This window comes from Lipophrys pholis (genome assembly GCF_963383615.2).
Source record: "Lipophrys pholis genome assembly, chromosome: 10".
Taxonomy (NCBI): Eukaryota; Metazoa; Chordata; class Actinopteri; order Blenniiformes; family Blenniidae; genus Lipophrys; species Lipophrys pholis.
Window position 1 is genome coordinate 21,349,352 of NC_137640.1, and position 123,826 is coordinate 21,473,177.

At 40.1% G+C, this 123,826-nt stretch overlaps 6 protein-coding genes across 17 annotated transcripts; 2 read left to right on the forward strand and 4 right to left on the reverse strand.

Annotated features, from left to right (window-relative positions):
• The first annotated feature begins 2,600 nt into the window (after nt 1-2,600).
• Nucleotides 2,601-11,318, forward strand: srsf11 (serine and arginine rich splicing factor 11). Of its 8 annotated transcripts, none has more exons than XM_080473646.1 (12): nt 2,601-2,962; nt 4,575-4,708; nt 8,186-8,295; nt 8,972-9,061; nt 9,149-9,195; nt 9,289-9,422; nt 9,544-9,625; nt 9,726-9,839; nt 9,969-10,058; nt 10,168-10,239; nt 10,323-10,500; nt 10,589-11,318. In XM_080473646.1, exons 1-12 carry the CDS (start codon nt 2,841-2,843, stop codon nt 10,805-10,807), a joined length of 1,392 nt encoding a protein of 463 aa, XP_080329772.1. In that variant the 5' UTR covers nt 2,601-2,840; the 3' UTR covers nt 10,808-11,318. The 8 variants fall into 8 exon arrangements, with proteins under 8 accessions (XP_080329772.1, XP_080329773.1, XP_080329774.1 ...); XM_080473647.1 differs by having other exon boundaries at nt 2,607-2,962; nt 10,601-11,318; XM_080473648.1 differs by having other exon boundaries at nt 2,613-2,962; nt 9,765-9,839; nt 10,589-11,308.
• An 860-nt stretch (nt 11,319-12,178) lies between these two features.
• Nucleotides 12,179-34,033, reverse strand: dazap1 (DAZ associated protein 1). Of its 4 annotated transcripts, none has more exons than XM_080474009.1 (12): nt 33,895-34,033; nt 32,793-32,833; nt 30,884-31,050; nt 30,336-30,401; nt 29,109-29,213; nt 28,853-28,901; nt 24,503-24,585; nt 20,944-21,091; nt 20,719-20,751; nt 19,806-19,955; nt 17,698-17,862; nt 12,179-12,559 (listed from the first exon to the last, which is right to left on the reverse strand). In XM_080474009.1, the coding sequence occupies exons 1-12, from the start codon at nt 33,924-33,926 to the stop codon at nt 12,390-12,392; spliced, it is 1,209 nt and encodes a 402-aa protein (XP_080330135.1). In that variant the 5' UTR covers nt 33,927-34,033; the 3' UTR covers nt 12,179-12,389. The 4 variants fall into 4 exon arrangements, with proteins under 4 accessions (XP_080330135.1, XP_080330134.1, XP_080330136.1 ...); XM_080474008.1 differs by having other exon boundaries at nt 29,109-29,216; XM_080474010.1 differs by lacking the exon at nt 12,179-12,559 and adding an exon at nt 12,995-13,169 and having other exon boundaries at nt 29,109-29,216.
• Nucleotides 34,034-46,060: 12,027 nt separating this feature from the next.
• On the forward strand, nt 46,061-49,962 carry gamt (guanidinoacetate N-methyltransferase). Its single transcript, XM_080472615.1, has 6 exons — nt 46,061-46,439; nt 47,788-47,933; nt 48,041-48,104; nt 48,247-48,314; nt 48,495-48,605; nt 49,297-49,962. Exons 1-6 carry the CDS (start codon nt 46,265-46,267, stop codon nt 49,435-49,437), a joined length of 705 nt encoding a protein of 234 aa, XP_080328741.1. The 5' UTR covers nt 46,061-46,264; the 3' UTR covers nt 49,438-49,962.
• Nucleotides 49,963-51,367: 1,405 nt separating this feature from the next.
• Nucleotides 51,368-57,782, reverse strand: ndufs7 (NADH:ubiquinone oxidoreductase core subunit S7). The gene is made up of 8 exons (XM_080474199.1): nt 57,731-57,782; nt 56,589-56,625; nt 55,897-55,968; nt 55,689-55,809; nt 54,893-55,072; nt 54,507-54,553; nt 53,647-53,735; nt 51,368-51,838 (listed from the first exon to the last, which is right to left on the reverse strand). The coding sequence occupies exons 1-8, from the start codon at nt 57,744-57,746 to the stop codon at nt 51,741-51,743; spliced, it is 660 nt and encodes a 219-aa protein (XP_080330325.1). The 5' UTR covers nt 57,747-57,782; the 3' UTR covers nt 51,368-51,740.
• A 2,039-nt stretch (nt 57,783-59,821) lies between these two features.
• Nucleotides 59,822-70,765, reverse strand: LOC308116167 (uncharacterized protein). The gene is made up of 5 exons (XM_080474189.1): nt 70,508-70,765; nt 66,551-66,835; nt 63,454-64,020; nt 62,652-62,865; nt 59,822-60,525 (listed from the first exon to the last, which is right to left on the reverse strand). Exons 2-5 carry the CDS (start codon nt 66,822-66,824, stop codon nt 60,267-60,269), a joined length of 1,314 nt encoding a protein of 437 aa, XP_080330315.1. The 5' UTR covers nt 66,825-66,835; nt 70,508-70,765; the 3' UTR covers nt 59,822-60,266.
• Nucleotides 70,766-82,095: 11,330 nt separating this feature from the next.
• arid3a (AT-rich interactive domain 3A) lies at nt 82,096-120,285 on the reverse strand. Of its 2 annotated transcripts, none has more exons than XM_080473861.1 (9): nt 119,866-120,285; nt 105,604-106,352; nt 105,234-105,516; nt 88,627-88,699; nt 86,716-86,899; nt 86,249-86,496; nt 84,509-84,793; nt 83,313-83,402; nt 82,096-82,820 (listed from the first exon to the last, which is right to left on the reverse strand). In XM_080473861.1, exons 2-9 carry the CDS (start codon nt 105,942-105,944, stop codon nt 82,660-82,662), a joined length of 1,665 nt encoding a protein of 554 aa, XP_080329987.1. In that variant the 5' UTR covers nt 105,945-106,352; nt 119,866-120,285; the 3' UTR covers nt 82,096-82,659. The 2 variants fall into 2 exon arrangements, with proteins under 2 accessions (XP_080329987.1, XP_080329988.1); XM_080473862.1 differs by lacking the exon at nt 119,866-120,285 and adding an exon at nt 115,228-115,372.
• Nucleotides 120,286-123,826: the final 3,541 nt, after the last annotated feature.

The window sequence follows — 123,826 nt, forward strand, 5'->3', positions numbered from 1 at the left end:
GTTTACATCATACTGATACTGTTTCGGGTCAGTTTGACCCGGCAGTCAAACTTGAGGTGATATGGTGTCATCACACACACACACACACACACACACACACACACACACACACACACACCTTTTGGCAGTAACCTTTTAGGTTCTTGTGGGAAAACTCCACGCATCCCCAAAACAAATGATTCTCGTTATAGAAGTCCCAATATTAAACAGTCAGAGCTTTAAATGAGTAGCAGAAGCAAAAATCTCACATAGGCGGAGGCTCTGGAAGTCATCTTAGATCATGACAGTGAAATACAGGAGGGTGTGCCTGAAGATGGAGACTATCTTGAGCCGAATTCTGATTCTAATGATTCTGATTATGAACTGGAAATTGCTAGTCCTTTTCCTCCAAGCAAGATATTCATGTTATAAAATTGGGAAACACAGTGGCCTTCATCCACAAATATGCATCAGGGAAAACAGAAAACTATAAAGACAGAGTCAGGAGCTGAACAAAACACATTGAGAAGTGAGATTCCTGTTGGTGTGGACGAAGGTTGTTAAAACTTAGCTGGCTCTGGTACGCTCCATTGAGAATGGCTACAGCAAATAGGATGGCATAGAATCCCCAGTCACAGTTTGGCTGGCATTGCACGTTCATGGCATCCATCTTGAATGAGTCTTGAATGTGGATGTGTCCTGCAATGAGACGGATGGTGCTGCTGCTGCTGGGGTCATGGTGTTGTGAATCGTAAATTCTGACTGTTTCTCGATGGCCGAGGTTGGATATGACCAAGCATACTTCAGGGCATGGATGTTGTGGACTATGTTGACAGCGCTGCCAGAGTGAAGGACATGCAGATACTGGGAGTCATTGTCGTCTTATTGAAACAAAAAGAATACAATATATTATGATTATGTAAATATATCATTTCTAACACAACATAATAAAGTTCTGATATAATAATTTATGGTCAATAATAAATATTATTTATAAAACACAATAATGTAATATATATAATTAATATTTGTAAAATTATATAATGAAACAAAAAAATGTTCATAATAAATGATACTATATAATATACATATTCAATGTGATATAATATAATTTACAATATAACATGTAATTTGTAAGAAAAATCATTAAGATTCTTTGTAATATTCCCAGTTATGGTGCAATATTTACCTCATTCTTGTCTCTCATGCTGCAGATTTTGGATGGTGGAGTTGTACTTGTCTTATGAGTTCTTTGGGGTTACTCCAAGTTCTTCAGAAAGGTCTTGCAAGTGTTGCTGGATATGCAGCTTGCAGTTGATGTGATCACGGCGCTTGCGCATGAGATTTTGGATTAATTATTTGCGCAGCGCCATCGGCCAATATGTGCACTAATTACGGATCCAATAGCGCCCTCTACCCAAATACGCTGCACAAATAGTAGCGTTGTGATCTCGGGCTTCAACCAACCACGAACTCGGGTACAGCCCGCCCTTTTGCTCACAGCCAATAGGAATTGGTTCACGTTCCAGAGAACAGTCTCCTAGGCGACTCTCATGACTGACAACTTAGTGGTCCTATCACAGCACACTACTGGCGCCTACACGTTCACTGTGCATTGTAAATCACATAACTAGAAAATTCCGGAGGACATCTTGTATGCCTTCCTCTCCTTTAAACTCAGGATCTCCCTGGCAACAGACGCTGATCTCCTCTGATTCTCTCTGATCTCCTCCATGAGGTGCCTCTCCCATCCACTTTGTATGGGACATTATTTTTTGCAGTTATTTGGGATTTAGTCAGAAGGTTAGCCGGATCGTTAACAAAAGACAACAGAACTTTCTGCACATTTTGATGTGCTTTTTTTTTTGTGCTCCCAATGGTCCAGGTTACTTTGAGTAAAAAACACAGCAATATAATTAAAAGGGCTGCCTTGTATAGTAATCTGTGCACCTTGTCACTAGGGCAAAGCACAACAATAAATTTTTCAAACCGTCACAATATAAAATAATGTTCTGAATACATTTTTAGAATAAGCAAATGATTTAACAAAATCTCTCTGACTGTTTCACCATAGTAGCATTGCAGTACTTTGGCATGTTGTGGCCAGATTGCAGGCAATGCTGCTCCAATGACTGATATTGTATTATCTCTGACTATCACTATTTGTGAGTGTAGTATTTTTTTGTAGTAGAGCCACAACACTGTACCCTCTTGGGGATTACATGCTATATTGCAAATCACTATAGTGTTTTGTGCAACAAATAAAAACACATAGGTACACTCAACTTAGATTAGTTTTTTGAAAAACAATCAAACCCAAAAAACTTTATGAATATTTATGACCAAAATATGGTCACTCTAACACAGAGTTCGTGAAATGTTAAAACAGTGGTCAAGGTAACTGTCAAGCTTAATGTAAACAATGTAAAATCATATCTATTTGTCGAGAGATGTATTGACTTTATTACTCTTGCACAAATAACTTTTTGGGATTCCAATTTGTTACTTTCACTGGAAGTAATAATTCTTGTGTTTTGAGTAAACTTCTTGGGACCCACCGATGCATGCAGCAGTGAAATTCAACGTTTACTCCAACAATCAAAAGAACGACCCTACAAAGTGTACGTGAACGCAGCACCACAGAGCGAGGAGGACAGGCACAGCAGCCGCATTGTTGCTCGTTGCACACGGTCTTTCGCGTTGTCTGCAGCTACATCGACCACCTTCTATCTACAGGGACGATGGTAGCTTTTCAATTCGCCTAACTGCAAACGCTATAGATTCCGTCTTTCTTTCTTTTTTTTTTTTTTTCCAGTCACTGCTAGCACAAGGTTCGGCGTCTTTACAAGCAGCGGACGAAAATGAACTCCAACACGCACGTCATCCAGGTGACAAATGTCTCTCCGAGCACGACGTCCGAGCAGATGCGAACTCTGTTCGGGTTCCTCGGAAACATTGAGGAGCTCAAACTGTTTCCACCCGAGTGAGTATCTCCAGCCATTGGCGGCTAAAACGTTTATTTTCTCTCGTCCGTCCGAGGTGGTTGAGCTCTGGCTCTGATCGAGGCCTGCTGCGTCGAGTAGGCCTCGCTTCACGGCGTGCTAATATGCTAAAGCTAACGTTTGCCCGCGTCTTTAATTAAAGTCCTCAGTAAGACTCCACTAAACTCGCACTACACATTTTTTTTCTTACCACGTAGAGTACTGTGTGCAAGCCGTTTATCCTCCATTTTAATATATATTTGGTACTTTTACTTTGGTTACTCCTCGTTGTCCTCTTTGACCACACTGCGTCATTTGCCGTGAAATAGTCGATTAATCGACTGCACGATGTGTTTTACTTTAAATGGTTTGCTAAAACAATTAATAAGGGCACACATTTTGTTATTAATACATCACCCACGTCCTTTTAATGCCTGTGCTCTTCAAGCAGCATGTCAGGAAGCAATGGGCTGATCCTGTCTTATTGTGAAATGACACGTTTATATTCATTCAGAAACTAAAAATGTCAATTAAACAGCACTTCTTTGTAAAACAATAGGCTCATCAGTGCTGATGCAGTTATTTTATTTGCTCTTGCTTTGTTTTTGTTTACCCCATTTCTACTTATACAAAAAATAATACTTTTAACAATAAGTAAGAATGACTTGAGTTGTTCGTGCTATAAACAAGATGTTAGATTAAAATAAACATTTATTGCATCTCTAGATGATGTTTGGCAAAACACTTTTCAGTCTCCAATACTATTCATGGGATTCCTCTCATCCCTCCTGTTGAGCCACAAGTAATGCAATATGAATGTGCTGGTGTTTTCCCATTGGTTGTACTGAAAAGTAACTGTTCTCTTCTCTGTATTTCTTCTATTTTCGTTTCATTGAATTTTATCTGAATTACATTTCATACCCTAAAGGTAGGAAATGCCCATGAATTACAGCATATACTTAGCTGCTACCTTGTTCAAGCTAATGTGGTCTAGATTGGCGACTGTCACAATGTCCTTACCATGGCAGTGGTGTTTGCATGAAATTATCATAGATAACTTCACGTATGCTTGGCAAATACTTGTATTTTTCATGTTTGAGGTGATTCCTTGTGGTGATGTTCAGCTGGGAGTTATTGTATTGGATCTTTATCCCCATTTTCATTATTGTAATTCTTATTTTAGTAAATAGCCACAATCTTATAGAAACCTTTACGTAGGGTTGTCAAATTCAATATCACTGCAAATTCGAATCTTAAAAAACATTTTGATACTGTTCTTGGTGACCCGAACTCTTTGAGGTAAAAATGTTTTTGCAGAGAGACTGGATTATTTTGGTTGGTAAATTGAAATAATTGACTTATGAAGGTATGCTCTAAGACTAGTCGATTTAATCCTGATCCCAAGATTTACTGGGCATAGTCATAATAACTGCATAGTGCATAATAGAAGGGGTAGTTATTTTTATGTGCAACATATTATTTTACCAGAAAGCTGGGGGTGACCTGTTCTCATAACCACTTTCATTGTCCCTGAGGACACAAACCCAGTTTGAAGAAGGCATGTGTTTCTCTTGGTTTGTATTCTTTGCACAACATGTCTGTATTTTCTTCCAGTGACTCTCCCTTGCCTGTGACTTCACGTGTCTGTTTTGTAAAATTCCTTGAGTCTGAGTCGGTGGGAGTTTCTCAACACCTGACCAACACCGTCTTCGTGGATAGAGCCTTGATCGTGGTCCCCTTTGCTGAAGGTGGGTGTCTGTTTTTTTTCTTCCTGCGCCACTCACATGACTATCTCAGATTGTATGTCACAATGTGTAGGTGTATTTGATAGAATTGCAAACACTATCTGAGCCATTGTGAGTTGTTCTCATTTCTTTTTTGACCAAGAACATTAGCTAAGCTTTTCAGTGCTTGGCATTTCTAGGTATGTAAAAGGGAAATGTACATTTGTGTCTGTGTCTTACAATCTAGCTGTAAACTTCTCTCTCTGTTATTTGTGTTGTGGTTTTCATAGTGGACAAGTCATTTGCAGAGAGCCCCTTCCTTGCTGGCTGAAAGTGGTCCTCTGCTGCCATCAGGAGATTAGAAAAAATATTGGCACCAGGCTCGCAAGCCTCTTCTCTCTCTTGTTCTGCAGTAAAATATTAACTCTTTATTTTTCTCTGTTCAAGGCATCTTTTATTAAAAAAAAAAAAGCCACATAACTCTTAAGACAAATGAAATGGTGGGGAAGAGGGTGCAGGGCAATCTCAATTCCTCACATGTACAAAAGCTTTTTAAGATTTTCCCGACAAACCATCGGGAGGCATGAACAAATCAGGGATGCCCCGAGCAGCTGGAAATGTTCAGGGTCAATTATAGGCCAGTATTAATTCAGATGAGAGCGACCATTTTTGATCCTCTGTTTATATTTCAACAGTGCTTCGACCTAACCCAATGGGGGGAGGGCGCGCTTGGGCAAATTAATGTTAATGAATTTTGGCTGGTGATTTCAGCACTAACACCATGCATGAGCAAAATAAGCCTTTTTGGCTGGCAAAATTGATTTGTACCTTATGTCAAGGTCATTCACGTGGTGTTAGTCGATAACTACACATGCACTTGACCACAGTATGGGATTGGAGCCACTGTCTGGTGGTGCTGTGGGCACCTGGGCTTGTCTGGTTGGATGATAACTGAGCAAAATGTAACTTTGGTAGTCCACAACTGTTTATCAGTTTGGTTGATCTTGTATGGGTGGAGTTTTGGTTGTTAGTCTCCAACATTGCAAGATTGAAATAGAAGCCAAAGTGATAAGCGCCCTCTTTTTCTTTGTGAGAAAGTCCCCGGTTTTGAGTCCAGGTTAGGCCTCGCCCATCTCCATGTGGAGTTTGCATGTTTTCTGTGCCTGCGTGGGTTTTCTCTTATCTACTCAGGTTTCCTCTCACAGTTCACTTCTGTGTTTCAGGCTAGTTGGTGACCCTAAATTGTCCCTAGGTGTGAAACGGAGTGTGTGGTTGTTGCCTCTCTTTTTGCCTGGTGGACTGTTGACCCGTCCAGGGTGTACTCTACCTTCACCATAGTCTGTGAGATTGGCTCCAGTGACAGTGAGGATGGATGGAGACCATCTCAGTCGAGTTATTTTCCAAAGAATGCCTGAGAGTAGGTCAATTCTGAAAGACAAGGTTGGCCCAGTTTTTACAAGGAAAAAAAAAATCTTAATCTGTGCCATCTTTTGGCTGTTGGGGTTTCTCCTCAGTTGTCCTCCTTGGGTGTCCACAGTGCCATCCTAGATGTGGTTTTAAACATTTTACGCCAAAGTTCATGATTGTTGATTTGTCTACATGGCGCCACTGACAAAAAGCAGTTTGGTTTACTGCACAGACGCGGCTGTTTTCAGATGCTGGCTCGTTAGACCTATTTTAGGTTCAGGTGCGGTGGGGCTGTGATGGCAGGCCACCATCCAGGAGTAAGGTGCCCCACCCCAAACGGATGCAGTGGCAGAGTGAGGGTGATGTCAACCGTGCACAGTGCTGCGAGCCAAGGAGACGTCTAATGGGCCTAAAAACTGAAAACAGCCGGCAGGACGTGGAATAGTTGGCAAAAACATCCAAACGGGTGGAACTCGCCACTTCAGTACATTAGAACTGATAATATAAATACTGGATCGAAAGTTGCTGCTTGCACATTCTTATTGCTAATGAAATCAACACGATGGAAGCGTTCGGGACATCCCCATGCCAAACACCAAGCATGCACGATAGACAAACTAATCATCTCTGCATGCTGGACTCGCCTGTGAAGGTGTGTATCATCAGCATCGCAGTTACACACAAGTGATGTTGTGGAATTTGATCCGAAAATGATTTGATTATTGATCATAATAAACACACAGGCTGTCTTTATTGGCATTTACTTGCTTCATGTGCCAGAGCCTTGTATTTATTTATTTATTTTCTGTGCATTTGTATTTCCAAATTGTCACTAACACACGAGAAGATAAAAGTAGTTTTAAGGCTCTGCTTGAATGTTCCGTTAAAAATGCTTTTCTTAAATTGACCCTCTCCACACATGACTGAACGAGTTGAGTGAATCTCACGTTTAACAGTGGTGTTTCTTTTGTTGTTGTGTTTTACAGTTCTTTTTCCTGGTTCAGCCAGCCCTATATACCAGGCCCTGCTGAAAATGCCACCAACAGTTTTGTCTTCTGCAGCCTTATCCTGTTTCTCAAGTGTCCTTTCTGTTTGTGTGTGTGTGTGTGTGTGTGTGTGTGTGTGTGTGCGCGCGCGCGCATGTCTCTCTCTTAATCTCTCTCTCTCTCTCTCTCCCCCTCTCTCTCTCTCTCTCTCTCTATCTCTCTCCCTCTCCCTCCCTCTCCCCTTTTTTTAAAATGTAAAGACATCAGATTAAATGTAGCCTGTTTGCAGATTGCACAGCCATGGATGATCATCTCTCATAAAAATGTCTGATTGTTTGGTTTTCTTCAGCTTTGGGCATATTTTAATGACTTTAGCACGTTTGCTGGCTACAGCCTTTTAATTGTTCATTGCAAATCATCTTGGACATTGTTTAGTGTGTTTTTTTTTTTTTTTTTGACATACTGTTGGTATATCCTAGCAGTAGTATATATGATAAGCAAGATTTTACCTTGTTGCCAAATACATTTAAAAAAAAAAAAAAAAAAAAAAAAAACACTGAGCAAAGACCAGAAAAGGTAAAATGACTGAGCCTTTTCTGTTTTTGTATTGGTTATGGTAAGTGATGTTGAAATGTACCTTTGTGTCTACACCCAAATCATGAACTTTGTTTTCTGTATCTCAATGTTTTTGTGTGCTTTATAGCGAAGCAGCCGGCGCGAGTCGCTTGTTCATAAAACATCTAATGAAAGTTGAGAGCACATCCCACGGGACAACTGGCTGTGCTTGCTTACGTTTGGTTCATGACTTAAAAATCAAGTACAGGTGATAAAATCTTGGCAGTGTTGACCACAGTGTGTATTGTGACTTTTAAACTCATAGCTGCTAATCCTACAATCATACTTTGACAAAGAAAAAAAGAAAAAGAAAAAAAAAAAAGTCAGGGATCAAGATTTCCAGACAAGACAAAAAAAAAAGTGGATTTTTATTATTTTTTTTTTGATTTTTACTACAGAGTAGTTAGCCTGAGGTGGCTTGTCTGCAAGTCTTGTCTGAGTGTTGTTGACTTTCTCCTGGAGCGTGGACTGAAATGTTGTTGTTTTTCTCCAGGAGTCATTCCTGATGAATCTAAAGCAATGTCGCTGCTGGCTCCAGCCAATGCTGTGGCAGGAATGATGCCTGGTGGAGGCCTTCTCCCAACACCTAATCCTTTGGCATCTGTGAGTCTTCGCCACAACGTTTTGTTTAACACCGATAGCACTCTCGTGAATTTGTTGCCTTATTTTGAAGTAAATGTTGGGGGAAATGCCAAGAGGATGCAATGCAGCACTGAGAAGATTACAATTTTCAGTCACAGAGCTACACACTCGGCTATGTTTCTACACATCGGGAGCAGGCATGAGTGTGCCTTTTACTGTGCACAAGGGAGCTGTTGTATTGTAGAGAGTGGCCAGAAATTAAATGGACTCCAGGTTGTGGTCCGATTTGAGAGCTGCAGTATTTGTTAGGGACTGCTGCCTGTACTCCCACTTTACGTCTCTTGGCGTCATGCTTCCCTTGAGCTCCTCTCTGGCTCCTCTGTTTCACACAGACACTCTTGTTTTGTTGTCCGAGTGGTCAAGCAATTCTCATAACTCACAGCTCCAAAATCACTATTCATAACCTCTGAATGAGACCGAGCCAGCGCTCTCCGATGCTGTAGCCTCTTGGTATTTTCTGCTCCAGTGATTAAAGGATGGAGTAATGTTATCGTACGTGGAGAGCAGCCTGCTGACATCTTCTAGCAATGCATCCCAAAGGGATAGAAAGGCTCTAATTGTTTGCGAGTATTATCTCAATAACATGAATGGTAAAAGTAGCACTGCAGAGTATGAACGTTCACGGTCAATGTTCCAGATGGGAGGGACGCCGTTTGGAGGTCTAGGTGCTCCCAACATGGAGCAGATGGCTGCTATGGGAATGCAGGGACCCAACATGAACCCTCAGGTGAGAATCTTTAGAGTTGATCGTTTCAGAATGTCTTTCTAATAGTGAAATCTATATTAATGATGCTGTCCTCTTGCTTGTGTCCAGGCTCTGTCTGCAGACTTCCTGAAGCTCATGCAGTCCATGGACCCCAAGTAAGAGAACACACACATCCTCAGACACTGCAGGCAGTGAAAACCTGCTTGAATGTCTCCTAGAAATGTCTGAATAAATGATGGCACTTGCAGATTGAATCCATTAGCGGCTGGATTGAACTTGAATCCTGGGATGAAGACTGATGCCTCCAACAAGGAGATTGAAGAGGCCATGAAGAGAGTGCGGGAGGCCCAGTCTCTCATCTCAGCCGCCATTGAACCTGGAAGTGAGTGTAGTGATCCTCAAGACTGCAAATAAGTCTTCAGAAATGATTCTAATGTGTAAATATTTAAGTTGGTAGTTTGTTCAACAATATCCCAACAGTCTGGTTCACATGTAACTTTCAGATAAAAAGGACGACAAGCGCAAACATTCCCGCTCCCGTTCACGGTCTCGACGCAGACGCTCCAGATCCCGCTCCAGACATAGGTAAGACGAAAGAACGTGGTAGCCGAGAGCTCCGTGTCACAAAAGTGACATGGAGAGCACACATTACATGTCACACATTTATCCAATATAATTTGAACAGGCGTTCAAAGAGCCGATCTCGGCGTCGGTCTCATTCAAGGAGTCGAAGGAGGTCCAAGAGTCCTCGGCGGAGGAGGACACACTCTCGGGACAGAAGCCGGCGCAGTCGATCAAGGTCAGTAACTCCTGTTGACACGAAGCTTAATGACCCGGCAGTTCAAACATTCACACAATGAGAAATGGGACAATCCCATCATTTTTCTTGTCCTGCTGATGTTACCGTCTTTGTTCTTGTCTTGAACAGGGACAGGAGGAAGGAGGAAAAGTCTAAGAAAAGGTCCAAGACGCCCCCTAAAAGCTACAGCAGTGCCCGGAGGTCTCGCAGCATCAGTCGGTGAGCGATCTGAACATCGTGCGGTTACTCTCCGAGGCAGGCACTCGGCGAGTTGACAACTTACAAGTGAAAGTCTCATTCTTTCGGTAACCGATTGTATGTGTTACAGGAGACACAGAAGAAGTCGCACTGCGTCTCGCTCCCCGAGGAGGAAGCCGTCCAGGTCTCCATCGCCCAGACGGTGAGCTTTCACTCTGTTGTTGCACTCCACTCAGAATACTTTTCCTTTTGGATGGCAGCAACAATCTGTTTTTAATCTTGCAGCCACAAGAAGGAGAAGAAGAAGGACAAGGAACGTGAGAAGGAGCGGGACCGGGACAGGAGGGAGGACAGAGACCGCAGTCGAGATGAACGAGAACGTTCAACCAGTAAGAAGAAGAAGAGCAAAGACAAGGAGCGCGATCGAGACCGTAAATCTGACAGTGAGAAAGGAGATGTAAAGGTGCGTGTAGCACAAACGTTTTAGCTGCACAATACAAGCTCCAGTTGACTATTTTGGCTCTTTTTAAACCGGTCACTTCACCAATCAGCTTCTGTCGCAGGTGACCCGTGACTACGACGAAGAAGAACAAGGTTATGATAGTGAAAAGGGAGAAGAGGAGGAGGAGGATGAGAGGAAGAGTGACTCCGACTCCGTCTCATCCCCCAAAGGCCACGAGGAGGTCGAGCGGTCCGAGGGCCACGTCCCAAAAAAGTCCAAACTGAACGGAGACGACCACCATCAGGAAGACATGGAGATGAGCGACTGAGTCCCAAGTCGGGTGGCCAGGTTTTTCCACTGTCCTGTTTTTATTTTGAAAAGGCCACAATACGTCTGTGCCTGATCACTCGGTTTAACAGGTTTTTTTTTTGTCAACTGTTGAGATGTTGGGGGTTAGAAATAAAAAAAAAAAAACGCAGTCGGATCATTTATGTAAAGACAAAACAAACTACATCATAAATAACAAATGTGGTTTTTAAATGGTTGTTGCTGTACTTTTGTAGGATCTTAATGTTTTGTTTTTTGAGGGTTTGTTGCCTTTCTATTCAACAATTGTCCTAAGAGTAAAATCCAGCGCATTTTCAATAAAATGCTGCATCTGTAAATATTATTAGTCAAGAATCAAGTGTTCTTAGACTATTAGCTGTTCACCACCTCGCACCACATGTTATTTTCGGTTGCTGAAATATTTTGCTTTTGACTGTAATGCAGACCTTCCTATTTACAGCCCTTTGTAAGTGTACATTGTAGAATAAACTGTGTCGTTCCCATATAGCGTGACTCTTTTGGCTCTTGTTTGATGTGAAATCTTTCTGGTTCTATGAAGTGTAAACGAGTCTTAATCTGTATTGGGACTATCAGAAGAGTCCAGACTCATGGAAGAGTGTGTGTGTGTGTGCTTGTGAATTGATATATATAGTTCTGGTGATCACTTTTTTTTTTGCCACTATATGTACTTTTGTGATAAATCTAAATAACAGGCCATATTGAAGATTCCCTCTCAAAACGAGGTTAATTTCTCTTTGTTGACCAACGTATCAAGCCCCATTTATCAACACGTTACTCAAAACACCAGAAACAAACACAAAATCAAGCAATTTATTCTTGAAACATTTTTAGTTTTTTTGTAACAACTTAATTTTTGCATAAGTGCAAAAAATGCACCCAAAAACAGCCACCTGAGGGAACTCTACATCTTAAATAAAAAAACAAGCAGTGTACATTTATAGTACAAAATTCTCTTTTTAAAAAATTGCACAGTTTGTGTATAATATATATATATATTTATATATATTCAGAATCTCAGAATTTAAACAAACTTTAAAGGCTCAGAAAGTAAACAAAATTCACCAAATGAAAACAAAAAAAACATTTTCCCTTAAATTTAAAGCTGAGGAGACTTGAGACCCTGTTTTTAAATTGTGTCCACCATAAATATACATCTTCCTATGCAAGTCTCTTTACATATAGTCTCTGTGCTAGTGTTTGACCAGACAATCAAAATTATTGCAAAGTAGTTTATTTCTACTAGGAAACACGGGTTGGGGTTGGGGGTGGGGGGGATGGGGGGGTGGTAGAAGCATCTGTCTGCTGAAAAAACCCTGTTTTTTTTTATTTTTTATATCTTTTCTTCTTCTTTACACACCCTTCCTAAATGTACGGTGATCCCTGCTGTAACAAATGTTTCCGTTTCACAAACTGTGTGCATTCAAACATTCCTTAAAGAGAAAAAAAAAAAAGAAAGAAAATGACTTCCAGATTTGTTTTTCAGCGCGAGAACAAGTTTCCCTGACGACTTCTTTTTGTTTCGTGTTTGAATTTTACACGTCGGCCCAGCCACTGGCGGCCGGTCAGCGTCGATACGGGTGGAAGCCCTGCACGTTGTGGTTCTGCCCCCTGCCGAACGCGCTGGCGGCGGGCTGCGGGGCGACGGGCTGCGCTGCCGGAGCTCCGTACGACGCCGCCGGCTGGCTGGGGTCCGCGAAAGTGTGGCCGAAGGCTGTCAGATCCTGACCGTACCCTGAGGGGGTGAGGGAGGGAGGAGGGGGGGGGGGGGGGGGGAGAGGAGGGGGTTACTGTCAGGGACCGTGTTCAGAGAGAAACCTTATGTGTTTTAGATGTGTAATTTTAATGATTTATGCTAAAAAAAAAAAAAGTTTATATGTAAGGGAATAAGCCAACTTTACTAAGTTTAATCATAACTTGACAGCTGTGCATCTACCTATTGAGTAGCATTCAAATCGATATTAGATCTCAACAGTGAATGTTTTCACAGTAATCAACTAAATTGATTTAATCTAACATTTAACAACTATTTAATATTGTTGCACCTGAATTTTACTTTATTGTACCTTACTTTCAAAAGGCGTTATCTTCAAACCAAAGGTGCAGCGTTTTAAAGGTGCATTTCTCCAATGATGCTATAAAGCCCTTTCAACATAAAAACACACAAATTGGAAGTTTTAGTTGAATTTATTAACACATTGAGCTGAGAAAAACAAGGTTTGGAGTCTTGTGAACGAACACGTGTAATGCTCCGGCTCATACACTGGGTGGCACCATATCCCCTCAGCTGCGTGACTCCCAAGGAAGGAAAAGTGCCTGAAGTAACTGAGTCTTATTTCTTTGCCCTGGTAGCATCCAGTTAATGCAAGACAGAGGATATCAGCGTGTTATCAACAGATGACATTTAAGAGTACAGTATAAAAAAATTCTGGGATGGAAAGATGAGAGAGAAAAGGGAGAGAGTAAACAATACATAGTTCCTAGTTAGAAAAATAAATAAATCTGAGGGCCACCAGGAGGTCCCAGCAGGACTGCCAGACTGATGAGGAGTCACCTGGGAGGAACTGAAATTTACTGGTGTCGCCTTAAATCTTCTTTCCTTTCTCACCCCTGAAGCTACAGTGTGGAAACAGTACATGGGGGGGGGGGGGGGGGGGGGGACACAACGGGTGAATGGACAGCTGATGCATCACGACGACTGAACCATGAAGAAATTTCCTGACAATTAGATCATCCTTTTACAAATCAGCAAAGCGATGCAGACAGAGAGACGGAGTGAACAAAAAGGAGGACATGGTTGGTCTTGGGGTAGTAAAGCCTCAGCTGCCGAGGGAAACCACCAGGTCCCAGTCAAATTTCTTACACAAATTTTTCTTCTGGGTCCACTCAGCTGTCCGACAGGCGATCGCCGGGCTTTACCACACAAGAGTACACTCAGTAATTTGTATGTACATGCAAAATGTACATGCAAAATACTAAATACTACGTAGGTAGCCAAAGAACGAAAAAGGCAAAGAACCAGGTTGCAGCTCTAATACACTACAGTACGGAACAGATGCTTCTGTTGTGGTTTGAGAAGACGATGCTTGCACCTACCTGCACTATTTCCTCCCTGTTCATCCTCACCATAACTCTGAGAAGGACGCGTTGGTCCGTAGGCAGAGGGGTCCTGAGGGTAGTTACCCAAGCCTATCAGGGAGATGAGGAGACCAGGTTGACTGAACCCAGATACTGCCGCCGGGCTACTTTACATTATTCCCCCGTTCACTGATCTACCAGAGCCTCGCATTGATTCGCTTACTTACTGAGCCTACGCTGCATCTAGCGCTGCATCTAGCGCTGCATCACCCCTCAACCTCGGCTGGGAGTCATACTAGGTGGCCGAGTGTGTGAGCTACCTGCTGGCACGCCTCAAAAGCTTTTTGTCATGGCGGCCGGGTCTCTGGGAATTCTGTGAAATGTGTGCAATACGCTAAAGATGCAGGTAAACACAACAACCGTTTTCCCAACAAGCAGGAATAAGAACCAGTGGTTTTGCACGATGCAGTGGATAAAGACATTGTTCAGTGTCTTTTGCCCAATGATTGTTATCTTTTACAGGCTGGCAGCACATTTGTTCTTGTTTTGCATGGTTTTTTTTGGGGTTTTTTCCATCTTTGTTGGTGTGATTTGGTTACTATCAAAACCCGAAGGACTACAAATTCCTCATAGTAGTGCCACCGGATTCAAATGGGTTTTTTCAGGCAAACGTTGACGTTGACTAACTCCCTGAACAAGAAGCAAACCAGACTTTTCTGCTGGCATTTGGATCGAATGAAACCGTCGACTAACAAACTTTGAGTTTTACTTGCATTTTTGCGGCCTGAAATCATCTCCAGCCTTTTAAGTTCACACTTTGCCGTTTGTAGCTCGACCCCAATCAGAACTAATAAGGTGTAAAACAAGCTCACGTTGGGACGCGCGCCATATCACCGAGTGTCTGATAGAGCAGACAAATCTACTAAGGTTTTTGTTCTTGGTGGAACTTAAAAATATTTATTTATATAAACTGATCAGTTTACAAAGTTGGAGCTTTTTTTTTTTTTAAAAAGGCACAACGATCAGAAGCAGTAAACTTGCTGATTTATTTATTTTTTTTACTGAATGAATTTTACCAACAACACTTAACAGGCAAGATGACGGCGGACTTATCAGTCACGTTTGAAATATATTTCAGTGCTCGGTTTTTGCTAAAAGACACTACATCCACAAAGCTGAACATCATTGAGGGTTAAAGGTTCAGTTAAAAAAGGCTGCTGTCCAGCAGTATTTCAATTTCATATCTTAACAACGACCGTACTGGAAGACCGCTATAGCAGTGGAAACAAAAAATAAATAAATAAAAAAGCACTTTAGTGGATCTTAAGTATCAAAATAAAGCATTAATGAATATACATGCAAAACCACCGGCTGATTCCAAATCCAACTAAATCTTCGCTGACCGAATGTACTATTAACAAAATACTTTGTCTCACATCTACCAGATTTTCACAACAATGTCACACTGGTGCCTGCTACCATCCTAAATATTTTTTTTTTGCGGCCGTTTCAGCAGCAGCACAGCGTCTGTTCATTCACTAATAATAATCTCAGCGAGGCTGTGTCGTTCCTAGAATGAATCTGAAGCCTCACACAGGCAGCAGACTGTAAAAGCAGAAAGCTGGATGGAAGATCAGCAGGAAGCAGGAAACACCAGACAACATGAGCACCTGCCATGACTGAACGCGGTCATGTGACTGCTTTTAATGTCTACTCGGCAGGTTGAAGCAGCTGTAAAGCCAAAACGGAATCAAAACACCAGCCAGCCAACATGACGACGACAAAAAATAAAAAATAATAAAATAAAAGTTTCTCAGCAAAGAATTGTTTTCCCAGATTTGTGCTCCTGTGACTGGATGTTCTTTTTCCATTGGGTGCTGGGGAGTTCTGAATCAGAAAAAAAAATAAACTTTATTTATCCTCGAGGGGCAATTAGGCGGGCAAAGAGTGGCATATTAAAAATAAATTGGGTGGATGAAAGCAGCAGATAATGGACAGTGGCAGACGAGTACTGTCGCTGCTGCCGAGGTTGAAAAGGCTGTAGTGTCCATATAAAACAGCAAGTATATTAAAGGCTGCAATTAAAAACAGCGGAACGGTAATATTGCACATTGTAAAGTCAAAGTAAGACTGCGTCCGACATAAGAAGATATTGCCCAAAGTTTAATGTTATTTTAACCCCTGAGAGTTCAAAGTTTTCACAGTAATTCAGTCTTTTATTTTGTCGCACATCTGAAAACCTCCAGCCTCCATTCCTGCTCTCAGCATGACCTCAGGCTCTTAATCCTCCATGAGTACACAGTACGTCACTGAAGCTACCCAGTAATTGCCTTAAATCCTAGAAAGTAATAATTGTAATTCACAGCATGTACACTGAAGAGGTTTAAAATGTTATATTTTCATGTCTCTGAATGCAGAGCGCATCGTGGTCAACAGTTCATCAGTTCTGCTGAGAACCAGGAGGAAGACGTTCCTGGCTCACAGGCCAAAGGCAACTTCTCTGCAAAAATGATGCCCACGATAAAGTAAAATCTTCAAACGTTTTAGTTAAAAAAATAACTGGCAGGAGGATCTGACTCTGATCCTGGAGGGGGTGGCGTCCTGTACGTTTTATGCCCGCGACACACACTGCAATTTAACAATCTTGTAAGTTCAGAGCTAGTCTCCCTGTACGACGTGAATCTTATAAACAATTTAGAGCCAAGACCAGCGATATCGCCATGATTCACAATAGGAATCTTTTTTTTTTTTTAAATCCTTGGGGGAAATTCCGATTCTCTCACGATTGTTGTCTTTGATCTGGGACGGAAAATAAATTGCAGCGTGTCGCGGGCATAAGACGTCTCCCCATTTCAGCACACCTGAATCTAATGATGGCATCATCATCAAGCACATAAAATCAGCCTTAATAAGAAGCCCCTCATGGCGACCAGGTGCGTTGCAAACTGGGAGAGACCTAAAATATGTGGGTCTCCTGCCCCCGAGGACCGAGTTCGAACCCCCCTGCATGAGAACTACATACCCACAAGCTCGAGGGGCAACGGTTCCATTTTGCAGACGAGCATGCAAAGCTTCAGTGAGATAAACTGATGAACATGTTGACAAGTAACTTAGCTTATTGGTCATGTCCAAATCCAGAAAAAAAAAAAAAAAAAGATAATATAGACATAATGATGTCATGCTGGGGCTCTTCTAAGGCAGTTGTGCCCAATCTAGAAAAAGAAGACACCACAGTCACCAATGGAGGTGAAGCAGAAGAAGACGGGGGAGGCGGACCAGGAGGAGGAGGGATTAATTCAAAGGGTTTTAATAGTGTAAAAGAAAATGAAAATCAAACATTTTTATAAATAGTATAAAACTGTACTTTGTTTAAAACAAAACAAAAAAATTCAAACAAAAAAACAAATTAAAATGCAAAAGAAACAAAAACACTGCAAGGCAGGATGATCTAATTCAAACCTACCAATCTTTATCAAATCCACAGCCCAGCAGGAAAAACTCAACAGAAATCGCTGCTGGGAAACTCCTGGATATGGTGAAACTTCAGCAGCGTCGTCACGGCAGAGTTACAGAGCTTCATAAATGCAAGAAGCATGTATGCATGTGTAGCTGTTCAAGCTAAATGGTCCAACAGCAAGCTTCTGCTTGTCTATAGCTTGAGGTCTTGATCTTCACTTATCTGTAGTTGCGCCTAGTAATATATCCTGGGACATGGGTGAGACAGAGGGGTGAATAAACCTAAAGCGGGAGAGGAAACAGGGCAGCATTCGCCTTTATGGATAGTGCTTTCCTTACCATACTGGCTATAAGGGAAATCGGGCTGCCCAGTGGGAGCTTTGCTCAAGTCCTGAGTTGGCGTTGTGGCAGGGGCAAAGCCCAGCGTTGCTGTTCCCGGAGTAGTTGGTGGAGGAGGAATTTGTGGAGCATACTGGTCTGCTTGGGGTGTGCCAAAACTGTAACCTGTTCAAAAGGAAATAAACATGTATTACTTTTCTCTTTTGTGATCTTCTAATACTGTATGGTCATAGTAATAGAAGCAACTATCTGAAATCAGAACGACCACGTCCAGTTAAAGGAATATTATACAGCTTTTCAACACTTTCACATGAGTCTCGTTAGTACAAAAATCTTATAGGCAAAGTTTATTGCCCCAAATCCAGCTTTTTAGCCATTTGAATATTGGATCATAGGAGCTGCATTCAGAATCTGCTGTGTCTGTGTGAGCTGGACTGGTTCCGCCCACACATGCCCATCTTGGGAAGAGGAAGAAGTACTTCCTCTCATGGTGCCATGTGCCAGAGCAGAGCTGCCTAATTGTGGGAGGGTCAAAGGGAGGGCCTACCGTGACTGGGATTGACCAAACCCCCGATGACACTATATAGGGTTTGATTTCTGATTGGCTCATGGGAACACCCACTTTTAAAAAAATTAAACAAGCGAGAGAGAGATGACAGCCTTTCTTCACTTCTGGGGCGCCATGCCAGGTATGGGGACGATTATTACTGTTAGAAAGCTATGAGAAAGTTAATTTTGCATCATATGACCCCTTTGAGGAACTCTGTACCACCTGACTAGACGACTACTACTACAACATTGGAAATCATTCTGGAACAATGATTTTGTCCAATTCGCTGACTTGCACCACATCAGCCATTAATCATACCGTTATTTCCCAGGGAAACACCATAGCAAACTATTACACTAAAGTTCTCAAATAACTTCTTCTTTTACCAATTTCTCCCAGAAATAGATCCACAATTGCCCCAGTCATCCATCTATACTGCTGCTGTACTGCTTTATCCTGTGCAGTGTCACAAGGCACTGGAGCCGATCCCAGCCAACTATGGGCAAAGACTGCCCCCATTCATTTTTGATTAGTTTGATTAGATCTCAGGGAACGTTATTATTGCTTTCATTATTAACTATGTGTTACTCCACCCACCAGTGACCACACCACTGTCGGCGAGAAAGTTTTTAATCTCTCACTCAAACTGGCCAAAGATCTGGGAGTCAGTAATGAGTGAATTCATATCTATTGAAAATAAAAATGGCCATATTAAACTGCACCAACTCTGCTGAGTATGTAATAATCATTTGAGGTGTATGAATGTACAACAGTTTGAAAACACAAGAGACGCACGCACACACACAACAGTGACAAGCACACTACCACACAGGCTTTGCTGCAAAGTTTAAATACCTTATGGGTGTCTACAAGTTGTACTGTCTATCCCTGATAAGATGAAGAGCCCTCCCTGACCACAACAACAACTCTTATATTGAAAGCTCACAGAAGCTGAAATCACACAATAACACACTCATTTTTATTAGAAAAGAAAACAACACTGGAGCTTTTGGGTGATAAAAATACTCTGAAAGTTGTAATTTCAAATAATGTTTCAGGGTTTTATGACAGAAACCTCTGGGACTACTAATATGAAAGCAGTTTTTTTCAGTGTGTAATAAAGTCTAAAACCTGTAGGTCTGAGTGCTTCTCAGCTTTTCGTAACGATTCAGACAGTTTTGTTGGATTACTTAAAAACAAAACAAATAAAACAAAAAAAACACTGTACAAAACAGTCGATTTCAATTTCATATTTAAAGGTTTGATCTTTAACTTTTAATTTGATTTAAAGACATTTCTTTTCTAAACATCACAAAACACAGAATGAACTTTTCACACACTGGTCTTGTGTGTATTTTGTATCTCTGTACCAAGGGTTGGTAAAAGTAACAGCAACAGTAACAGCACAGACAAGAAGATGAGTAAACTGTTATTTTATGATACGACCCACAAGGTGGCATGCTGCAGCGTAATTGCAGCGTGCTCAACCACTACCTTTATTCCAAAAATGATGTAGGCCTCAGTTAAAATTAAAAAAAAAAAGAAAGTAGGTACTGACCAAACTGAGGTGCTGTGCTGTAGGCCTGCTGAGGGTAGCCTTGGGGTGCAGCAAATCCACCCGTCGGGGTTGTGACCAGGAATGCGTTGAAGGGTGATGGGGGCTGTGTGGGGGTTCCCCGTGCTGCCGTCAATGGAGGACCATATCCACCTGTCCCAACATAGAAGGCATTTACCCGATGTTCAAAATGTAGGTGAAAGTTTTTATAAATGACAGAGAAAAACACCAGCAGAGATGTTTTTATTATAGTTATTATTGTCTGGTTGAACCGTTTAGAATTACCACCAAACAAACAAGGAAACGTTCAGAACGAGGTCCCTGACGTGCTGCTAACCCTGGCTCAAACAGAACGGTTGGTACAAAGAAAATGACTTGAAACTGTAATTATTCAGAGGGATCGTGACAACTAGTCCGTCGGATTATTCCGTAACCTTGAAGTGACTCGAGGACTCAAAAAGGGGTGATGACCCCTGGTTGAAACGCCGAAGGTGGAGAGGAGCGAAACAAATGAAAGTATGTTCTGAGCGAGCAGAGGGCTGACGCTGCAGCGAGCACTGCGGGTTGACCCGGAGGTGGAGACGTGAAGCCGAGCCTGACCAATAGCAGGGGGAGGCCGCAATCCAGTCAACGTTGCCATCTGTCTCGGGCTGCAAATTATCAGCTCCTTCAGCCATTATGAATTTGTGATAACATGAGCTGTTAACCGTCACCAGCCTATTGGCCAGAACCGAGAGCAGGTCTGCTTCTGTCACAAGAGCTTGGCAAGATAAGAAAATGACCACATGGTGAAGACACATCTATCTGGACGCTCACTGCTGCCCAACATACTAGACACACACACACAAAAAGAAAAGAAAAAGAAAAAATAAGAAAGTTGTGTGTGTGTGTTGGCAAATAAAGGGTGCACACCTACCTATTGGCTGGCCCGTAGTTGACACCCACACTCCTTCAGAGGGAAAAATAAGATTTTTTTTTTACTAAACATAAAACTGAAGTATGAAAAGTAAATTGGTCACATAACACACTTCAATATTCAGACTGGCAGTACGAGCACGACTTAACACAACCAGTGATTACAAGAATGTCCCTGTACACAGCAGGTTTCTCAGACTCCGCCCGGAGACTCGTTCCCACTCACCCTGTGGCCCATACGGCTGTTGCCAGCCCTGGGCAGGCTGTGCTGTCCAACCATTAGCTGCACTCAAGATGCCCCTGGGTGCCCACTGGCAAGGGCCAAGCTGGCCAGGAGCTTTGCTGTCACGAGGTTCGGCCTTCTTTACTTCCACCTGGACAAAGGACAAGGGGGGCACATTTGGCAACACCAGTAAAAGGTCAATCTAATCCCTCACCTCTAAAGACCTGTCCTACCTATGATACTTCAACTTATTAAGTTGGGCCTGTTTGAAATGAAACTTTATGTTTACTCGACTAATCTAGGTCAGCTGTTTAAATTAATTCCACTGTGTAGCCAATAAAGCTGTGTAGCTATGTGTCTCAGGTACGAGTCAATAAAGGCAAACTTCAGCATTGAAAATTAACTTGGCAAAAAAACCCTCAAGATTTGAAGGATAAAATGTTTTATATGTCTCCAGATTACAAATGTACCCGAGAAACATAGAAATCTTTTTTGTAATAAATTACCCTACATAATAGAAATTCATCTAATGGAATAGCATGACTTACCTTTGTCCAGCTAACGCTTATAAGGAATTTAATATTCATCTTATTTGGAATAAGTTTTAGAGGGGAATGGATGTAGAGAGAACTCTGTATCTCAGCTCTAATAGAATAGAAAGTAAACATGCAGAAAGTACAAATTTTTTATTTTTTTCTCCAGTCGATCGTAAGGTGAATCTTCATACTGTGTCAAGAGTGACAAAATATTTTTCAAAGTGACATTGAGTAAATAAAAGGTCAAATTATGGTAAACTGTCCTTACAAAAACCAAGTGTCACTATTTATGACCCCAAGTGTCATTTCAGGAATCTTTCTGGTAATATAAAAGAAATAAGCCCCACAGCACATTTAACCTAATTGCCACCGACTTTTATACATAATTATTTGCTTAAAAAGGTCCAAAACTTTATTTGCAGCCCCAATAAACAAAAGTTTCTTGACAGTAACTAGGCAAAGCTACCAGCATTAACCAGAGCAAAGAAACCAGCTGAGACTAACGGGGAGCCGACCAGAAATAGACTGAGGGGTTGAGTTATTGGGGTCACCTTGCAGGAGGAAAACGAATCGTGAATTCCTTCCCCGCTTTAAGGTGTTACCACCTTCCCCAGCCTCCCCTCTTCCTTCTCTGTCGACCTAATTACATGCACATGTTTCCGGCAGTGGCCTCGCCGCCGCCGGCAGTTACCTGAGCACTTTCTCCCGTGGGCATCACGGCTACGAGTGATGGATACCATGACTTCTGTACAGTCCCCAACAGCAGAATTGGGATTTGTTCCACAGTTTGATGTGCTCCAATTTCTAATTTTGTAACTCATATCTCCCAGCATCCCTCAAGTCCCAGCATAAGGTAATGTCGACTCAAGAACAATGGATTAAGCCAAGCCTTGATTCCTACTTGAAACGAGGGCAAAGTCAAGGGGAGCAGGTACCACCGGAGAGTACGAACACAGCAGTTTGTTCTGAATCATTTACCAGGGAAATGGGATTAGGTTCGTCTTCTTAATGTGATAACCGGTGACTTTTCAATAAAAATGTGACAATTATAATAGAAAAAGGTCCCATTCAGGAAGGCTCTACCTGGATTCTCCACTCTGGACACAGAGCCACTTCATTTGCATTCGGTGGACAAAAATAATGGAGCAGGGTGCAAAAAAAGTCATTTAGTACAAGTGAAGTGTTAAGTGATTTGAGGGGCGAGGTGAAAACACAAAGACTCACACTGGGGGCCTTTTTCTGCACATCACGCTTCATTTTGAAACCAACTCTTCGACATCTCCTCACACTCTAAACTTGATACCAGCGCTCGTTATCAATAACCCAATATACTCTGGATTTTTGTCTGGGTGTAGCTCGATTTAAATCACACACGCTGAGCTACTCTCCACGAAAATAGCATTTAAAATTAAAATTGCCTGTTCAATTGGAAAACCTCACAAAAGTCGTATCATACATACAAAACATCTCCTGCGTGTCAAATATCCTAGATTGACCTTCAAATAGATTAGCTACTTGTGTATTTATGCCAGGAGCAAAGACAGAAACGGGATACACGTGAAGACATGATATACTGAGTAAATGTAGCTCGACCGTGTAAGACTGATCATCATCTCCAGTCCACAATCATCTACTGGCCACACTACACGCAGGCTGCTGTCCTCTGATATCTCGCTTAAGCAGTCAAGCAATTGCTAAATACAATCCCACTCTTTTGGGGGTAGAGCGCGGTGGCGTGCCGTCAAATAGGATCTTTACAAGCCTTTAAAGCCAAAGTGTCAGGACATGTCCTAACCACATAAGTACAAACTCCAACTTGAATTTCTCAGGCTGGTTTTACTCAGCTGAGGCACCAGGTGCACATTGTTTACATTGTGGGGGGAAAAAAATAAATAAATCAGCCAACAACTCTAACAAATAGCAGGCGTTTCCTCTTGAAATAAGTCTAGAAAACCTGCTATTGACACAAGAACACTTGATATTCAAACTGCAGAGATGCAGAACAAGTCTGCTTTTTTCCCCCTGAATTCTAACTTGTCATGTTTTAAGACAATTTGACTAGAAACTAGACAAATGTTTCTTTTGTAATATAGTTTTAGTAGTGTGCACACAAAGGAGACAATAGCAGGCGCACCAGAAGGTTACAAAGCATGTATACACACGGCACCAGTGAATTTAGTGCCGTTTTCGCCATCCATCTGGTGCACCCACCGAGTTAAAGCAAACACTATGGGGTGGCGACACGTCACTCTGTGACTCAAGTCTCATCCTAAGCAGCATTTAGCCTTTGATTCCTCATGGAGAGCACTGACAGACACAGTATGGAGATTCTTCAACTGAGGTCACCGAGTTCAACTTTTTTCTTTAACATTTCAAGAAAAGAAAAAAGAAAAAAGAAAAAGAAAATTAACCAAAAAATGTTGACGTGTAAGTGAACTGTCAACAAAAAACACCAGAAAACAAAGAGGAAATCAAAAAAAAAAAAGAAAAGAAACAGAACTGATTGGACCAATCCTTTAGGTGGTTTCATACTCAAACATACCGAGCATCAAGATTAAATCTTTAACTGTAAAATTTTGTTTCTTATCGGTTTTCAATCATAACATCAAATTCAGTTAAGACTCAACAAAGAGCTATATCGTCGTACAAAAGTTGACATCCTAAAGGAGTGGTCAGTTTAAACAAAGCCTTGGGCGACAACTGAAACTGTAATATAACAGCAAGTGAAGAATGAGTGCATCTAGAAACTAAAAGCACAAGTATAAATGGAGCTGTGCACTGCAATAAAAATAATTGAAATAAGTAGATCACTTATCGTGACTACTGTCAAATGTCAGAGGCTGAATTTGTGATGTATGATGCTGCATTCACTGATGGGAATCTAGAGGGAATGCTAACTTTCCTCCAACCCCCCACCCCCCCCCCAAAAAAAAACCCCAAACAAAACAGCATCATAGTATGATTCTCTCTTCGTCGCCCAAGCCTCCGTTTGATTTTAAGGGTAAAATAAAACTACAACTACACACTTTTTTGCCCATGATGTCGTGAAAATGCATGTTGACAGCCTGGTCCACTGATTGTTCGGCCTCGAAAGTAATAAATCCAAAACCTAGCCAACGACCAAGAGTGAATCAAGGTAGCAGGGGGGTTGTGACAACACAAGATGAACAGTATTGGGGTTCAGCAGAGTGAGGATCTGTCAAGACCGAGCAGGAGGCTCCTGGGGTTCGGATGATGTTGCTGACTTGCAGAACACCACAAATCCAAGACTATCACAATAAGGGCACTGAAGGAAACCTTTTGTCTTTAGTGTGCAGAGAAATATTTGGTGAAGAGGGACAATGATGGATTGCTTAGCTGTTAAACATTAAAAGGTGACAAGTAGAGCATTTGGCTCGGCGTGAAATGTCACAAAAAAAAAGGTCATACGTCAATTCTAGAAGCTCTAACAAGACTGAATATGTCGCTGATGAATGCCAATTGAATCAATATCACATCTTGTTACTTCATGCCGTTTCATCCAAACCCCACCTTGATCTGTCCCTTGGCATATTGCTGTAGAGCACACACTCGCAGCAGCCACTGTTAATGCATCACAAAAATATGGAGAAACACAAACTGTTGAATGCCTAAAAGCTTTCTCCAAGCCTTCCCAATTTCAGGGTTTTACTTTTGAGTCAGCCAGGATAAGCCTAAAATGGACAATTGAAATACTGCTCACAATGGTAACACAAAGATATAGGCCATTGTTCTCCCAAACCGACAAGCTGCTAATTTGATGGTTTTTGTGGGGAGTACACAAAGTGTGCCCATAAGTTGAACTATTTTTTTTTTTTTTGGGGGGGGGGGGGGGGGCAGCTACTCTGCTTCACTATTGGTTCAATCCATCGTTTTTTTCCTGACAACACAGATTTTAAGGGCTAACCAACTGCTGCGCGCTGCAGTGATCCACTTTCAATCTGATTAACTTTTCGCTGTGGCAGAACTGGGTTGTGGGCACATCTCTACTTAGGGACCTAACCTGAATCCAATTAAATATCCTGTGAGACATCAGAGGATTTAAAGACCTCTAGCACCACGCCAGGCAATCCCTAGCTTCATGATCTATGACTATTAATAACATCTGTCAATGACCGTCTCTAGCCTAAATTCAGAAACAAGCCAGCACTAGGTTTTTACACGCGTCAATTATAAGAAAATTGTGAAACAAATCAAGTGTCAGCTTCTAACTTATTGCAGATTCACTGCAAATTAATCGGATGAAGCACTGACACAATTTGATTATTTAGAGGATCGCAGCAATGTTTCCATAATTAAATGAATCAAACATATTTGAAGGAATTTTGATATTTATTAAATTCCTGAAAGTAACTTTTACACAAAAAATGACAACATTTGAGGTTGTGAAAAAGCACATCATTTTTAGATTCTTAAAGTATTTCAAAGAAAAACATTGTGAAATGTCAGTATTTAAATCTGCTGGCACTTTAAATGCAGTAAACCATAACTTTTCAAAGTGGTGTAAAAAGAAATGCTCATTAAAAAACGGACCAGATTTCTTTTTTTTTTAAAGTAGAAAAATTACACAGTCAATATTAGGGGCCTATTCACCCAAAACAATTATTCACATTAAATGGTTCAAACTAATTACGGTAATGTGTTGCTCTTTTGGGAAAAGAACGAGAAAAGAAAAAGTCAAGCGCTGTCCTCTACAGACTTTTCCTTCTTCTGATGCAAACAGGGAATCTTTTAACCTGATCAACAAACTTATGCAGCTTTGTGTACACTCCATTTCAACCAAGTGCAGAATCAAGGGGCTTTTAAATTTGGCCTGTACCTCTGTGCTGCCTGTCAATGCACAGTAACCTAAAGGAGAAAAGACAAATCTTAAAAGACACCGTTAATCACATTCAAACCATTCACAAGGAGAAGGAGGGACAAAAGAAAGAAAAATAGAAAGGGCTTACTTACAAAAATACTTAACTTTCTACATATGGGAAAACACATACTATGCCATTTAAGATACAATTATCAGTTACGTCTAAAATCAAGGTAAATAAAACTTATTCCAACATTGAGCAGCTAAAGGTTTTTAGTAAAAGAAACCGATTATGCTATTAAAGATTATGTAATGACTGTTACTGGTGCAGTACGTCATGTTAAATCCCAAAGACAAACTATTCTGGGTGTCGCCCAACAGAGAATGAATGGGCTTTCCAAGGGAGAGCACGAATGCAAGTTGTGGGTCATTGGCCGCTGCATCGTTGCTATGTAGGACAAATGCAGATGAAACAGCTGTGACTGTAACTCAGCGAGCAGAGTCTGACACCAGCACTGCCGGTGGCACGGGTCTGATTCCCGTGGGGCCAACCGTGCTCAAAGTGTCAGCACAGTGTCACAGACTCATGACACATTTATGACTGAAGCAGACGAACAAAAAGTCTGTCCATTTGAAAGTGGTTGGAAAAACTTGCAAAACGTCAAAGGACCTTGAGTCTATTAAAATTACTCCATTGTTCTCTGAATAACATTCCTGCGTTCACCTTTAGTATTTTGGGCCACGCTAAACTACACTGAAGTACAAATCCCTTGATAGATGCTCAAACTGATCTCGATGTGCCAGTTGCATGGTTGATTTAGTGCTACGTTTTTAATGGAGCACCCATTTTTCTGTAACCCACCTTCCTTCTAGCTTGAAGCTCTTGATTAACTTTCCAAATAACAGGAAGAACGTCTTTTATTCAGTAAGGATTAAAGAAAGAGTTGACAGATTTTGGTGTATTTTAATTGATCAAATTCTATGTCCTGGACATCATTTCCATCCTATGAATTGATATTTCAACTGAGTGTTGGTCGATCATCATCCAATGGCACCTTTTTAAAAACTTCACTTATGTTTGTTGCATCTGTTCAGACTTTTTAAAAGACCCTTGATCTACAGCTCCAGCATTACGAGTTAGTATGAATAAAAGAAGATGTGAATGTGACGTTCCGAGCGTACTGAGGCATCTGAAGGGTTTTACTTTAACATGACTGGTATATAGAAGCATCTATAGGAAGTTAGAATAAAATGGAAGAGTTTCCTTGTCATACAAATCGTATTTGTGTGAAAGTGGAAATTCCATAATCTTTTTATTAATCACATAAACTATAAGGTTTATTCGTCATAAATAAGCCTAGCTCAGATATCCTGAACATATAAAAACACAGTACTTCAAATCATTACAATATTTCATGACATCCTATTTTATAATGTGGGGCCATATGTATATTGAATTCTAATGTGTTGGAAATGCTGGAAACGCTTTACTTATGTTTTGCATGTAGAAATGACTGTCAAAACAATGATCTGATGTTTTTAGGAAGCACCGCTGTACCTGTATGCATCCACAAACATCCTGTACTATAAGCACCCTGAAATCATTGTACGTGACAAACGTGAACAGGAGAAACTATCACATAAAGACAAACCCTTCAGATGGGCAGATGAATCGCCTGGTAATTAGAAAAAGACAGATTTTAAAAATGTCCTTCAGTGTAGTAACGGCTCATGAGCCATTGTGGCGAGGGCTTCTACGTGCATCATTAACTGTACTAATAAATGCTGATGGAGGTTTCATTATTGCTGCGGGCAAAACAATATAATTCAAGGAAAATTAAGTGGTAAAGACTTGAGTGTTTCCAAAGGTCTTTAAGCTGTTTGAGGATGAACATTTATCACATTTCAATTCTTATGAAGCCTCCTGAGAGGTTTGAGCCCAGCTAGTTATTTTACACTCAAATAAAGGCTTTTTAGACATCCAATTGCCGTGCCCTGCTTCCGTCTTTTATTTACTGAACACAATATGCTTAATAGAGTAGAAGTGCACACATGGAATGGACTTATGTCTCACAAGGTCATGAAGAGCAGTGAAAATAAAAGTGCTTGGAAACCGTGTGCAGATGAAAAAAACGTAATGCATGCTGGGATATGAATTTCATTTTGTATTATCTGACACAGTAATATGAATGTTACACCAGAAAGACTATAAATTGAATACATATTTAAGAAACTAAATCAACTCTATTTCAAGGTCTATTATACTTGGGGAAGTGGATTATTTATCATTTAAAAAAAAAAAAAACTAAGATCTGTTTTATAAACACAAGGTCACAAGCTGGTATGGCATTTACTAATGATGGTGTTTTTGCCATTTGTCTTAGTGTGCACATTTCCCCACACACAAAAACCCTGATAAAGGTTACTGTGTTTTAATTGAATTAAATGACTTGGGTTAAATGGGATTTTTTTTTCTCTTTGGGCCAGTATAGTTTGTCATGAGATTTAATATGGTAAGGTATGGAGAGGGGAGAGAAAAAACGGGATCAGCTTTTACCTCGGGGCCTCTGCTTCTCCGCATCATAGATCATTACCACCTCTGTGACCTTGAATGGGACAAAGGGAAACAGTGGCTCCATTTACAAAAATGAACAGGGTCCCTTCGTATTCTAATTCAATATTCTGCCTCAATATGGACAAATAATTAATTATCCCATCCCACTATATTAGTGACCCTGTTCAATGTCACATCCATTCAAGCAGACTTAATAGCAATATGAACTGACTTGCATTATGCACTTGGAAATACTCACCACTCCGAATCTATTGAAATAGTCCCTGAGTTCAGGCTCGCCGCAGTTATGGGGGATTCCACCTACAAATATCTTCTTTGATTTATTGCTATCGGCTTTGCTGCCCTTCTGAAAGAAAACAGGGAGTGTATGGATTTGAATGTCTGTTAAAGGATTACTCTGGGAAGGGGCCAGTTAGCCATCATCTATTCAGACAGTACTGAAGAAATTAGGTTCTCCTCTTGCCCTGGGGTAGAATTCTTAACATGTCATGTCAATGCAAACACTCGTCTCCACAGATCAGAGAACACGGCTTCTTGCGCTCACTCACAACCACTAAGCATTTTACTACGGCTGTATTCAAACCGGAAATGCGAGACTCAGCTCACAACAACTTATTTCTAACAATCCCATCGTTTGTTTCCTGATTAAAATGTTCAGTACCAGCTACTTGACTTCATCTGACAAGCTTCTGCTTATAGGATAATACAAGACTGTTAAAACTTGCTTTGACAGCAGAGATTAAACAAAAGATTCCACTGCCTGAAAGACACAGAATGATGGTAAAAGATCTGCAGAGGCTTGATAGCATTGCTGATCTTCCCACAAATTATCCAAGTTGGAGCAGAGAAATCTGCCTTTCAGAATGAGAGGAGGGGGGGGGGGGGGGGGAGTCACTGCTGAAAGTAATTACATGCAGCACAATGGCCAACTCCCTCCCAAACTTCGTTATGTGTTAAAATGTGTTACCTTTCATTGTAAACTGTTATGTTCATAAAAAATCTGATTTACTTTTTAAAATATATATAACACGACTGTAGATCTACTTTAATGTGATGATACAGGCTGATGACATCTCTGTAAGATGTGATGTTACATCTGGGAAAATGTGACCTTATTATGTGTCAATCCCAGACAAGTGGAAGCTGTAGCAGAGAGCTGCTGATGGGATTGCAGCACCTTTGTCACACATAAAGGTTGTTTAAAGTCAGAGACTCTTCAACGCTACTGTGGTTTAACAAAACCCAACTTTGGTCCTGTGTACTCAAGAGGTACGAAGGTTATGCATTGTGGCAAGAAAAACAATTCTTTCAATTAAGAAACTATTTCTAAACTTGACTTGAGGTCTCCTTGACGACCAACAAGGGAAAAAATGTATAAATCTAGAGTCCAACCTCAGGAAGAGGAGCCTCATTCCAGCCGAAACACCTAGTCTAGCCTTCCCAGTAGATATTAGACTCCTCTTACCCAGCCCTCCTTGGTTCGAGATTTTTCAGGCTGCATTCCTCTGGGAGTGCATGGCTTCGGGTCAATCTGACAGCAGAGAGAGGAAACGTTTGACATTAGCCCCAAATATGAGCAAAGGCACCTTCAAACGTTCCTCCCTGTATGCGTTACAGTACACTGGCTTTCCTAATTTACACTATAAAACATATATACTTAGGCATTCTCCTGGACGGTCAACAGAATTAAGACAATCAGGACAAAATGCCAATGACCAAAGGCTCAGAGTCCGCTGTGCAGAATTTCATGTATGAACAAGAACTGGTTTAATTTCATTGCTAATCAAGCTTTGAACAGGTAAATTTAGATCTGCAAACATCAGTCCGTACAGAGCACATCATTTGTATTATACGATCTAGGAAACTACAGTTAAAAAAAAAAAAAGTGTCCTTCTCCAATACTGCTGTGGAGGGTAAAATACAACTTGAAGTTTTTCACATTGCTCACACTAAAGCACTTGCAATCTCTGTTACGGTAATTAACTATCTGGTTCTCAGATTTAAAATACTCACATTTCTTCCATCGAGATTATGTGGCTTTGTCTCCAGCACTGTTCGTACACAATTGGGGTCTTTAAACTTAACAAAGCCGAATCCTCGCGACTGATTTGTAGTTTTGTCCTTCATGATGACACAATCTACTACTTCTCCATATTGTGAAAAGTAGTTTCTCAGTGTTTCTGAGGAAAGAGAAGAGTAAACACTCAACAGTGGAGTTTAAAAAAGAAAGGAAAAAATAAATAAAAAATCAGCAAATATTGAAATTATAATCCGAGACTCAACCTGATACAGTGTGCCTCCAAACAACATAAAGAAATGATTTAGAAATCCCATGTCTTCATGGAGAAAAATGTGACTGTAGAAATAAAACTGCAACTGGGACCCAAACAGGTATAGAACGAAAACCACAAGCACCACTCCACCTCAACTATTAAAAGTTGTGCCGTGACCTTAATTTTGAGTTATTCTGGAACAGCTGGAGATTTTTACCATCTCTGAAAACATAAATATGATACTTGCATCATAATGCTTAAAGAGCCAACAAATCTGTGACCCGCTGTCATCTCGCATTGTACCAAACACACAAGCACAAACAAATTCAATGCCCGCTCCCGCCCACAGAGGAAAGGCGAAGCGTGCAAGTTTGAACAAATGAGGAGTCACTTTGGAGCGTTACCGTAATTGCTTTCCTCATCGCTGGAAAACCCTGGGGCATTGCCACAGAAACAACCTCAGAGTTGCATGGCGCTGTGGTTCAGACCTTAATGTTAACAGTGTTGTTAACACAGACAAGCACTTGTGCAAAGTTACACAACGGCCAACCAAGCATGAGCAGGCGAAAAGCCTTTAAACAAACTAGATCATCTCCGGGTAGGACTGAATGAGAGGAGTGGTTAGACACAGACCTGATGTACAGTTTAATGTCAACTCCACCACCAGCGTTTACGGCTGATAATCAGCAGTTTTTGCAAGGATGAAAACGAAGGAAAGTCACAACAATCACGATGACACAATGATCGAAACGCAAGAAAATAACATTAACACAAAGAAACATCGGCTCCAAGCTGATCATGACAGGAAGACGATTATAGAACATATTTTATGAAATATACAGACCTACAAAAAGCTGCAGCGATGGAATCTCCAGCTGATTATTTCTACATTCAACTATGGGGTTGTAACAAATGTAATTTTCCATTCACTGACTGAATATTTAAACAGTAACTGAAGATTTAGAGCGCTGTTCATCATTTTTATAGAGTAGATTTGACAGGGCAGATCTTTGACTGACTCATTCAGTCAAACAATCGAAGTCTAAACAATGTAATCTATGAACAAAATGTATTACTCTGTCCATTTTTCATTACTTTGTCAGATTCAATACACAATCAGCTCTGACATTTCAACAGAAAAAAAAAAGATTCTTAATGCTTGCAAGTCAAAATGTGCGACCGATGAATGTGTTGAATATTCACCGATATTTTACATATACATCCATCTCTCAATAAAGAAAGATCACCTCAGAATTGGTAAAGAAGTGGATTATTAGTCAATTATCTGAAATCAGCGGTGCTTGCATTAAGTTAACACAATCTTTAGTTCAGGAATTGCTCAAAGATGAGTTCATTAAGACCACATTTATCTGTCTGCTGGCCGTGTTCACAACAAACACTGACCACACGAAACACCCTTCTTTAAATTATCGCGTTAAAACACCGACTGTCTCAAAGACGCCATCACAATGTTGACATAAGGGAAGAACTAAGAAGGACAATAAATCGCGACCTTAGTTTAGTATTACTGCCTTGACTTACCCTGTGTTGTGCAAAATAACTATACTTTGAGCAACCAGTCAGAGCGCCACGTCTGCTACTCAACAAACCCATAGATGTACATTCTTTAAGTGACTGGTGGGACTTACCTTGTGTGGTACTCCAGTCCAATCCACCCACAAACAGTTTCCTGAAAGTACAAGGTACTATTACTTAAACTGGCAAAAAATAAATAAAAAATACAAATTTCTTACTCTGATGAGGCTAAAAGGGACATTCAGGTAGAAGAGGCATGATGTGAACAATAAAACAACTGAAGGCAGTTTCTGAGGCACAGCTGACTAAACAGCCAAGCACACAGACATTACACAACATGCACAGCCACTAAATCTGCTGCAGCATCAGTGAATATACACACAGCCACCGTGTTTAATGTGACTCATGTGCAGCCCGGTGCTCGCTCTGTGGATGTCAGCTTTGGGCTTGAATGCAAAATCCGGAACAATAAAGGTCTTTTTATGAACCTCCTGCCACGTAAGTCACCCCGGGACAGAGCTGCGGTGTGTTACCAGGCCAGCACACACTGCCTGCAGCCGGCAGTGTACCGGCCGGGACCTCTGAAAGCCCCCCCCCCTCCCCTCCCGTGTTGTCACCGTGGCAGCGGAGGAGAGAGGCTGCCTGCCCGCCTCCATCCATGCGGACCACCGGGCTCAGACGCCGGGCTGCGCTCCTGGAAGTTCAGCGGCAATTCAAACGTACAAATCAAACGAGCGTTGAGGACGGCTGCTCGGCAGCAGCGTGCGTGCGTGGAGCGCAGGGGGATCGGCGGTAAGGCTCCATCCTCCGGCAGTGCCCGCTAAATGTCCTCACGCCGGCGGAGTCGAGAGGAGACTTTCGCTTCGCTGGCAAGCGTTAGCCGGACTAGCTCGGCGGCTCCGAGCTAACTGAAAACAACACGGGAATAAGTGACTGCACATCCGCACACCGACCCGACGAGCACGGCGGCGGGACCCCAGACAGACACCACGTGTTCCCCACCGAAGTGCCAGCACTGACAGCCGCGCGGCGCCGACATCCGCTCTCACTTTTCCTGCGTCTTTCTCCGGGCTAGTCCGCGGAGCTAGCTTTAGCTCGCTAGCTAACGTTAGCGGTTGGATGGCAGCTGACGACAGCGCGCGCCGCCCGCGAGTTCCGATCCCCCTCATACAGTCCCCTCTGCTCCAGCGGAGAGCGGCGGCCAACGCGTCTTACCCGACTTCATCTCCGACTAAGTTGTTGTTCATTTCTGAAGCTAAAGCGGGGGGGAGAGTGGGAGCTGTGACCGGCGTGCTGCTTCAGTGCTGCCCCTCTCAGACTGAGAGCGGAGGAAGGTCACTCCGCTTTTTGGTTCAAACTGTTTCTGCGCAATGACGACGCTGCGGGGGGGCAGCGGCCATTAAAGGAACATTACACCATCCACTGCTCCCACCTTGGTCACACGCTGCCGGGAGCCACATGACGAGTTCTAGCAGCACAAATTATAATCAGAAAATACAAACAAAAGATAAAACACCAGAGTTACAAACTGCATGGGACAATGATGATACTCATTAGAGACAGCAGTGCACACTAAAGCTGAGAGGTAGTCCATCCATTCAATCATCCAACACTCAATTAACTTCATTGACAGTTGTATCCAACTCCAGGGGCACGTCAAGCACTTGCCTCACAGCCAGAAGGTCTGGGGTTCAATTACCAGCCAGGCCTTTCTGTGTGGAGTTTGTATGTTCTCCCCAAGGGTTTTCTCCAGGGACTTCTTCCCACAGTCCGAATATCTGCATTTGAGGTTGATTGGTGACCCTAAGTGACCTCTAACAATGAATGTAAATTTGTCTGTCTCTCTGTTTGCCTGAAATGGATGGATGGATGAGTTTGGTGGCTGGCTGGATGGATCAATGGATCCATAGGTTTGGTAGATGATGGATGGATGGATGGATCCAACTCAGGGTCACAGGGTGCTGCAGGGTCCCACATGAACAGACCACCAGTCCATCACAAAGCAAACGCTGGCAGACGACCAGTCACATTCACACAGCTGCAGTGGGACAGTAGTTTTAGAGCGTTTGAGAATTTTAGTACTGTGATTGTCAAACCAAATGCCATTTGAGTATTGAAGTGTCATTTTCCTGAAATGTTGATATCTGCAACAAATGTTCAATGTTGTGTGGCTTTATGCTTTGGCATGATTGCAACTTCAGCTGTTTCCCCCCCATTTTAATGTTCACCAATTAGCCCTAACAGTAAAACAGTATGACCACCTGCTGTTTTTCTGTAGTCGTAATTTTTACAGTCAAAACATCCCTGACCCAACAAAGCCCAGATTCGACTGAACTGCTGTGGTGTATTTGCACCAAAATATTTGTAGCACACCCTTTAAGTCCTGTGAGTTGTGAGGTGGGGTTTTCATTCACCCTCTTAAATCAGTGAGTTTGCTCCCCCCACCAGTCCCGTGCCTTTCCATCCACGGGCTGCTTTTGATTGCAAGTGAACACTTCAGACGGGTAAATTCTCCAAAGAGCTGCAGTTTTGGAGATGCTCTGACCCAGTTGTCTTGCTGTCCCATTTTCGGCCCTTGTCAGGTTTGCTCAAATCCTTACATTGGTCCTTTTTTCCCATTTGTAACACATCAACTTTAAGGATATGTTGTTCACACTCCCAATTGATGAAAGTGACAATCGCAAACAAATTTCTGTTGAAACGGTCATAACACAGTGGATATTAAATATAAAACCAAGAAAAGGAAACAGAAACACATGGCTTTCAAAGTACCTGTATTATAAAATCCTCCATGGAGGAACCAACTTAATTCTTTATCATTTATGTGCAACTTGTTCCATCTAAGAAATATTGTATTTAAAACATGTTGAATTTACTCGTTGACACACACCTGGTATCACTTTTTAAACTGAGTGCTTGCTTGTTGTGTGGCTCCAGCAATAACTTGTACAGAATGAATTCTATGCTAATTTGGTCATTACTTTTCCAAATCTGCTGCCGACAAGCAGCGGAAAGCGACATTTAAAAGAAGAAATGCCAATCCAAGTGACAGAGGTTACACAAAATGATACTGTGATTAAATAACAGCTTTTAAGCACCATGTGCTTAGATTTTTATTTAGAAATGGCACGTGACCACAGGAGAGGCTGAAGTCTAGGTATTCTGCCCTGCAGGAACTGTGCGACAACATAGTTCTACTCCTACACAAGTGCAGAGTCAAAATACTTTCTACCCAATGTTCTTGATATTCTATATATGATGCTATGTGATGTGTTTTTTTGCACGCGATGTATACTTTCAAACTATATATATGACACAGTATTATTTATATTCTCTTAGGGAAAGAATCGTATTTTACAGAGCATTTTTCTGTAGCCTCTTTAAGTCTTGAGCCATTAAACTGATGATGCGGTGTTACTGTGGTTTGCACTGTGCTGCCTCACAACAAGAAGACCTGGTTTGAGTTAAGGATCAGGTGTGTCTGTGTGGACTTGCACATTCTTCCTGTAGCTGTAAGAATAATATATTCTGGCCTACTTCCGCAATCCAGAGACATGCATATGAGTCTTATGGTGATATTAAATCATATGTCTGTGGTTGGTCATTGTCTGTCTCCCTTAGACTGGTGATGTACTGACAATCTGTCCTCGGTGTCTTGTTCCCCAATGTGTTATTGTTAGACCTGGCTCGGGGCTGCTGGAAGACTGTACATCTATGCACTGAGCCTTCTTTTCTCTCTCCATACATTACACATCATTAATCTTATGTACCCCTACTGTCTGTGCTCGCTCTGTCTCTCTTGCTGTACTTCCCAGTAGGTAGGTCACCCTGTGAAGCTAAAAGCCCCTAAACTCTGGTTCCTGCTCACAATGTCCTGTGCTCCGTTCACTATTTTGTTGATTTTTTAAATATTTTTCAAGTTCTTTTATTATTTTCCCTTTCATCCTGCCAGTCTCGGCAGATGACCACCACCAGAGGTCAGTTCTGCTGAAGGTTCCTTGTTAAAAATGTATATTGTGGTGGGATTGTTAGATTAAAGGAAAATAATAAATCAATACTTTGCAAAATTTTTCAATAATTTCCACAGAAAGTAGATAAACATTCTCGGGTAACAAATAATCAATCAAAAGTAGGTAAATAAATATGTTAAAATGAAGATATAACATTAATACATGAGGTTGCAAATGAGCCTGTCCAGACAGATGTGGTTCTCTAAACACACCCAACACAGGCACCACACTATACAAAGCAAGTCCAGCCCATCACATTAAACTACAATTTGGTCATTATCCCACTTTCTCCTCATCTGGTCCCCATCTGATTCTCATTCCAGGCATTTAGACATTCATGTTTTTCATAAAATGAAGGAAGGGCCTTCACATCCCATCAAAATTCTTGGTTTCCCCTTTGATCATGTATGTTCATTTTTCTAATGTCAGACTGCCAGACCACACTCAGGGTTGGAAGTAGAAGCTGATCCCAAAAAAACATTTTGCTTACTTGAACAGTTTTGGTATTCGTATTTATACAAAAGTTCATAATACTTTTTTAAAGCAGTATTTATAACAGCAGGATCTACTGGGGTCTCCCCATTGTCTGTTGTGATAGCACTGATAGCTCTATTTGTTTGCATCTTCTCAATTGTCCACACTAGCAGCTTTCCAGCATTGTCTCCCTGGTCGTAATTTGATTGTTTCAACCACAACAGGTTGGTAGCCATTTTATTTGTAGTTGATTAATTTTTATGACATTTCAGTGGGAGAAGTTCCTGATAATTTTCTGGGTTATCATTGTGATACGATTCCTGTTCAAGTTTCTTTACTTTTTTCTTCAAGAATGTCTAATTTTGTATCGAAAACCGTTGATTTATATATAGTAAATCCCATTATTTCTCCTGTCAAATAGGCTTTGACTGACTCCCATTTTATTGAGGCACCAGTTTGATTGGTGTTTGGAGAGAAATATTCATCTATTTTCGTCGAGAAGTTTCTCAAAGTCTGTTTATTGAAGTCAGCAAGACTGAAAGCAAAATCTAAGTGGTGAGGAGATGATAGGCATTTCCATTATTAAGAAGACTGGAGCATGGTCAGACTACAGTAATCTATCATACCAGTATTTATCAATCTTTAGCAGTAAACCATTAGTGATTAAGAAGTAATCTATTCTTGAGTATGTTTTGAAAGTTTTTAAGGAACATGAATCATCTTTTTTTTTTATCTGGGTTAAGATATTTCCAAATATCAGTTAAGTTAAAAGGCCCACATTATGCAGAATTCCCTTTTCTAATGGTTTTCTAACAGTAATGTAGGTCCCTATGGCCTGTGTCGCAGTAGTGAAGAAAGTCTGTCATCTTGCTCACTTGCTTTGTTCCGCCTTTTAATGAATGTTTGCTGACCTTCATGGCATCAACTGAGGAAACAACCACTCCCTCTGGTTACTCACTTTGACCCTCCCGCAGGTAGATGAATTCTTCCCTCTGGAATTATGAGCAGGCACCATTTTTTCCCTTTGCAAACGTTGGCGGAAGCAGACACAACTCATAGGAATTTAAAGGTACAGACACAGAAACAGCCTGTTCTCAGTGGAGCTCACTAGAAGGACTTTTAAACCGGCTGAAATTCCAATACCAAGGCTGGGTTTGGCGAAATACACTTTGAATACAATGTTGTTGGACGTCTGACAACTATGTGAAATGATTGAAAAACTGCATTATACGGGACCTTTAAGATATCGTCAAAGACCTGTTTTAAGAGACTTTCTTGTTGTTGGTGGGAGGTGTCAGTGCTAGTGTATCGATCCAGTGCTGGGTTGAGAACACAATTGAAATCATCTTCAATTATACATTGGCCATGGAAAGATGACAAAGAGAGAATAAGATTTAAAAAAACAGGGATTATATACTGATTAGATTTACTTGCGTGGATATTTTGTTCCCATCAGTATGAAGTATCTCCTTGATGGATCAAAATATTTGTTTTTTTCAATTCAAAAGGGATCATATTATGTATTATTATCATGACCCCTCAAGCATGGGGAGTAAAGAAAGCAGACTAATCACCTGTTTTATTAAAACTTTGTTCTAATTGAGTTTCTTGTAGAAATTTTATATTTGACTTTAATTGTTTGATTCTTTTCAGTACCTGCTTGAGTTTTAATTCATGCCAGCTGGAGATTTTTAATTCTGATCTTTTCATCATTAGGTTGCAAGACACTTGTTTTTCACTTGTACTTCAGGATAACAAGACTGGGGGGAAAAGAAAAGAAAAAAATCCTGGATTTTGTTGCTATTAATATTGATATTAATCAGATTTAATAAAAAAAAAAATCTTCTTACGTCTGAGAAAGTACCAACACAGTATCAAGATCAAGATCACAACAATATCATTACCTAAGTGTGTAAACTGGACCACAGAAATGTCCACTTATTTCTCGACCCCTTGTTGTGTCATTTAAGGCATTCACAAAGTCAGATATTTAGCTTACGCTATGCAATACCGGTAGAACTAATTAACAATGAAAATAGAAGTATATAAATATCCTCTCTGGTTGTATTCCCCAAGCTTTCATAAACTCCCCTGTGGGAATTGTGAAAGTCAGCGTGAGATCCAACTTCTCACCGAGCGCGATGTTTGTCCCTGAAAGATGTTCTTGTTTCTCTTTGATATCATTTTTTTTTAGAGGACAAAATGAGGTCGCGTGTCAGTGTGTTAAGATTTATGACAGATTCACCACTGGGACTGAAGTCATTTTTTTTTTTCTTTATTGACATGATAGAGCAGCTTGATTATGTTTCTCAGAGGTACATTGCTCACCTGAAATTGGCCTTGTTTTGTTAAGAATGAAAATTGAAGAAGAGGGTTACAGAGGGGAGAAACGGCTTGTCTTCTCTTTCTGTTCTGTGTTTATAATGACCTGCCACGCCACGGTGAGCAGCATTCAGGGAATGTATCGACTAATGTAGTTCATTGATTTGTATGAAAACCTGAAGACAATACATGACGTGTTTTTATATTTTGTGGTCTTTTAACCAGCAGCCAGGCATCCACACATTACAGCAGGCAGGCGAAGATTGTCAGGGAGAGTCAATCTTGATTTATTCTTGTGAGACAGCTATCATGATACCATAAATCCACAGACATCTGCTGGCAACACTTTGGTTTTTTTCTCTCCCAAGCTCAAGCTTCACTCACTTTGCCCAAGCAGCCCTCTTTTCCTGAAGGGTGCAGCACTACAACCTGTCAGGGTTTGTCTCTCAGAACGAGAGCTGATCATCAACCTTCTGGAAAAATATTTTGTCTCTCTCATGTATCTGGATGGAACACCAACTTATTACGGCCATGTCTACTGGTATAGACTCTAATAATCAACCAAAAAAAGCTGAAAAATTATTCAATACAACTTAAAAATGTGGATTGTATATGTATATGTATATGTATATGTATATGTATATGTATATGTATATGTATATGTATATGTATATGTATATGTACATCTATATGTATATGGTCTTCTGTTATGGAAAAAAGCCCACTTAGACTGACCAGTCTGTTCCTTTGACGTACAACATTAAAGTATTGTCTGATAAATATTCACAAACTTTAAACAATTACCTGTGCCGTGGCTGTGAAGCATAACACTCCAAAAAAAAAAATTCTATTTGGTCTTTGATTTCAGCGCAATTGCTGGAATTGTTGCATGTGTTGACATCAAATTGCCGCTAGAGGGCAGATGTCAACTGTTTATACCAGCTGGACAAACATATTTTCATAAACTCTGTTGTGAGTCAGCGTCTCAAACTGTTTATAGAAATCCGGATGGGTGGGCACAGTTCAACAAAAATCTCCAAAAATACAAACCTTCTTTCAGAAAATGTTAATACATAGAACAGAAGAAAGTTGTCATTAAATGGCAAATTATTATTTAAGCTGCCAACTTATTATTTTCTTTATGAGTGTCTCACAGACCTTATCCTTTATCCAACTTTTTTCTGTAACCTTGGTACACGACTACCATGGACGGAATTTAAAAATATGACTTGATATTTCATTTTTGTTTCACGGTCGGAAAGATTTAACTCACGTTTCTGCAATTTTCTTTGTCCTAACTCCCGCAGATGAAATCTGTCAAAAGGAGAATTGCACATCAGAAAAGGACCTCTGTACTGACTGATAATGAAATAAGGGATTATCTGGCAGTCCAAGCAGAGGTCGGTTCATCTGCTGCCCTTTGACTCTGAACACTGGACGTCACCTTCAGCCTCAGCGGAAATGCTGACAGAAACAAATGCAGAGTGAAACAGCTTGTCACAAATCAGGTGCACAACAGGGAGGGTGCAGGAGGGTAACGAGTGACAAAACAACCCGTTATCAAAACACTGTGTATCGTATTGACAGAAATGTGAGTGAAATGGAGGCAGGGTGCTAACAAGCCGGGAAAGAAACTGCAGATCTGTAAAATATTGTGATTGGATGAACGTGTCTAATTAAAAAAATCAATTGTTAATGGACTAAATATAATTGTTTATCATCACATTACAGCTACAGAAAGAAATCTGGTCAGTATGCCTTAAAAGATTTTTCCCAGGATTAAAAACAAGTCATTTGTTTCTGATTTATTATGCTTTTTGTTATTTACAAATTTTGTTTTGAGTAATGTGCATTTGTTTGTATTTGTCATGTTGTACAGGTGTTATAGCTCTGTGTCTGTTCTGTTTGTGTGAGTCCTGGAATGTGAGTAATCTGTGGTGAAACGAAATATTCACATCAGTTAAAAAGCAGAACAATAGTTTTAAAGCATGTGCCATGTGCAACACTAAAGGTTTGCCTCTTAGAATGATTTTACCATGATTTAGTCATCATGTGAGTATAAGACAAGCTAATCCAAAGTAGAAAAAGAACAGCATGAAGGCAGGATTAAGTTCACACGGTTAATGGACCACTATGAGGACATGAGGGTTTGAAGGACCGACTCCTGTGTAATATTTACCAAGCTATATTTTGCACTGTATGTGCGTCAGACAGTTTTTTTTTTTTTTTATCATTATTTTTCAGTGTCAATGATGTTCAGAGAAAGGGGGGAACATGTTCTTCAGCCGAAAGTCACAAAACATTCTCAGATTGTCTTCACTGACTCGTGACGTGGCGAGGGTGTGAGAGCCACAGGATGAAGGTGATCTCTTCATGTTTCACGTTTCAGGATGCTGCAGTTCCTGCGTGACCGAGAGTCTCTCAATCGCAGTGTTAATCAAGTGCTTCGTGTCAGAGCGGTAGGTGGATGAAAACCCGCGATGTGACGAGGACCCTCACTGAGGAGCGGGCCCCACTCGGCTTTAGCTAATGGGAATGAAGAGGCTGATGGGTAATCAGGGCACAGGGGCTGTGAAGAAGATCCAGATTGTCTATATTTGACAGGCTGGCTCTAAGTCAGTCTGTTTGGACTAACTAACGGTGGGCAGCAGAATTGAAACGCTGAGGGGGAAAGTGGGTTTGGTTTTCTGCGCTCGCTCTATTTAAGTTCCTGTATTTGTAAATGAAAGCTGTTGGGTCTCAAGGAGACCATTTGTATACAACACTGAACTGTGTTTCTCAGCTTTCTCATACTACCATATAAGTCTTGAATAATAAGTAAGCCCATAAACCTTATCAATACAGTCATCCGTCCTATGAGAGAGGGGGAGTGACACAGGTAGTACTTGCCCCATTAAGAGGTGGAAGAATCACCCGGATCTCCTCTATTAATTGATATTCAGGAATGACTGAGAGTCTAAATGAACATCTGTACATTTTTACCATTTTTACTTCAAAATATCAACAAAGACAGTGTCATTTGGATTTCGTTTTACTCTAATTGTTTTACGTCTAAATACTATGATTTTCACATTTCTGTGACAATTTTATACAGGCTCATCATTTTTTTTACAAAACAAAAATGCTGCTGTCAGCATTATATTACATCCCTGTGTCACCTTCGAAACTGCACAGTGACTGAGGTAATTGGTGGAAAGAGTACAGAAAACATGTACTGTTGTTACCTTGCTAAAATATACTTACTCAAAAGAACAAGTGAAAGACGTTATAGATACTCTTATCAACTAAGGGTTGTTTTCTATATGTATTCCCCGTAAAATAAAAGTCAATTTGTCACTTCCACCGCTGTTGATCTTACAAAACCTTTTCAAATTTAAGTGAATTAGAGAGCTCCTATTACAACTATGGGATGAGCTTTTCTTCTGCTTTTATTTTGCTGCTAAACAGCTGTTGTACAGCATTTGTGTTTGTAAATGCCACAAAGTTATTATTTTTTATTGCATAAGGAGCAGAGAAGACGGTATCAAAGCTGACTTCTTTTCTCAACAGATCAAAACTGGAGTCATGAACGTTTTTGAAATTGAGTCCTTCTTCAGTCCAGAGCACTATGAAGGGCCATGTGTCACTTCTTGAATGATTATAAGGTTAAAACGATGTTGTTGGTACCGACCACTTTTGAGACTGAATGCCCTGCAGGCTCCGACAACCTGTCTGTGCTGCCGGGTGCACAGGGACACCACACAGGCTGCAGTGCATCTAAACTGTGTAAACGACAATAAAACTAAAAAGAATATTTCCTCGACAGTCCCCAAACAATACTTTGGAGGGGTCAGTGGAGTGTATGACATGTTTTATTTTTTATAAACGAATCTAGTGGATGTAGAGGAAGGTAATTATTTGTTGCTGCTTTTCCAGTCTATCACTCAGCTGCAACGATGTTACACAATAAGTGTTAATGTTCACATGTGAGAATCAGAGCCATTGAAATGGTTGACGGCAGCTGTCCACGCCAACTTTTAGAGCGCAGAAAAGATACAGACCTCTCACTCTGCTGCTACTTTCTGGATACCCCACAGATTACCCAGCGAGCAGTGTGACTGAATGCTGCTGAGGCCTGGATAAATAAGTAGGCTTCAGATTGTTGAAAATATTGTCTGTAATGGTGGGACATTAAACAGGCAGGGGGATCAAATCTCATGGGTCTATTACTTCCTCTGTGTGGTTGATCGATGTGTTGAATAAATTAAACAATGCTGGTGCAAAGTCAGACGGCATGGTGGAACAGCGGCTCGTGAGCTCACCACACAGCAAGAATATCCCAGGATGCCTTTCTCTGCGGAGTTTGCATGTTCTCCCCACGTGTCTGTGTTTCCTCCAGGCATTCCAATTTCATCCCACAGTCCAAAAACATGCCTGTGAAGTTAATTGGTGACCTTAAATGAATGAGAGTGTGTGTTTGTGTTTGTCTGTCTCTGTATTTGTGATGTGATGTGATGGACTGGAGAACCCGTCCAGCGTTGACCCTACCCTGGATAAAGCGCTATAGAAGATGAATGACGCAAACTCACCTGCAGGGGAGCCTGCAAAATTAATCAAATGTCGAGGGCCCCTGAATCAAATTCTAAATTATGACATGTATTGATTTAGGAAGAGAACCATCTCATATCAGGCTGGCTGGTTGGTTTAATTCACATTTCTGCAAAATAATAAACATCAAATATTGTAGCTGTGTTGTGTTTATGTTATCTATTTTATTGTCATGCTGTTTGATTCACTTTTCTCACTCTCTCTTTTTTTTAATGTTCTAGTTGCGTTGGTTGTAAATGACTAAAATGACTTTTTCTTTGTATATTCCCGAATATGTTAATTAAAAGAAATAAAGGACACATAAAATGGGGCGATGTGTATCCAGCTTTTGGCTCACCAACTTAAACGGCAAACATACAGCAACCCATCTATTATATTATGTTGGTTTATTTATTTATTTATCTATTTATTTACCACTATAGGAACATGGGAATCTGGAGGTCATGCCAGCCAATAGTGTGTGAAAAACAGGATTCCCCATGTATGGGTCACCAGATCATCAGAGGGCCAACACAGAGAGTCAATTCAGTTTACACAATAAGCCTGGTATGTGTTTGGATCTTAAACATAAGTTGTAGAATGAAGAGAAATGTCATACCATCCAAAGTTAATCATTCAATTCTTCTCCAAACACAAATATGGAAAATAATATTGCAGGCTTTTATGTCCTTACTCTCACACACACACACTATTGTTATTGAACACATGGTCTTAAATGTTACGTTTTTTTTCTTCTGAGGCGACAACTCAGACTTAAGACAATAATTTAGTCCAGCTTTCATATTTTATGACTTGTTGGCTGAAATGTCCGTGTATTTTTCTCAAAAGGGGACTTGAAGATCTGCGTTCATCATCACGGCCAAAACAAACGATAAAAGATTCTGACTTTAACAACAGAACAGTTTTACAGGTGTACACTGGACAAGCAAGCTCAACGAGTTCCTGCATTAAAATATAACATGAATCATCTCTATCTTTGAAAAAACAGACTTCAGTTTGAGAATAATGGAGCTGATATCAAAGATTTGCCCGGGGTGGGGAGCTCCTTACCGGGTTAATCCAACCATGACTGTGCTGGTGCAAGAGCACCACACCGGGGTTAGGAAACTTTTTCAGAGGTTAAAAATTAGCACTTTGAAATAACGACAGTGTGGGGGAAAATGGAAAAGAAGAGCGATCGGTAGTACAATTCCTGCAAAGAGCAGTGATGTTACAGTTGGGGCTGAGTGAGGGAGTGTGTATCAAAAGGTACATACGTGTAATTGTTATTTTAAATACATTTACTGGACGTGGTAATATTGTCTGCTAATGAAGAAGTTTTATTCCCTAAGAGAAGGGATATAGTTGAGAGACCGAGTTACTAAATATATTGACCAGAGAAAGGTTGCATGCTTCCAAGTATCAAGCCCTGGCTACTCTCACAGTTTATTATAGTGAAATAAGATCTGATAAACACTAAACATCTATACTGCTTCATCCAACCAAAGGATAGCTCGAGCCGAGCCCATGAGCAAAGGCATCTTGGACATGATGTAGTGATGTGCACACTGCACCTCTGATCTCCTTTCCAATTCACCAAGTAAAACCACCGCTGACATCATTTAATACTGATACAATACACACACTTTGTACCAATAGCCTAGTTGATAACCCCAGGCATATTATAGGCTTATCTTCAATTTATAGCTATTTAAGGGGACACACAAGTGCACAGTATTATTTCTTATCATTTATCTCAGCTCTGTGTTTGAAGTCATTCTTGATCTGAACATATTTCCACCTGAGACTTGGTTGTTTTGGACACCAGGACATTTCTACAGCATCACGAACGAGAGTACCGGGAGAAAAATGTCATTGCACAGAAAAAAAAAGACTCACACACAAAAAAATTAAAATCCTTTAATGTTGAATCTTTCTATTTTAAAGTAATGATGGGATCCTGTGGCCTGAGGCAGTGCAATTCCCACTGAGTGAGCCATCGTGTCCTCACAGGATCTCTGAGGTCCTGGATCCTGGGAATGCGTGTGTGCGCCTTTTGACCCCGCACTGCGCGACTCCTGCTGCGTCAGCACCTTCGGAGCCCGATATAACCCTCCTCCTCCAGCCTTTCACCCTCTTCTGTGAGGACGCAGTCTGCAGAGCCGAGCCCAGCCTACATCAACATCAACATCAACATCCACATCCACATCAACATGACCACCGCACAGCCCATTTTCTCCAAGGGGGAGGACTGCAAGGGCTCCTGGCACGATGCGAGCGCCGGATACAACGAGGCCGACACCCACCTGGAGATCATGGGCAAGCCGGTGATGGAGCGCTGGGAGACCCCCTACATGCACTCCCTGGCCACCGTCGCTGCCTCCAAAGGTAAGGGGTTCGTGGTGCGGGATTGTCCATGCTCGGACACCGTAGGGTGCAGCAGCACTGTGTGTGTCCGATAAAGGGGTCATGTCACACTAGTGGAGACAGCTGCACGGCCACAGATGTTGTGGAAGAGCACGGGGACATTCTACTGCAAATGTTGGCATTATTAAGGATATGCTTCGTGCAAATGTTACCATTGCAATACATTTATGTTGTATTGTAGTTATCCAAAAGAAAACATAGTACTCACAGAATACAATACGTGAATACACCACAGAAGTGTGGCTTGAATATTATCCTCAGATATTAACATCATTAAATCATATTCAAGCATCGCTTATATCGGGAGAGAAGGAATTAAAAAGTGCTGTATTCGTTCATGTATGTCCAATGCTTTCTGAATGTGACTTCTCTCCTGGTGTTATCTGCTGTGCAGACACGTGCAGGGGGCGAGCAGCACGGTGCACACACACTACTTGACGAGTACTAAAGCAGCTGTTACTTAGCTCCTGGGAACCAGCCAAGAAATCTGCAGCTTTCAGTCCTTTGTGAACACACACTGATCCACACAGTCCCTGTCCTACACACGGTCTGCACACTTCTGTAAATAAAAACAAAAACGCACATATTCTTGGCTTATTCATGATACTGTGGTGTTTCAGATCATACCAGATACATGTAAGGACTTGCATTACATTTCCTTCTGCCTTAATATTGGCGGAGTTATTATATTTACCACATGCGTTAGATCTTATTGTATCTGTACACATTTTCCTGAAAAGCCACAAAAACAAGCAAATAGAAAAACGTGGAGGCCTGGCTGAGCCCCCTCCCAACGGCTGTCGTTTAAAGAACCAACCAGCCAATAACAAGGGTCAAGCAATAACTAATAGCCTGCAAGGCTCATCTATTTATACACTACTTTGAAATGAAACGAAGCCTTTGGCCTTTCTGACCAGCGCCATGTCACAACTCAGTCTCTCTCCTCCCATGTTGAGCAGAGGGAGAAAACGTCAGTCCAGCTGTGACAATCACTCTCCTCATCCATCCATATCAAGCTGTTGTTCTTTCAAGACAAACATGTGACAAGCTTTGGGTGATTGATCTTATGATAATGTACCAGCTTTCAACAATCTGTTGGAGGACTGGGAAAAAAAACACATGTTTTTCCTCTGGCGATCTTGTTTTTTTGTCTTTTAGTTTAGCTTTAAGGTTTTTTTTTCACTAACCCACACTTCGGATTGGAAATTCAACTGAACACAAACTGAACCAACAATCATGTACACAGAGAGATTAATCTTTGGAAAAGCTTCGGTAAACACTTTCTCTTTTCTTGTGCTTTGTCTGGCAGGCGGCCGGGTTCTGGAGATCGGTTTCGGCATGGCCATCGCCGCCACCAAAGTCGAGTCTTTCCCCATCGAGGAGCACTGGATCGTCGAGTGCAACGACGGCGTCTTCGCACGGCTGGAGAACTGGGCCAAGTCTCAGCCTCATAAGGCGAGTAAACCCGACTGACGGAGCCGACCTGGAAATCCGTTTATCTGCATGAAAAACCACCGTAAAGGAAGCCAACTCATTCCTGATGAGCGTTAATGTTGTTGCAGGTCGTCCCCTTGAAGGGCCTGTGGGAGGAGGTTGTTCCTACGCTGCCAGACAACCATTTTGATGGTAAGAAACCAGACAATATTCTGCTTTGATCCACAACTGTCATTAGTATAAGTCAAAAATGATTTGTCTCATTTTTTTTTTTTAAGTGAAACATCCCATCATGTCAGTATTGCTTTAAGGGATTTTCTCCTTATTCTTTCAGGTATCCTGTATGACACATATCCTCTCTCTGAGGAGACATGGCACACTCACCAGTTTGACTTCATCAAGGTCAGTAAAGTCACACTCACAAACAAGCTTGAAAAAGGCTGAAATCGACGAGGGAAATTATTAATAAATCAAAGAAAATGGGGAGAGCTGTTGTACAAAATCAGTCAAAAACAGCAGATCTCCCAATCCTCTGTGATGTTGGACACCTGGACATGAAGGCTTGGTGTTTTGTCTCTGCAGGGTCACGCTCACAGGCTGCTGAAACCCGGCGGCGTCCTCACCTACTGCAACCTGACCTCATGGGGCGACCTGCTCAAGGATAAATATGACAACATCGAGAAAATGTTTGAGGTTTGTTGCTTTTATGATCCAGTCAAGGACAAAACTCTCAGGAGTGTTCTAAGGGGACAAAAAAAAAACAAAAAAAAAACACACTACTGTGCTGCGCTGTCGTCTGTTACCCCCTTTGCATTGTGCTGACACAACAAAAGTATTTCTGTGTGCTGATTAAAATGTTATTCAGCTCGGAGAAAAGAGAAATGCCAGACGTCATTCAAGTCAAGATGGAACTTATATATTAACTGTATCGTCACAAGTTTGCAGAGAAATCCTATTTTCATTAAATACCTTTGTAGGAGCCGATCAATCACACGTTTAATGCCTTTGAGTCAATTCTGTTCCGTTTGTTTTGCAAATATAAAATTGGGAAACAGCTCTTGTAATTACTACTGTTGTCCCAATTTAATAGTAGTAGTCATAAATAACTAAACAGACACTACAGTGTCCAAGATAAACTGAGCCGACAAAATGTTTTCAGCTGATTTATCAACATGAACAGTGAAATAACTGAGCTTCTGAACTCTGAATCATATTGAACGTCCAGCTAATCATCCCAACTGGTTTGAACCGGTTGACTGTGACGCTGGATTGATATCTGTCGGAGAGCTCAGTCACTTTGAGCTCAATGATTAACGGCAGCGTAGCAACTGATAAAGACTGTGGCCTGCCTCAGGTTGACCAACTCTGTTCTAATGATTAACAGGAGACCCAGGTGCCTCACCTGCTCCAGGCTGGCTTCAAGAAGGAGAAGATCAGCACCACCACCATGGACATCGCACCACCCAGCGAATGCAAATACTATTCCTTCAAGAAAATGATCACGCCCACTATTGTTAAACAGTAAAGTCCATAAACACTACTGCAGCCTTTGTTTGTTTTTTTTTACACCGACGTGCCTTCTCTCCTCTCTCAGTATGTTAATATACATTGTCAGATTCCAATAAACTAAGTCCGGCCCAACTCTGTTCACAATGTTTGTGCATTTATCTTATTTTCTTTTCTTGTCTGGTTTTGATTCAAAGATTTCTTTGAGGGTGATTCAAGTCACGAGTACCGACATGGAGCTGCTGCCATTAGACTGAGCTAAAAGTATAATCTGATGTGCTTTAACACAAAATAAGATGAACACAATTTTGCCCTGGACGGTCAGATTGCTTTACACACTTTGCTGAGACTTCATTCTAATGAACTGCAGAAAATATAGCGTCACATTGAACACTGAAATTTCCGTGGAAACCTGACGATCAAACACCATGAATAGAAAGATCCTATATGATGAAGACATCGTAAATTAATCCAGTAAAAGCCAGAAAAATTAATCTCTTACATTAAAAGTTTTGTGCAAATATGAATAAAGTATTTCTTAATGAACATAAGACATGGTCTCTTAAGTGATATACAGCTAATAAAGGCCATGTGATTGATATTCCTCAGGCGAGCAGAAGTATACCGTTTATAGAGCTGAAATTAAGATAACAGCATTGTTTTCAACTTTATTAACATTTTATAAACTATGACAGCTTTAGACTAGAAGACTGAGGTTCCATTGTTCCAGGATCTCTGAGGATTTTGCCAGAAAGAAAATCAGTTAAAAACTTTGTACTGGTCAAAGATGTGGATCGCGATCTGTGAAAACCTGAAGGAGCAGCTGATAAACGGTCAAAATTAATAATTATATTAACTTCAAGGTAAAATACTGGTGGTACACAGATACTTATTAAAATTAAAAAGTAAATGTTATTTTTTTTAATCTGTTGGAAATATATTTCAAAACTATACTATCATATTTATACTTTTCCTATAGATTTATTTTCCCATTGTTTAAAACGGTCTAATAAACACTCGCAAAAGGCCACAATGTATAAAACATTTCATTTTTGTTGCACGCTGAACCACTTCAACCACTAATGGTGAAGTACACGCCATCAAACGGCTTGCTGAAACAGACACAGAGCACCGTATGCATGTTTTAAGTTATGGTTGTAGATAGTACCGTACGTTATCGGAGCACGTGGGAATAAGATAGCACCTGGCGAACGCACATTAATCATTAGATGGATGGATGACGCAACAGCACACCTTAGTCAGGTGGGAAACTGCAGCAGCTGGCACATCTGACTCAGGAGCCATATTTTAGGAAGGTTGTCAACATTTTTACAAAGAGGCAAAAAAGAGCATTTATCATAAAAATACAAAACCCCAACCTCTCGTACCAGTCTTGATTATAGACACTTTTTAAAAGTGCCTGACAACAGAGAGTATCTAATTTTCTTATTATCGAAAAGTGTGTTTTTGTGGGTCACGCGTACGATGTGTTTTCTGAGGATTTTTGAAAATGGGGTATTAAAAAATTCAATCCGCTGGTACTGGGAAACTGTCGAGAATATTTCACAGTCAAACAGCTGCCAGTGACTAAAAGAGGAAACATATAAAAGAACATTTCTGGTTAGACCGGTAGAAAAACACACTCACATCATCAGAGTGACTGGTTGCATCAAGCATGCAGAAATTCTGTACACCTGATTGTGCACAAAACAAATTTAAGTCTCTGGGTCTACTGTCTGTGCGTATCTTTCTTTTTTCTTTTTTTTTTAAACTGTCACCTTGACTTAAACACCTCACAGTAAAACTGCTTTTTGCCTGTAAGTACTGTAAAGTGTCCAGAGAGCAGTGACGGTCAGAGGGGTGATCACAGGAGCCACCTGGTGGCTTTAACTCCACTGTGAAGGACGCCACAGGTAGAAAAAAAAAAACCCCACAAAGGAACGTCACAGTGATGGATTTCATGCAAGCGCAGTTTATTGAAAATAACATTAACCAAAGTATTTTGCAACTCAACCCTCTGTTTACAAGTGACCAAACTTTTGATTCTAAAGGAGAACTATAATGTATGGGGCTACTCCAGATTCATTCAAACTGTTCAAAGTCTGGCATGAGCAACAAACGTTCCTCCTGTTTCACAGAGGAGAAAGGTGAGACCGATCTAAAGCTGAGGCAGAAACCCACCACTCAGCCTCTGGGTGAACAGAAACACCAGTGAGTGAATTATACAATGAAGGTAAATCCTGCAGCTCTACATGGACGAGGAGCAGCACTCCAAGAGAAACATCATTTACATAGCAGATACACACGAATACACACACACATTCATTTCCTGTACCAGATCTTCAGCTTCTTCTCTCGCTTGATTTTCTTCTGCAGCTGTAAAGTCCCGTAGAGGAGCGCTTCAGCAGTCGGAGGACATCCTGAGGACAGGGCGACAAACACAGGACATCCAATACTCAGATCAGAAACGCTACACCAGAGACACTGGTGATTTATTCATATGCATCACTGCTCACAACACGCACACGGACCCACCCAGAGACGTACAGGTAATTACTATGGCTGCCTTGAATGTTATCATCAAAGTGAACTACCTGCTCTTATGTATGATCAGAGCCTTTTCCATGCACTACTGCAACATCGCAGCCACGTCTGCTGATGACATAATTGCAAAGGACTTGTGTAGTGACTCCCAGGACTTATGCTAGTGTTTTCCTAATCATGAGCCCGACCTGCAAACCCAGACATCAGGATACTATGACTACAACTTGTTGGAGCCAAATGCTTCAATTTAACAATATTATAAATGTTTTGGGTTATTATTGAATTCCTAGATTTAATTTGAAGGATCATGATGTATTTGTTGTTTTGATTTATTGATCTGGTGAGCAGCTCATTTAGCGGCTCCGCCTCCATTTTTGAACACCGGCGACTGCAGCACCTATGCTATATATAGTGGTGATGGTGTTTAGTGTGGGTCTCCAGTCAGGGAGCCATACAGTTTTATTCTGCTCAGAAGCCACTCTGAAAACGTTCGGAAAAGATTCATGGGGTCACTCAGCTCCTGGGCATTTAGGTAGCGCTATCTGTCTGCGAATATCCCTCCATTGTGGTAAGAAACTTTGATCCCAGTTGGAAAAGATTGGAAAGGTTTGGACATAAACTCTCTAAATTGTCTGCATTCCTTTGGACTGTGGGAAATCTTATGAGCGGCGTCCCTCTGCGTGAAGGATTGGTGACCACAAGAGTAAGTGTAACCTTTAGAAAACATAAGGAAGATTGCTCTTCCACCACTCATAGCAGTCAATATGTCGTTGACTGGAACATCAGTTTTAATACTCGACCACCGGAGTTCAACGCACATCCACTCACATGGTCATGAATTTAGCTGAAAATGAAACACAGGTCCTCTGCAGACACATTTTAAATTTTAAGACAAAATTAGAAAAAAAGACAAGTTTGATGGCTTAAAGGTGGCTTGTTGGATTTCAAAGCATACTGTGCTAAAATAGTGGCTTTACACATACAAAATGTATAACGATACAAACGACAAATGCTCTTAAGCATTGAGGGTCAAAAGACTTCAAACTAGAAAATAAAACTTTTCACCTTTCTTTTCAGTAACAGGACTCGGATAGTGAAAAAAAGTTTTGTAGTCCAAATTGAACAACAAATACAATTTTACTGGCATTCTGAAATAAATATGGTGACTGATTGTTGGCTGCATTTCTGGACCAGAGTTCTGGTGAGTTCCACTATAAAACCTGTTTCATTTATCTTATTTGTTTATTTATTTGGACGGAACAATGCAAATGAATGTCCTAACAGTCTTCTGAGTTTTCACAAAGTTGCGGTAAATAAGCTGGATTTAGCACAAGGCTGGTTTCCATCCGTTGTCCGAGACATATAAACATACAGGGTCACCGACGTACAAGAACAAAGTAGGAACACATGTCAAACAAGGTCAATCCATTCAGAATAGCTTCTTTATGGACTTGGCTTTGTGCGCAATGTACCACGATGCTCCAACAGAAGAAAGTCTCTCCACAAACCCGAGTCCACAAAGCCGGGAGCTGACAACATTTTCACTAAACTGCCATAACAGAATCCAAACTGTCCATATACTTGTGGCTATAAGGTGCGAAGCATTAACATGACTTGCTCCAGTCCTTTAAAAATAATAAGTGAACATTGTTAATAATGTACCGAGGGTGCTCGCTATGCTTACCTGGAACATAAATGTCCACTGGGACAATTCGGTCACAGCCTCTGACAACAGCGTAGGAGTAGTGGTAGTAGCCTCCTCCGTTAGCACAGCTGGAAGAAAGTCAAGAGGACACGTTTACTTCAAGGGACACTTTGGATCATTCTTTAAACAATGGAAGAGGAAAAAACAAAAACAATTCTAAAAAAAAAAAATCTCATTGTTGATTGAACGGCGAGTCAGCCTCTCTAATGCGGTGTCACGCGTGACAGTGACATTTAGAGTCGATGTTTATCAAAATTCATAATGAGGAAAAAAGCATCAATATTGGAAAAACTAAGCAGCACATCTTCTGTGAAAATGTTTTATTTATAATGATCTAAATGTCACCCATAATTTAAGATAATCAGGCTTGCAGTTTGGAATTAGGTGTTTCAGCGTGAGCATCAAAATATCAGATGATTAAACACAAGAAGAAACAGACACCAAAGTGATGAGTGATTATTGTAGGTTTAGAATTTTCGGGAAAAAACGCATCAAAGTGGACTGACATTTTTAGTAAACATTTCAAGGGATTATCCAAATTTATTGCTTTAATCGGTGCTTATAAAGGATGTGCCTCAAAGTGGCAGAGGAGGGTGATAACTGCACAACACATATGTATTGTTGCAGCGTTATTCAAAATCCTCAAGTCCAGGTCATGGAGGAGCAAAAAGAAACCAGTTTGATTTCAACATACTCTAAATAACAACCAAGTTGACAATTACAATATGCCAACAGCCATTAGTTCATGGGGTGTATAAGGCTGAGATGAAAGGTTTGATCAGGACGTGAAAGGCTGGGACAGAAAGCTGAGAGTTAATTCTGGTCAGGTGGCAACCTACCTTCCCATGGAAATGACATATCTGGGCTCAGGCATCTGGTCGTACACCTGTTGGTTAGAAGAAGCAGTGCAGTCACGGTTATATAACGTCAGACGAGGAGCTAATCTGTGGATTCAGCTGGAGAACGGCGTGGTGCCAATCTACAAATCCATCGACAGGCTGGTCATAATCCAGCGCTGGTTTGCACAGCTATACTGTTCTCAGTGCTGCCCTCACACAAACTCAAACTTCAGACAAACAACATACATTGTTGCTACAAGCTGTGCACAAAAACACATTTCCCTTCAGTTCAGACAATGAGCCGCACCCCGAAAGTGTCATCACTTGAACTGCACTAGAACGTTACTGCGAACACTTCTTCGCTCGAGCGCCGTCTCGCCGCTCACCTTCCGCAGAGCCGGAGCCATCTTGTTGGTCAGTGTTCCCGCCACAATCATGACATCAGCCTGCCGAGGACTCGCTCTGAACACAACGCCAAAGCGGTCCATGTCGTAACGCGGAGCCGCCATGTGCATCATCTCCACGGCGCAGCACGCCAGGCCAAAGGTCATCGGCCACAGAGAGCTCTGAGGAGGAAGCAGACAAAATGACTTGAATATGATGATGAGCATTTTTCTTTTCCAGACAATCTTTTATTTGGGATGCAGCTTTGATTTCTTTGTGGTTATTTGGAGTGCAAGTATAAGAAGAGCTACATAAGTAGGAAAGACGATTCAATGCATCATTACATCAGTCACAGTGTCGACTCGGGATGTGACTAATAAATATTAAGTGTTCTGTACTCAATACAGGGAAATATGTCAACTACATTTTACAAAACCCCAAAACATCAACGCCACACAATCTAGAGACACTCTGATACCATGGTGGAGGATTATTTTTGACCTACAAAGTACTCAAGTAAAAAAAAAAAAGAAAAAAAGAAGCTGTACTATGAGTAGTTTAGCCCTTCTCCCAAAAAAGCTTAACAAAACAAAAGATGAAATATGAAAATTTTAGATTAAATAATGGCTTCATCAACAAACTGCCACATCTCTACTGGAGTCAAAACAAAGGCGGACAAACAACTGTGTTTTACTCCGAGCATGTTTAATCTCCAAGACCTCGTTCTCTGTTAGAAATTACACTTTCACAATTGTACGTCACAAATCTGAAAAGAACAACAGTCTCTCAACAACTCACCCTGCGGGCCCAATTAATCAGGTCATCCAGTTTGGTGATGACATACTCCCCCTTGCTGCTGGCCACAGCCGCTGGTTTGGCTGCGGCCACCGCTGTGCTTTTCTCTCTGACCGGCACCACACTGAAAACACGAGGAGTGAGCAGAGCTGTAACATTTGCCGGGTGTTTTAGTCGATGTTTACAACATCATGCTTCTTGAAAAACCTACCTCGTGCTGACGTTCTCACTTCTCGTGCTGCTGTGCAGACTTTTATGTTGAATGGCAAAAAAGGAAATGGGTCTGTTGAATGGACAGCAGGTGAGACAGAAAGAAATTTAAGAAAAAGAAGACAGAAGGAAAACATCTTTTTTTCCAAACAAACTTTTAAAATCAATTTAAAAATACTACATTTATCCGTATAATGGAGAAATAGCAACAAATGACACAAAAACAATTCCAGAGCAACATAACGTTGCAGTACTGTGTTGTCATGATGAATGACTTTATTATTTTGGTTGAGTGAAGGGCAGATGATTCTGATTTTGTCTGAGCCTCCAAAACTTGACGACCTTTTAGGGGATTTACTTCTGTTCCTGTTGACACTAGGAAAGCTAAAAGCTCCAGCTGGCATGAAATCAAACCAAGTGTTAAGGTGTCAGCCTATAGTGAGTACAGTTAGTTTGGTCGTGTCATGTCTTTGAGTGGAAAATAGCCCGGCTGGAAAAATATAAAACATTTATTTTTTAACTGAGCAGGTTTGGAATAATTCTGCTTTTGCTCTCTCCTTGAGTTTTAAAGATTTGTAAAGAAAAAAAATGGTATTGAATACGTATAATAAGCCGTCCATGTAAAGTGTAGTTTACTTCAGTTTCTGGAGGAGGAGGCATGTTTATTATTACTCCTGACACCAGGATTCATACCTTGTTGACAAAGAGCCAAACAGGGCCAGACGAGGAGCTGCAAAACAAATAATACAGATTTAATTCATAATAGCGTACACGACCCCCCCCCCCCCCCCCCCCCCCCCCCCCGGTCGTGTACGGCAGCCATGCCATCTTCTGACGGAGAAGGCAACAGGAGGAGACTCCAGGTCTCTCCCTGTTGCAAGACCAAAATCTGTTCTGACTCCGAAGGCTCTCAATCACATCATATTGTTGGCCCAAGCTGCCGAACAGGACAAGGGCGAAAAGAAGAGAAAAAAAAAAAAAAGGGAAAAAAAAAAGAAAAAAAACCAAAAATTCATAATAGCGTGCATGAATTACAAGTACAGCGGTAATGATTACTTCAGTAACTATTTCATCTAGAAAATTGCATAACAACTGTTATAATATTACATGAATGAATTCAAGCTGGACTTTTCCGAATATGTTTGCCTTTTTCTTGACGCTTGTTGCAGTGCCAAATGCACTCATGATCAATGTTTCCTCCTGAATGATCGCGATACAAACCTTTCACAAACCTCCCGTTAACACAGGCAACATTACCAAACTGCTAACCAGCTCATTTCAAATGTTTATAAAGTGAACGACCACACTGAGCTCACTTCCACGTTGTTTTAGGAGGCGATGTGAGGAAGAAGTCATTAATATTCTTTAACTACCAGTGAGGAATGGCGAGGTAATGTCTTATGTTGTCCAAAAGTATTTACTGCGGTGAGTTGGGTTTGATAATCACAAAGCAATGACACGCACTGGAAATAAGGACACATCTGACTGTTAAACTGCACCAAACGCTCACAATCACATCCCAAGACAAGACACCGGATGCAGCTCAACGCTCCTGTATTTTGATGGAGTTTATTAAGATAATGTCAGGTCGTGTTTTGACAGTCGGCTGTCGCGTTAGCTAACCTCGTTAGCCACTATGCTAACACAGACGTAGCCAGCAAGGTCAGTGCGCGCACTCACTGAAAGTTACAAAACCCGCCGCGAGCGCAATCTCTCCCCTGAGCGGCGCACTTTAGTGCGCTCGTTTCTGCCTGCACCCCGAGTAACTCGAGCGTGACAACAGTGGCAACGTTTATTTTAAAAAAGCGTGTAAATTTGACCAAAACATCACTCACCCACCAACGCCGCCATCTTTAAGTGTGTGTGTGACGTCACACTGCGCGGTGTCGGAGCACGAGCTGCTGAGGGCGCTGCGTCACCGTCACCGCGTAAAACATGCTCAAAATAAAATATCACATGTTAAAAAAAAAGCACACGTAAAATACCAGTATCAGCATTAAAGCGTCTACAAATGAGTTTGAGTTCTATAAGTTTCTTTTAGTTTTCAAACCACTTTGTGTTTTAATGGGGAAGCTCGCACGTTATGTCATAGATTACTTTAGAAAGTTTTATTCCCATTAGACTGTTAATCCGTCAATCCGACAGTTTTACTGTCCAGTTTCCCGTTGACACCTGAAATATTAATCTTATTCTATGTAGAAATATCAACAGCGCTGACTGTGAAGAAAACGCAAATGTTCTCTGTCTGGTTTATTGCAGTTTACTTTGTTTCTAAAAAGTCACTTGACGGAATGTAACTACCACAAAATGCTGCAGCAAGATAATCCCAAACATATAGAAATATCCAGTTTTAGCATCCCTTCACTGTTTGCCTACAGTTTCTTTCTTTTTTAGGACTGATTTCAAATTTAGTTGATTGGTTTTAAAGCATCACATGATCTTGCACCTCACAGCTGTCTGAGTATGTCCCAGGTCCTGTGGAGGTGGTCTGCTCAACAGACCAAAGAATAAATGCAAAGAATTAAGGTGAAGCACCATTTTGTTGTTATGCTCTGGTGACTTAGAGCAAACTGCAAGTTCATTTAAGAGAAGCATATCCCTTTGTCATTGTCAAGAAACAGTTTTCATATGCTTGCTTCTGATTGATTATTTTCTGCTTTATTTCAGCTGGCTGTTTTAATATTGGCTCGTAAAGAATTTGTTCCCTTTAGTCCTGTTTGGCTGTTTACTTATTTTATGTGAGACATTTAGGTTGTCACATTGTGTATTACTTTGTACTTTGTGTAAGGATGCCATATGAATAAATATGATATATCCTTCTAATATTTATTAGTGTTGAAATATTTGTATTTCTTACACTGTGTTGGGACAAAAAAATTGAAACCTTTGTGCTATAGTAGTAATTTCGGACTTCAGTTATAGACATAAAAATAGTAAATACAAATATTTCACTATTAAAATGTCAGACTGCTAAAGCTTTAACAGTTAATATCTTTGTTTCAATGATCAATTTATCAACAGTCCGACTCTTCGATTATTCTTCATTAATATAAGACATATGTGTTTGTAAACTCTGCAACAACAGCCACTTTTAAAAGATTCAGATCTTTTGGTTTTCTTTCTGTCAGGCAACATCATACAGTAACCTAGCCGAAGTTTCACTTCAGAAGAAGCAGTGAATGCAATAATGAGGTTGCTGATACTCTTCAATATGTGTTCATTTGGATTAAAATTAATCCATAAGAGAGTATTAAAGGCCTTTCTAAAGCACAAATTTGTGTCTTCACTCTGCGAGATATCCCTCGTGCAACTGCAGTAAAGGTTTCTCTTTCTAGTCTGTGGCAACAGTTTGGTTCTACCAGCCGAGTTGCACTTGGAACTGTGTTGTCAGAAGGAGCAGGTTTAGTGGTTCGTACACATCAAACTCAGAATGAAAATTATTAAAAGTTATCCTCTCTTTTTTAAAACTTTGCTTTGTACAAATTTTATAACCTGTCAATTCTCTATCAGTAAAAGGTTACGATTAAGTACCCTGCTCTATATTCTTATCTTGGAAACATTTTCTGTACCCTGAGTCTCAATCACTCTATACTGGTGTTAAAATGAAAATGTGGGGTTGTTCAGTTAATTTGAAAAGTTGAAGTAGACTGTGATAATATGAAACATATGTTTACGCTGACCTGCTGCTTACCGTCATCAACACATGTGAACCATCTGGGGAGCTGCTCATCGTATTATGTTCTGGTCACAAACCGAGAAAGTTCATCAGCGGCATCAAGGACACAGGGTGGAGAGAATGAGAGAGCATGTTATCACATAATGACAGTGCTGCTTCTCCAGGAATAGCTGGAGCAAAACAGAATGCAAGAGGCCAGTGGAAAACCAGCAATGGAAAGAAGTTTCATTTCTTTCTTCTTTTTTTTTTTACAACTGGATTTTATTCTGCCTTCATCATCATGTACAAACTTTTGAAATAATAATAAAGTTTCATGATTGTAGCTGCTTTGCTTGTGTTTTAAGGTCATACGAAATTCAGCTTTATATATAGCCGAGTTTTTAAGTACTTAAGAGTCCAAAACTTTAAATACAGGCACTGGAATAGCTTAAAAGGACAAATGTTTTATGAGTACAGCATTGTTCAAACGTGCCCTCGGCCACTGGCAGGCAGAGCTTTTGCATTGCAGATAATAAGCATGAATCCACATAAAAAAAGGCTTTGACATAGGAGGAGCAGAGACACAAGTGAAGCCGTCACAGAGCTAGACATTTTGGTGGCGGAGTGTGTATAGCCGTGCTGAACTGCCAACCACAGGAATGGCCTATTTTTGGAAAGTTCTTCTCCTCTTCGAGAAGAAAGAGCAGCTCGCCTCCTCACTGAGTGTCCAGGATGTCTGTGGGTAGGATGTCTGGTTTGTCACTCGGCCTCTGTGATGCGTCCGCGGACCAGGAAGAGGGGGTGACCTGATTATAGAGGACATCTTGAGAGCCAAAAAGCAGTGGCTCTTGAAGATTGCGCATGTACATGAGGAATAGATTGAGGGCCACCATGGCCAGGAGCGGGACGACGGTCAGACCGGAGCCAAAGCCTCGCCAAGAACTGCACGTGTTTAAGCTGGCCCAGTAAACAAGCCTGTGGAGGATCAAAATGAAAACAACGGGAAATCAGATGGAGTTCAAAACTCTGTTAAATAAAACAACATTGACAGCTTCTCTGATGGATCATGATTTCAAGCTAAAGCATCATCATCACTTAAGTTAGGTCAAGGTTAAGCTTCAGGAAATTCAGATTCACGACGAAGCTTTGAATCAATCTGTCATGGAAAATGGTTTCAAACTGTATTCCTACATACGTTTCATTACATTTAAAGTTTTATAGCTTCTTTCCTCACCTCTTTTTTGTTTTTCCAGTGACAATTACACTGTATTACATTACCTTTTACCACAGCAGACCTTTGTGAGCTTTAAAATAACACAATTCTGCATGACACGTCGCCACAAAATTTCAGGAGCTGTTTCAAACCCTAGTAGAGTTCCTTTTCTTTTGTTTTATTATGACATGATATTTTCTCAACAGTGATAGTGTCACCTTTGTTTCAAGTACTTGTCTTTCCCGCAAATGGAAAATCATTGTAATTACGGATCTAAAATCTTGATAAAGCCCGCTTGGAATAAATGAATGTTAATTATTTTCACCACATGAATACTGAGAGAACTTAACATTCAGGGTTTGGTCAGAAACACTAACCACAAATTATAACATGCATATAATAACATAGCGTCCCTCTTCCTTGTGTACCTTTTCCCGACTGTCCATTTATAAAACTGCCAAATATTTATGCTCTCACTGAGTTTTAGCTGCATTCATGTTTACTCTTGCCAGAGTTTGAGCTCGGCGCGGCCTTCCAATACGCTGCCAAAGCTTCCCTCTGGCTTTTGGTAATGACAGTGGTTGAGTTCGTTTTTAGCCACGTTAGCGGCGTGGCTCCGCGGACAGCAGTCTTCGTCCGTCAGTCAGCAGCTTTGGACTGAAATAACAACTGGGAGCTTCGCATGTGAATGAAGTTTACTGAGTTTTCGTGAGGATCAGTACTATCAGCAGGTCACATTTTGCATTTAGTAAGTAAAATATGTTGTCGTCTAGGTGACTGATTTTTTTTTAAGAAAAATGTAAATTTATGATTCCCAGACGAAGAATCCAACATGACTTTGATGAAATCGCATCAATTGTTGAATAAATCGCTGTGACATTTGAAACAAACATTCATTTCCCCCTCTGGAAGCACTGTAATAATAATGGTGAGCCCCTGACTTCTCTAATCTATAATTTATCAACAAAAAAATATGTATTAGTTTGCAGCGGTAAAGTGAGATGGTAAACAATGCAAATATTCATTAGTATGGGGTAACAAAGTGCAAATAACTAGTAACTTTTCTAACTCTTTAAGAGAACCTCTGCATGGCAGCTCTGTTGGATCTAGTGTGTTAATGTGACGACCAGTGCAAAGTTCTGAAAACTGAAAGTGAAGTCTTTTTCCCTTTCAATACACATTTGAACAAGTATTGTTACTCTTGGGGGGATAAATGACAGGCATCCGAGTGATGTATTGGATAGCATTGTAACTTATAGCAAGAAGGCCCAGTGTCAATTCTATGATGGACTGAAGACCCGTCCAGTGTGACACGGCCGTCACAGAGTCAGACAGAACAGACGCCTCTCCCTAGCACTTAAAAATATGGAAATTTTTCTTGACAAAATAGAGAAAAGAGGAAGGCTTGATCACAGAAAAAAGATGAATTCTGAGTGTAACCACCGTGCCAGAAAGACTCAGTGTCCAAGAAGCTTATAACCAGTGAATCGTTTTAATTCAGAGAAATGATTGAAGCTGTGAAAGAAATGGGAGGAAAAGTTCTTCCAGACACTCCTTTTTTTATTTAGTCTTTGAGAATGTTTCATAGGCTGTACTTTTTTCAAAGTGAATTCAAGTTGAATCAGTTATTTTAGTCAGCTCTTTTTCTCATTTCTTAAGATTAAGTTTCACATTTAGGATGATACCCTTTTATCACTTCTATCACATTGTGCCATTCTAAAATCAGCTTGTGAATCAGTGTGATCTGTGTTTCTGGTCCTGAAGGACCTGTAATTAAACCAGGCCAGGCTCAGTTTGATCTCATTAGCTCTGAGTGGTTTTACGAGGCCACTTTTAATTAAAAAAAATAAAAATAAAAAGCTTGCTCTGGTTCACTTTAAAACCTCACCTTCCAATGATAAACATGCCAACCAGTATAGGGACCAACTTCAGCTGGTCTTGGGGCAGTAAAGCAGCCATCACTACGAGGTTGAGGATGTAAAGGAGTAGCTGCTGTGAGGAGGCTGTGACAAAGAGCTGTTGCACAGCCCATCTTCTTGGAGGCGACTCCTGCAGGCTGAAGGAGCCAGAGCAGAACTGGCATGTTGCACCCAAGAGCATCGCTGTGAGGGATAAAACAGCAATAAGTCAGTTAGTATCTTGAATGTGGGCCACCTTTCCAGAAACAGCTCTCAATTTCAGACAAGGTTGTCTGACAGCACACTTTGTTTTTTTTTTTACAATTTCTTCATTTGAATACAGCAACTGCCAGCTCAATGGCTCACATGCAAATATTCCTCACTGGTATCAGCTTGATAAAAAGGAGCTGGGAACATTGTCTGCGCTGAGTTTGTTTGGGATGTTTTTGCCACCTGTATTCTCATTACTCGTCACCCAGGTTGGGAAGTGATTAATATGTTCTAAAACAATTAGACTACAGTCTGGGAGATGAGAGACGGAGCCAGTCTGTTATTGTACTTTCCATTTAAAGCTACGTGAAGGAGAAGGAAATTATGCTCCTCTCCAGAGGCCCAGGGAGACATCTGTTGCGTTGAGGGTGAAAGCATGTGAAATTAGAGGGGACAGGAGACACTGAAACATTCCAGGACGAGGCAGCCAGACAAACCAAATCCGCTCTTAATCTTTATCTTTCATTTGAGGCACTCATTCCTCTGTCTTTGAACGTCACTGTGCAGGTGTGTGAAGCCTACCGAGCAGGATGGGGATGGCAGCCACAACGCAGCAGCAGAGGGTGAAAATGATGCGGCTGCTCATGTCGGGGCAGTCTGGGGGTCTGATGGGGACGTAGAAATAGAGTGCATAGAAAATCCCAGCCGAGCACAGAAGAGCGGCCAACACTGAGAGGAAAGCGGGCACTCGGCCACTCTGACAGCATTTACACTGACAGCAAAGGCAGCAGCATTGACCCCGATCCGCAGCCTCCTCTGTGGCAATGCAAGTCTGTCCCTGCCCCTGTAAGCTCCACACGGCCAGCTCCACGCTCTCTTGCGGTGGGCCTATCAGAGGCCGGCCCTCGTCCACAGTACAGTCCAGATTGGTGGATTCTGGGCTCCAGCGCGGCGTGTCTGTGCCGTTGGGAATGTCTCCCTCAGAGGCCGGGGTTGGAGAGCCGATGCAGTTTTCCGTGGTGGCGTCCAAATTATGTGTTGTGATGATCGGGCTGGAAAGGGTTTGATCCAGCTCCCCCTCCTCCGTTTGATCCGCTCGAGGCTCCTCGGCAAGGGTGACGTTGAGCTGCTGGTGGCCGGGAGCAGAGCCTGTTCAAACCAGAGCACACTTCAATACACGACCCACAGCCTGACACAGACACTGACACTGACACTGACACTGACACTGACACTGACAGCCATCAGCAAACAATCATCACCCCCTAAACAGACCAAGTGTTTTAAAATCACTACGCATGCTCTCTCACACGTCTACTGTTTCTCTAATGGTTATAAAAATGATCCAAATCAACAATCAGAAGAATTTCTAGTGAGGAGGGTTTTTTGCCATGTTTGTGACAAGTGAGAAATGTAAACAACATTAATGAGGTTGTTTTTGAGCACAAAGACAAAGACATTTCTGAAGAAATGTTCTGTGTTTGCCATTGCAGGTCCTGCTCTCTGAAGTATTACATTCTAAAAATGGGAGGCAATAGAGATGCCTCCGTATATTGGTGTTGGATTAAGACGGCGGCTCCTCAATAAACCAGTCAGCTGCTATAAATGCCAGAGTGGTTGCCACAGTGATCATAGCCACTCGATGGAGGGCTATAATCACCCCCAGCCTCCCTGAGAAAGATCGAGACTAAATTTAAAGTCTCAGTCGCTATTATTACCTTGGAGAAATAGTTTTTCCGCCCTGAGCAGCAGAAGTGTCCCAGAGAAAAACAGATAAATTCTCTTGTTTGACAGTCAATGTGAGGCTGCATGTTCTCACTCTGTGCTGCCAAAATGTGCATCCCATTGACTGGTCAAGGAATTAAGTGCCCAAACGCTGACGCGTGTTTTTTCTATGTTGACTCAAAACTTGTGGGCTACAAATCATTACACTCTGGGTCGATACGACACATCACTGCATGAACTAAAAACTTAATATAACTTAAATCACATGAAGACTCTAAGTTTGCAGAACACAGATTTCGATTATAACATGTTTAAACTTGTAAAGGCATTTCAACTTCATAGTGACATTGTTTTAATTTTTGTTCCTAAATAACACCATCTGACAAATTTCCTGTCATGTTCCCAAAAACAAAAATGCTTTTGTGTGTTATTTCATGGATTTTGTTAAAAAAAGAAAAAAAAAAGAAAAAATGCAATGATTGCTAAAAAAGTCATAGCACATTTTTCTGACAAAGACACATACTTGGGATAACTTGTTAGGATCGTCTCAACACTGAAAAATGTGTCAAAATCTACAATTAGAAGAAAAAAAAAAATGGATAAACATTTCTTTTTTTTACCCTTTTTCCTCTCACTGGTGCTTTCACCTAGTAGGAGAAAGAAGTTGATTCAGGGCACCAAAACATTTTCACTGAATTAATTTAAATTTTGTTTGAATAATGCGAACATGGATTTTATTTTATTTTTTACAGATTTACATTAAGTTATTCCACCCGAAAGTTCATTCATCCATCTTTCATATCACTTTATCCAACTTGGGGTTGCTGGAGGCCGAAGCCGACCCAAACAAATCTATTTCAAACTTTTAAAAGTGAAGCTATCTTTATGCCTTAATAGCACCAATATTCCCATTTCACACTCAGAACAAAGTAAATAAGGTAAAGACCCAAAATGACCGTTCCCTAAAACTAAATTCAACTGAAACAAGCAACATTTTGATAAAGGTCCTTTCCAGTTCCTGTATAAAAGAACTGTCTGAAGAGTCAGTCTGAAACACATTCCTCAAAGGACAGTGTTTTCCTTTTATACTTTAAGAATATTTCAGAACTCATACAGTTTTCCAGTGAGTACAGGCATGGGATCAGTGGTTCGACATTTATCAGATTTTTGTTCTAGTGCCTGAACTTTGACCTGAGTTAAGAGCGTACCTCCACTCCTGCTCATAGCTGAAACTTATTCACAATTTGCCAACAACAAATAGAGAAACACAGTTACTGCCTCGTCGGTTAGTTTTTTTTTATTTTTATTATCAAATCCTACCCCTTCTCTAATATTTAATAGCTATATATTATAATTATCTTTCTGTATTAAAAATAGTATTATATATGTAAATATAACAGTAAGAATGTTGATGAATAACATTTTGCATCTATCAGGGTAGCTTGTGCAGAAATTGTCCAAACAAATAAAATTGAGCAAACAAAAGGATTTGGTCCAGTATGTGAAAATATCCAGACCCCCTTTAGCTGCAGGCCATTGTAACAACAGCCATTAAACACCAGGAGTCACCGGGAGTATTTGTGCCGGTGTTTCATTCCCACCGAAACAATGTTTTTTTCCAACCCCATACTGCTTTTATATGTCTTCCCCGCACCACAAGCCACTTCTAAAAGCCGTATAAAGTATTTAAAGGGTCCAACAACATGTACACACTAATGGCCTTGATGTTGATTCCATCCACAGCTGCTGCAGGTAAAAGAAAATCTCATCAAATCCTATTTTGAAAACCTGTCGATTGATTATTCGCTGTTGATCTGCTTTGATCGGTCATGACTTTGTCTGAACTCCCTCTGGATCCAGCACTAAACTCCAGTTCTGCTTCAGGCCTCTGCTAATTTGCTCTGGGCGGCCCTCAAATCCAATAGGCGCATGGTGAAAAGCAGCAGCAATAACTCACTCCTCTGCTGATCAGTCGCTGGTGGCGGTTCAAGGGAGCGCTGGGAGCCGGAGACAGAGTGGGAGGACGAGTGCAGCTCCTCCACCGAGGATTCGGGACTGTCTGACACCGGAGCCATGGAAATCTGAGTGTCCAGGTCCAGGAAAGGGGAGAAGGAGAGCCTGGCCGGGTCGATGTCCTGCAGCTGGTTGATGATGTCGCTGATGGACTCCTTCATGCTGTCGAGCTCCTTCACATTCTGCCGGTTAGTGGCCTGAAGTCCCGAGGTGCTCATAGTCACAGAAACTGAGGGAAAGCAGGCAGAGTTTCAGACGAATACCAGACCTGAGGCAGTTAAAATCACCAAACAAGGAACACGCACAGTGACAATCGCCTCGTCAAGCATCTCACAGTGTTTCATGTTCAATCTCTGTAAAAGGGGTCAGCTATTCACTTTACCGCCAAACCTCTGAGATTGTTGCTCTGAGCAGTAAGATATTACAGTGACATGACAGAAGTTATTAGGTCATTAAAGCTTCGAAAAACCAATGAGACTCATAACCAAAACAATTATCTGGATTTCTCATCAATAAAATCCAATAGGATTGACATTATCCTTCATTTTGCAGGCTTCAAAATGCACTGTTATCTTTTTTAAAGGGCCTCATTTGCTTCTTTCAACCTTAAACATTTTATAAATCAACATTGTCCTTTTGTAAATCTGTTTGCAATGACAAGGATGACAGATTACTGGGGTGGAAATGCTTACAAAGCAAAACCTTATCATCATTTTGCATAGACCGACGTTGAGCATACAACATTTTGTGAGGAAATGAGCTTTTCACGAGAGAAAAGGAAATTAATATTATTATTCTATGGACATAGTCGCCACTGACAGGAAGTCAGAGTTTATCTTCCACCCAGAGGTAATGTTTTCTCAGCAGGTCCGCGCTGTTTGTCTAAAGTTTAAAACATTGTTTCTCAGAGTCAACAGACATTATAAGTATGCATGTGGTGATGATGATGATGATGATGATGATGATGATGATGATGATGATGATGACGATCGTCTATTTGGCTGCTCCCATTCACAAGAGTCACCAAAGCAAAGTCAATGCAACTTGCTCTTCGGGCCTGGCTACGTTTTTTTTCTTACGCCAGATTCCCTTCCTGTCGCAGCCGAGATTCAGGCTGGCGTCTCCCACTCAAAGAAGAGACTTAACCTGCTGTGCCACCAGAGGGGACACGTGGAAGTCGTGTAAAGTCAGAACATCTTCTGCAGAAATTCACCAGCAAAACACAACTTTAATAATCAAAACAATGCTGCAAGTATAAAACTTGTGCTGGAAGCATTTATATTCTAATAATGTATGGAGGGTATAGTACACTAATATTTACCACTTACTGGTCATTACTTTATGAGACATTTTAATTTATGGCCTTGAAATACTGTATTTAGCTGCCTATTGGTAATCAAATGTAGAAAATGTGGCGTTAAAATATGTTTGGTCTTTAAAATAATCAGACAATGATTTGGTGGTGATATTATGGAGTTTCCAAATGAGAATTAAATCTGAATTACTAATATTCATAAAACTGTGACGTCCGACATATTCTGGTCAATATAAAATAAGGTCCAGCAGGTTTACAGTCAAAAATACAACTTTGTCAAGCAGTGAGATGGTTTAGCTTCACATAAACACTGCAAAGAATAAGACGCACGCAGTCAACATTTGTTTTGGAGAGTTTATTAAACGGTTGCGTGTGTTGAAATGAAATGTGTCAATTTATGAATTAAAAAGCAGCAAGCAATATAAGTGAATGTGGAAAATTGCAGTCAGTCTTAATGTTATTAATTAATTAGTTATTAATTCATGTGGGACTCAGCATTTATAGACTATTTGGTTTTTGCCAGCTTCTACTAATACAGTAGTTCTGATTCACCAAATGAGACAAGTCATTTCAGACTCCATGGTCCTGAGTAGAGAGCTTTCTTTTAAGGATACTCAGCAGTCCTCTGGAGGTCACAGCATTCATTATTGTAGTTCAGATGGCAGACTTGAGAAAATGGATTAATCTAGTATTTAACAAGAAAGTGGTAAAAAGGGTTTGGCTGAGAAAAGCTAACAAACATTGATCACATTAGAACACATTTAAGACAAACTTTGCTCTTTGCAAGTGAATGACTAAACACATTGTTGTTGCAAATTAAAGTTCAGAAGTATTTTACTCACAAGCCACATTTGTATATTTCATACTATTACTGTCATAAAAAAGAAGCATGAAAAATTGCTCCATTACAGGGTAACCACACAAAGACACAAAGTACCACACAAACTCGCTTATTATTGTAACTTGCAGTCACTACATTTTTTTCCCCTTTTAGGACAAAGAGTATGCAGAAAAACCCATGCATGCACAGGGACAACGTGCAAACGCCACACTGAAAGGCCCTGGAACCAGTACATCCTCACAACAGGCCCACATACAGTGTTCCCTTTGCTTCATTGAAAATGTAACTGTGACGACTGAGATGCAATTAGTTCATACACTTGGGGTTGAGTGTCAAGAGAGTTTGATGGTCATGGCGACATGAGGGATCAACCCGCTGCCATTAGTACCGGAGGACTACCTTCTACACTGAATGAGCCACAGCTATGTAAGTAAACCATTCAACCAAAATCAAGCAGGAGATGAACTCTGCCACATGAGAGAGTTCAGCTCTAAACACATTTGCTTTATTCTATATTCCTAGAAGATGTCAGATGCGTTTGACTTTGATTTCGAGATGCATGTATTTGAAGGGTTTTGTCTGATCAGCTGGTTGGTTAAGAAGCGCTTATTGTTAAAAAGATGAGGATTCACTCGATCCCTCCAACGGATAAAAGGGAGGAAAAGGGATCTATGACTGGAGTCTTTTTACTGAAGGAACCCATTATAAGTCATTTCTGTATGATTGTATGCTCTCTGTTTAGGAATAAATCAATGGATTGTCGTGTCTTGTTTTATTACAGCTGCAGGCAGAGATCTCGGAGGCAAAACTATTTCAGTCATTAAAAAGTAATGCATAAATTACAGTTGGGGGTCGTCCAGCATAATGCATTCTCTAACTATTATGTGTGTTTATATATATATGAGAAATTTCTCGATTTCATTCAGATTTTGATTGGTGGTTGGAATAAAAATAAAAGCAACCTTTCAAAAGTCGCGTGCCACCTCTGACGCACCGCGCGGTTAAAAAAGTGCCCCCCCACCCACCCACCCAAAAAAACAAAAAAAAACAAACCCGCACTATTTTAGATGAAAGCGTTTTCTTTCTGGTGATACCAGCAGCGCTTCTTTGTCGTGCTGTCTGTCTGCGCAGTTTTCTGACACCACTGAAACATCTGCAGAGTGAGTTTGGAGTATTTTCTTTTGGATGTAATTGGCGCGCATCCAGCAGAAGCCCAGCGGCTACAATACAAACTCCGCGGCTGCGATCTTCCTTCAAACAAATGAGGACTTTACCATGTATAGAGCGCAATTATGAGCCGCTGGACTTTTCAGTCGGAGGGCAGTAAATCTCTGTGGTTATCGGAGCTGGCATGGATGAGGAAAGGCGCGCGTAGGGGGGTCAGTGTGCTTTTACTCCCCGCTGAAAAATAACTTTCCCCCCGCTGCTGAGCAACTCTCTCAAACACAAACCTTCACACAATTCCTCCTCCATGGATCAAGTAAAGTATTTCCCTGTCTGGTTCAGTGCATTACCAGCAGGAAATGCCACATTCATTGATAAATAAATCAAGCGAGACCGAAACGCGCCCGCGGCCGCACAAAGCTGTGCGTAAAAGACACACAAGTCATTCAGGAATCTCCATTAAGCAGCAATTCGAGCAGACAACTTTGAATTACAACTGGAGCGTGTCTTTCATTCTCTCCATTCAATTGGTTAGCTGTGTGTTTTAATGCATTGCGAAGATTTCTATATAATGAACTTACTTTGGTCAGAGTTGGCAGAGTCTGTCGGTGAGTTCTCTCCTCTCGCAGTTAAAAAATAAAACCCTCCGTCCTTCTCTGCCTTTCTTCCCTCCCCCTCCGTTCGCTTTTTGTCTTCCAGGATCCTGAACTTCTGAATCAAATTTCAGGACGGACAAAATACTAGGCTTTTCCTCCGCCCACACAAGTTTTTTCTTTTTTTCGTTCGTCTTCTTGGGTACCATGTCAAACACCATATGGAGCAAATAAAGCCAGAGGAGCAGCAGCGGGAGGAGGAGGAGGAGGAGGAGGAGGCAGTTGCTTTCAGTTTACCCCCAAATTCAACATTACCAATCACATTCATTACAAACACAAGTTTATCCAAACAGGACAGTAAACATTTACACTCAAACTAAACTTCGGTAGGCTGTTCATCTAATGTCCACGTACAGGATGAGTGTGTGTACAGCTGTTCAGAAGCTTCTCATTGTACGTTTACATTTTTTTTTTTAACTTTCTGAGTGGTCCATATACTTTATACTTCGAATTAACTATCTATATAATTATCATTCGCGGTTTCCAATATAGTTATGGTTTGTACTGCGCATACAACTGAGCTTCAAGTTATTTGTGACGAACAGTACTTTTTTTTTTTCCATTTTGTAAATTCTATAAACATTTCCAAGCTTCTTTGTGCTTTTCTACATCTCATGTTAAATATAAAACTATATCCATTGGCCAAATGATCTTAATCTGGGAAGTGCACATGTTGAAATGAAGTTACAACTTTCACTGAACTTTGTTAACAGACTTTTACTCTTAGAAAGGGTTAATGCTGAAATTCTGTGAAATAATCGGACATTATAGTTTGTTGGGCAAAAATATAAAGTGTAAGTTATTTTCAAAAGATGTTCTCAATGAGAATGCCAACATCTTGGCATCTGACCATTTAGATTTAGACAGAGTGCGGAAATATGTCTGCATCAGCGCACCAGAGCTCCTTGAATACATTTCTCATCTATTAACATTTGAGAATGTATTTACTGTCCTCATATATCAAATTGTTTATAAAGATTTTGGGATTATAGGATTGGAGGGTTTTAATGTTCATGCTCTTATCATTAAAGTCCAATTGCTCAATGGAAAAGATCTGTTTTATCGTTAAAACCCACTGAAGGAAGTCACATAGTGGTGGAACGTTAGGTTATTATTACAGTTTGTTTGTTTCCTGTTCACAAAAAAGAAATTACGAAAAAGAGAGAAAATTCAGGTAGAGCACCAGTTTGGGTCATTTGTGTTGTCAGAATATTTACAACAACAAAGAAGCTGCAGACTCAGCTGAAAGACCAAGTGACTGCTGAAGACAATACATTTTAAGATGGAGTCTGTGGAAGTGATTCTCCCTTTTTATCAGGTGCTTCTGAATTTACCCCTAAAAAAGCCAGTCGGGAGACAACTGAGCAAACTGTAGGGGAGGAGACACAGCAGGCAGATATTACAGCAAGATAACCAACTCACTCATTCACAGCTACAAAAAAAATATGAAAGGTTGAAACACTGAAACATACATACACCCTGGATACTGTTATATCCTCTTCAGAGTATGGGCGAGGGCCGAGTACACCCTGGACATCAAGTCCATCACAGGGCAAACAGAGACACACAAGCACATTCACACCCAGGGGCAAATCAGGGCCGTCATTTAACCTCACACGCAAGTTTCAGGCAGAAAAACAAAAAAACACTTTAGTAATCAAAATAAAACTGAAGGCTGAAGAACAAATACACTTAATTTTGAATCAAACTTGTGATGCTGACCATTTATAAATCTGCAGGGTGTCGATTTCTGATTATGAGAAGCTTTTCAACCGAATTAAAACTATTGTGGTAACTTCATCAAATCAAACATTCAGTGCATCTTGCCTCTCTGATGTCAACGTTCACTAGTGCACACGGGGATTAACTACTTCTCAGATTTGGCCTATTTGAAGAAAATACAGAAGTGTGAAGATGTTTAATAGAAAAGTGGTGGTCCAGCTAATCAATTCAATTGATATTCGTTCTGTTGAACAAAAAAAACCAACAACAACAAAAAAACCCGATATGGGATCAAATCAGCAGTAACACCTTTTGGAAGAAGGAAGCACCACATGCAGCAGTTATAAACAAAGTTATTTCATGGCCTCCCGAACACAGTTTAGTGCTTCTCCCTCTTTTTGGTTCTTGGCTTATTTTTTTCAATTCAATAGTTAATAATATACTTCCAAACAAATTGCATTGGCAAACAGTTTTATTCCTTCATTGTCTGCATAAGAGACTGCCAAATAAAATCCCTGAGGATTAAACAGTTTTAGCAGTAATTTTAACACGGCATGAATATTTTATTTAACATATTATTTTAATTCTTATTAATTCTCTGCCTTTTTAGGATGTAATTGACAACCAGCCACAACGTGAGCAGTCGTACAGCAGCAGACAGACTCTCCTCGCAAGGGATCAACTTCTGCAGGTTCTGCCCCGCGGCTCAAGTGTTTCATGGGAAGGATGTTGCAGCTGCCAAACAACTAAAACAGGAATAAAGTACAGGTTTTCTTTATTGATATCTAAAACATTTTGGGCACTTTCAGACTTGTGCATTGCTTCACATTCACAATAATCACATGTTATCGTCACAAAATTAAAAGTCAGCTCTGCACTGTGTTTCTGAGGTTCCTATCAATAACTTCAAGAGCTGAGTAGCCCACAACACAAACGCTGCTTCTGATACGATAGGGTGAAATCTGATCTGTGGCGTGAACAACCTGAATACAGCAGGAAAACTGTCATTAGATGAAATAAAGACTTGTTAGCGAGAGGTTGTGAGAGAGAGTCAGGCAAGATACTGTCTCCACAGTCAGAAACAGTTTAGGAAACACAAGTGGAGGCAGCTTTCAGCAAAACATACTGGAACCGTTACTGCTGAGGCTGGCCTTTGCAGTATCTTCTCAGCATAGTCTTTCTTTCTCTTTTTTTGCATGTGCAAAAACCAACATCTGGAAAAGACCACAGACCACCGCTGAAATCTCAACAAATAAGAGTGGCGGCCAGATCGATAGGCTTTATCATTTGCATTGAGGATAGAAAAATATACAAAAGACAACTGAACAATGTGAACTTTTTAGTCACATGCACCTGGTACACCTCTGACACGGCCTCAAGAAACTCCGTCACAGACGATGAGGATGAACAAAAGTAAAGTTACACAAGCAAAAAAGGATCACACTGTGTGTGTGTGTGTGTGTGTGTGTGTGTGTGTGTGTGTGTGTGTGTGTGTGTGTGTGTGTGTGTGTGTTTGTGTGTGTGTGTTTGTGTGTGTGTGTTTGTGTGTGTGTGTTTGTGTGTGTGTGTGTGTGTGTGTGTGTGTAGTGATCTCCACTGGGGGGTGCCAGAGAGCTTATAGGCGCTGCATGACGAGATACCAAGAATGCCTTTCCTTAAACCTCACCGGTGCCCAATTATTAAACAAAGACTAACCTGTGAATAGGTTTGAATAATTAATATTCAAGAATTTATCTTAGTTGTTTAATGAAAACGGTTGTATCATCTGCTCACAATATTGGTTTTCCAAACCTAAATTAGCGGAGCAATGTCAGAGTTTTGATTAAAAAACGGACAGCATCTCATTGGAACTATATTGTGCTGCCTTAATAAGGCTAGATTAAGATCCAAAAATGTGATTGCAAAAACAAATGTATGATTTTATTATTGTTATTTAAGATTATCTCATATTCTAGGATGATTTCCAGGTTTAAGCAATAAGACATTAGCAGAGTTTGCTTAAAGTGAGCAGCTGGCTGAAAGCCATGAATGTCTGTCTTTTCACATTTACAAATACAGCTGTTTATAATGGAAATTACTCCTCACATTTGAATTTTGAGATTATATCACTGAGAAAAGAAACACATTTGGAAAGTCTTCTCTCTTCATTGTCATAGCACAGAAAAGTGTGCACTATAACTGAATTAAAAAAAACTATAGTAATACTTGTCTTCAGAACATGTTATAGTATAATAATAATAATAATAATAATAATAATAATAATAATAATAATAATAATAATAATAATAATAATAAGTTGTTATTTCCAATGCTGTACACTAGATGTCAATCTTTAACAAGCAGTAAAACAAAAAGTTATTCACACTTGGACTTGACTAAACAGCTCAGCATCTCTCAGAACCAAGCTAAGCTTCTGCACTGTGTATTTTGATGGTGGGTGCACTGTCCGAATAAATGGATGTGTATGTGGGTATGAATGTAAAACTATAGAATTTATGGAAAAATGCATGCATGTATGTTGTATAAAAATGTATTTAATTGTTCTGAAGTCACGCACTGTATTTGAACATGCACAATGTTCACTTTTTTTTTTTTTTCATTTTTCTCTCATTTTGAAAAGGATCCTGTCTGTTATTTGATAAATGAGAGAACATTACATCAGCAGAAATAAATATATTTTCAATTCCGTGTTACATGAAAATAAATATTGTCCAAAAAAACCATTATTGAATTGCACTGAATAAATTTGATCGAGTCAGGTGTTAATTACATGCAGATGTTGATAGAACTATGAGGCTACATACATTTAGTTCATACTAAACAGTGAGACATTACGATCTCACAGACCTTTGCTTCAAGAAATTTTGTCAAACTGGACCTTTTAACATTTTAGTTGAGTATCCCTACGCTTTAAACATCAATCCATTTTCTGTACTGCTTTTTCAAGTTAAGGATCATGGGATGCTGGACGGTATCACAGCTGACAGAGGTCAAAGGTCAGTCCATCTCAGGGCAAACGCTCCTCTCACATGTAAGTTTCTGGATTGAAGGAGAAAACCAGTGGAGCCAGATGGAAAACATGGCCCACATGTACCTGGGAAAGTTCTCATCTCCACAAATACTTTGCAGCGCTTCTCCAGACTCCCAGTGATCAAAATTAAATATATTTGGAATTGAAAAATAGTCAGTAAGAAATATAGAACTGCCACAACAACATGAAATATGATAAAAATTAATGTCGGTCTGAACAGTTTTTTGTTTTCAGTGACTCTTTTGTGCTCATTTAAAATGTTTGTAGTTTTTAGAATAGAATAGAATATGAGAGACATTGTTCAGGAAGTATGGAGAGCTCAGTTTGTACCGGATCCTCCTCTGAGACCACCAGGACAGAGTCCATCTCCAGATGTTGAAGGACCTCAGCTGCCTCAAACAATAGTTTGGTCCTTGTTGCTTCAGCGTTCCTCCTCCAGTCCAGTTTGTCAATATGTTTCCCTCCAGGTACTTAAACTCCTCCACGATGTCCACACTGGTCCCCTGGATGGAGACGAGGGACACGGACACCCTGTTCCTCCTCAGGTCCACCACCAGCTCCTTGGTCTTTGTCACATAAGTTTTGTCTCTAATTGTGTAAATCTTATGTTTCTTCAGACGCTGCCGACTTCACCTTCAGGTCCTGTTACAGTCTGTGTTTAAGTACATGTCAGCTTACACCAACTTTTTTTGGTAAAAGTAGTTTCCTCTGGTCGGACAACCCACCTCGAATATTACTTTTCAATCTTGCGATGATCGTTACATCTAATAGTTCTTTGCTTTTTCACAGTTATGATTGAAACCGGGTTTTCACGCGTGACTGAACCGCCAAAGACTGTGGTCATATTATATGTGGATATGCGGAGCAGCATGGCGGTGTAATGGCTGTTGCTATCAACTGACAGATGGTTGCCACTTCCAGCATGGGTGGGTCCCTTTCTGTGTGGAGTTTCAATGTTCTGTGTAGATTATCTTTAGGTTTCCTCCCACAGTTCAGAAACATGTGTTGGAGGCTAATTAGTGCCTGTAAATCGCCTGTACGCGTGTTTGTGAGTGTGTGTGACTGCCTCTCTGTGTTTGTCTTGTGATGGACGGTCCAGGGTGAACGCTGCTTTCACTCATAATCTGCTGGGATTGACTTCAACTCTCCATGGTAGTAGCCTAGGTAAAGGGGTATGGAGGATGGACAGACGAACATATTGGTGAATACGATATTGACTGAAACTGTGTGATCTGTGGATACAGGACATGAAATGACACTCAAAACTCTATTGACATTTGAGAAAGTTGATATTTTATTAATTTCAGCTTCAAAATGAAAGTATTCACACAAACACATATTGAGTAAATGGGCAAGAATAGCTCTTCACCCTTCAAATAAAACAAACAAACAAAAGGAAAAAGAAACAGTTGTATAGCCCATCACCACTTCACTGTTGCTGTGGTTACAGGGTAACATCCCATTCATTACAAAAAAAAATAAAAATCATTTATAGAAAAAGAAAAGGAGGATTGAGCAAAAACAACAACTTGAGAACAGACTTGTTATATTGACAGTGGTACGAGAAGCAGTACTTGTTGCAGTACTGGTAGTATGCAGCAGTTGAGGTGGAGGTTCCCTGTTGTTGGTGTTTGAAGAGACTAAACAGCAGAAGTTTTTCCCGATGACGAGAGGAACAGAAACACAGCGAGACTCTCCTGAGAGTTCAAAGTAAACCCTTGAGACATAAATCATCTGTACACATTATGAACACGTGTACAAACATAAAAGAAAACCTGTATTAAAATGTACTCTTGGATGCAGAAGTTTATTTTGCATCTTTGTGACCTATTCCTGCTAAACCTAAACTGTAGCGCGAGCACTCGCTGGGTTAAATGCATAAAACTGGAGGTAGAGGTAGATTTTCCTGAGAAGTTGAAAGCAACGAGAGCTTTGTTTCGGATCTGAAGAGACTCAAAGACAAGAGGAGCTCGCACTCACACACAGACACACACACACACACACACACACTTATTAATATCATCATCATTATTCATAAACCTGCTGTAGAAGTAATCTCTGTGTGATGGGGTTGCCACAGCATGTCCGAAGAGAAAGAGAGAAAGAAAGAACGATATGAACATGATATAATACATAACCCTAAAAAAGCTGTATTTCATTTATTTAATGAATCTTAGTAATACATAATGAATCATACAATTGTCACAGCAGAAGGCATCTTGTTCTTCTCAACGTCCACAGGTTATCTGATGTAGGCAAAGTTTTAGTTCAGGACCTGAGCCTGTAAAATGTTCCAGCAAATCGTCCGGCAGCAAGTGAGAACGGGATCGATTCTAATGCAAGACGCTCTGGGCTGAGGGAGGTCGCAACAAGTTATGTTATCTACAGCTCTGGTAGGAGTAAAAGCAGCAATAATGATCAAAAACAAAGAATGAAACATTTAAAGGTTCTGATGGTTTGAGAAAGCTAATGAAAAAAAGACTGAGGGTTTGATCTGATATGTAATTATAATAAATTCAAGAGGCAAATAAAAAGCATTCCATCTGCCTTAAGTCATTGTTCTGAACTGTACAATGGCTCCAAAGGAGCAGGCTGACAATATTTCAAGCGTTTGACTGCATTATGACACAGAAGTGATGCAACTGTAAGCAAGCGTTGCATAAATTAACAATGAAAACTTGCTGGAGGCTCAATAAGTTGGACTTCTTAAGTCAAGTCTGCTGTGGCCTGAGCAGGTTTCATCCTCTCAAGATAAATACAGTCGTCACAGCTATACTGTGTGCCAAACTATCAGAAGTCAGCTGATGTACAAGATCCCATCCATCCATCCATCATCTTCCAGACCACTTCATCCATTTTAGGATTGGAGGTCACTGGAGAAGATCCCAGCTAACTATGGGTGAGGGCAGCGTTCAAACTGGACAGGTCACTAACACACACACACACACACACACACACACACACACACACACACACACACACACACACACACACACACACACACACACACACACACACACACACACACACACACACACACACACACACACACACACACACACACACACACACACACACACACACACACACACACACACACAACTTTTTTCACGATTGGGTCAGAGCGCTAGCATGCCACCGTGTAGCCCAGATCTTATTCAACTCCAACTAAAAGAGATGCAGGCAACACACAGGCTAAAATGTATATATATATATATATATATATATTTTTTTTTTTTTTTAATTCACTGTAATTTGCTCCCTCAAACAAAACTCAAAAACTGAGAGTTAGATTTTGGAACAGAGTTAGTATTCAGTAATTAGATAGAGATTATTTGGCGTCTACAACTAAGAACAGTGACATTGTGGAAACACAGGAAAAATAAAAATGCTCCTAATATATTATTTTCACATAAGTAAATAGATTTAATAATCGTGTGTAACTACTGAGAAAAACTCGGCTGATTGTGCGTTATAACCAAACCTTCCAGTGGGTCGAGCTCTTACCACAAAGGCCAAGGAATTCTCAGACTACTTCATGGCTAAAAGAGTCACTGACAAAAGATAAGAGCCACGTTTTTCACTGATTGTCTGTGGTCATTACATTCTCTTCCATACTACTCCTGAACCAGCATCAACATCTTTTTTGTTTGATTTTCTTGCATGACTACAGCCTTTTGACAGGATTTTCTTTAGCGGCTGATGAGGAGAAATCTGCCAAAGCTTCGGTTGTTGAGGTAGAAACAGGGCTTGATTGTGAGTGATGGGATGTTAGAGTGTTTGCAGGTATACTGTGTTGTCCCATGATTGTCGCGAGCTCTCAATTATATGCTGCCATGCACAGAGAGAGAAAGAGCTGCAGTACCCCCGCTGTTCAAATGCAAATATCTCACAGGAGCTGTCAATAGATATAAGATAAACATGGATCTGCTGGAGGCAGGTGCTTGAATAGTACCTTTGGGGGCGGGGGTTGAAAGGTCACAGGGTCATATCTTAAAAAGCAATGTTGATCCATTTGACCAGGATCGATGCAATTTCGCTTCCTTCAGCAGCCCTTCCCCCCCTCAAACCTCCGCTTTGAGCCACGGTGTCTCTTTTCGATGGCCATTCTAGGACACTTGCTACTCGTTGGAAGGCATGAAGAGAAAATCTAGATCGTCTCTCAACCATGACTGGCAAATATAAGGACAAACCTCTGTTGCTACCAAAATAAACATGACCTACTTATAAGGTTGCAACACTTTGAAGCATCAGAGACTCTGAAGAAGATCTTCTGTTCTTCGGGTTTTAGTTATTGCTGGAGCCTTAACATTTCAAATGAAATGAAAATGTGCTTGGCCAAAGCAAATTCATTATACCTTGAAAAGTAATTGTCAACAGCCTGAGAATTAAAAACAGTTTTGAAAAAAACCCACATTGAAATTAAACTGCACTTTGGTGACTTGTTGAGCTCAAACTGATTGACTTAATATTCTCTGAAATAAACAAGCAACTCCTGATGACCAGAAATCTTCGCAACAGAACTTTGTTTATACTGACTACATAGTCCTTTGTTCAATAACGGCGAGGAAGAAATATAATCCCAGTTAAAATCATGAAAAGATTAACAGACATTCATTTGCAGATTTTGTATTTCTGCATCACATTATCTATCTATCTATATTCTTTTTTTTTTTTTTAAACCTACGAATCAATCTGTGAACATTAATGAAAAGCATGTTTGACGACACATTTTCCCTTTTGATTGTCCAAGTAGAGCGTTCATACAGCATGTGAATGCTTTTCCAAATGATTTTTTGTTCATGCAAGTGATGCAGCGGAGGCTTCACGTTCGTCCTTCCTTCCAAAATCGCAGAAATCGCTGAGACACACATCAACCGGTAACACCTTTTTTAAACACCAGAAAACCATCTAAATAAAAATTTGAATATAACTTTTTCTTTCTGTGCATTAAGTAAGAGGTACGCCGATTGTTCCTTTCTGACATTATGAACTGTCTTTTCATGTTTGCGCACACGTTTATCGAGTAGGTGGACCAGTTTCCAAACTTACTGATGTTCCTGTAACCATTTTAGGGAAGGTGAGCTGGGCTGTGAGATACATTTTCGAAGATGTTTTGTTGCAATAGTAATCCTGCTTGGTGGAGAATTTCCCACTGAGCAGTGAGTCCAGACTCAAAGCTACAATAGCAGCTCTTAATATCTGACTACAATAACCATTCCAGAAGTTCCCTCCAGGATTAATGAAGTATTTCTCTTCTATTCTAACATCAAGTGATTGAATGGAGGTACTGCTCACTCTCTGGTCATCTCACATTGTGCTAAGGCCTCAGAACAGGACCCACAAACAAAGCCTGATTTATTTCCAAACATCAGTAGGAATTAGGCTGCTTTGCTTGGCGGTGGGGTCTGTGGGGGTGATTAACAATCTTTAACAGTCCAGACAAAAAAAAACCAAATTGTCAAAAAGCTGAATGATTGATTCAAAATGCAGAGATGCGGATACTTATGAAGTGACACGCCGATTCTTCTGTGGCAGATTTATGTTCATAGAAGCATGAAAACATAAGCGAAAGCACAATCACCACTACGATTAGCTCTCAGCTCTCGCTATCAATAACTCCATTTCAGCAGCAGCAGTTGGAGAATCACAAGACATTCTCTGTTATATCCTTGATATGTGGCAAAAATATTCTCTCAAGGAGACCACATCACAACACAGGATAAGAAGCACTTAGATCAGAAGAAGCACTAAATCATGCAAAAAAAAACACAAAGCCGACACAATAAGTAAAAGCATTACTAATCTATATTACAAAAAAAACAAAACAACAGTCAGATATGAGCTGAAGCACCTGTCCAGCTTCTCCTGAAGTCAAGGATTTCCTGGCTACTGATTGTCACAATCGGAAAGATTTTAGTGGACGCTCAACTCGTGAAATTAAGACAGGGAATCACTTCATTTCTAACCGAAGGATTTTCATCTACAAATACATGGATGCGTCTGACTTTAAGACAATTGCTCTACAAGAAGGCCAAGATAAAAAAGATGATCTAAGAGATCTTTCTACAGAGAAAGACAGAGAAGTGTTGCCCTCTCAAGTGTGACAGAAGACTGGGATACTGTATAAAACAACAAGACACTTTGGAACAGAAAACTTGTGTTATTCCAACAAAGTCTAAACCCTGAACGGGGATGGAATCAATTGCTGGGGGCATCCGAGTCTAGTTTGCCGAGGTGCGGACAAAGAAACATTTCAGTTTATGTTCCCACATACGCAACTGGCCTTACACCTACAAACAGACATTTGAACACCCAGACTGACCAACACCCTGCAAGACTCAAACAGATATGTGTTGAACTGGCCATGTGTCGACAAACAGGAGTGGATTTTAGCATGAAATTGAGCCAGCTGTCCCAGGAAGAACAACTGCTTAAGCTGCATGACGCAGTGATTAGCTACCACCAAGAGCCTGGTCTCGATCAATAATGGACCAAACGTATTAAGAAGTGATAAAAGGGATCCTCGCGGATTGCTCCGATGTGCATATCACAAAAAAGTCTGCGGTTTCGATATATCTGTCTCAATATACAACCAGTGCACTGATCTGCACTGGATTTGTTCTTCTACATATCCAGAAGGTTATAAGGTTTTACACAAAATGAGGTCACAACGGTACATTACTATATGCCCTGAAGAAATAACAAATACCTTTAAAGCTTTTCTGATTAAAAATAGAGAATATTCTTTTTTTTTTTTTTTAATAGAATTCTAGATATATATAATTTTTCTGCAGTGAGAGGATTGTTAAAGATTTAAATGATAAAACACAATAAAGAGAATAACAATAATGATAATGACAATTAAAAGGTAAAATAACAAAAAAAAAAAAAAGAAACCTCTCCCTTAGAGGATAACAAAAATCATTGTCAGTCAGTAGCTGTGTTTGAGCGTGTAAACAATGCATTACCCTTCCTAGTTATTACCATCTCTTTTGTTCTTTGATAATCTGTACATTTATGTAGAAATAAATAATTCACAGGTTGTGCATATGTATTTGTTTAGCATATACTGGCTCTCAGTTTGGATCTTTTTTTTCTTTCTTTCAAAATCGTTTTGGCGCTGAAGAACAAAAGAAGTGAGTTTGTGAGAGATAACCTGAGATAGTGTACTTCAAGTGAACCGAGTTACAGTTTGTGTCTTTTTGTATTGTTGATGTTTTTTTTTTTCTCTTTTTGGCATAGATGAAGTAGAAAATGAGGTTGCTTTTTGGCTTTACTTAGCGTGGTATTAAAAAAGAAGCAAAGTGGAAAGGCTGGGGGTTTGTTAAGACAATGGGTTGCTGGAGGTTGAGGTAGGTGTGTTCTGTTGCTGCGGCTGTAGCTGCGGTGGTGGAGCAACGCGACTGCTGACGACCTTGTTGGAGATGGACAATGCAGACGTACCAGATGACGCCGTCCCTGCAGCTGCCTGAGCGAAAAGAACGCCTGAACAGGAAAGCATATAAAAAATAAAAAAAAAGTGAGTGTGGGGATGCAAATTACATCTGCTCAATTCCCTGCCCATGACAAGTCATATTTGCTTTTGCCACAAGTGCTTCACAACTACTGCATACTTATATGTTATACTTAATAAACATTTATTATATGACTTTTTTTCTTTTCATTTTCTATAAAGATCTTCATTTATCTATTTCACAATTTTATTTCCTGGCTGAGTTGGCTGAGTAAAACTACAGGACCTCTTGACTGTAATGAATGAATCTGGTAGATTTGTGTTTCTAGGTTGTCATTATTGCCTTTTACTATATTTCTTTTGTAACTCCCCCTGAATGTTCAGACTACATTTGGAACAATCGTTGCGGGTATATAGAACAACAAGAAGTGAACCTAATGATATAAAGAAATAAGCTAAGGTTTCTGATTTATTAATTCATTAAGAGAGCACACAATGGCGGTCTGCACTACAGTCACACTCACCAGTGTAAAGCACTCCATTGAGCTCCACCGACATGCTAATGCTGCTTGTGCCGTTGGTGGTAAGGTTCAGAGCTGAGTCTTGCCTTCCATCTGCAAGGAAGAAAACATTTTATCTTATTCTTATTATATATTCCTGTTTTTATCTTCAATACAAACTTCAACAGCAGAAAATATACACACATAGAACACGAAAGAATCAGTAAATAAAAAAAAAAAAACTTGCTCTGAAACCACCTGTATCGTCACATACTGGGAAACGGTTTGCATTGCTAATCACTTAGAACATAACCAAGACAAATCCGGTTATATGTTCAAAGTTTCTGCCAACAGAGGGGAATCCCCACACAGACAAGTGCATGTGAGCTATATGTACCTGCTGTTTCAATAAGCTAAACAGGGCAACTTATAGGCCCGCGATGGGTTACTTCCTCACTGCTGGTGCTGTGGTTTGCGGCAAGACTGCAAGAATGCATTGAGATGTAACTGCCACAATAGAGGGAGAATGTGGAAACTGAAGATCACACCACCAACAATAAAATGCAGAGTTTACAAAGCTGCCACAGTTGTAGTGCTACAGCAATCACATTTTATGATGGGCTCTTCGTCATATGTTCACATAGTCATTTACAATAACAAAAATTAAAAAGTACATTATAAAGCACCTCACAGAAACATAACTGGAGAAGGTTTACAATTTATTTACATTTAGTACATGGCTGTCCCTTCTATTATTTTACGTTACCTTTAGGGAATGTCATTCATCTCACAGGATTCATTATAATTTTCAAATGAATGTTTGGATGTATTGATTTTTACTCAATCAGTTGACCGTGTTGCTGTCTGCTTCACCATGTCACTCTGGTAAAAATAAACCCACTAGTATTAAATAAAATAAATTTAAGAGAAGGGGAAAAAAATAAATGTCCTTTGAAACAATTGAGCATAAAAACCTGATTTGGTTTTACTTGATAGCTAACATTTATATGGATATTACCTTTCTGTACAAACACTGCTAAGAGGACATTGTAAAGATAAGAAATGTTGAAATGACAAAGGAGGAATTTCCTCATCAATTGTGGCAGTAAAGATATCATTCAATTTGATATGAAAACATGAAACTCATGTGTGATTGGTTGTTCGGTCCTCTTCTATAAAGCTCAGATCAGGTCAGAAAGTCTCTAGAGTTTCTTCTGTACCTTGGTTGCTAATGCGGATGTTCATTGGTATCTGAGCAGTCATGGCCAGGAGGTTGTGTTGCAAAGCTCTCTGCAACAGTCGGTGGTGCTCCTCTGCTGGCAGTGCCATCTTCTTCTCTGGCGGCTCGCCGGCCTCCAGTTTGTCCCTCAGCTGCTCCAAAGCTGCCACCTGTGCTGCCATGGCTGCCTGGGCTGCTGCTGCCTGCACAGCAGCCACAGAGTGACCAGCTAAGGCTCCAGCTGGCAAACGAGCCATACCAACCCCTGGTAGCTGGCCTCCCTCCTCTTCCGGGCGGACAGTAAAGAGGTGAGAGAAGGAAAGTTATGTCTAATTCCCACTGTAATGTACATTTCACAACAGAGATGAAAATTAAATCAATGTTGTCATGTGGAAAGTCCTAAAAATTGCATTTACCAGATCAGAGCTAATGTAGTACATGCTCTCTCTTGAAAGTCACAGTTCATCACTGGAACCCTCAATAAGCTACACCTTGAGTTCTACCGTAAGTTATTTTCTATTGATAAAGTAACTTGGGACAGATACAAGATTAAATAACTTTTAATATATATTTTTGTTATTGCAGTGTTTAAATGTAACCTCAAATCAAAACCTGTTTGCTGCTTTTCTTATTGTGAGTGGAGTACATGACTTCTGAAAAACCTTATAATCAAGACAAGTGCTGCTGTCACATTCATGTATGTTAAGGATATAGCAAAATGGGCCTTTAATATATATCATTTCAATGCATCTTTTCAAGAGTCATTTGCGAGAATGTTTTTAATCAACGCTATTTAGCCTTTTCTGCATTTGCAAATAAGGTGATATGGTTGGCATCCTAATCCTATATTAGTGCTATCAAAAAAAACGCGTTAATTGATTTGAAACACTAAATCCGTTAAAGAAATGTAATGTAATTAACGCAGTTCCGTCCGTTTTTAAAAAAATTTTATTTTACTCCCTTAACAGAGCAGCAGCATGTACAGCGTCTCTGGATGCAGCACTATGACTAAAGAGCAGCATAATACCCACTGGAACAATATTAGAGCAGAAAGTTTCAATTTAAAAAGTTACCCGACGGCTGATTGAGAAAGTGAAAGTCATTAGCTTTACTTTGAAAAGCCCAATTTAACGACCACAGAAGTAATTCTGCAGCAAAACAGCAGTTTGCCATGTTTGGCTGACCAGTTGTCACCAAACTGTTAAAACTGGAGGAAATATTTGCAGGTAAAATGTTAATTTCTCCTCTTTCCATGTGTGTGTGTGTGTGTGTGTGTGTGTGTGTGTGTGTGTGTGTGTGTGTGTTGATATTACCGTGTATTATTGCCACTTTGTTAATGTTATAAGTTCACAACTTTGTTTCTAGAAAGATTCTAATTCTCAAAATGGACCTACGCTGTAACAAAACCCAGACTAATCTAAGATGTTTATTAAGTAATTAATTAATGTTTAAATTATTTTGCTGATCTTAGCGAGAAACAGTTTCACCCAATGCTAAAAGGACGTTACAAAAAGTCTTTGAATTTAAATACAGTCTCTGTGTGCTGAGTTGACATTAATTTCGTGGTTTTCCCTGAATAAATATCCATGACAAGCTTCAGTCTTCTGTAGAAAAACATTGCGATTAATTACAACTAATTACAGAAAATTGTGCAATTAATTAGTTCATATTTTAAATAAATTGACAGCACTAATATATATATATACAAAAGCATGAATGCAGAATCATAAGCGCATCTCACCTTTCTTGATCTTCTGGATTGGGGTGAGCGAGGCCCCGTTGGTGCCAACTGTCAGGCCTATGGCGGAAGTGGGGAGCTTAGGTGAGGACAGCATGGTTGGCGTCCCATTGGGAGAGTAGGTGAAGAGTGAGCTGCCAAAACTCTGTCGTCGGCCTTCCCGTCGATTACTATCGATGGCTGCTTGAAGCTCATTGGGGTTGCTCAGACCCCTCTTATCACATTCATATGGGTACAGATACTTCATGTATCTGAAATTAAAAAAATGTCATAAAAAAAAGAAATGAACACGGGGGTGTGTCGATGTTTGCAGAGAATATATACAAAATGTAAATCTCTTCCTGTAAGACCTGACTTTGACGCAATGAGGTAATCTAAACCTACAACTGGAAGTCATTGGGAACAGAAAGGTTCATTTATAAATCAATATCACAGAATTCAGAGCTAGCACACCATCAGCAAATACTGACTGTGTGCGGAGGGTGAAGGCTGCACTGGTGATTGAGGTAGGCAGGTTGAGTCCCTTGGTGATCTCTCTCCACAGCTTCTTGTTGATGACCTCCACGAGGCCGCCCTTTTCTGTCACCAGCCTGTAAAGCATGTACAGGTCCAGAACCTGTTTGGCCATGATGGGAATACGATTCACTGGGGTTCCTGCAACAGGCAAAAGGAAAATGTCAAGAGATAAAAAAAAAAAAATCCCATCATAGTTTCCTTCATTCTAAAGGAGAATAGCTTTTCTTCACCAGGAATTTATCAAGACTCTCAGATGTGGCTGATTACGAAATGAAAAAAAAACAAAAATGAACTGGACTTCAGAGAACCATTGAAAAGGGCATGGTAGCTTTAATGTGTTGAAGAGAAAATACCTTCTCGTTTGTTTTACAAACAATAAACAAGACATTTACTTACTAGCCATTTGCAGTTGGCAATCAAAGTATTTCTGAATGGTCATACTGCTATCAGACGGTACTCAAGCACATCAAAGTACACTTCAAGGACAAATTGCAATGTAATGGCTCACGCTATCTTCTAATCGACCGTTTTTTGCATAATTTAGCAGCAGAAACAGCATTTCGGCAGGGCAAAAAACGCAATGCTGACTGATTTGAAGTGCATCTCCATGAGATGGTTCCAGGTATAAAGTTCAAGCACATGGTAATCTTAGATCACGTGTGTGTCAGAAGGGATTCGGAACATGGTAGGTATGAACTGACCGATTCCTCATTTAAAATGAAAACAATTAGACCTGGAGTCCTACATAGATGGCACATTATGAACAGATCTATCAGGAAAAATCATACCAGGACAAAAAAAGGATTTAAATTTAATGTTAATGTCAGATTCGAAACAGTTTTGTTTCTTCAAAGTATATAAAATGTAAAAGCGGCTGACTGACTGACAAACAAGGCTTCATTAGTTACCACAATTCGATATTATTCTCCAACAATAACTATAATACAAAATAATAGCGATCACTTAAAAATAAGCGTGTCAGTGACACTAACAAAAAAAAATCAACTAAGGCTTGAAATTGTTCATTTCTTATATCGGTATGTGACACTGAATACAATTGTCTTGCGTAGATTAAACATCATATATAATGAATCCCTGACTCGCATATGGAGGAGCAAAATCCATCACTTAGCAGCATGGCCTATAGATGGCACTGTCAGATTCTCGGAGCAAACTTGACAGACCGACCCAGTGAGTCTGACACAGTAGTAAACATTTAGGACTGGTTTTTTCAGTTGTGAGCACATGTCTGTAGTCCCCCATGTCAGTCTCCAGCTTAAGATCGGATCTTTTCAGCAGCTAACCAAAAAAAGAAATGACACTTCCATGTATGCAAATTTAGTCTTTGTGTACCCAAAGTATAAACAATTCACAATTTCCTTGGTGCAATAAGCAGTTATGTAAATGAGGAGAAGTGAGTCCAAGTAGTAAGTGAATGAGCAGTATCGGAAAAGTGTTCAGTGCCATGTGGACAAGCGTCAAGATGGGACGGTAAACCAATCCATCCTCAGGCATTGATACAACATGTCCCTTCTAGTTATAGCCTGGGAACGGTGAGGGGCTGTGTGACCATAAAGCAATCATCTCCGAAATGAATAAAGACCCCGCCCGCCTAAGTGAAAGGTGAGTAGATGGTGTTGTGTCATATAGCAGAGAGCGAGATGGGGGTTGGTGATCATCCTCTCTCTATCCAGCTACAAGAGCCGCCTATTTCACTTAGCTGTGGATAAAGCCATGAGATACAAATCAAGAAGATAAGAATTTGAATAGATAAGGTGTACTTTTTATTGAATGTCGGTACATCTGATATACTGAGGCACTGCTTAGGGATTTGAAAAAGCAGCCACACATGAACAGTTACATACCTCTTTTTTGCATGAAGCTGAAGAGGTCATCCAGGAACTCTTTTCTCTTTGGGTCTCCGTCTAACTCATACAGCTGTAGAGAAGCAGAGGAGGGGAAAAGATTAAGCTGAAGCAGATGTCTGCCAGAGAGGAAACAACACTTTGACACACAACATAAGAATACTGAGATGAAAGCGTTTTGCCATCACAAAATCAATGTGCGCATACAAAGGTGGGTCAAATACAGGAGCTGCTAGAAAAACCCCTCAGTGGTAGCACTGCTGTTCAGACAACCAGGGCTGCAATTTGTGTCAATGAAATGACTGCACCGTATGAGCAAAATAATACAAAAACAAAACAAAAACATGTAGATTTCTACATGATGACAAGGACAATTATCATGAAAGATTGGCCACCTTCTCATCATAAAAAGAAAAAAAAATAGAGAACTGCTGCAGAGCAGTGTTGCTTGATGAGAACCTGATGTGGCTCCAGCTGCTGGCGGGGCCCCGGGCTCCGGAAAGTTCAGTGAAAGTTAGCAGTAAAAGTGAGGCGCCAACTCGGGGGAGTACAGTGCGGCCATTGAGCTTGTGTGTGTTTTTTTTTTATTTTTTTTATCCAGCCTAATGTGATACTAAAATATATCATTAGAGGAGCTTCAATGTGTTTGTAAATATTGGCATTAAACATCTGACACTGACATGTCAGTGAGCAACAGACAGTATCGGTGGACTATGGAAAAGCTTCAGGTACTTGAGTTAATGCTAAATCAATTTCACGCACAAGCTCACACAACAATGGCGACGATTGACATTCACGGTGTTAGCACAGCATAGGGATCAACTAGGGGATCAGTGTCAGCGTCTCCGGCACCACAACGCCACATCACAGATCTCAGAACACACATCTTCAGAAGTCAAGCCCCTGTCAGCCCGAGAGCTGCACACCACATTTCACGCCATTCATATTTCACAGTGAAATATATATATATATATATATATATATATATATATATATATATATATATATATATATATATATTCATAGTTCACTATTGAGACAGCCATTGCAACCAACAACAAAACCAAAAGAAAACCAACACAAAACACAAAACAAGACAAAGATTAATCAAAGTGTGTGTGTGTAGATTGTTGGGTATTCAGACCACAATCCAGGCAGGGTGTCCACTACTGGATAAATAAGTTCACAGTGACCTGCACATTAAATAATGTGAGACATTGTACAAACATTTTCAAGATTTTTATGCACCACATGAAATAGGCATGTGATAAATAATTACATTTCAACATAAAATATATTCTGTAAGGTGCGTCTAATACATGACGTTAAACAGTATACTTCAATTTATTTTGAATGTACTGTCCCTGGTTTCCAAAGCTACTCAGCTACAACATGACATTTCTGTGAAGAAGAGCGATTAAGATCACAGATCAAATCTTGCACCTCTGATTTCTTAGGTTTAGTTTGGCACCATCGCAGAGGAAATGAAAATGAAAGGCTTGTCATGCTATGGCCTTAGTAGTGGCCTCTTACCACTAACAGACTGTCCCTCAATGTGGCATTCAGCCCTCATTAGTGACTCCAAGCTGCCGTAAGATCTTATTATCTCGTGGGTGGGGGTGGGAGGCAGAGGGGTGGCGGTTGCTGGGCTGATGGGGGTTAAGGTGGATGTTGCGGTGGGGGATGCCAGCAAATGTACACGCCTGCTGGAGGCAAGGGGGAGTTTTAATTACAGGATGCATGCATTTCGTGAAGTGCCGTGCCATAAATCTTAGAAATTACCCCCTATCCAGTGCCCATCCCCCCTGCCCATGTTGCTGATTTGCTCTCTATCCTTCTTTTGCCCTCTTGTGCTCTTTTGGTCCAAATCACACCAATGAGTATTTCCCTGGTGGGGCTCCCTCCAAGTCTTTAAGATGTGATGACAGAGTAGAGTACTGGAAATCAAGTATTAAGGAATTACTATTGCTTACTAAAGGTGAGATCTTTCATTGATGACAGTTTACTCACAGCAGCGTCAAAGCAGTACAACCGCTGTCTTATAGTGTTGAACGATGGCATGTTGATGAAATTCATTGTTTCCCTGCAGACTGAAGAGCTGACAGTAAAGTGTGAACGGTGTTTACACGATAAAAGTATGCGTTTTACTAATCATATCCAGTTTCTTGTCTCGTAAAGTATTGTCTATTCACAACAGAACAAGCTACATAATTACTTGTTAAAGTGCCTGAAGTAAGAATTTAAGAAACAGGAATCACCCAACCTCATGACAAATGTCACACCAGAATAACATATTTCATATTAATTTAATTTTCTTTTGGAATGGAAAATAAAAATCTGTTTGTTATTTGTGTAAGCAATACCATTTCCAATAAATCTGGACAAATATTTTCTGATAGCTGTGATATTGATATGCACTACCAGTCAGAAATTTCGACACACCCTCTCATTCAATGATCTTTTTTTTTCATGACTATTTCATGAAGTCGTCATCTGAAATGTTTTAGCCCACAGTCCTGAGGGAGTTCCAGAGATGCTGAGCACTTGTTGGCCCTTTTGCCTTCATTCTGCGGACTCATCAGACCAAAGCACAGGTTTTGACTTTTCTAATGTTCCTTCCTTGTGCTTCTTGGACCAAATCTCTTCTGCTTGTTGCTTTTTCTTAGTAGTGGTTTCCTAGCATAAGGCCTGATTGACACAGTCTACTCTGAACAGTTGATGTGTCTGCTACTAGAACTCTGTGGCATTTATCTGGGCTCTAATCTGAGGTGCTGTTAACCGGCGAGTTCTGAAGCTAGTGATTGGGATGAACTGACCCTCAGCAACAGAGGTGACTTCTGGTCTTCTTAACTTGGGGTGGTCCTCATGTAAGCCACTTGTTTTGAAACTGCACTTGAGGACACATTCAAAGTCAAATCATATCATTCGCTGATTGGTTCTTGTCATATTATGAATTCTAACCGTTGTCAAATAGGGCTGTCAGCTGTGTACCAACATGCCTTCTACACAACTGATGGTCCCAGCCCATTAAGAAGGAAAGAAATTCCACAAATAAACCCTGAGGAGGCTCATCTGTGAAGAGAAAACCATTTCAGGTGACAACCTCATGAAGCTCATTGAGAGAAGGCCAATGGTTTTCAGCGCCGTCAACAAAGCAAAGGGTGGCTATAAGGAAGCATGCTTTGAGTTATTTCACACTTTTTTGTTTACTACATAATTTTATGTGTTTATTCATAGGTTTGATGCCTTCAGTCAGAATCTAAAATGTAAATATAGTCAAGACAAAACATTGAACGAGAAGGTGTGTCCAAACTTTTGAATGGTAGTGTAGCTTATCAGTTTAGTAAAGTCTTCAATTGTGCTTACTTGATGTCCAATATTCAGGCACACTATTTCAGAAGATTGATGTTTAATGTTGAAATTATCTCCATCAACATAAATAAACAATTAGCAAACACCCAATGAATAAAAATGACCATATCGAATAAATATGCTTTTTTATAATTGGTGATGCATTTTAATTTTACTCCAATTCAAACCGAATGGCAGGAGGTGAAGCGAAATCAACGCATTGACACACATTCTGCTATGTAAATCTGCCTGCAGCAAAAGTTTTAAAAGAAATATCTTGAATTACCGTGTTTGTGACAAATACGAGCCAAGAATGTAACCTGTGTTCACACCATGGCAGGATGGATGTTTGTGAAGTTAGAAAAAAATAAACCTGTGCTGGCGCAAGTTAAGGAAGTTCCTAGAAATTGCACAAGTCAACTGACCAAACTGACCACTTTATGGAATATATATATATATATATATATATATATATATATATATATATATATATATATATAATTTTAAGCATGTCAATCTGCAGGTTGGAACAAAGCTGATAATGAAGCCCTATTAGGCAGAGAAATAGCTGGAAACAGTTGTGGGCTTGCAGGCTTCAGTCCTGCTGCGTTCAGAGTGGGACACCTGATTGAAAGCAACCAATGAGGATCCTGTCTGACCAGAAAGACCAGTGCCATTTGTACGAGTCACATATGTGTTATTCTATACATTCCCCTCATCGTACTCTGCTTCTGTATTTTCTACCTTGTCTTTTATGCCGTTACATTCTCTCTTTTTTATACATGCGTTTGTCATCTTCGATGAGCTTCAGTTTCATTGTGGCCGTCTCCTTCACTCTCGGATTTTCTTGTATGTAGCCTCTGTGTACATTGCAAGTCCCCCACCACAACTACCACCCACCCACCCATACACATGCATAAAGGCTTTATCAGGCTGAGGTGGGTGTGGTTGTTTCAGGCTTATATACTTTTTCATGACCGTCGTCTCTGCGTCGGGGCAGGGGCCCCTCCTGGATTAAAGCTCTGCTGCACAGATAAACAATAAGAAACTAGATAAATGACTAGAAACTGGGACAACTGGTAATGCAGGGTTCACACCTATTGACCAAATCCTCTGGAACAACACACCTGACTAGCAAATAGTACACGATTTTGAGTTCCTAAAGTTTCTCCCTTGAAAAAGATCAATGTTTCAAATCTATGATTTGTTTGGAATCGTTTGTATATGTACAAAGAATGACTAAGACATTGTTTAGTAATTGGGCCATATGAAAAATTGCTGAATTGATGTCAGCTGCTTTACAACATTGCATGAAGAAATGTTGAGTTTTTGTTGGTTGTCTAATGGTTTCTCACCCGAGTTACAGTGACAAGATGTATGAATATAAAAATGTCTAACACACACAAAAACTGGGCTTAATGCAACGATCAGCAACCAAAGAACAACATGTGAAACTGCAATAGTGTGGTGATGGTGGTAGCCAACTGTGGACAGCTTAAGTGTTTGTGTGTTTGAGAAGGTGGGGGGGTTGGGTCACTCCACTGTTAATGCAAATGGCTGTCAGCAGGGCTGGTACAGAAGTGTCACATAGCACATAATAGGGGCTTTGCTATTGAAAACTAAAACTGAGAGAAGGCTAGAGTATCATGTGTATGCTGTTTTACACTTGCCAATCACCTGGATAACCCTGAGGTCTGGTAGACACACACATATTTTCACACTCCTTCGCTCTATGAATGATGACTTAACCGATCTGAAGCTTTGAACCAAATAATACAGTACTAAACAACTAATCAGGGTAAGCATGTCGTCTGCATGAAAAAAAACCCCCATAAATAACACATAGAATAATGATAAAAGTTTTCTTTTCAAAATATTCCAAAACAATACAGCACCATTATGAATTTCTAAAACTTATATATGCAAATTGAATACTTCTGGGACGAATACAGCAGCCAAATGCGCAAAACAGGAAATCTAAATTCAGGCTAAGCTTGCAAATGCTTCAAATTTAGTATTCAGTGCACATACTGGAAACAAAGAAACCTGGCAAACACATCTGAAAAATAGCTATCTTTTTGATTATAAATACACTTTGCATTTCTTTTTTTTACAGTTCAGTGCACAAGGGTTTGTCTTGTCCTTTTGCATATTTCTTATGAGATGACCAGCTTCATAGTTGTTTGCTCCTCCCAGGCAATAAACTGGAGTTATAGTGTTTCCAGGTTATCCATCTGTATCATGTGCATACACACATCTGTACAGTCACTCATATATGCGGCCAAACCATGCTCATTACCCAATATATCCTGAATGCTTTGAGTGAACCCTGCATATATTTTCTTGACAATGAGAGGATTTAATTTCGGTGCTCAAAGAAAGATTTTGAGGGCACAACCTTTCTTAAAAGCAAAGGCCCAACACATGCTATCATATTCAAAACCAGTATTCTAAATGCATACTGTAGGTCTCGACAGGCATTACTGGTAAATGCAACTTCGCTGATCTAGTGAAGCATATTACCCAAAAGTAGTTATTGTACATTTTTACAATCAGACTAAATTCACCTCCAGGTAATGCTGAAGGAACAGTTTCAACACAACATGATAAATAAAGCTATTTCAGTAAACATTTCTCATATTATTATTCTTGTTTTTTTTTATATATATCATTCTCCCTGACTTGAAAAGAAAAAGAATTGTCTCATATCTATATGGGATTGTTAGAATACAACGACATCCACCCAATGAAATCTCTGACCCACTGAAATGTGAGGCTCACACATACAGTTAACCATAATCAAACACCACAATGCCAAAGCAATTTGCAAGAGTCGTTGAGGTATTCAAGTAAACAACATGAGCAGGACTGAGAAGCTCACAATGGAAGTTGAACTCCTATATTGTTTTGGCTCATTTTGATATCTTGGCCTGTCTTGCCTAATGTATTTGTTTTTGTTGACCACAGTAAACAGAAATCCTTTGAAGTTATTGCAAACTTTGAGTCTCCTTTGTAATTGCAATAATTGTAATCCTCTGTAAGTGTGGCCTGGGTACAAAACAAAGCGTCCTCTGTACACACAAAGAATTTCTCTGAGCGGGCTTACTTCCAATCTTTCTATTCAGGTTCTTTTTTCTCGCAATGAAGGATTTCTAAATCTTTACATTTGAAGCATTCATCGGATTAACATCAAGTTAGCATGAACAAAAGGGCTAACAGAGAAAATATTCTGTTGGCTCATCCTTGAACTGATGTTTTTAATACATCAAAATGCATGCCAGGCCACACTAATGACATATCATGATGCAATGCAGTTGAGAAGATGAGGTGAAGTCGGGGAGTGAGTTTCACATTATTCATTTTCTGGATAATTATGAGTTCATTTTATTTTAAAGACAACCAGCTGACAGTTTGCTGGGAGAGGGCTTGAGAAGTGAAACCCCTTGTGAAAAACAGCAGATTGCTTTTGAAGGCCAGCCACAGTCATTATTGACTTATTCAGTAATCACTGAGACACTGGGGTGTGTTCTAACTTGATAAGGGATAAGCTAGAAACGAGCGCTGAAAATGGGACCAAAATTAACTGACTCAGAACGAAATGACCTGGACTCAGGAAAAAAAAAAAAAAGTTTACAGATCACCTCCAAAGTTGAATGGAAGCTTCCAGGGTCTAATATCTATCTGTGGAGAAAATTTCACCACCATCCATGCAGTAGTTTTGACTTAATCTTGCCAACAGACATAAAGACAGACAGAGACAAATATACACCGATGGTTATATTATGTGCTTGGCAGACGTAATTATCATCGTAAGAACTTAAGACGTGTGTTTGTGTGTGTGTGTCTGGCAGTAATCAGAAGAAGAATCGGTACAGAGAACTGGAAAATCAAAGAGAATGCAACAAAGCAGGTAAGACTGCCATCCTGTTTTACGAACACACACCTTCGACTGAAACTAACAAGAGGTTATACTTAATGTACAGGAGGCTAACCCCTCCATTCCACCCACCCACACAAAACTAGATGACATATCTGAATAACACTAAAAGGTGAAACAACCACATCTTTTCTCTTTTTGAAAAATAACTTCAAAAACCTGTTTAGTGACTCCTGTGACATGTCGGTGCAAAAGGGAAAAACGGAGTAGTGTCTCAAATTCTGCAGGAGGCAAAACATAGGCAAAACAAATTGATTTCTATGTTTATATTCTTTATGACTGATAGAAAGCATGGATGCAATGGAAATAAGGCGCCTCCCAGTAATGCAATTTGATAATAAATTGCCTTCCTATGTATCTTACACTTATGTGGAAAATAGCTTAATCTAGTGAGCCGATAGAGCTGACAGTGGTGTGACAGAAATATCTCCACAAACAGATATTTTATTAATCGACCATTCTCTTTCTCCTACACAGGTCTTGCTCATCCCCCACGAGCACGAAACAGCAACAATGGGGCCGACGCACTGCTGATGCCCTCGTCAGTGTTTTATTGACAGGTAGGATAAAACGCATCATAATCCTAACTGACCAGCCAGCCTTGTCAATTCCTCTGACTGGGGACGAGAGGAGACAGATTACTAATTCAACAGCTTCCTGATGAACTGTAACTAATGTTCCTTTATCAAGCACAACCATATTTGATCACAAAACTATAGTGAGAAGAAAGAAAAAAAACTACCAGCAATTTTTCAGGGGTGATGATGTTTTAATCTTTCTGAGCGTTTTCATAGTAGATTTTATAATAGAAATTGAACTTCAACACCAGTACCAGTTTGGTTATAGATTCCATAGTTTGTGTATGTCATGTAAAATATATTTAGCTACAAGTGACTAATATAAACGATTTGCTGTCATGTCAAATCCGTATGACATTCTGGCTGCTGGAAAACACCCCTGAGATTTTAATGACGTGCCAGAACTCCAATGATCCTTTCTGACAGGGTGTCCTGATGGAGTGAGAGATTGCAAGTGAATCTCAGTTCGCAAGGTTCCGTTTGATGCCCGGTTTTTATTTGGTATAACTGTATGTACAGTATCTCATCCTGACATAAGAAAAAATTTAAAACCAGATGATGACGCCAAGAGGTGATACCAGAATCAGCACTATTCCCCAATTACACGCACGCCATTCCTTACTCCCCATATCAGAGCAGCTGCCAAGGAAGGAAATTCGGATAAGATTCAGAAATAGCAGGCAGCTTTCCCAGGACTAATGTGCCGTAAGCAATCTGTTGTAACTGCAATGTTAATGACTAGTATCTTAATGATGGATGCCCAAACTAGGCAATGCAAAGCTGCACAGTTGGGGAAGTGAGTGTTGCAGTAAAGTGGCGTGTTGAAAGACGGAAGCTTAATAGGTAATACCACTCATGCCATCATCATTTGGTGAGCAAATAGTGTTAATGTTAGTTCCTTACCGCATATAAGATGTGTATGCTCAATTCATAAGCATCTATGTGGAAAGTGAAGGTATTTATTGAGCCCTACAATAGATTCCATGATACCTATTGCGCTTGATAGCAGGAAGATGAAGGCAGAGAAAGGAGAGTGGCTAAAGCTTCAACAGAAGTTCAGAAATGCACTTTTAGCCTATTTACAAATAAGGCAAGGTGCTTCATCCAGCCTAACAACAAAAAAAGCTTGTTTGGCCATGTTGCTAATCTTCAGTATGGAGAACCTTACTGTGAAGTGGGGAAAACACATGGCTGAATTCCCACACCTGTCCTTCAGAATGATGGATGTGCAGGGCAATGAGTTTAAAGACATATCCAGCCCACCCAGCCCCATGGAAAAAAGAGCCTTCTGATCACTATGTGAATGGGCTGTAGTTCAAGCTTCATCAACCTGAATGCTTCCCTTGCATCGTGCGTGGCATTTATTTAGTCTTTGGACATAAAAAGCAATGGACTGCATAGCATCACCAGAGTGGAACAACAGTAAATTTCCTATTAGTTTATCCCAGACAGAATGTGAGGATCCAACATTCTACTGTCAACCTTTTCGTATTTTGAACAGTTAAGATGGCACAGAGAACCTTCTGTTAGTTTCACAGCAGCTGTTCTCAGTCTTGAGTTCCAGCTCTTCATCTGTCGCTGTCACTACTGCTTAGATGAAGTAAAAATCACAACACACAAGGAGGGAATAACTTTTTAACTTGCATTTCTATTTTGAATCACTTAAACTCTCCAATTAATAGGAAAAGGCTAACTGCTGTTTCTGCATGACAGATGCATGTAAACAAATCAGGCAACTTCAGTATTATGCTGGAGAACACTTTGGCACATAAAGTCACGGACTGAACTACCTTCCTTATAAATAGACTACTCATTCCACAATGTCAGTTTTGGTTGCCAGCAACAATAATGGTTTGGTTTTATCAAAACACATGAGCTCATATAATGCCAAAGCCCTAGATTTGGCACAGAAATGGGTGGTTAAGTAACTATCTGTGTCAATGTTACTGATCATAGTCTTCTTGCTTTGACATGACAAACTACATGCAGTGACAAGGGTCTATTAACAGTTCATGTAGGTGTAAGACGTTAATTATGTGAAACAATTTGTATATGTGGTGTAAATAGAGACTTATTTCAAGACCACATAATTAAAAAAGGTTTGCTAATATTGCACAGACAAGACAGGGCAGTTACAGTGTTGTCACAGGGGCCAGATGTGACGATTATGGTTCAGAGCACAACAAAGCCTTTGCACCATCGCTGACATATTGACCACACAGACTATTAAAGTCACACTTCAAAAACATGCAGTTCTATTTTCCACTGCTTTCCTGCCTAGTTTTGTTTCACACCAGAACAAAGAGCAACCCAGACCTTGAAAATGTGCAGCTAAGTATCTTTATCGATGTTCAACCATTTTCGTAATTGATTCTTCCAAGAATGAGAGCTTTCAACGCACACAGCCTTTTCAGAGGGAGCTTAAGGCAAAAGTGCAAAATGCATTGCTTTTGTTCAAATGAATGCCAACAACTGGGTTCTTGTGTGAAAAGATGTCACTTAAGGCTTTGTTTTCTGACAACTCACACCACTCAGTTCATATCTATTTCAGCTCCTGGACTGATACACAAGGCTGCGGTAAAAGGTTCGCTATAGAAAAAAGGAAAAAATGTGGAATGAGGCAGAATAGGGCACATATATTTACTCAGGAAATAATTAAGGGAGGGATCAGAAGTAAGATTCAGACATAATGATGGCAAAGCAGATAATGTGATGGATTTCTTTTTTGCATTTCTCTGGCTTAAAGTAATTCCTGATTAATTCCTCATTCTGTTTTACAGCATAAAGTCACATTAAAGCTCTTATTACTAGAAATTTGTCATCACAGAGCTTGCCATTTTAAAATTCCTATTGTTGGACGAAGTACAACAGTGAAAGAAAAAAAAAACCCAGGATGAAAAGCTAGCCTCAGCCTTTACACAATCTTTGTTTACATTCCTGCTCCAACCCCCAACTCCTCCTCCATATTGAGTGGCTGCCAATTTCCAGAATCCCCATGGCTGTATAGTTTCTGACATCAGCTCCATGCAGCACGCTAGAAGTTGGACACGATTCAAATGCTCTGCGGTGCTTCACAGTCAAAATGAACATTTACTCCACGCTCTACTTGGCAATGGTTCAAAGTTCAATGCCAACTGACTGAGGTTTTTCTGTTCCCTCAGTCACACCTACTCTTTCCACTCCTGTTTCTCTTAATCTTCCTCTTCTTCTTCCTCCTTTCAACCCAAGACTTTCAGATGTCTTCCCCTGAATTCTTTTTTTGTCTTGTTTTAATGACATGAATAGAGTCCATTAGTCTTAGGTGGATGATTTGTTAAACAAAGATCCCTGCACACAGAGGTTTCTTGCCAGCACAAATAATGAGATAAAGAAAACTCTGCTGTGCTAATTAATTCAAACCCTGAAGATTAGAGGTACGATGAGTCTGCAGGGATGAAGATTGTGCAGAGTAAGCCTTGTATTTGCAGTGTTGCACATTTAAGTTCAAATACCTTGCTGCTTTGGAGTTAATGGACTCCTAAATAATGAGTTAAATCCAAGCAAATGCAGTAAAGAAAAACTTAATAGTGTGTAAAATATTGATCAAACAGTTCAGTTATTTATTAACTGCAATGAGGCCCCTGGCAATAAACTGCATTTTAACCTGAAAGCAAATAACTGTCACTCTATGTTTGTTCATTGTTGTATCTATTAACAATAACTTACAATGAAAGTAAATGAGAATATAATGCTTTTTTCTGAACTATTTTTTTTAATCTTCTAAATCTTTACAATACACATGAAACATTTGTACACTGTTAGTGTGCAGATCAAAAAGGCCGCGCTACAGTGGAATAAAACTCAATGAGTACCTATCAGACAGCTGTATCAGCAAAAACCTGATGGGCAATCCCAATAAGTGTCACTCCCAATTGGCTTGCATTTGAGCTACACTTCCTGTAGTCACTAACAGTCCCTCCCCCACTACTAATGCGTGTGTGTGTGTGTGTGTGTGTGTGTGTGTGTGTGTGTGTGTGTGTGTGTGTGTGTGTGTGTGTGTGTGTGTGTGTGTGTGTGTGCGTGCGAGATTTAATGTTTAATGCAAACTCCCCTCCATTCACCCTGATCATGGTGAGTGCCATGAATTTTTAAAGACATCCCTACTTTACTGTCCATCTGGGTTCCATCTGCCCAGCTGCTGGTGTTTAAAGCTGACAGACACACACGAGAGGAGACTTCAAAGGCTCTGCATGGCCTCTGGATAATTTCTAGACTGAGGACGATATTGTTTATATAAAAGGGCCAATGTTCTTGACTTTGGCTACGTTTACCACAGCACAGAACAGACAATACACAATAAGAAAACTAGAATAAACTTCACAACTACATGCACATATGTTTTGTCAGTGTTGAGGCATTCAATGTTTATTAAAGGCAGAATAAATAAATGCTAAAAAACATTTAACAAAAAAAAAGAGAAAGAGAGAGAGAGAGAGAGAGAGAGAGAGAGAGAGAGAGAGAGACATAGGTGGAATAGAGAGTAATTTGTGTTCTTAAAGTTTAAGTGCATGAATTAGTGTGGACACAACTCAATCATACACCATATAGGTAATATTCAAGGTATTATTAGACACAGTGAAATGTTGCAGCTTGTTACAAACTCTGCTTGTTTAATTTGGCATGAAGGGGAATTTGAGGATCCCCAAAAGAAAATAAGCTATCCTCAAATCAACCCATGTCCCTATGTTACTTGATGTGAATTACTACTGCAAATTCAGCAGGCAAATTATAAATCCAAGAGCAGCTATCATTTTCATGCTGAAACTTGGTTAATTTGTACAAATTTCAAAGTCTTCACGACAATGGTCAAAAAACAAAACAAACTATCAATATAACACTATAAATGTAGAAAAGCCCTAATGTTTTATAAAATGATTTTATCTTTTGCGCATATATTTACAAAGCAAGCTAATTTATGAGCTTACAGCTCACATGAACTACACATAGTTTGTCGCTGGTGTTTAATACTGCTGGATAACTCAGTAAATATGATAAAAGTATACCACTCAATGTTAGATGTTGGTACTCCAGCTTTTTTACACTATTGAAATTTATAGATGCAACTCAAACACCTTGCTGGAATTGGCCTGGTGGCAGATGGGACCAGATGCCTGCTATATTATTGTCTTTGGGCTTGTAAAAAGTTTATTGGTGTGCCAACGTTTCCTGGAAATAAAAACGAACCGACAGTGTGATACTGATATGGCTATATCTCGGGGGAGGGGGCTCAAGTATGGAGGAGGATCACATTGGTATCACTGAAATAACTCAACCAGAAACAGAAATCTGTGTCATTTACAAAGTGATGAAGAAAATCTGACATAATCTGAAATCTTTTTGAATCCTTGCCTTTAATTTAATTCAGCTGCACTCTGCGTCGCTCAGATATCACTGCTGGCAGAAAGTGGTGAATATTTTTATTAATTTACTTATAAGCACAGTGTAATCAGACATCTGACAAGACAGCTCCTCTTGGCTCGATTTAGTCTGACCTTTTAGCGGAGAGTGAGGAGAGGGGACGAAGATGACTGGGTGATCCACCAGGAATGCAGGTTGGGTTTTGAGTTTGTGTGCATGTTTCTTCCATTTAGCCAAAGTGTGAGTTATAGTGTTCGATTACACCAAGCTATTTTCCCATAAAAATTATGTTAAATCACATTTATACCTTACAAACACTGGACTTCATATGATTATTCTGTCGGGTTAGAAAATTCGATTTGCAATTTTATCATAATTTGGTTATGTTAAAAGAGTTTGCACTTACTGGTTCCTTGCATTAGTTTTGCCTTTTGCTTTAAGAGAAATTATTTGCCTGCAATGACACTCTGGGACATTATATGTGTGCTACAACATATGCAACACTAACATGAATAACAAATGGCCAGTTTTCAGTTTGGAAGATGTCTGACTGCTCCAGACTGATAGAGGCATGCAAGGTTTCTGCTGAGGATCTGACGTTCCTAGTGGCCACATTATCACCCTCCATCAGGCACATTCCAACAGCCTCCACCCACCTGCCCAAAATAAACTGAACAGTCTTAACCCCTTCCTCCCCACCCATTGCCTTCCAACAACCTCCTCACAATCAGACACACAAACATATGTAAGTGGAAGTTTTTTAACCCCACAATCCTAGTCAACCATTAACGTCAATACTTTCACCCGTGACCACAAATGACAACGTTTTGCTTTTAAATTTGTCATCTGCCAGAGAGACACAACTGAATTTTGAATTTATGGATCAAGCTATATTATTACTAGCTGACTGATAAACCCTTGTTTAGCTCATGTGAGAATATAAAGGAAAAAAGTGCAGTCCCAAAGCAAAAACATTTCACAATTCATTAACATTGAAATGCTTGTATTTGCATTCACCCTTGGAAGAACTGATCACTTACTTTGTACAATGGTAGAAAAATGAAACATCTTTGCTAACTGAAGTGAAATATGTCTTTTTGTCTAATGAGTTCATAGCAACAAGTTAGTATCTTACCTATGGCTGGCTATATGGTGAATACTTGTTGAATATTTCTAAACTCCTCGTCAAGCAAAGAAACAGGTTTTCTATAATCAATGTGACCAGTGTTTTAAAATACTCGTGTGGATTTGACAAGTGTCCATTTGCGAAAGGTAATATGCGTTGTTAAAAATAAAAATAAATGTCTCAATCCATAAACCAACTGAGGCAGAAAAAAAGTTGCGTTGGTTGATATGACATTAAAATGTTCATGGATTAAACTGTTGTCACCCTAACAGGCAGTAGTTATTTTATTTTTCAAATAATTACTATATTCACACCAGTGCAAAATCAAATTTACAATATTTTAGAATAGAACCATTAAAGACGTTGAGGGCCATGAAGGCTTAGCCATAGTTGTCACTGCCGTTGGTGTCTTCTCTTTGTCTTTACCTCCTTTCTGCCTCTATAATCAACGTCACGTTGTTTAGGCGTGACAGGTTTTAATCAACAATAGGTTGGGTAACACTATCTTAAAAGATATGGGTTGTCTAGGTTGCACAACTGTCAGTGGTATTAAATCCAAGAATGCCTGATCCTCTGTTGACTGATATGTTTTGTGGAAAAAAGAAAAGAGACAGCATTTATTACCTTAAACGTGACGACCACCAAGTCAGAGTATCAATTCAAGTAATTTGCACAAAGCTTCAAAAAGGGAGGGGTTGAGTATTTAGAGAAACAAAGTATAGGTTTTAGTAAAGTTAACTTTCATATACTCTATAATTAGGAACATTTGGCCCCAAATTACAGAAACTATAGTTAGGCTTAAAAATGAAGCATATGTAAGGGTGGGCACAATGTGGCAAAGATAATTCACTTCTAACATGCTTGAGGCATCAATAATGGCTAAGAGAGTTCCTCAGAACCATTTTTCTTCTTTTGAACGCTCAGTGATCTCTGCTCAGACGAAACACAAGTGGCTTCTCATACTGTCAAACATGTGGGGGAAATATTACGACAGGCCAGGAGCCTGTTTGCATTTCAATAGTGGCTTCCATTATGTCATAACCTGTAGTATAAAATGGTGGCTAAGGGAAAACCACACTTTAATCCCAGTAAATAAAAAAAGGCTTTGGTTATTCCAAAGTAAAGAAATTGAGGCACATTCACATGTTTCTATTTGGGGGGAAAAAAAAAAAAAAAAAAAACCATTTAGAAGTACTGAAAAATTCCAACCAACTTCCCTGCTTTATTAAACACATAACTGACTGATATCTTTTAAATAGCACCATTTTAAAATGACATCAAAAATCTCTTAATTTCTGTGACTATCAATGGTGTGCGCTCTTCAGCGAAGCATTTTTGTGACTTGTAATTGTATTTATTGTTGGTGAATTGTTTACTTTATTGGTCTAATTATATATATATATTTATTTTTTATTTTTTTAAAAAGAAGAAGAATATGACCTTATAACTGTGCCTCTTTTTTTACAAGACCTGATGATTTCACTTTGGGTGGCACAAATGCAACTAAATGTATCCTGACATGTCAGCTGTGAGTAGTTCTTCTCTTAGTTTGTATTTCTAATGACATCAACCTCCATCCAAACTTAGCTGTTGACAGACTTAAATCTCTTGACGTAAACTGGCCGTCTTACCAACTGTGCCCTCCCTCATATAATACAAGAAAGTTTACAGTAAACACAAGTGCGATAAAGCTATTGTAAGTGCCAAAATCCAACTAGCCCCTCCCTGCTTGTCTAAATTTGACTTCTCTTCTCTCCCAGTCTTATTCAAAGAAAATGTTACTTTTCTTGACTTCTGTGTTACATTTGTTATCAAATATCCATTAAAAAAAACTAACTTTTTAACAGATAAACCCTCTGAAAATGTGAGGTAGCAAAGGTGAACTGAAACTTGGGCTTTATCTTCATTAGGCCAGTGCCTGGTGTTAATTTCCCACCCTGGTCAGATTACATCATGTGCTGCTGAGAAAGGGTCTTTTAGTTTTTGACACAGTGGGTGTGAAGACCAGATGTGGTTTGTTGGGGAGCGTCCAACATCTCAGATCTACGTAACTCCTTGGCGTTATTATCGCAGCTATGTTTAGGTTACTTTAAGAATTTGGTTGCCATGGTTCTTCACTGTCACAGCAAAAACACTCAATCAATACTTATCAAGAAAACTTTGACAATACAGAGAAAACCCTTAGGAAGAGATGAAGAGACAGGTGAGATTATCCTACCTGTCTGAACTGTTCCTCATAGGTCCATTCTCCATGATCCTGTCCACCCAGATGGCCGTGCGTGGCGTGGGGAGGCATAATGGCTATTCGGGGCTCAGGCTCAGTACCAGGACGGACCTTCAGCAGTTGGGAATGAGGGTGAAGCTGGCGATGAGGCAGCAGAAGGATGCCTTTGCCAGGGGCAACTGCATCATGGCCTGTTGGCAGACCTTCTTCTGCCAGGTCATCATCAAAGTCTTCTTCCATTTCACCTTCAAAGTCTTCCTCGTCCCATTTCTGTTTGCTATTTATTGAAAAGAACAACATTTTGGTGAAATTATACCACTCTTAATTACAGAGACTTATGGAGATTTCCCCCTTCTGTACTTACATTTGTTCTTCTTCATCGGACCCCATCATGTCCTTGTATTGCTCTTCCCCTTCATCATTATCATCATCATCATCTTCCCGCTCCTGTTCACCACAGCTGCTGCGTTCAGACATCGGACTGTCGGACACTCTCTGCAGCCCGGCAGCAGCAGCACGCATGGCCGCCAGAGCTGCCATCTGGGCTTGTTCCGTCTCAGGTGCCGGGCTCCCCATCGGATCATCTCCTGCACCTGTACGAACCTGAGTGTGCTGAGCAGCGGCTTGCTGCTGCAGCTGCTGCTCCATCAGCAGCTTGGCCCTTTGCTGCCTGTGCAGGTTCTCCATGACAGCCTGCAGCTTCATCTCAAGGGAAAGCGGCAGAGTGTTCACCCCTTCCTTTCCTAGTCAAGGAGCACCAGTCGGGCAGAATAAAGACCGATCCTTCTTCCGAGGTGCACTGGAGCCAACTGTGCCAGTGATGAAACAGCTAACTGACTAATGGCTTGCAGGTTCTGATTAAGTGGAATTGTGTTTCCTCAAGTGGTGAAAGGTGGAAAGATTGCAAGGTATTTTTTGGAGCCAGTTCTAAAACGTGTAGTCAAAGGTCAGCTGCCGGTCTGAAGCCTCTCTTCCTTGATTCAAAATGTTTTCGTGCAACTCAAATGGAGAAACGAAACTCGGAAGAAGAGTTGACTTGAGCAGTCTTGTGTCCAGTAATAGCAGTGGAAATGAAGGTGGGAACACAGGACTTTACTGACGAACTACAAAGACCTGAAACAGAGAGAGAAAAACACTTTCAGATTGCTGTTACCCTTAATGTCTGCTAACAATAAACAGATAAAGTATAATGTCTTTTTTAAATCTATTGATGTGGTTATCTGTTGTAAAGCCAATCGTTTCATCTATTTTGGTTAGTGTGACTGTGTATGTGTGTGTGTTGTAATATTGGTGCCTCAGCAATGTTTCTGTTCCCTGTCTTGTAAAACAGTATTTAACAGAACGCAAGAGAAAAAAGAAAAAACTTTTTTTTACCCATTTATAGTTACAACGTATCAAAGTAAGTACAGAGTATTGTTTTGGAAACTTGATTAATCATTTTTAGACTCGTGACTTTTAACCACTTGACTGAATCGCAGAAGACCAGAACTCTCCTGCTATGACTGTAGAGCCGTCCTGTCTATTCAAATGAAGGCCTAAGAAAATATGACGGGTAGTAAAAAGTTTCATTTCACATTCAGAAATGCAAATCTCAATCAGAAATTCACATAAACCATGAAATTGCAATTTTTTTTAGCCAGATTAGCAAAATCCAAGGGATTGATGATAGAAAAACAAGCCAGATGTTGACAAAGTACAAAATGTTTTAACCTCAACAAAAAGAGGAAGTGAATGACTTTCTTCACCTGGTTGGCTTTGGGTCAAGATCAATTTCAGTGCACATGCCCGAATAAGACACACCACACTGTCACATAAGAGTTCACTCAAAATACTATGGCTAATGTTTCAGGATGTCTTCACTCAGGTTTGACCATTGTATTTTGTACTTCACAACATTCTTTGTAGCATTTATGAAATGTAGAGGAGAGTTGGGTTTTTTTTCCCTCCAACTTGTGTAGGTTACTAACGTTACATCTGCTACCTCTGCAATACTGGTTTGCTTTTGTAAATCGCCCAGTTTCCTTCTACGTTTACCTGAAATATGCTCTGAAACTACCGATACTGATAAGAGCTGCACCACATATAACCAGCACATGGGGAAATTAAATGTTAGTGCAGGTGCTGAATTTGCTGAAGAAGAGCGAGTCATGCTGTGAGGCAGGAGTGACTGTACGCCACTACTTGTTCAGTTACGCTGAGTAATACTTGACCTGTGTTACCACCACCTGCCTCACTCTTTTACTTTAGGGAAATTTCACATGTTTGATGCTGATACAGATTAAAGAGCACAATCCGACACCACCAACCACTATGCAATGACTTCTATTTCAGGCAGAGCAATGAACCATAAATCTTATTGAGTATCACATATCAATTGTGATGCACTGTCAGATTATATTGCAACACCACATCTATGTGCTGTAAGACCTTATTACTGCAAATGTAGGAACACACCCCTAAATCCCCTCCAATGAAACACAAATTTAAAATGATTTCTCAGTCAGCAGGTCTTAGAGAATATTTTACTAGTCAAGAAACGTTCTGAATGATTGCAGAACGTCAGTTGCCATTCTACCTAAGATGTGACTTGAGAAGTTATATTTGACGATAATATACCTCATTGTCGAATTACTCATACTTACTATTGAAAGCTAAGAAGTCGCTATTCTATTGAAGCCCACTATAATCCCACAGAAAAGGTAGACTACACTTTCACAAGTTTGACAGTATAATTATATGTGTATCTCTGTCCAGGGAACAAGAAGGATACATGTTGAAGGCCTGTCGGGCTGAAAACTGAATTTCAAAATAAGCTTTTTATCCCTTTCAAAGAAGAATCGACTATTCTACATATCTTAGAGTTGTGACTATAAAATGAGATAAGAAACAACACCCACTAAAGTCTAAATTATCAAGATTGCTCTGTAAGCAGATGATTCAACCAGGAAAAGTGTTTTTCATTCAGCCAGTAATTCAATAAGAGATCCACATGGAAAATAACAGCTTGTGGAACATTACGCACAACTGACTCATCTAAACCATCAATTTATATTTACGCAATGGGCTAATCTCCAGACGTGTAAGGAATTGTGAATGTTACCAGTGATATGAGATATCTTTTTGAAATAGTTTCTTTCCTTATGGTATAAAATGCTAAAATACCTTGTTGCCATAATCTTTCTTCACATGGATTCAAACAATTGGCTCTGCTTGGACTGTAATGCTTCTGAAAAGTGGAAACCGTTTTCGCAAAAACGGTAAAAACAAAAAAGAAACAAGAATGGAAAAACTCCATTCACTCCACGCTCGCAGTAGCAAGAAAAACAAATGACAATTCACCATTAAGGATGACAAGCAGCTGATAAACACCTTCAGTCTTACTGTTTCTTAACAGCATGGGTCACTCTGTAGTTAGTCCATTTATCACACCATGAAACGTGCCTTTCAATAAGAAAGAAAGTGCCATGTCTGCTAATAGGTGCAGAAGTGTCTGATAAAACATAACACTTCTCCCGGAAGGTTTATCAGCTCAACACTATCAAGCAAGAACCGACAGAGACGCACAGAAAAAAAACATTTCAGCCACTCTATACTATGGAATTATATGTTAGTGCAATGTTGCGCAAGGAAACAAGAGCTGTGAAACTTGTGTTTCCTAAGAGGGTGAAGGAAGTGACAACTGACGGGGCAGATGCAGTGAGGCAGCCGACAGATATTCAATATTGATTCATGACATTCTTCACAGGCAATAGAGGCACAAGTGAACACCCACAGTTGTCAAGTGGAGAATAGCAGCAGTATAAGCAGAAGTGAGGCATCACAACCAACTGGATCTGGTTCGACTGTCACAACTTGTCTGTTTATGGTTCACTTAGACAATATCAGTGAGCTCCAGCATGAGGGGTACCGCAAAAGACTGATATTAACTTGTATGATTTTGCTTTAAGCAACATCAGCAAATTCCATTTAGAACTTACGCACTTTATGTAGACCGTATTATTTACAGTCCTCATTACTCAACATTTTAAGGAGTCATACAGTAGCGTCCCTCCCATGTTTGTGCCAAGAACAACAATGACTTTGACACCATGTCTCACTCTTCCTGAGTCACACATGTAATTTGAAAGACAGAAGTAATTACACCAAAGCTCTTGATTCTTCTTGTGCACATGGAAGCAGAAGTGGCCTCTATGCTATACTGTCGATCACAAACATGATTTCCTATATGCTAGATGGGGCAAATGTCATTGCATAAGCGCACATGTTCTTCTCACTTCCCAGAAACAAGAGCCAAATGTGATATTCATGAAATATCTTTATATTAAAGTACTGTGTCACACAAAAACGGGAACAAATAGGTCTGTCTGGCGATATTGTATCACAATATCTCTATCAATACTTTCCAAGTTTTGCTAAATAAATATTAGTAGTCAGAAAAGACAAATTCTGTATATGCACCCTATCAGCACCCCACAATATGTGTTTCACAGTCTTGCTCTGTGCATAGATATAGTATGTATGTCATGCTACCTGCTTAACTAAATGAATAATCCTTTGCCAAAAAAGACAAAATCACACATAGTTCCACGGGACACAATTTCTAGAACATTATTCTGCAAGAACATGGTTGTTTTTTTAGCGCTGTCAAACAATGAAACATTTTAATCAGATTAATCACAAGGTTGCTGTGGATTATTTTCAATTAACCCCAATTTAATATCATTCATTTTTTAATCTTTATTAATCGCCTTTCATTTTGCATGAACAGATTCAGGAAAGAAAGGTACACACTAACCTTGTTTATAAAACACCTTTAACAGTTCACATTAACAAAGAAAACGTCTCTCTTTTTCAAAACAAACATTTATCCACATCAATGTGTTCCTGTTAGTCCTTTTTCATCCAGCGACCAAGACAAACTAAGTTGTTGAAATTGTCCGAGAGGAGAGCTGCACGCTTCTTATTTACAATGTTGCCTGCAACTGAGAACAGTGTCTCAAATGGAACAGTGGTTGCAGGAGTGGCGGGATATTTGCAAGCCAGCAATGCCAGCCTCCTGAGGCCCCGACATTCCGTGAGAGTGGTTTGCCGCAAGCTAGGCGACTGTCGTGAGACAGGTTAGTTTTATCCTACTGATGATGTGTTGTTGTAATAGTAATCCCTTACGCATGCGCAGTGGCGTGCACAAGGTTAAGTCTACTTGGACCAATTCGCAGAAATACATTGCCAGAGACACTGCAGGGAATTTGAGTCATTCTGCACTGAAGATTTTGTTATTTGGTTTAGAAAAAAAAATGTATTCAGATTAATCATGATGCTGGATTAATCAGCATTAACATATCACTTTTGACAGCCCTAGTTTTTTGTTTTTTTTTACCTGAATTCTCAGTGGAACATATATTACAATTTCCCTGTACTGATCAAGCAACAGAACTGATTCATCTATGATAAACATAAAACTATTTACAACAAGATTTCTAGTATATTTTTGCATGCAGCTTTTGCAGGTTAACATTTGCAGTGCAATCTCAAGCATTAATACAGACCTTGTTGAGAGTAACCAGGTATTTGATATCCACACCACAACATGGCGTGAAACCAGTAGTGGGACAGCCTCAATGGCCATAGCGAGATCCCCTTTCAGCTCTGCTGTTGGCTCACCTCTATACTGCAGGCCTTGAAGTGATGATTTCCTATAAGACTTATAGGAAATCATCACTTCAAGTTGAGTAATTACTTTACATTAGGAACAGAAAGTCTGAGGAAATCCTGTTTTCTGAAGAAACGGTTGAATAGTCACTAACTCTATGAATGGGTTAATATCAGCAGGCAGTTGTTTCAAACGGTCTGTCCTGTTTTTCCCCCAATCAAAATAGATTTAGAGCTTATTTCCGGTGAAACGTTATCTCCCCATATTCGAGTATCGGATGTCTTCTAGATGAGGAAAAAATGATTTGATTTATATGAAGGCATGCTGTCCTTGGTTCACATTAATATTTATTCTTTGGCTCACTTCAATTTATACTTAAAGGACCCTAATTTGTGTTTTATGACATATTTAATCTGGATTCTGTGAGATGAGTTCAAATGAGAAAACCAGTTTCAAGTAACAAAGCAACTAGGTTCATTCACTCAAGTACGGAAGTTAACAGTACTGTCCTGGATCATGCAACCCTTTTATTTGCAGTTATTCACGCTCTAAGCTTTAATTTAGTGGCAATGTCTTGCAAAATTATTGATGTACTGAAAAACAATGACTACACACAGAACAATATCCTAGGTTGATAATGGTTATCTATTGCCCTCTAAACTGTAATTGTCTGGCGCTTCACAGTGGAAAATTATATGATTGTTTGGATGACTTCTGTATGGGTTCCACCACAATAGTGCACCCAGTGCAAACTTGCCTAATTTTCATGCACAACAAAAAAAGAATTATTTTGCAAACTATCACAATTGTGTTTGTTAACACATGGGAATTTCTCGAAATGCAATACTGTCTGGATCAAATTGATGATGATTGGATATATGTGCCTTGCAGAATGTTGAGTCAGGTTTACGTGGGGAGGGAAAAAAAAAAAAATCAATCATTAAAAGTTACATTTTCTTTTCTGCCAATGTTAAGATATATACATATACACAAACATTGTAATGCAACCTCACACAATCTAAAATGACAACGCACTATTTTCTTATTAAAATGTTCTACTTTGAAAGAAACTCTTAACTGCTACTTTCAACTGGTACAAGAGCCACGTTCTGTGTTTTACCCACTATTGCTTGTTATCTGTTTCTGGGGGGGAAGGCAAAGCCCATCCAGCATTTAGAACTTCTCATAACACTGAGATCAAGAAATTGCCACACACCGCTGATTTGACATAACAAGGTGGCCCCTCAAAATGTGCAACAATCTTCAAGACCCTTGGAGCTCATTTAACACCTTAATTGGCTAAAGAGAAGCCGCCAGCTGGGATAGGTGGCAGTGACTGGTGTGTGTGGGGGGAGGGACGGGAGGAGGCAGTGGCACACAAACTTCAGCAGTTGGCTGAATGAACGATAAAGTGGAAACGCGGAGAGCTAATGGGTTAATCCTATATTTTTTTTTTCAAACCCACATTTGAGAGGTGGAAGATTGCAAGGTCTGAGCAAACAGAACGAGGTGATAAGAATGAGAGTTGAGGGTCTAATTCCAACAAGATAAAAGAGACCCACGCTACCTCTCATGCATGCACTTTTTTACATTAGACTTGGCTGTCTGCAGTAAATGCAAGCCATTTAATCCTACAATATTTTGCACACTGATTGTGAGGTAATTACTCTTTGTGAGTTTTTTTTTTTCTTCTTTTCTTCCATAAGCCTATTAACATCTGACAAAAAAACTATGGCATGGTTAACATGTAGTGAGAAACACATGAGAAACACAAGTATTAATGCACCAGTGACTTTTAGTCAACGAATGTCTGGTCTCATGTGACAACTCGAATGCTGCCATTCATCTATGAAAATATTATTTTAAATACCATTTTGCATTTAGTTTTAGGTTCTGAAAGAACAAACCATCATTAGGCCAATGAAGCCATGGTTTGAGAAGAGTCGGATCAGCTCTGGGAGAACTAAAACTAGGCATTACCATTTACAACAGTACTGCTCGACTGAAAGTCACACTCGGACTAATAATAATCCACTTTTTGCCACTGGGTTCTACAACATCAACATTTCAGTGGATGATATAGTCATGCAATTATTGAACTTGGAACATTTCAGTTACTGTTCTTTCTTTATCAAATTAGGTATCACATCATACGAACACATCTGCATTGAAAAGAATACTAAAAATCCTGTCTGGAGACATTTCGATCATGATCGGTATCAATGTACAGAGAGCAGTGGACTGAAACATGTGAGATTTTAATCACAATATACTGCGTCACTACTGTCATGCATTGTATGACTAGCGTTTACTGCACTGCAAGGTTAGTGGTGGAGCTTTGTACTGATGCTATCGACATTTACATTTTTGGACAAATGTAAAAAATGCAGTTGTTTTCTGACCTGCAATTCCTGAAAACTTTCCCCGTATTTCCTGATGTCTAATGAATGACTTCATATTGAATTTCTAATAAATGTTAAACGTTTTTAATTGTTATTTGAGGCTTATACCTCACAAAATATTTTGCGTCATAGCACACTGACAAGAGCCCATGGGGGCTACACATTATTAGCACGCCCACCTTAAACTGCCCATTAGGCATACATGACCATTTTTCTTTTGAAAGACTAAGTTCTTCTACACTTCGCCAACAGTAATACGTGGATGTCATTTTATGGCTCGGGCAAAGATACACAACCCCACCCACCTTCTCACAGGGGTATGTCTGTTAACAAATGTTTACATATGATGAATGTGTTTAAACAACAGGAGAAAATTTTAATACCTTACATGTAAATCACCGTTTCTACAGTGTCACCATTTGAGAAGAAAAATACCTGTGCAGCTACTAACCTCTACATCGTTTGCATCAATGAATGAAATAATCAGCTTAAATTTCCTCTTATGACTACGCTCACTTGTTTATTAAAATAAACATTAACATCATTGTTTGTTTAGAGATGGCGCTTCAGCAACATTCACCAACACACAAATTTAGATTAATCAGAAAGGACCCATGTTTGTTACTCATTGTTATTTTGTAATATCATTTTGATAAAAAAAGCATAAAAGCAAAAAGTCGGTCAGTGGTGCTGCTCTTGATTATGCATCCCTCTCTCACATTCCTTGCAGTATTACCTCGTAAGGCAATAACACAGGCTCCATTGAGCCCCACCGCACCAACAACAAGATCATTGAGGAAGTGTCGCACAGGCTGGTCACGCATTTTCCACTGACCTCTTCCAGCAAGCCGAAGCAACGCAGCAAGCCAAATCTGATTAGCTCCAGCTATGCCATAAATTAAGTGGGCATATAGCAAAAATAATCCAGTGATCTACTTATCACCAGTGAAATCTGTGGCCATCTATCAAGCAGCAGAATTATACTGAGCAAGATTCTGAGTTTTATTGTGACCACACTGTGATCTGAATGCTTCTGATCTGGTTCTAATAAAAAAATATTTTTGCACACAGAAAATAACTTGTCTAGCGTGCAATGTTACCCAGGTAGGAATACATTAAATATGCTTCCTGGGGCTTTAGGAATCACACTACAATACAAAGAAAAAAAAAGTTTCAATATATGATACATTTATCAGGTTATAGTGAATTTAGAGACCAGGTTAAAAAAAAAAAAAGAAAAGAGGTGAAAAACACTATTTTAAATATTTGCTCTCAAGTCACCAAGGGTCAAAGAGCATGAGTGGAACAATATGTCCCTGTGCCTGTTAGAAATGTATATATACATGTATATATACATATATGTGAAAGACGTGCTGCATGTCTTTATACATAGAACAGTTCTAAAGAGAATTGTCCAGACAACATTGAAACTGCAGATTTTCTGGAAAAATTATCTCACAACTTAAAAAAAATAAAGAACTGCTGATTCAGCTGAAATGTTTCCTAGTGATTACGGCTGCCACTGGTGGATATTGACCTTGCCATGTTACAACCCAACCTACAGTTTCACATTGAGACTGTAGTATTATGGGCGCAAACATAAATCCCATGTGATGACAGCTCTGGAAGCACCGGTCTGTCTTATAGCTGCCACTTAAACTGATTTGGTCTTAGGGTTAGCCTATCATATAGAGATAAAAAAAAAAAAACTATATCAGCTTTTTCTTGTATTGTAATTCGGTAAGACTCAATGGTTATATTTCTACTAGTACTGCTGGCTTTTTTTCTCTCTACTTTGATCATGAAAAATAGAGGGATAAATGATCCGTTTACAACTCATATTAGGTTTCAGCCATACTTTTATTTTAGCCTTTATCTTAACAGCAAATTTTCAACAGAATGACAGATACAGAATACATGAAGCTGTATTACCCACCTATGTGTAGTTTTCATGGTTAATGTGGAGCAGGCAAAAATGTCAGCGTCCTGCACTGAAACTGACGTTTCGATGAAAATGTGCGATTCAGGAGACATGCAGCATGTTGCAGCTCGCAGAGTTTAGAGCACTGCTATTGTAACTCTAGACTACTGGCCTGATGATTACTGGTTCAGTGCATGAGAGAGGGAATAAAAGGGGGGTTGCATTTTTCATTGAATGGCATGAAAACTTGATTAACTCGTTGGTTTATATGGTGAGTGTGCAGTCACGTCATTGCATTGTGATCTGTAACAATAAAGTCTTTTGTCTGCATGGAGGCGATGCATGAAGTGAAATCTTAGACAGTTACGCTGCTTTATACACGGTCATGTCCAGAACAAAAAAATGTTACGTCTCTGTTTGAAATGGATTAAAGTTTTTAGTGCTTGCCATGTGCCTAATAAAAACTGGCTGCCTAATCATGTACAAGTGGGATACAGATCTGAATAAATCAGTTTGTGATTAGTGAGCTGCGAGTGCCAGCTGACACGTATATAAAACACAAATGCTTTGCGTTTGACAGACGTGTCAGCATGTTGCAGCTGTGTGTCGGTATCCAGGCAGACAAGCGCTGCGGGAGCTCACACTGGCTGGCACTGAAGTCAGTGTCAGTCATTGACTGGGCACACAAAGCCAACAACTGTCCCGACTGCCTGGTTCAGGAACTGCAGGGCATCCCAGTACCTCAAACCCTTCATTTTGTCTGCGTCACTGTGAGCAGCGCTGGGATTCCCCCAGCACGGCTCCAACCCAAGGAATGAAGTGACTTGTGAGGTTTTTTTTTTCCCCCTACAATTTCTGGCTGGATAACAGAACTAAAGCTCCACGTGTCGTACAGAGCCTCCAGAAAAGTAGCTTTTGGCACAAGAACAGCTGAAAGCCAGCCAAGCCACGCTGCCGCTCACTTCTTTATTGGCAGGAAAGCTTGCGGTGTGCAGACAGTACTCATATCCACTGTGAGACAATATATGTTCATATTTACAGGTAGACTATTACTGAAACATTCCAGTAGTGCAACGTACTGCACGAAAGCTCACACCCTTAAAACTGTAAGGAAGACTTAAAATGACAACTTAAAAAAAACCTGCCTTTACAGCCCTGCAAAGAATTTGGTTTTTTTATAAGAAAAAAAAAAAAAAAAAAAACAGAGGACAGACCTGTCTGTCTTGTTGGTACATGTTTGTCATTAACTCACAACCACGAACCAGTTTAGTGGCCAACTGCCAGAGAGAGATACTCACTCAGCCATGATGCCTTGAAGCAAAACTCAGCATAACATTTGCATATCAAACCTGCTGCTTTCAAATAATCTCATCGTCTGAGATCGCACACCTGTGATGGCAGGGAAACTGTGTGAACTTCTACTCATCTTACATTGAGCAAACAGACATGATTGGAATGCATGGATCTAAAAAAAAATTGAATAAAGCAAGCAGTTCAAAAATAAGCATAACTTCGGATCTGTACAGGATGAGCACAACTCAATTGAAGAATTGCAAACCAGGAGTCCACTGTATCAACACTACAAAAAAGAGAATATCCTAACAGAGACCAAAGCTGTGCAGGGACACATAGGATAGAAGTAGATTTTGATATACTTCTATCCTATGTTGAAAAACTGTCAGGAAACAGGGAAACAACAAACATTAAAAGCACCAAACTGGGAGAAAAAACACGTTTTAAATCCCATATTAGGTTATAGTTTGATGATAACTCCATATCAATATTTGTTGAATGGACATGAAGATAAAGGCCCTCCTCACAGAAATCCCTTGAAATATTATTACTACTACTACTACTACTATCATTGCCCACCCATACTCTGATATGATGGGAGTTTTGTGCGGGCTTGAACAGTCTGGAAAGAAACAAAAGAGAAAAGCAGTGAGTGAAAGTCAGTTTATTATCTTTACGTTTACAAAAATCTGTGGGGTTTTTTTTCCTTTGAAATTGTGAGAACACGCTGAAAGTTTTGATGTTATGTCTTTGAAGTTCTTGTGTCACTGGCTCCATAACTATAAAACTGTTAGGTAAACAAAGATATAAAACATTTTTGCACTAAGCTTTCAGTACCTTTCACCACATCTGCCATACTACTTTGAAAGTCCAATATTACCTTACTTCCATTTATAATCAGCTCCAGCCAACAATGATAATAACTAATAACATGTTTTAACAGTGCAAAATAGTAAAGCTATTTGTTATTACTCACAAGTGATTGTAAAAATATCAAACTGTGAAAAATAAGTGATACTGTTTGAAATATACAATGAAAACTACCAAAATATCTTCAAATCAAGAGAGACCTGTGTCTTGAATGTAAACAACATTTCACATGGCGTGCTCTCATTAGGACCAGGCTATATAATGCAAAAGCAAACAGAGAGCTTTTAAGACATGAACTTGATCGCCTGGCCATACGCTTCTAATCCACAATGGGCCAATCACAACCTAAATGCCCCCTACACCCCAGCCCACCCCCATCCACTGGGCAGCAGCATTTCTTTTCACCTGAAACTGGCGCAGCAAGGCGGTGGCCCGGTGAGAGAATACAATATGTCCGATGAGATCAAAAAGATTAACATGCTTTGCTCTTCCTTTCTTTTTGTTTTGAAGGCGACTGGAACATGGTGAGGAGCAGACGTGATAAGGGCCCAGGAATCACCCCGTCGGTTAGAGAAGAGCAAGTTAAGCGTTTCACACGTTTTCTGTCAAACCGGAACTTCAAAAGACAATTTGTGCATTTTGAAAGGGAAGGAAACACTTGGCAATTTAGGGCATCCCAGCTGTTTCTTTCTTTTTCTTTTGGTAGAAAAAAAAAAAAATAGATTGCATTGCTCTCTGTCTCACCTCTATTTGGCCAAATTCCTCATTTCAGGTTTCAAAATCTCCTGTCCACATCAATTTGTGACACGACTGCGAACCACAAATATGTCAGAGTACTTCTGGTAATATAAACTTTCATCATTCAAGGAACATTTCATAACTGGATTCCTGTTATCTCAGTGGAACTATAGAAAAAAGTACGTTTTTCTTTTTGGTTTTTTTTTCTTCTAAATATAACATTTTGGAAGAAAAAGATTGTGTATATCCATTTTTTTATATGAATCGGTCCTTTCAAAAATCCTTCCTTTCTTGATGAGAGCTTGCAGGGAAGACCACGTTATTACTTGTCTGCAGAACATACATGTTTGAGGTCATTAAGACAAAGCCTATATACGTGGCTTTAACATGAAACCTGCATCCTGTGTCTGTTCTCCCCCACCTTCAGTACTTGGTGAGAAACTTTAACACTAACCACAAACCAAATGCCAGTCAGTTTTGGTTGTGGCTACACCAGGTTTATCAGTTTCATACAACCGGAGACTCTCTTAGTGTTTTCTTTTTCTTCGTCCTTTTTTAATGTGTGTTTACATCATATAGGAGAATAGAGTCTTGTTATGTGCTGTGGATTTTCCCACCAGCCTGCTGTAATACTACTGAAGGCGGCTCATTGTGTCTAAATCACGCCCCAGACATGCTGGACATGTCTCGTGGATGTTTTGACTTGACTTGTAGGACTCATACACGCCGAAAGATGCTGACTGACTCTTTTGTCCACATACATCATCTTAGATTTGTTTTGGTTTTGTTGTTGTTGTTTTTTTTTACAGAGAGCAACCGTTAATAAAGAAACTTGTGCTGAAGTAAAAGCTTTAGAGAAACCTGAAATTGAGTTGTATTTGTATATATTTATGAGCAATTCAGTGTGTCAGAGTGCTCCTCTCAAGCTGTTCTCTTCGCCGCGAATGTGTTTACATGAATAACGAGAAGACCTTACGACTGTGTCTCATATCCATTCATAAAGTCACATACAGATCTCTGCTGTGACCTCCAGGGTGACATTTTGGCAGGTCAAACTTTTCTTATCGTGCTCAGCTTAATATGCAGTCACACGCATTGACTTTCATACGCTCACACCGTCATAAAGCGAGTGTGTTTACTGACGCTGTAAAATGGTGGGCTCGACGCAGACTGTCCCTTAAGAGCTCCAGTTTCTCGATTTTGGCCAAGAGATCATAAAGAGTGCACACCGTGGTTTTTATTTATTTATTTATTTATTTTTTATTAGGCATTGGTTTATAACGCTACTGTAAATAACTGTGCTGGAATGCAAACCACTAAATCCGCCCCGGGTCACATCTCTGTCATTGCAGTTGTGACTAGTGACATAAATTCAGAGTTAACGGTCAGGTTCCAGTCGGTCGGCCGCTAGTAGTTTAACGGTTACCAGCTGACGTGAAACGGGCACCGTGCCAACTCATAATGGGCCAATTACTGTTGTTTTTACTTCACCCGAGCGCATCTTTCGTCAGATTTCGACTTGGAAAAAGAGAGTGAATTCGCTCGCCGTGTGCATCGGCTCCATCCGTTATCTCTGCATTAGGAGGTTATTGATCAGGCGATCGGCTGATGTCAAAACGATTTGAAAAGAGTCCGACAGACGGGAAGGACACGGGATGGAGCACGAGCCCGAGAACTAATGTAGGAAACAAGCAAAAACAACACGCGAATATGGAAAAGCAATCGGGTAAATAAAGAGAAATATGAACTCACCACGTCGGCTTCCGTTTGCTTGTCACACTGTGTGGAGCCGGAAGAGACATTACTGTTTTCCTCGTCACCGAATCCCGACCGATCGCCCGGTTTTCTCCGGTTCACACGCAGAGCGGACCGCGGGGCAGCGGGCCGGAGCGGAGCTGGTCGGTGTGTTGATCGGTTAGCAGAGAAGCGGCTTCATGTGACTGCATGATATCCGCGCACCGTGCAATCGCGTGCGGTCGTGTTGTCGGGAGTTTTGAGAGAGTCGAGAGCGACAGACACACGGACCGACGGAGGAGGGAGGGAGGGAGGGAGGCGTTGAGAGACTCTCCGGCCTGCACGCTCACATCATTGGTTGACAAACAGCAATCAGATGCAAATTCCTAACCTCTGAATCAGCCAGGGCCAACCCCCCCCCCCCGCCACCCCCTGTACGCCCCCACCCCCCGCAGCACGTAGGGACGTCGGTAAGTGCGAGGGTGTGAACCGTAAAGTGGGCTGGGAGCGAGGGGAGCGAGAAGCCGGGGAGGCTGGCCGCCGACGTTGAGGCAGAGCCCGGTCACTACACCAAGGCCGGAGCTGGCGGTGGGGGTGGGGGGCTCCAAGCCCTTTCTCAGCCCTCCCGTTGCTCAATCAGAGCCCCCCTCTACTGTGTGGGAGTTGCAGCAATGATCCAATGACCTCCACAAATGAAAAAATGCAGCTTTAAAAGCATTGTATAATAATGTGTCACAATTACATGATAAAACAAACAAAAATACTATTGTCTTGAAAACTGGTTGAAAAAAAAAAAAGTTAGGTATTATCCATTATGCAAAACGTATTTTTCCTGTACCATTTGATTTAATTTAAAAAATCTCAGGTGTATAGCTAATGAAAAATAGTGTTCACCTTTCATAATAAAAGCTGCGAGGGCACCCAGAGTCAACCTGCATGCTCTTTGAGAACATGCAAGCTTTACACAGAAAGACCTGGCCCGGATTTGTACCCACAACCTTCTTGCTATGAGGAGACATTGCTCACCAACGTGCAGTCATTCTCAATTTGATTTAGCATCATTTGTGCTGCTAGAATAACAACATAGACATTTCAAAGCAGGTTCAGGTAAAAAAAACAACAACAAAAATACACAATACGGGTTATATGTCTTTATATTTTGCAGTTCAATTAGATTGCTATGAGATGCACACAATTACAATACATTTTTTAATTAATTAAGTTTTTGAGCAACCCAGTATGTTAATTTTTTGAGACAAAAGAGAGGCTACATCTGTTCACTAAATAAATTGCTGCAATGTCCTTTTAATAGAGTACACCAAGGTTCAGCTCCAAGCCCTTAGTGGTTTGCAGTGGTGCTTGACAGGCTCACGGATAAATCCAGGATACAGGAGTCTCCATAGCCCTTCGGATGGCATAGTGATTTATCGTGAGAGTAGGGAGCAGTAAAAGGAGCAAGAAGACAGGGCACTAAGAATTTTGGATTGTCTAACGCAAGATACGTTCTGAAAGAGGGCTGAACAAGAGAGCACGGGCAGAGTAGAGTGTCTGCAGGATAATAATGAGAGCAGCTATGTTGTAATATTCAGAAATCGTGGCACTGACCAACAGACACAAGATTGCACTGTGGTAGAGCTGAGGCTGGTGATGATATGATTGGGAGTGACCAGAATGGAGCATTAGCGATGATTACATAGAGAGACAGGCCACATTGGGCTGTTTTGTGGGAAATGGCACAAAATTTAATTGCACACATAAGTGCAAAAAAAATGATCAATATATGAGTCACCGTGAAAACTAAGCTAAAGAATGTGTTTCAAGACAACAGACACTTAAGAACCAAAACCCAACCACAAAATGATCAGAAATGACAAAAGCTTCAAAAAACTGGATTTTGATCATTAGGTTTGTCATAATTTGTTTTTCAAACAACCATTGCTTTCAGGTGTCTTTCTCTGGTCATTTCCAGCATGCTGAGAACAAAACTTAAACTATACACAAACAAATCCCTCAGATTGAGCAGAAATGACAAAAGCAGAAACTAAATTTGATTGTTTTGGTCAAAATGGTGTTAATTTCTGACAAGCATAGACATGTTTCCATAAACACCTTCACACTCTGGTCTATGACAATTATGGAGTCTGAATAATACCTTTTTTTCTTTTACTGATTAATACTATTAGTTGCTAATTAAAATTCAATGTCTCTTTCTTAGTTTTATTAATACTTTGAGACAGTCCATTTGGTGTTCATAAATTTACCACATCAATTTTAACCAACTTCTAGGTTTACTGTCTCATACAATCTTAGTACATCTGTCAAAATGATTTGTTTTGCATTTCTTTTACAAATGTGTACTACAGTCATTTACACAATATGAATATATCCATATTCAGAATGTATCTGGAACTTTGCCCGTGAGTGGATGAATGAGTTAGATTGAATTAAACTGAATGTTAACGGTCAAGAAATGAATGATTCTATTTGTAATCAGTTGAAAAATTATTATATTAGAAAACTAAGGGAGCCGTTTGCCGTTTTTAAAATTTTTCTTCATCCACTTGAAGTGCTGTATGTTCAAATTACTACTACTAAAACCCTTTTTTATTTGATTAAACTTAAAGTATCTGACAAGTAAATGCATCTCTGGAACTGATATTGTATTGATACGATCACAAAAAAAAAAAAGGTTTCCAGTGCTAATAGCTGCTATAGCTTCAAACTAAAATATGATCTTTTCCGGCTCAAGTCTCCACTTTAGAAAAATAATGGCAAAAAGACAAACCACGCTGTCAACAGAGCACTGCTAACATTCACACAGATTAACCCTCGAGGTCAAAACTGCTTATTTTTGTGTTGAGAAAGTAAAAACGTTGTCTGATGTTTGAGTTGTTCTCAGTTTCCACAGTTATCCAAAGACACTAGACCCGTCATGCACACATGATTTCACCCTTGGGGGGGGGAAAAAAAACAGTTGTGAGTGCTGAATGGTTGGTAGCTTGTTGCAGCTGTTAACTAATGTAAAGAGCCTGAGATATTTAAAACAGAAAACTGAGCCTCCAAGTGCCTCATCAGATGAAACGGGATCCGTGGCAGAAGTGGGCTCATTGCCCCCGACACAGTGACAGATGAAATTAAAATCAAATAGGCCATGGTGGTGGTGATAGATATAATTTAACACTTGATACCAAAATAATTAAAGATGACGGATGCATTTCAGCTTACACGAACTTCTGGAAGGGAGGAGTCAACAGAGGAAATAACTACATTTATGACTGCAGCGATGCAGCGATTATAAGCACCGCAATTAAAAATGGAGACACTGGCAGAAACTGTGACTTCACTTTAAGTGAAACAACTACAATTATTTCCACTTTTAAATAAAGTTGGGCAAAAAGTGGCCTGGCGTTGGAGGATGAAACTTTCATGACTGAAGACAACCCCGTCCACCCCCCCCCCCCCCCCTTTTTTTTTTGCACTGTTGAACTTCTGAGTATTAAGTATTATAACTGATTTTAAACATCTTCAAAGATGGAGCCTGCAGATTGAAACTAGCTACGGCTCAAATCTGGTAGGAAGCATCTTTTCGTCAAGATTAATGTTTTTGTACATGGTCCCTGAAAGATAAAATAAATAAACAAATATTTGTAATGGGAAAGTCATAGTCAGTGTTCTCTTTATTCACATGTTGTTGTTTTATCTAGTTCTTTTATCAAGTCTTTGAAAAAGAAATACAACGTGTCAAAACAAACAGTCCCAATTTCATAAAGTTAATCCACAATAAACAAACAAACAAAACGATGCATTTACAACAACTATTCAATAATATATACAAAACTTATTTTCTTTCACGTAGTGTTTTGACTTTATTTGTGTAATGTCGCCATCTAGTGGTAGTGAATGTCAGCAGAAAGCCTTATAAAGAACCACTCGTGTGATGAAACATGATCCATATTGGCTTTGAGAAGATGAAGACTCT

Bases quoted from the DNA above. Each gene is read 5' to 3' on its own strand.
- srsf11 (XM_080473646.1), top strand. From the start codon at position 2,841: ATGAACTCCAACACGCACGTCATCCAGGTGACAAATGTCTCTCCGAGC. The intron at 4,709-8,185 runs GTGGGTGTCTGT...GTTTTTCTCCAG, and splicing joins CGTGGTCCCCTTTGCTGAAG to GAGTCATTCCTGATGAATCT. The intron at 9,196-9,288 runs GTAAGAGAACAC...TGGCACTTGCAG, and splicing joins ATGCAGTCCATGGACCCCAA to ATTGAATCCATTAGCGGCTG.
- dazap1 (XM_080474008.1), bottom strand. From the start codon at position 33,926: ATGAACAACAACTTAGTCGGAGATGAAGTCGG. The intron at 21,092-24,502 runs GTGTGTAGTTGT...TCCTTTGTCCAG, and splicing joins ACGACATCATGGGCAAAAAA to GTGGAAGTAAAGAAGGCCGA. The intron at 12,560-17,697 runs GTAAGGAAAGCA...TCACCCCCTCAG, and splicing joins TTTCCCTTATAGCCAGTATG to GGTACGGTCAGGATCTGACA.
- gamt (XM_080472615.1), top strand. From the start codon at position 46,265: ATGACCACCGCACAGCCCATTTTCTCCAAGGGGGAGGACTGCAAGGGC. The intron at 46,440-47,787 runs GTAAGGGGTTCG...TTTGTCTGGCAG, and splicing joins CACCGTCGCTGCCTCCAAAG to GCGGCCGGGTTCTGGAGATC. The intron at 48,105-48,246 runs GTAAGAAACCAG...TTATTCTTTCAG, and splicing joins GCCAGACAACCATTTTGATG to GTATCCTGTATGACACATAT.
- ndufs7 (XM_080474199.1), bottom strand. The intron at 55,969-56,588 runs GTATGAATCCTG...TCCATTCAACAG, and splicing joins TTTGGCTCTTTGTCAACAAG to ACCCATTTCCTTTTTTGCCA. The intron at 55,073-55,688 runs GTGAGTTGTTGA...CTTCCTCCTCAG, and splicing joins TGATTAATTGGGCCCGCAGG to AGCTCTCTGTGGCCGATGAC.
- LOC308116167 (XM_080474189.1), bottom strand. From the start codon at position 66,824: ATGAGCACCTCGGGACTTCAGGCCACTAACCGGCAGAATGTGAAGGAG. The intron at 64,021-66,550 runs GTGAGTTATTGC...TGGTTTGAACAG, and splicing joins AGCGACTGATCAGCAGAGGA to GCTCTGCTCCCGGCCACCAG. The intron at 60,526-62,651 runs GTGAGGTTTTAA...GATCCTCCACAG, and splicing joins GGCATGTTTATCATTGGAAG to GCTTGTTTACTGGGCCAGCT.
- arid3a (XM_080473861.1), bottom strand. From the start codon at position 105,944: ATGAAGCTGCAGGCTGTCATGGAGAACCTGCACAGGCAGCAAAGGGCC. The intron at 88,700-105,233 runs GTAGGATAATCT...GCTTCTCTACAG, and splicing joins ATGAGGAACAGTTCAGACAG to CTGTATGAGTTAGACGGAGA. The intron at 83,403-84,508 runs GTACAGAAGAAA...TCTTCCTTGCAG, and splicing joins CATCCGCATTAGCAACCAAG to ATGGAAGGCAAGACTCAGCT.